We start from the raw sequence: 121,896 nt of genomic DNA on the forward strand, positions 1-121,896 counted from the left end.
AAAATGTTGCTGTTTTTAATTAAGCTGCAAAAGCAGTGTCCTTACTAGGCTCACAAAACTTCAAGGCAAATCTGTAAGTGCGTCCCTTATCCCCATCCCACAGGACACCCTCTTCCAACCAGATTGCTGTCCCTAGCCTCTTCTTTTTAGAATTCTAGAGGCCCTACTGACAATAGAAACAAGGCAGATGAATCGCCCTTTAGCCATGACTGCTCCATGGCGTATGCCCAGCTTCCCTGGAGGTATGTGTTGCTGTTCGAAGTCCTCCACGGTGGCGTCCTCCCTTTCTACTCACGGGTTCAGGGTGCTGAGGAGATCTTTCCAGCACCTCCCTGTCACACTTTGGGAGGCTGTGTGTGTGTGTGTGTCTGGCCCACCCAGACACTAGGCCTACTCCGTGACCTCCCCAAACCAGGAAGGCACAGGTGAACCCTAGGGCGGGTCTCATAGTGGGAATGTGCTGGGCTTATTTTACAGCTAAAGCATCATGAAAGGGTCTGATGACTCAGGTAGCAATTTCTTGAGCCAACATCATCCATGCGGGAAGGATTTGAGGCTGAGGGTGGTCGGGATCAGCTGTGGGGCAGAATGGGGTAGAAATGCACCTCAAGGCCGGCCTATACGGGGCTCGGGAGGTCTGGGGGCCACATGGAGCAGAGAAGCTTGATATCCAAGAGCTCCAGGAACGTGTGAGTAAATCGCACGCTTGTGAACGCGGAGCCCCAGAAAGTAGAGGAGCGCCATCTGGTGGCTTGCCGTGGGGCTGTCCACAGAGAAGAATGACCCCAGTAACTTATGTCACTTTGAGCTCCCGCTCCGTGCCCAGCGACAACGTTACACAACTCCCAAAACCACAGGGGGTGCCATTCTCACAGAACCCAAAGTGAAACTGTTCCTTGGAATTAAGCAGAGTGTGGAGGTCCTGACTGTCTCAGCCTTTGATGCACCCACACCCAGCGGAGGAGAGGACCACGCTGAATTGGATCGTGAATGACGTGAGGGAGGGGAGAAAGGGCCTCCTGAACATAGGGCATGTGCCCCGGATAAAGATTATAGAGGGCTTTGACACATTGGGTCTAGCTAATGTATAAATGCAAGGGGAGAGGTGGGAGATGGGGATGAAAAAGGAGGGCAGGAATAGCTGTGAAGGGTCCCCAGCGCCATGCTAGGAAGTCTCGGGTCACCCTGAGCCAGGTGTGTTCAATGTAAGTAGTTTGCAGATGAGCGTTGTCAGGTCAGCACAGTGTTTTTAAGAAATTTTCAATTGAAATGCCTTCAAAAGGAGCCTGACTCACACCAAACCCCACGATTCCCTGTAGTCTGTAATTACCCCCAGCTTCACCCATCAGCATCACTTCCCCAGCCCCCGAAGCATGTGGGCTTATGACCTTGCAAGGTCATGGGGTGCTGGTTCCGAATAACACACCTAGGAACTGGCAGAAAAGAAAAGCATGCCTCCCAGTGGCAGGCAGCATGTGACATCAGCCTCCATTCCTTCCCACTGAATGATTAGGGGAGTGAGATTCCCACCCCTCCCCTTAATCATCATCTCTACAATGACATGAGGTGTCCTTGCTCCCCAAAACAGGCTCCTTCCATGGTCACAGACACAGAGTACTGTAGGGTCAGCTTTCCTATTCTTGCTTCAAATCATTGCCATCTGGGCAGCTCCTGTTCAAGGATTTCCTCTTACCTCCTAGCCCAGGACACCATTCTCTATGAGTCTGTCCTCTCTCAGAGAAACACTGGACGTTTCTAACCTCGAAATGCCTTAAAGCGACACCAAGTAACTCAAATCACTCAAATCACCAGCCTGCAAGCAGCCATAGGCGGTTCCAGGTACACCAGGGCGCAGGTAGTGGCTGCTGAGCCAAAGACCAAACCTCAGCAGGTGGAACGAGCGCCATCTGGTGGCCATTTCTGAAGTGGCAGCAGAGAACTGGAACACATTCTATATTTTGCTCTGACTCTATTCCGTGACCTTGAGCGAAACAGAAAAAAACTGAAGAGTGGTGTAGTACCTAAGGGCCACACCAGACTCGAAACAAATTCAAAATTCTCCCTCTTTCTGACCATAACTTATCCCCGCCCCCTTCCCCAAACAGGTCGCACACTCCCCTCTAACGTTATTCCTCTGTCTGAATTCCCTTCCCTCCCTCCCTGTTCAGCCTTGGAGACAAGGCTCAAAGGCAATCCCTTCTGTGTTCCGATGTAATTAATGCCTTCCTCCTGTGCTCACCCAACCTCGACCAAACCAGTCCTGCATTCACAGCTTTGTGGGGTCATCCCTTAGCTCAGTTACTGTCTCCTACACCAGGTGAGTGCTGCTTGAGGGATTATTGCCTTCCTTCATCTGGTATTTGAGTGACCCCAGCGAGTACACGAGAGCCACCAGGAGCAATGAGATGCCAAGTTTTCTTTGGTGCGCTCTTCTTGATTCAACCACTGGGAGACATAGAGGGCAGAGAAATACTGAAATTTGGTCTTGTTCCAGAGTCCTACAAACCCACCAGCAGTGTGAGGGTGGGGGTGGAGGATCATTTGTGAGTTCTTGACCACGATCTGTTTACAGTTCTGCAAAGCTTCCTTCTACTTTGACTCAACTTCAGAGTTAAGTTTGGGCTCTCTGGAAGTTCCTTAATTTCCAGAGAGCTTCCCTACCCACAGATCCTTGTACTCTGCTCTAACAATTCTTGCTCAGCCCCCTACAGCTTGTTTACGAAAGAATTGCCCTTTAAACCTGACAGGAGTTTAGGATAAGTAAAAGGAGAGACAATGTTCCTAGACAAAATATTAAAAAGGCCCTCAAAAGAGGATGTCAGAGAAGTCTCCCTGGACTCAGCTGGGTCTCCTATGGGTCTGCTCTCCTTTCCAAACTGCCTTTCCACCCACACTTACATACTTAGAACACAAGCCTGATTTGAGTGGGTAAAGTCTCAAACACACACATGGGTCCATTATGTTGCCTTTACTGCTGGCCACCACTAGGAGACAGACAGGAGGGCAGATCTGAAGAAGGCATGTTGGAAAGCCGATGTGGGGCCTGTGATCACTCCTCATGCTGCTTTAAGAAGACAGGATGCTGCGGGGCTCAGACACTATTTTAACTAAAGATTCTTATTTAAAGATTATAAAGTTTGCTTGAAATAATTGTGTTTGCTGATCCTTGCAGTTCTCGCGTTGGCCAAAGTTCTTTTTCTTTCTTTTCTTGTTGCATTATACATATTTTTTTAAGTCACCTTATATCTACTCTGGTTCAGGATGGGGTATATGTACATATATGTGTGTACTCAGAGGCTGGCAAATAAGAGGTCTGTGGAATCCATGAATGAGTGATTAATAAGGGAATGAAATCTCTAGGTTGAACGAGAGAGAGGAGTAGCCAGTAAGGAGAGGAGTTCAGGTCACCGAGGCAAACAAACAGAAGCAGCACAGTTGGAACATGAGGCAGGTGTTGATGTTCAAAGGCTGCTTCAGCCAGGGCTAATGGCAAAATAGACAGGCGTTGGTAAAGCACCAGTGGAAAAGGGGATACCGAGTCAGCCAAGAACACAGAAATTTAAGGGGGAAGCAACTGCTGTTTTTAAAAAAAATGAAAACATGCCAGGCTGGTCCAAAGTCCAGTGTCAAGCATCTCTTCAACTCACATATATTTTAAAAAATGTAAATGTGCAAGCAATACCAGGTATAATGATAGTGTTTTCTGAATAAACATTTTCATTAAAATATTATTTTGTATAAAAATTTTGGTTTAAAAACATTTTAATATTTAATAGTAAAAACCACTATTTAATTTTTAAAAGAAAATGCTTCTGCTATCAAATTGGTCAGCAAAATGAAACAAAAAGAACTATATACTAAAATAAGCAAAGTTATATAAGTAAAACCAGCCAACAGGAAAAAAAACTGATTTTTTTTTAGAGCTGCTCACTGATGTGTGTAGCAATAATTAGTGTCTGGGATTTGCTTTAAACTATTTCCACGGAGACTAAAAGAAGAAAAACTAAAAGGAGGGTATGGACAGACAAAACAAATGTGAGAAAAGGTTCATATGCATTGAATCTGAGTGATGGGTATATGGGGATTCTTGCCCTAGTCTCTGTACTTTTGAAAATGTTTGAACATTTTCATTTAAAAATATGAAGAGTTTCAGTTTCAGCTACAACATATAAACAGCTTAGAAACTGCCACTCCCATCCTCACAACAAGAAAAAAGTAAAACGAACTGAAAATCAACAACTTTTCTTAGATCCATCAGAAAACTGAGGTGACAGGGCAAATCTTCATGATGAAAACTGGAGAGAGGTAAATAGAGACCGTCAAAGCCAAGATCAGCTTAGCTGGAGCAGAAGCTGCTGGAGCCATAAACTGGTAGGAACATTTAACAGTTATTTTGATGAATGGCTGGAAGCTAAGTGTAAACCAGCTTGAAAGTGAGAAGACCCTGTGGGTTGAGTCTTAGGGTCCCCACACTTCCCTGAGTTTTTACTACCAGGAACTCCACCCAGTTCTCACAGTAAAGGTCCAAGAAAAATCTCACATTTCAGGTTGGAAGAGGGGAAATATAACTATTTTGAAATATGCCCGAAGCATTCTCCATTGTAAAAGCCTGCCCACTGAGGGAAATTACCTTACCAGAGCCAATCTGACCTGGGGGTGATGGGGTGAGGGGAATGTCAGGCAACTCCAGAGCTTTCTAGCCTTCCTGTCTTAAATAAGGTGAAGGGGGAAAAAAAAGGCAAGGAACCACTTCTGAAAGTCACAGCCCAGGGACTTAGGTCCAATAAAAAAATTTAAATTTAATCAAAAGATTATAGAATGCTTTTACTCCCCAATACCTTACTACCACTTCATTGGGGCTCCAGTATAACAGTGGATTACAACCGAGATGGCTGCAATAAACAGAATATATTTTAGAAAGAGTTCTTGAAGGTAGAAGCAACTTAAATGTCTGTCAACAGATGAGTGGACAGAGACAAATGTGGTATATACATACAATGGGATATGATCTATCCATCCTTTAAAAAGAAATTCCTATCATATACTACAACATGGATAAACTTTAAAGGAATTATATTAAGTGAAATAAGCCCATCACAAAAAGACAAATACTGTATGATTTGACTTATATGCAGTATTTAAAGTAGTCAGACTCATAGAAACACAAAGTAGAATAGTGGTTACCAGGGTTTGGGGGGAATGAGCGGCAGAAGGACTTGTTGTTCAGTGGTGTAGAGTTTCAGTCATTCAGAATGGGGAGGTTCTGGGAGTCAGTTGCACAACAATATATATGTAGTTGACAATACTTTGTAGCTCACACCAAGTGGTCCCAGGTGGAGCATAGGCAGAGGCCGACCTTGGCCTGCAACAGAGCCCTTCCCAAGAGGCCCCTAAATGAGCACATCTGGTGGCCACCTTCAGACCGCACCAGAGCACCACCCAACCACATCCACAAACAACACACCCAAGGAGCAGACTGGGCAGGTATCAGAGCCATGCTAAAGCAAATCCTGCTTCGTAAGGTCAGCCCCTGCACAACAGCTCCTCCACTGGTCACGGCCAGTCATCACAACCAATCAGCCCAAGGGTCAGTCCCTCCATTGACATGCCAACAGTAATCAAGGCTCAACTACAACAGGAGGGCACACACAACCAAGACAGGGGACACAACTGGAGCACCCAACTCAGGTGACCAGGAAGCCTATGACACAGGGCCCCACAGGACACTTACTACATAAGCCACTTTACCAAGACTGAGAAACATAGATGCTCTACCTAATAAATAGAAACAAACACAGAGAGGCAGCCAAACTGGGAAACAAAGAAACATGTCTCACAAGAAAGAACAAAGCTCCAGAAAAAGAACTAAATAAAACAGAGACAAGCAATCTAACAAATGCAGCAGGTGCAAAGTTCAAAATATTGCTTATAAGGATACTCAATGATCTCAGTGATAGGAAACATAAAAATGGAGATAGAAAACAAAAAAAAGTCAAAAATTAAGAATACAATAACTAAAATAAGAATACATTAGAGAGAATCAACAGTTGATTAGATGAAGCAGAGGGTCGAATCAGCAATTTGGAAGATAAGGTAGCAGAAAACACCCAAACAGAACAGCAACAAGAAAAAAGAATCCCCCCCCAAAAAAAACAAGGATAGTTTAAGGGGCTTCTGAGACAACATCAAGTGTCCCAACAGTCCTATGATAAGGGTACCAGAAGAGGAGAGAGAGCAAGGAATCGAAACTCTTTTCGAAGAAATAATGATAGAAAACTTCCCTTACCTGGTGAAGGAAATAGACATACAAGTCCACGAAGTGCACAGAGTCCCAAACAAGATGAACCCAAAGAGGCCCACACCAAGACACATCATAATTAAAATGCCAAAGATTAAAAACAAAGAGAGAATCTTAAAAGCATTAAGAGAGAAGCAGTTAGTTACCTACAAGGAAACTCCCATAAGACTGTCAGTTGATTTCTCAAAAGAAACTTTGCAGGCTAGAAGGAATTGGCACAAAATATTTACAGGGATAAAAAGCAAGGACCTGTAATGAAGATTACTCTACCCAGCAAAGTTATCATTGAGAATTGAAGGAGAAATAAAGAGCTTTCCAGACAAGAAAAGCTAAAGGAGTTCATCACCACCAAACCAGTATTACAAGAAATGTTAAAAAGATTTGTTTAAGAAGAAAAAAATAAAAAATATGAATAATAAAATGGCAATAACTACATACGTGTCAACAATTACTTTCAATATAAATGGATTAAATGCCCCAATCAAAAGACGCAGGATGGGGAGGCTGAACAGATAAGAAAATGAGACCCTTACATTTGCTGCCTACAAGAGACTCACTTCAAATTGGAAGATACACACAGACTGAAAGTAAAGGGATAGAAAAAGATAGTTCATGAAAACAGAAACGAGAAAAAAAAAAAAGCTGGGGTAGCAATATTTATATCAGACAAAATAGACTTTAAAACAAAGGCTATATAACAAGAGAAAAGGAAGGACCCAGTAATTCCACTTCTAAATATTTATCTGAAGAAATCCACTAATTCAAGAAGACATATGCATCCCTAGGTTCATTGCAGCATTATTTACAATAACCAAGATGTGGCAGCAACCTAAGTGTCCATCACTAGACGAATGGATAAAGAAGAAGTGGCACATCTATACAATGGGATATTATTCACCCATTAAAAAAATGAAAGTTTACCATTTGCAACAACATGGATGGACCTAGAGAATATTATGCCAAGTGAAATAAACAGACAGAGAGAGAAATACCACATGATTTCACTTATATGTGGAATCTAAAAAAAAAAACCATAAATAGACAAACAAAACAGAAGCAAACTCATAGATACAGAAAACATTTTGATGGTTGCCAGAAGTGAAGGGGTTGGGGGAATGACTGAAAAGGGGGAAGGGTACACCTGACACTAATATAATATTGTATGCCAACAATAACTGAAAAATAAAAAATAGTATAAAAAAGAAAAAGGGGAAAGGATTAAGAAGTATGAATTGGTAGTTACAAAACAGTCATGGGGATATATAACATAGGGAATATAGTCAATAATAGTATAACTACTTATGGTGTCATATGGGTACTACATTTATTGGAGTGATGACTTCGTAAGTTATATAAATGTCTAATCACTATGCTGTACACCTAAAGCTAATATAATATTGTATGTCAACAGTATTGAAAAGTAAAAAATATTTTCAAAAAGACATAAGTAATTTAAAATAATTTTGAAATGCTAGATGATAGATTAAATAGTAAAAACAACCAAAACAAATATTAAAACCAATTGAATCCAAGGCTGACATCTCCATGAGAGGCCACATTGATCAAACAGCCTTTGGTTTCACAAGGTTTGGGAGACTCATCTGGACAAGGTTGCAGTGGTATGCATGTTAGTGTCCCCCAAAATCACAGGTTGAAACACTAACCCCCAAGGTAATGATGGTATTAGGAGATGGAGCTTTAGAAAGCAATTAGGTCATGGCGGTGGAGCCCTCATAAATGGGATTAGTGCCCTAATAAAAGAGATCCCCACAGAGCTCCCTAGCACCTTATACCCCACAAGGGCCCAGCCAGAATATAGCTGTCTAAGAACCAGGAAGCAGGCCGTCAATAGACACTGAATCCACTAGCTTTATGAACTTGGACTTCCCAGCCTCCCGGAATGGTGGGAGATAAATTTCCATTGTTTATAAGGTACCCAGTCAATGATATTTTCTAAGCAACCCAAAAGTACCAAGACAAAGTTCAAGTATCATGTAACCACCCCAAGACAGTCCCAACAGACTGAAGGCTTCCCACCGAGGGAAAACCAGAAAAACTAACAGAAGTACAGCATTTTTCCTAGGAAAAAGTGTGGACACAGGAGGCCTACCCTCGAGTAAGACACCCACAATGTTTTAAAGATGCATGCGATTTCACATCAAAATCTCATGTGTCTCCCCCACTTACAAAAAAGTCCCGCATACCAGTACGGGCTAGAGCAGACTAGCAGCTGCTTCCTGTGTAAGGGGCACGGAGCTCACAGCTCTCACAGCGCCTTCACCACCCCTATTACCTTATTCCTGGGCGGCTATTCTCATTTGCTTTATCTTCCTGGCCTCTAAGGCACATGCAACTCCCCACTTAAGTTTTCAGTTAGCAATAATCACACCTCGGATAACCCTTATTGGCTACCACACTGTCACTGCGCAAAGCTCCAACCCCCCACTTAAGGTTTCTGAGGAAGATGGGGGAGTCAGCTCCTAAACACTCCTCTTTGGTTTGATAGAAAAAAAGAGGGGATAACCTTGTGGCTTCTTTTCATCTTTTAAATATCTTCTACAATTCTTGGCTAAATTTAAAATGAGAATCATTAAAGAAAAGGCGTGGTGAAAAGGGAGAGGCAGGGGACAAAAATCCCTGGAGGGAAAACAAATCTAGATTTAGCAACTACCAGAAGACGGCTTCCTCCAGGCCCTTGATCTTAAACTTCCTAAGCAGAAGGACATCAGCAAAGATTTAGGAGGTACTTGAGGCCCTGCCTTTGCGGTGGCCCTGGCCGTTACACTTTGGTTTCAGTTTTAAGCACATGGCTTTGAAGGGGACTTTCCCCACCAGAGCAGGAAGAGGCCACATCTGGAACAGCCCCAAAGAAAGGAATAAACTGAGCTGAAAACACTCAGCTGCCAAACAATAAAGATGAGATGCTGGAGTGTCCACACAGCTGGCAGCAGCTGGAACTAACCAGGTGCCCATCAAGATGGAGACTCTGGACCTTATATAAACCAAACCCTAAGGTTTGTGAAAGCACAAAGTCTGTCGTCAGGGCTGGGAAAAGGAAATGAAAGCTAACTCATAGCTATTGGGAAAACGAAAAGTTTATGCCAAGTCAATGTGAAGAAAGAAGTGCCCCAAAATGGCCTTTCTGGTGGAGGATAAAGGAAGGGGTCATTGAGATAAAATCAGCCAGGCACATCTCCCAGAGATGCAAATTCCATTTGCCTCCCAGCCCCCAGCTAAGAAGAGTGGGGAAAGGGGTGCTTTTTAAAAAAATAGATAATACATTAAAAATTCAAACAGTAAAAAGTACATGGTGAACTTTCTTATCATCCTTCGGATACCCAGTTCCTCTCCCTAAAAAACTTATACATTTCTTTTTTACCTTCCAAATTTATACATATATAGTTTATATATGCAAGCAATATTTTTTCCTCCTTTTTTTTCTAAAAAAAGGCAGCATATTATAACATAACTCAGACACTTGCTTTTTCACATCTTGGTATGTCTTGGAGAATATTCCAGATTAACACAATTTTCACTTACTTATCGTGTGGGTAGGTTCTGCGACTTTAAGTGAAATGACATGTAACGAAACCAATTTTACCGCAGGCTCATTGATGTAAACAGGCACACATAAACAAGAGTTAGGTTACTACAGCGCCTGGCATCTGTTACAAAGAAATGACATGGAAGGAAACAGCGCTGTTTGTAGTTGCGTAGTCCACGTTCCTTCGTGTGGCTGCACCAGCTTTTCGATTAACGTTGACCATTAAGGCTATTTCTAATCTTTGTTATTACCAACAGCCCTGCAGTGTAAAACCCTACACGTAAGTCATTTCTTACATGTGCAAATAAAGGTACATTCCTGGAAGAGAAAGTGCTGAAAAATTTTGCTAATTATTGGCAAATTGTCCTCCACAAAATTCATGCCAACTTTACTCTCCCATTTGCAATACAGGGCAGTGCTCCAGGCATGAATTCAGATGATTTCAACCCCACCTAGCTGAGAAACCAACTACACACTACAGACAGCTTAGGTGAGTCAGCCCCAGGAAGAAAGTGTTGCTCCTTCCGAAGCTTTTCCTTTATACTTTTATTATTTGCAGTCATCAAATTTGGGATGATCACTTATTTAGTCAGTCAGTCTCACCGCTCTGGCCTGTGAACACTTCAAGAGCTAAGATTGGGCTTTATTCACCTTTGTGCCTCCAGGGTATGGCCCAGACTAGGTTATCAATAAATGTGTATTAGATGAGTGAACAAATTAATAAATTGGGCTCCTAGGTTCCATCTAGGAAAAAGAATTGGAAACTGTAGAATAAGGATTAATGCTGTAATAATCTTAAGAGATTTCTCGACTCTGCAACTTTCCCTTATGTGAGACTTTTGTATTCTTGCCTGTATTTCCCTAGAGAGATTAGCAATTAAATATAAAAAACAAAAAAGGCATGTATCTTGCAGACATCAAGAGTATCTTGACTCAGCAAGCAGGCATCTTCACCCCTTGGGCCCACAGTGACCACATAGCCAGGACGCAGATTCCGTCTAGATCCCAAGTCATGGCTCAGTAGTCCTATATTTTGATGCAACATGAAAGTATTTCCTGAGAGCTGCAGAGTGCCAGGCTCTGGGCCAGGGCTATCTGAGCTCCACTCTGGCAGTATTTCGAAGCTTTGCCCCACAACCCATAGTGAACATTTGTTGCTTCCCCTGCCCCCCAAAACGCATCCTTATTCAGCACGAGACCCTGCTGCTGGCCCCTGACTTCAGAGGTGGGTTCAGGGGCCAGCAAACAACCATAATTGGCCTTATCAGAGTGACTCCCAGGGCTGTTACAGTTTCTCCTAGACAAGAGGTATGCCCTTTCTGGCTGGACCAGAGCCGGAAAGGAATGGGCTGGAGCTACTGCAGCCATTTTTTTTTGCTACTGCACAGGATGAACTTGCTGAGAATGGAGCTTAGAGATAGAATATGAGACTAAATCATCAGGAAGTGAAATCAAGGTCCTGACATTTAAGTCCAGCCATGGCTAAAGTGAGATCTACCCCCTGGAATTTTCAGTTACGTGAGCAAATAAATTCCCTTTTTGCTTAAACCTGTGCATGCCGGGCTTTCAGTTATATGCAAGAAAGAGCCCTGATGTGTGGCCCCTCTGACTATAGAAAATGAATCACATGAGAAATTTATTTCGCAAAGCTGCCAGAGACCTGAGTTATAAGTCTGGGTACAGGTAAAAGGCCCCTGAAGATTAGGAGAAAAGATTTCCTAGACTACCTGGGTAAAACAAAGACACTAAGGAAAGTCAGTAAGAGGCATTCTACACTTCACTAAGATACAAGAGATGTGTAAGACACGGAAGATAATGAGAAGTGAGTCAGTCAAAAGCCAGGTTCAGTATCTGGGGGTTGTCAGCTCAGTCCAGGAGTTGGGATGGGGTGCCAGTCAACTATTACCATGAAAGATAATAAATAATTATTGTTGTTTTGTGTTACTACACAATAAATAACTGAAATGATCATTCCCATATCTGCTTTTCTCCTCTTTTCTCCTGCCTCGGCTAATGTCATTATTATCTCCTGTGATAAATATATACTGTATTTAGTTTTTGTCCCTGGTTCCTGTCACACAGCTAGCTCCTAAAACCCTTGGAATCTCCGGAGTGATAAAAGTGTCATTTGCATACTAATGAGATGATTGATGGATGGGGGCCCCTAGATGGCTTCAGGATGGGTGCTGGTCACCTGAAAGATCAAGGCATTATTAGGGGGTTGGAACTTTCAGTTCACCCCTCAATCTCTGGGAAAAAGGGTCAGAGGTTGAGTTAATCACCAACGCCAATGACTTAATCAGCCATGCCTATGTAATGAAACCTCCATAAAAACCCTTAAACAATGGAGTTCAAAGAGCTTCTGGGTTGGTAAACACATTGAGGTGCTAGGAGGGTGGCGCATCTAGAAAGGGCATGGAAGCTCCATGCCACCCCCACTCCCAATACCTTGCCCCATGCATTTACTCATTCAGTCACAAATATTTACTAATTACCTTCTCATGCCAGGTTTTGTGCTAGGCATTAGAGACACAAAGACTAATGAGGCCTTGCCCCTGTCCTAGGAAAATCACAGTCTAGTCATAATTTAGAAACCAAAACGCAATCATAGAGCAATGGGATTCATGCAGAGATAGAGAAATGTGCAAAGCCTCATAGAGGCCAGAGTAGGGGTCCCTGACCCAGCTGGGAGTAGTGGGGAATGGGGTGAGGTGTCAGTGAACTTTTCTTCATGGAAGTGATGTCTGAGTTTTAAAAGTTTAAAGGCTGAAGGAGAACTGGCCATGTGAAGAGGAGAAGAGAAGGTATAGCAGAGTGGGCAGCTTCGAGAGTGGCTCAGAGGTGAGGGCAATGTGGTCTGAATCCACTGACTGGCTGAATGCAGGCTCATGTCACTTCTCACCTGGACAAGGATCATTAACTTCCCTTGCCGTCCATTCTCGTCCAATACCACCAGAAAATCTCTCTAAAGCCCAAATTTGATTTCCTGTCTCCCCTACTTGCACCCTCCGCTAGTTTCTCTTCCTGTTCATAAATGTCTTAGGGTGCTTTGACAGTATTTCCTGTCTCTGTACCTTCTGCTTTTCTGTCTGCCTGGAATTTCCTGCCTGCCTTGGTTGATGTGGTGAACTCCTATTCATACTTCAGAGTGACTCAGTTGTGACTCATATGTGACTTATTGTACAAAGAGCCCCTCCCACTTGCACACACCTCTGTGGTGCCTGTATTCCTGGGCCCTGAACTTCACCTATTTACAATTCTCCCTCCTGCTCCAGCTATGAGGATGCCACCTCCTCCACCCACTAGCACCAAGACCGGCCTGCAGTGGACCTTCAGCAAATGAGGAAACAAGGGCTCCTAGCTAGGTAAAGATGCAGCTAATGACCCACTAAGTAGAAGTGGCTATAATATTCCTGAGACCCTTCAGACCTAGAAGGAGCTATATGTGAGGGGTTTGCTGACTAGAAGACTGATGCCTCTGCCCCCAGCTCTGCCTCAGATCCTGCCTCCAGGACAGCCTCATACTTCTCAACCAAGGCTCTGACCTGGCTTCTCGACCCATCCTGCCTCCCCTTTGTTCATAGATCTATCCATCTAGACTCCCGTTTATAACCATGAGATGGATGCAGTGGCTTAGAGGCACTGCGTAACTATGTGGTTATTATGATTATGAAGTTCTTATACTTTATGCAGAATATTAGCTTATGTACATTATTATTAAGATTAGTAAAACTCTTTTGGATTAAAAAAAATCCCAATTGAATTTTATTTAATTACAAAAGCAAGGCTCTCTCAGTGCTCATTTAAACAATAAGTTAAGGAAAAGTACCCATCTGTTCCCACCTCCTACTTCCCCAATTCAAATCACTTGGTGTGATTACTGTTAACAGTTGGGTGTGTGTCATTTAAGGCTCTTTTTCATGCCTATACAAATGTGTTCATAATTTTGACACCCCCCCCAAAAAAAATATCTATGTGTTTGTTTAAACAGCTTGATGGACTTCTTTGTCAGTACACATTCTATTTGATTCTTTTTAATAGCCAAATAGTTAAGAGTTCATTATATCACAGGTCAGCAGACTATGGCCTGCAGCCCAAAGATAGATAGCCCAGCACCTAAATAAAGTTTTCCTGAAACACAGCCAACACATATTATTATCTATGGCTGCATGTGCATTACAACACCTGGGTACAACAACCTGGGTTGAATAGTTGTATCAGAGACTCTGTGGCCCACAAATCCTAAAATGTTACTATCTGGCCCTTTACAGAAAAAGTGTGGCAACCTCTGCAATATAACTGTACCATGCTTTATATAACCAGCCCCTATTAATAACACTTAATTTGTTTTCATTTATTCAGCATTACGAACAATCCCACAATTAGCACTTTTTTTTTCATTTACTCCAGTCGATGGCCACCTGGCCACCGTGGAGAGGAACAAACTTTGTCTCTGCCCTCAACGTTCTTCTGGCTGGTCTATTAATCAATAGACATGAGACAGATTAGCAAGAGAAAATAACCAAATTTAGTACATGAGAGAATCAGAGACCCCACATGCAGGAGAAGTTCAGAGATAGAAAGGGAACATGAGTACATAAGACATCCTGAGCTAGGGATGAGGTAAGATGCCTTGGGGGCTTTAAAGGGTCATTGGAGAATGATAAGAACAAATGCTTAGTGAATAGAAGTTTGTCCTGCCCTATAGATAAATCAAAAGAGGTTTAGGCAAGGCCCCTAATTCAAATTCATCTAGGTAGTTAAGGGAGGGCCAGAAGTTTCTCTTGAGCCAAGGGCTAAAGTTGCCTTTGGCTCAAAACAATCTGCATACCAACAGAGGCACATCTTGGGGTGATTTGTTCTGAACCCTCATACCACCATGGGTGATGGGTGTCAGTGAGTGAGAACATGACTGAATGTCAACTCAGTATGTCTACACAGAAAGATTTCCTTTCAAAAGGATCTTCCAGTTAACAGTCTAAGTGGCTCAGCAGGGGACTCTGGGATTATGAGCAATTGCCAAAGTCATTGCAGCAAAGGGCTGTATGAAAAGATCTTGTTTTCATGATAAAGAACCAAAATACCAACTAAAGAGCATCAGAGCACACTCCAGGGCCCAAATGAGGTGAAAATTCAGAGATGTAAAACAACAAAAAATAGATATTAGCAATCGACAATCCACGGCCTACTCTCAATGATGGTAGGATATAAAAGAGCCCAAAAAAGGAGGGGAAAAAAAATTAACAATTTCTAATTGTATGCCAGGCATACGATTACATATGTGAGCCAGATAATGTATACACAGGCATGGTATTCTAAATGTCAATTAACCATTACAGCATGGGCGTCAGCCAATCAGAACAGATGAAGAACTTAAATAACTAATATCACTGAACCCCTGTGAGCCACTGAATATCATGGTGCCCATATTTAAATAAACAATTTAATCCCCACAGTAAATATGCCGCCTGACAGCCAAGAAAAGCAACTTTGAGGAAAAACATCAACCTATACAGCATTCTTCTTCCTTCAAGGAAGCCTCAGGAAATTCTCTCCTCCACTCTAATCACTGAAGATAACTGAAGAAGCAAATATCAGAACTCATGCACAGTCTCAGGCTGTACTGGGGAATATGAATATATGTGTATAGAGTTAAAGTTATACATTCTTATAGCTATTTCTCCAAAGAAGACATACAAATGGCCAATATGTGCATGAAAAGATGCTCAACCTCATTAGTAATTAGTGAAGTACAATTCAAAGCCACAATGAGGTACAGCTTCACACCTACTAGCATGACTAAAAAGACAAACAATAACAAGTGTTGGCAAAAATATGTAGACATTGGAACACTCATACATTGGTGGTAGGAATGTAAAATAGTGCAGCCACTATGGAAAACAGTTTGGTAATTCCCCAAAAAGATAAACATAGAGTTAACATATGAGCCAACAACTCTTTCCCTAGGTATACAGGTTTCTGCCACTGTAGAAAGTAGAGTGTTCCTATGAAATACTTTGTAAACTGAACAGACCTAAAGTGAAGAGGCAATTACTATTAATCTATCTGAAAAAAAAAAAAAAGAGCATTCCCAGACCCCAAAAACAACCTGCCGAATCATGCCAAATAACGCATAAAACCTAAAATAATACTCACATACAGGGAAAGCAGTGCACTCTCACTGCTCAGCACGTGCTGCCTCTACAAAGGCTCACTACAAAACAAATGCGGGATGTTATTTTTGCTTTTTGCCTTTTTTGTAAAAGAGAAAATCCTCTTTGGATTTCTTATGGTTAGCAAAAAACAGGTACTGATGTAGGTCTTTCGTAAAAGGGAAGTGACATAATGCAAGCTTTCAAACAGCAGGAGATACTGTATAATCAAGAGAAAATGAAAACGTGTCCACACAAAAACTTGTACACAAATGTCTATAGCAGTATTATGCACAACAGGCAAAAAGTGGAAATAATACAAGTAGTCATCAATTGATGAATGGTTAAACAAAATGTGACATATCCAAACAATAGAATATTACTCAGCCATAAAAAGGAATGAAGTACTGATACATTCTACAATAAGAGTAAGCCTTGAAAACATTATGCAAAGTGAAAAAGCAGACCCCAAAGACCACATGCACATTGTATGATTCCATTTATATGAAATGCCCAGAATAGGCAAATTCATAGAATGAAAGTAGATTAGTGGTGGCCAGGGACTATGAGAATGGGAAATGGGGAATGCCTCTTAATGGATACAGGGTGATGAAATGTTCTAGAATTAGATAGTGGAAATGGTTGCACAACTCTGAATATACTAAAAACCACTAGATTCACCCTTTAGAAGGGTGAATTTCATGGCATATGAATAAAATTCTTTTAACAGTTACACATCGTTATACAAATGAGCCATACTTATTGGTAATTTAAAGTTTTATCCCAAAGATCTTCTTGTACTAGAGATAACATTTGCTTCATTTTGGCATCCCACCTGAACCCGATTCCAGCTATTCCTACTAGTTCTTTTTGAAACCAAGTCCTCTGCTCAGCCCTGCTGCTAATGGGCCTGCTTCAAACTGTGGTTCTCCCCTAGGCCCTGCAGGCCCCAAATCACACTTCAGAGCCAGACCACTGGCTTTCTTCCTGCATACAGTGCCCTCTCTGATCAGCCAGGCTACCACCCTGGTAGGAACAGGAGTTAGTACCTCTTCCAGGACAGAACATTGCCTGCCTCATGGGGAGCGGTAGGAAGGGAGGAAGGAAAAGAGTCAGAGAAGGAAAGTTCTAGGTTGCTAGAAGCCAAATCTTGCTCTTGACTCATTTATTTCTTAGTTTGCCTGATACTCTATTTTATAATATTCTTTCTCTTTCCTTCTCTCCTTGCATTAACTTATCCATTCATTCTTTCTTTCATACATTATTCTCATGTACCAGACATAGGACCAGGCTCTAAGGAAGCCACATGTTTTCTCTTCCTTTTGGTGAAGCTCCTCCTCCTTCCCGGTTATTGCAAGCTGACACCCTGGCTAACTTTCCTCAGTGGCCATATGGCCTTGATGGTAGATGTCCTCTGTTCTGGAGCCTGTCAGGAACACCTCTGCAGCTTTCCGATAACCTTGTATCTTCCTATTACAAAGCCCATGTCCACTGGAGTCCAGTTCCCAGACTAAGAGATGCCTCTTGCCTAAGTCTATTTATAATGTAAGAAGGCCAGTGGGTCCTGTACACTCTCCGAGTAACCCGCTCCTCATACTTCCGTAGGTCTTTAGGGGGAGGACAATTAACAGCCCTCAGTCTTTGTCCAGGTGGAGGGTCATCTGTAGTGAGGAAGAGAGATGACTTCACAGGGACACAGGATGGGATGATAGGAACCACTGGGTAACAAACAGAGTGAAGCCACAGGAATAGATCAAGAGGGAAGTCCGTAGCCCAGCCCTTCTCTCGCCTCTGAGCCGCGGGAGGGCGGGTTGGGGGCGTGGCATCAGCAGGAGGAGGAGGAGCCGTAGCCTGAAGGTTGCGGTGGCTGGGGAGCCGATGGCATACAGTCAGGGAGGCAGCATGAAGAAAGTCTGCTACTACTACAGTGGTGATATTGGAAATTATTATTATGGACAGGGCCATCCTTTGAAACCTCATAGAATCCGCATGACCCATAACTTGCTGCTAAATTACAGCTTATATAGAAAAATGGAAATATACAGGCCCCATAAGGCCACTGTTGAAGAAATGACAAAATATCACAGTGATGAGTACGTCAAATTTCTGTCAGATAACATGTCTGAGTATAGTAAGCAAATGCAGAGATTTAACGTTGGAGAAGATTGTCCAGTATTTGATGGAGTCTGAGTTTTGTCAGCTCTCAACTGGTGGCTTGATTGCTGGGGCTGTCAAGTTAAATAGACAACAAACTGATAACTGGGCTGGAGGATTACATCATGCTAAGAAATCAGAAGCATCAGGATTCTGTTCTGTTAATGATATTGTGCTTGCCATCCTTGAATTACTAAAGTATTATCAGAGAGTCTTATATATTGATATTGATACCCATCATGGTGATGATGTTGAAGAAGCTTTTTATACAACAGATCGTATAATGACTGTATCTTTCCATACATACGGTGAATACTTCCCTGGAACAGGAGACTTGAGGGGTATTGGTGCAAGAAAAGACAAATACTATGCTGTCCATTTTCCAGCAAGAGATGGTATAGATGATGAGTCATATGGGCAGATGTGTAAGCCTATTATCTCAAAAGGGATGAAAACATATGAACCTAGTGCTGTCATGTTAGTGTGGTGCAGACTCTCTATCTGGTGATAGACTAGGTTGCTTCAATCTGATGATCGAAGGTCATGCTAAATATATAGAAGTTGTAAAAACTTTCATTTTACCATTTCTGATGCTTGGGGGAGGTGGATACAAAATCCATAATGTTGCTCAGTGTTAGACATAGGAGACTGAGTTGCCCTTGATTGTGAGATTCCCAATGAATTGCCATATAATGATTACTTTGAGTATTTTAGACCAAACTTCAAATTGCATATTAGTCCTTCAAACATGACAAACCAGAACACTCCAAAATATATGGAAAAAATAAAACAGCGTGTATTTGAAAATTTATTCATGTTACCTTATGCAGCTGGTGTTCTAATGCAAGCTATTCCAGAAGGCGCTATTCATGAAGATAGTGGAGATGAAGATGGAGAAGATCTAGACAAGAGAATTTCTATTCGGGCATCAGATAAACGGGTAGCTTGTGATGAAGAATTCTCAGATTCAGAGGATGAAGGAGAAGGAGATTGTAGAAATGTGGCTGATCATAAGAAAAGAACAAAGAAAGCTAAAATCGAGGAAGACAAGAAGGAAACAGGACAAAAAAGCGAATGTTAAGGAGGAAAATAAATCCAAGAATAATAGTGGAGAAAAAACAGATACCATAGGAGCCAAATCAGAACAGCTCAGCAGCCCTTGAATTTGAAAGTCTCACCAATTTCAGAACACACACACAAAAAAGAGAAAATGTTGGAAAGAAAAAAAATTTTTTGAAGACTTCTGGCTTCATTTTATACTACTTTGGCATGGACTGTATTTATTTTCAAAATGGCTTTTTTGTTTTTGTTTTTCTTGGCAAGTTCTATTGTGAGTGTTCTAATTATGAAGCAAAATGTCTTTTCGCCGCCATGCTTTATATGATAGTATTTAAAATTGATGTGAGTTAGTATGTCAAAAAACTGATCTATTAAAGAAATAATTGGCCTTTCTGAGCTGATTTTTCTATCTTTTGTAATTATCTTTATTTAAAAATTGTATTGGATTAAAAAATAAATAAATAAAGGAGAAGTCCTAACCCATGAAAGGTCAAGGTGAGTGAGTCCTACCTGCCAGATACATGAAGCACAGTTTGAGGCAATGTAACAGGGGTGAGTGGGTATCCAACAACCTTTAAAATATGGTTTATTATTTTTAATTACAATGTATGCCTTCCTCTTTGGGGGGCCACACCTTGCCTACTTTAATTATACTGTGATAGCAACAATAGTAACAATAAGTAACACTTATGTAGGCTGACTCTGGGCCAGACTACACTGCTTTACATAAGTGAATAAGCTTTATTGGATGGGAGGAGCCACTATTTATACTTCCCGACCAGTGGTCCTTGAGGTCTCCCCATTAGAGTTCTGAAGAGGTAGCCTCAGCATTGGGATGGTGGGCAGCAGCGGTACAGAGAGCACAGGGCACTATGTTTTAAAGAATCAAAAACTCAGAACCCTGGTAGATGATAGCCTGGGATGGTGCCCAGCAACAGAGAAACAAGGCGAAGCTCAAAATCAGGAACCGGGTTGCAGACTGGGATTAGAAAAGAAATCGGAGTGGGAAGTGGGTTCCCAAGGGGACAATCTTCAACATCCTGTAGAGGGGCTGGCGCTACAACACCTAATTCCTCAAAACATGGTCGATTTAATCGCAGTCTCCATCAAGAGCTCTTGGGGCTGCTCATGAAGTAAGACTGGGGCTCGGACCTGGACATGGAGGGCAGGGCTGGTGCCACTATAGGTTTCCACACCTGATTCCCCCATAGGTTACTGATAGGGCAGTGCCTAGGAGAACAAGGGCAGGCACCAATGATCTGGGTGGTGCTGAGTCAAAGATCTAACCCACAAGGAGGGCAAAGAAGAGAGCAGGACAAAACAGCAGAAGCCAAAACAAAAAGCCAAGCTCGGGGATGGGGACCATGGGCAGGGCAAGTGATGATTTCTGAAATGAGATGTAGGCTCAGTGGGTGTCCCTAGGCCATAGACTCCTGGGGCCAGCATATAAAGCAAAAGTTGGAGAAGCAGCAACACAATTCAGAGATTGGCACAGTGCTCCTAGAATGAAAATGGGCCAATGGGCTGCGGAAGAAGATTCTAAAGGAGACAACAGGATGGCCTTGTAAACCAAAATTAATTTTGGACTGTAATATAGAATAAAAAGCATTTGAGCAAAAGGGCTATATATAGCCCAGGAGACTCAGATTCAGGAAGCAATCTAAATTGTGTTCCTGCAGAGACAAAGGGGAAACCACCTTTTATATCCAAAGTTCCCATTCACATTCCGAATTAGGTGTGTTTTATGTAAATGAGGTATCCAAATAGTTCAGTTCTGATTGGTCGGTATAGATGCAAACAAGGATACCATTTGCGCAGTTCAGATTGGGTGGGGAAGATCGCAGTTCATTGGTAGAAGACGAAACCTCGGTTTCCCTGCAGTTTTTGACTCAGACGTGCAAACAAGTGGGCAGAGTGAGAGAAATCAAGACTCAGTCTAAGTTTCTTCCCGGAACCGGAACAGAGTACCTGAGGGGCCCCCACTAGGCTCTCATTAGTCATAAAATTTGGGCCCTCAGTTGACCACAGGAAGTCCATCTAGCAGATAAATTCGTTCTCGGGGTTCATATTAAATGAATCTTATCTCAGGGTCTACAGCATCCAGGGAAAAGCTAAGGGCAAGCCTAGCAGACTCTTTCCAAAAGTCAGTCTTAAGGCACTGGGCAGAAACTAAGTATTAGGAGGCGTGACAAGGACTAGATGTCTCTAGGATGAGATGCACATGATAAAGCAAGTGATTCAGAATAGAGACAGACAGCCCTAGAGAAACTCCCGGAACCACTTGGAGCACGGTCAAGCGTGGCTGAACCGCTCTGGTTCAGACAGAAACTGGGTCCTCCTTCCTCATTCGACTGCACTCCCCTGCTGAGGATGCTCCCACACTCCCTGCCTCAGGAAAGACTGGTCAAGAACTCGTTAGCGAAAGCAGCAGTGGGCCTACCAATGAGTCAGAGTTTCTTTTTTAATTAATTTTTATTTTTCAATTATAGTCGATATTCTATATTATTTTATATTAGTTTCAGGTGTAAGAGTTAGTGCTTTTTCAGCACTTACTGTGGGCAAAAGCAGTTCTAAGCATGACTCTGAGGGGGACCAGTTTTGCCACCGCAAAATATGTCTTTTGGGATATTGATTTTAATTTAGTTACTAAGAAATAAAAGACTCAGAAAGAATCTTTGACCCTCCCTCTTACCTGCGTAAAAGAATTCAGATAGAAAAGCCTGCTTAAAGGAAGGGAGCATGACCTTAGCCTCATAATATAAACTGACTATGGCAGATAAAGAGAAAACTAGCAGAGCCTATTTGTTATACTTCTCTCTGTGTCCCTTTGTTTCTGGGTGGGCCAGCAAGAATTTGTTTACCACATATTTGCTCATTCTCATCTACTTGTGAAATTGCCAGCTTTTCCTTTGAAATCTCAGAACTTTGCCCCTCTTCTCCTTTGTCCAAAATGGCACATAAACCTTAACTGCCTAATGTGGCTTCAGGTCTCATATTCTATGGCACCTCCAAGCATATAGCCGTAATAAATTTTGGACATTTTCTCCTGTTAATCTATCTCATGTTAATTTATTAGCCCAGTCAGAACTTAAAAAGACAGGAGAAAAATTGGTTTTTGTGCCCCCACAACTCTGTAATTACAGTTCATCTCCTCAGACTTTCTATTCTTTCTTCCTTAAAGGAAGTTCTTCTTTCATAATTATTTATCAGCCGCTTTTGTAACAGAGTGAAATATTCAGTCTCTCTGACTCCTTGTTCAAGTCTGCATTGTTTCCCTGACTTTCAGGCTAATAGCTCCTGCTTTGTCTTGCATATAGACATGCTGCTAATCATTAGGAGAATTCTGCTGGTGGTTTGTTTTACAAAAACAGCCCCTCCCATTCCCCCTTCTCCCTAAAAGAAGCCTGAACTCTGAACTTTCTCAAGATGGATTTGAGGAACTACTGAATAGAGTTCCTATATCATTTGGCGCCTTCTCGATCAATAAAACTTTTTTCTTTTTTTTTTTTTTTTAACCAAACTGACATTTTCTTTTGGCGTTTTGAAGTATCGGGCACACAAACTTTGGACCGGTAACACCTCTACACAAAAGCATTTGTTTTTGGTCAAATTATAAGTTATCTGTTAATAAGGTAATTTAGTCGCTGTGAGCATATTATGAAGAAAAAGGTAAGCTGTCTTTGTTTTTCCTATTCTTGGGATGAAGAAAAACATAGATACTTGTTGAGCAAGCACTCCAGGAGTGGGCCACTTGTATATGTGTTGTTCTTTGTTAAACTTATTTGTAGTTGTAAGTCACTGAGATTTTGAAGTTGTTTTTTATTGCAGCATAAGAGGATCAGAACAGGCTTCACAGAGAGGCTTGGGGAGGTGAAGCCGATTGCAGCAGCAGAGAACAGAGAAAGGGACATTCTAGAGAAGGGCTGTGGTGCAGAGTAACAGAGCTGCACAAGCCACTGACCCGCTCTGTGGTCTGATGTGGCCAGAGTGCAGGAAACAAAGGTGTGTGGGAAGAGATGAAGCTACAGAAGAAGATTGGGGCCAGACAGTGACAAACCATTAAAATACACTAGAGTTGCAGAAAATGAGCCAACAAAGGTTTTTTGAGCAAAACCCTTATGGGTTATACATTTTAGAAAACCAACTAGCTGCAGGGTAGAGAGAGAACAGAATGGGAAGAAGGCCAGAGGCTAGGAGGCCAGTCAGAAGGCAACTGAGTAAAGTGATGAAGGCCTAAATCAGAGGCCGGCAAACTTTTTCTGTAAAGGGACAGATGGTAAATATTTTAGGCTTTGTTTACTATAAAGTCTCTGTCACAACTCCTCAACTCAGCCACTGCAGCACAAAACCAGCCATGTATAACAAATACGCACGACTGTATTCCAATAAAACTTTATTTACAAAAAAAGGCAATGGAAGCCAGACTTGGCCCATGGGCTGAAGTTTACCTAACCCTGAATAAAAGTAATAATATGAATGCTACCACTTATTGAGACCTACCACATATCAAGCATTTTACAAACAGTATTACTGATTCTTACAACCTTTTAGGTGAGGTATTATGGGTTGCATTTTACAAATAAGGAAACTGAGGCTGAGATGTTGGGCAATTTGCTCAGGATCATATGGCTAGTGTATGGCAATGGCGAAGACTCAGGTCTGATTCTAGAGCTCATGCTCTTTTGTTATTCCAATGCTACCTCCTGAAGGCAGACAAGAAGGAAAGAAGAGGGAGATATACAGAGCTGTCAGTCTGTGCCTGAGATAATTCACTCACTAGTCAGTCCATCTGTCCATCCATCCATCCATCCATCCATCCATCCATCCATCCAACAAATACTTTGTTTATGCTATGTGTGAAGTACTGGGGATTCACAGATGAATGAAATGTGATTCCTGTACTTGAGCAGCTCAAAGTCTAGTGTTTAAACTTACCATTGGATGTGGAGGATGAAGAAAAGGATGTACGGTTTATTAATAAGATCAAGGAAGTAAAACACTGAAGTTGTTCTCACCTCTGCCTCCTTTTCTCTAAGCATCCAGAGAGGGTCCTCTGATCCTTTGGATCACAGACGCCTGATATTTTTACCCTCTAGCATTGAGTCCCTGTGTCTAATTTTGTATTCATTTCTTTAGAGTTGCCCCTCAGAGATATGTAAGCCTTAGGCCCCCAAACCTAGATCCATCTTGAGTGAATGTTTTTCAGAGCCAGGTCTGTTAAACTCTATTCTGGGGAATTACCAGGGGCTAAGTTTGGGCTCTCAGGGAACTAAGAATGTGGGGGCTGCTCTCCAAGTCACGATGTGGCCAATCCAAAGTCTTCTCCCATTATGTCCACTCTTTTCTACTTACCATGAGCTACCCCTGTTCCCTTTTCCTTTAAAATTAACCCTGGGCCCTATGATTTCTGCAGACTCAAGCTCTTTGGAATTCAACACATCTAAGAATTCAATGCTCCAAGAAGCCTCTCAGTGGGCCATTAGGGCAGGAAAGGACACACCAACCCTAATGAGGCTAGAGATAGGACTAAAGCAATACAGTAACTGAGCAGTGAAGGCAGGCCGCTCATGGTTGGCAGGACTTCTCAGTGTGCAGAAGTCTGTGGAGCTCATTACCAGGCCTAGCTTTTTATTCATTTGTCCAGCCCAAATCAAACTCCACAGAATTGACTGTTAAAGACAACCAGCCCAAAATGAAGTCACTTATATAAGCTTCACATCACCAAACTGGAACTTACAGTTTCAGCTCTCCCAGGAATGGAATCTTTTTAAATTTTTTTTATTTTAAGAAATGGAATCTTAAACCCATCAATCAAGAATCACCTAATCAGCTCTAGTTAGGTCACCTGCCTGATAGACCCCCTGTCATCCCTTAAAGGAAAGTGACCTTGTAATAACCAATCTGCTTTTTTGTCTAGTGTAACGTTTTTGTTCCCTCTTCTTTTTGCCTATAAGTCTTTCATTTCACACAGCTCCTCAGGGCTCCTTCCTATCTGCTAAATTGGTTGCTGCCTGATTCATGAATCATTGAATAAAGCCAGCAAGATCTTTAAAATAGTCTACAGCCATGCTACCCTGAACAAGCCCAATCCCATTTGATCTTGGAAGCTAAGCAGGGTCGGGCCTGGTTAGTACTTGGATAGGAGACCACCTAGGAAAAACAGGTGCTATAGGCATAAAAAATAAAAAAATAAGGGATCGTAAGCTAACAAGGTCCTTGCAATCTGTGAGGTCAACCAAGGGTTGCCTCTCCTAAAATAAAATAAAATAAAATAAAAATCTTTAAAATGTATTCAGTTAAATTTTAACAACTGTTTTACACTCGCCCAAGTCATAAGTGACTCAAAACTAGAAAATTATCTAGTGTGAGAATGGGAGACCTAACTGGAAAAATAATTGGCTCTGGTCATTTGCTCAAAATCCTGTGCTCTGCCCGGCAAATTCACAAATTATATCAAATTATAGGCTGGGAATTGGATGAGTCCTAAGAACAATACTATGACTCTTTAAGGCAAGTACTGTGCCTGTTGTACCCAATATCATACCTCCAGCAGCTAGTACAGCTCCTGACCTATGGGAGGTACTTAATAAAGACGTTGATTAAAGAGATAAGCTGTTCTTAGGAGATATACCCATTTCTCCTAAAATGAATTGGCAGTTTTTTGGACTAGTTCTAAATTAACAGTGCTAGCCAAAAATATCAGACCATCTTTATCCTTGGATAGTGTGAGAGATACACTATACTTTCTCCGTGCAAGCCACACAAAAGCCTTCTGTTCTGAGTTTACCTCCGATTACCCACTTTATTGTTACACATTCCAGGGCTCTTTTCCGGAGTATGTTTTAACTCCTTGCTGGGTTTGGGAGAGACAGGCAACACACTTAGAATTGATGCAGGCTGGCAGGGGCCTGCTCATCCATTTTGCGTTGATTCTACTTATTTCCCTTTTTGGGGGGCCTCATTTTCCGACTTCCTTTAGAGCAACAGACCCTCCATAAATCCCGTTCTTTCCAGAATCTTTCTATGTGGATTTGTGGCGTAAGATTTTTAGGCATAGTTGAAGCAGGAAATGCTTTCACAAAGAATTCAGCAGCTTATGGAAATAAAACATGATGTGATAGGAAAAATTGTAGATTTGGGGATCAGAACACCTGGGTTCCAGTTTCAGACACATCATTCATTTCACAGCTAAGCACCCAAAGCTCCCTGTGATAGCCAAGTGCAAGACCGTACTAAAAGTACGTAAATGGAGAGACACTCCACCCCAAGGGCAGCACGGTAAGGGAAGAGATAGTTTAATTGCAGTGAGGGAGAACAGTAAAATGAATGGGGAGCACTAAGTGGGGTGGTTTTCCAACATTATTTCACCATCAGGATCCCCATGGGTGTTCTTTCAAACGCAGATCCTTTGACTCTACCCCTCAGAAATTGATCCAGTAAATCTGAATGTTCAAGGACTCTGAAGGCTTACCAAGTGCTCTCCCCTCCCCCAAACTCCAACGAGGTAATTCTACTAGAAGTGGCCCCAGCACACTAGAAGGTGCGGGGGGGGGAGGGGCGGGTGTCAGGAAATGGTTCACAAAGGCAGGAGTCTACAGCTGATTTTTAAAGCAGGAAGGGGTAGAAACTTACTAGGCATAGAGGCACAAAATAGCATGACCCTACCTTCCACTATGAGAAAATAAAGGATATGAGGCAAGACTGTCACAGCTTCCTGCTCTATCTCTATTGAAGACTATCAGCAGAGAATGAGGTGTCTTGCCTCCTGGTGAAAATGAACCACGTCTGGGCTCCTCCTCACTCCTCCATCCTTCCCCCTGCCCCACATGTACACAGACAGGGACACGCACGCACTCACACACAATGTTCCCCTAAGCCTCTAACACACTGGAATCTCTCCCATTCCAAAAACAATCAGAAATGTTCTCTTCACTCTGGACTCTCCTTCACTTACCACCTTTTACTTCCCATTTATGTCAATGCCAAGGCTCTCTTAACATAAAACAAAGGAAGAACTAAACAAAAGGGCTATGAAAATAGTACACGTTCATTATAGAAAATTTCAAAACTAAGGGGGAAGAGGTCCTTTACATCCACACTATAAGCTCTCAAAACTAAGGGGGAAAAGGTCCTTTACATCCACACTATAAACTTTTAACATTTATCACAATAACAATTAATTTTTTCATTAGAATGTAAACACCTCATTCTTGTGTCCTCTGTGGATATGTATAAATCGAACAAATAACATAAACTGTCCATATTGAACCCTAAAGAGTCTGATATCCACCCAGTCTTTACATACTTGTGTTATTAATAAACAAAAATGGTATCAGGCTATATTTACATCATTTAGAAAAGGATCAGTGTGTTTGAACCCTGAAAATGTACCACAAATATATTTCTAGCTGCTTTAGGTTTGGATAAACCATAATTTGCTAAGTTTGTCTTCAATTTTAAATATTAAAAAGAACACTGTGATAAATATCCATGTATCTAAATCTTTGCATATATCAATCATGATTTCAATAAACTAAATGAGTTGAAATAGCATTGCAGTGTCAAAGAATGGGCAAGACTACGGCTCTTGAAATCTTGTCCTAGAATGGTTGTAACAATTCATGTGAATAAATATTGAGAAAATAAAAAGATTTTTAAAAAGTGGGTGGAGTGGGCAGGAGAAGCTTCTGAAGCCTGTTATTTGAAGAATCAGGTGCAGGCATTCCAGAGAAGCAAATGCAAAGGCTGTGAAGCAGGAAAGGAGACCACACTGCAGCCAGGGCAATCCATCTAAGATCACATGGTGGGTGGCAGGAGACTAGCTGGAAAAGTAGAAGCAAGGACTTTAGAGTTTGGTAAGAATTCGAGTTATAGTCTGTAAGAGATGAGTGTTAACAGTGGGCCTCTTTGAAGGGTTTTAAGCAGTGGAATAATGTGATCCAATTTGTGATTCTGAATAACTCTTGAAAGGAAACACATCAAGATATAAGGATATTTATCTCTGGGTAAGGTTATGAGTGATTTTTATTTTTTTATGTTTTTCTATATTGTCCAAAATTTCTCCAATGAGCATGTATCACTTTTATGGTTTTAAAATTTTAATTAAAAAGGAAAAAAAGCTAACTGGAGGTTACAAAGGACAACGGAAGGGGGAGTATGATTGATGAAGAGCCAAGATCACTCTGAGTCTTGAGGAAAGATGGTAGCAGCCTGGAATGGTTTGGTGGCCTCGGAAATGGAAAGGGGTGAACCTGACGAATGTTCAGTGGGTAAAATTCATTGGTGACTGGCCATGGGAGAAAAGTGGGAGGGAAGTCTAGGACGAGAGTTGGGTTTCATCTTGGGTTACTAAGTTGATGGTGACTGCTCTCAACCCAACAGGGGCTTCAAGGAAGAACACAAACATGGGAGGGAAGATAAACATGGAAAATGAGTAGCCCACAGCATCAAAAGCCAAGCAATCAGATAAATCAGGTTATGAAGCTGAAGAAGAGTGAAAATTCTTTCAAGCTTGACTATAAAGAGAAAGAGACAATAGGGCAGTCACTAGATGGAATGCAGGGCTGAAGGAATGTTTTTTCGGCCAAGAGAAACATGAACCAGCAGACGCTGAGCGATTGGAGTACAGATGTTAAGGAGATGGCTGAAGGAGCATGATCCCAGATAGGATGAAGTGGGATCATAAGCAGAGAAGTAGGATCAGACTGGAAGAGGGACATCACAGTTCTTTTGGGAGTGAGGGCAGAGGCATCAGGATACAACACATATAGCAGTTACTTTGGAGTATCATAATAGGAAAGGGAAGTTCTTGCTTTTCGAATTTTACTCTCTGTGCATTATACGGTAATGAGTAAGCAGTTATAGCCAAGTGGTGAAGGTTTATAATCTGAGCATGGTAGAGGGCGCTGAGCAAAGATATCGATTGCTCAATAGTACTGATACAACTGCAGTTAGACTTACCAAAATTTGTAGCAGCTGCCCCCTCCCCGTCTCCCCACCCCATCCCAGGCAATCTATGTTTCCATCATTTTTTTCCCCACTATGTTCTGCACCTCAAAAAGATGTAGGTGGGGAGAAATTGAGTCAGGCAATTGATTCAGGATTGAGAGTTTGCAAAGCTGGTACACCTAGAGTTGGTTACGAATGAGAAGTTTGAGTTAATCATAGGGCACCAATTGGTCAGGAAGAAAATGGGCTTAAAAGGGGGGAAAAAAGGCCCAGTGGAATGATCAAGGGATTGAGGTACTAAAAAAGTAAAAGACTAGATTCAGTGGTAGAGTAAAACTGGAAAAATAATAAATTACCATAAATCTCTAAGTCATATATTAGAGCCCTGGTATGGTCAGGATAGAGGAATGGGTGCTTTAAGGGCAGGTGCACATGGTTAGATTTGAAATCAAGGCATTGCAAGGCCATGCTTGAAAATATCTAGTGGCAGAATTTGAAATGAAAACTGTCAAGCAAGCTCAAGGCAAGTTGGGGATGTTCCTTGCATAGTGACTGTGAGGTTGGTGGAGAGCACAGAGGGAAGAGGTAACCAGATAGCACATGAGTCTTTCTGACCTTTTCTAGGCCTCCAGGGAGGTGTCAGAATTGTGGTTAACACCAGGGCCTCTGGAACACATGGGGGCTCAAATCCTGGCTCTACCAATGACTAAGTATGTGGCCAAGTCAATTATCTTCTGTGTCTTACTTACCTTTTGAGTAATAAAGATATAATAGCACCCACAACTAAAGTGCTTATAACAGGCCTGCCTCATGTAGCAGAGCACTACTTAAATGTCAGCATCATTATCATTTCCCATTTGAACAATGAGGGGGCTGTAAGTTTCTAATGCAGAGATTTTCAAACTTTTTGGTCTCAGAATACCTTTATGCTCTTAAAAATTATTGAAGACTCCAAAGAACTTTTTTAAATGTGTATTTTATCTATTGATTTTTATATTAGAAATTTAAACTGAAAAATCCTTTTCAAATAAGCTTATTTCTTAGTAACAAATATTAAGAAACATTTTCAAAACAAAAGAATTAAGAAGTGTGACACATTTTTGCAAATACCTTTAATTTTGACTTAATTGAAGATAGCTGGATTCTCTTATCTGCTTCAACATTCAATCTATTGGAGAAATATGCTGTTTGAAGTACACAAGAAAACCCTAGTACCTTACTGACTCTTAAAGAATCTTGAGGACCCTGGACGACCAAACTTTCAGAAGGGTGAGGCAAGGATACAGAAGAAAGAATTCAAGGAGGTACAGGCAGAGGATAGGACAGAAGGAAACATTTATGGAGAATAGAATTTGATGGACAACTTGGAATGAGTATTTAATCATTTTGGAAATGAAATCGCCCATGTAGTAGTATGGCAAGCAGGGTGTTATAAATTGAAGAAATTTTTTTTTCTAGTCAAGAAATCACAAATCACCATAATATTCCTGCTTACTTTTATTCAAACAGGAAAAAAATATTTAGCCACTTTCTTCATTTTCTTACTTTTGCCTGATTGGTAACAATGAAATAACTGTCAGAGATCTGCTTGTCCCTTGAGATTTAGACAGTTATCTGCGGGCTCTCCTTAACAGGATTAGTTAACAACTTCACAAATTGAAACAAACTAAACCTCCATACTTTTATTCCTTCCTGGAGTTCTATATTTTTGTCGGCTCTCCTACCTCCAGCATTGTATCTGACTGTAGTAGTAATAATGCCTATGACTTAATGTATTTGCAAGGATCATCTACTCATCACAAGACTGTGGAGTGTTGTCATCACTTTTACAGCCCAAGAAATCAATGTTTGGTACCCAGGACCACATACACGAATACTGTAAAATGCTTAGAAAGACGCTGGGCACAGGTAATACATGCAGTAATCATTAGCTAGGCTTGTTTGAAGTCTAGTTCTCTATTCCACCAAACCCCAATTATGTCCTGGAAGGACTTCTTCAACAGCTGTGCTGGAATGAATTTAGACCAAAAAACTCCATATACGCAAGAGAAACATTTCTAGTGACAAAATTCTTATTTAAATCCCAGTTTGTTTAAACCTTAGTCTGGCTGCTATCACTAGTTAAAACCAAACACAGCCCTCAGGTAGATATGAGTGACCCTAATACCTATTTAAGACAAGCTTTTTAATATCTTTGAAATCAGGAAGTATCTTAAACCAGATTTAAAGAAATATGTAACAAATTATTTTTTACTGTGTCCTGAGCTACATATTTTATATACATTTCAGTGTTTAATCCTCCAAGTATCTACTTGTTAATATCATTATTAACATATTATCATCTGTAATCATGCTCATTTTGAAGGGGACGTCAAAGCACAGGGAAGCTAAGTCATTTGCCCCAGGTCACACAACTGGTAATGGTGGACATTCAGAGTAACCCTAAAGCGAGCAGTACCTAAGAATCTAATTTCAGTAGGCTTAGCGTAGGGACACCGTTCTATTTTATGGGGGAAAAAAATCAAAACAATTTCAAATATAAAACAGTAAATTAAAACAACCAAAACCAAAGACAAGGAAATTGAGGCTCGGCAAGGTTAAATAACTTGTCCAAGATTACACAGAGGTTATCAGAACCAGAATCCCATGGCAGATGTCTTGACTCCAAAGCACAATCTATTTCTACCAAACCACGTTACCAATCGACACGTGGTAACGGGCAATAAAAATATTTGAATTAATGCCTGAAAGCAAAGTTGATAGGGAAGAGGGTAAAAATGCAAAAGGTAAAAACGTTCAAGTAGTTCACCAGCCGGGAGAAAAGGGAACACGAACACGCGCACACACACACGTTTTCAAAGCAGAGCGGTCGAAATGAGTCAAGGTGCTGGAACAAACTTTGCGCGGGTCCCGCGGGGCAACCGGGCTGGCCGGCGCGGAGTCTTCACGGGAGTTGGTTCCCGAGGAGGCGGCCTTGAAGCCCAGAGGCCAGGCTCGGCCGCCCCCCGCGCCCACGCCCTCTCGCGACCGCGAGTCACCCGGCCCGGCAACACCCCAAGACGACCAGAGGTCAGCCGCCTTTCCCCTCAGGGCTGCTGGCTCAAAAGGAAACGCAAGCACGTGTCCCCGGGCGGTCCGCGGCCTCGCCTCGCCTCGCCTCGCCTCGGCATCAGGGGCCTGGCAGCCATGCGCCCGAGGGCGGGAGCCCCTCTGAAGTCGCAGCTCCCCGCCGGGAAGCACCTGCCGCCCGCGCTCAGCCCGGCCCAGCGGCGAGGGCGCCTACAGCCGGGTTTCCGGCAGGCGCCACGCCGGGCTGGGGGCGGCGGGGCAGGCGGGCGCGCTCGGGCCGCGCGGACAGGCCGTACCGGCGAGCAGCGGGCGCCGGCGGCCGGGCGTTTCCTCTTCCTCCCTACGCGCGGCACGGCGGCCGGACCGACGCCGGGCTCGAGCGCCCGACCGCAGCCTGCTGGCGAGCGCGGGCCGGCACCGCGCCCCGAGCCGCCGTCGCCGCCGCCGCCGCCGCCGCCGCGCCGCCCCCGCCGCGCCCTCCGGCCGCGGGGCCTCCGGGCGGCTGGGCCCGGCGCGGACAGCGAGAGGCGGGGCCGGCGTGCGGGCGGCGGAAGGAGGCGGAGGAGGAGGAAGAGGAGGAGGCGGCCGCGGCCGGGAGCCGGGGGAGAGGGGCGGGGGGTGGGCCAGGGGAGGGGAGGAGCGGGATCTGCCGAGCGCGGCGCCGCAGCCGGGAGCCGGCGGGCCTGAGAGTGACCGAGTCACGGCGGGCGCCGGCGGAGCCGCGGCGTCGGACCCGCCTCCTGGAGGAGCTCAGCCCCGGCCAGGCCCGGCCCCATTCCCGCCCCGCGCCGCCTCCCCTCCGCCGCCGCCGCCGCGGGAGCGCTCCCCTGCCCACCCCGCCCCCGCGGCCGAGCCCGGGAGTCGAGTGGGAGTCGGCCGGCCGGCGCGGGCAGCGCCGGGACCCCGCGGGGGACACTGCAACCGGAGCCCGGGAGGGGCCTCGCCGCCACCGTCTGAACTAGGATGTCCCGACATGAAGGTGAGGGCAGCCCCCGCCCCCACCCCCACCGCCCGGGCCTTGGCCTACCCCGCCCGGGCCAGGCGCCGCGGAGGACGGCCGGGAGGTGGCGGAGATTTCGGCCGGGCCTGAGCTGGGCCCGAAGTGTCGGGCCCGGGAGCGAGCGAGAGACGGCGGAGAGTCGCCTCGCCGCCGCTGCAGCCGCCACGGCCGCGGCCCTGAGCTGGGCCTGGTGCCGGAGGCGGGGCGGCCGGGCCGGCCGGAGGGTTTGCACTGTCATGGGGCGGGGGAGGGGGAGGGGAGGCGGTGGGGCCCGTTACCGGCGGGAGCCGGGCCCTCGGGACTGATACCGGACGCCGCGGCCCGCTCGGCCAGCCCGGGAGCCGCGGGCCCCGGCGCGGCCTACCGCGCCCGCCGCCCCGGAAGAGCCCGGCGAGGCTGGCGAGCGGGGCCACAGGCGACGGCAGGAGACCGAGGAGCCGGCCTGGGACCCGGCGGTGCGTCCAGTCGCCAGGAGACGACGGCGAGTGCCCTTGCCTAGGGGCGACCGCGGGGCGGGCGGGAAGGCTCTGCGGTCGGGGAACGGGAAGCCCCCGCCGCCCGGCCTCGCGGCTAGGCCTCGGCGCGTCCCTGGGCTCGGGTAACCAAGTTCCCGGGGCGGATCCGGCCCGGACGCGGCGAGTAAACTCCCTGCTCCGTCACCTGGTTGGAGCAGACTCGCTCCTGGCCAGCCGCGGGCCCCTCGCCTGGCATGCACCACCTACCTAAACCCAGGCTCTGGTAAATGACTGGTGAGCTCTTTTAATGGCCCGGGTCTTTTTGAATTAGGTTTTGTGACTTACAAACATGATTCAGGTACAGTTGCAAATAGGCAGACAGCTCTAGCCTATTCCCAGGGCACAAAGAGAAAAATGTTTAGGGCTCATGTATAGGCGTTGAGCTGTTAAAAAATAAGTTAACTTCAGTTTACTGCCATATGGTTTAGAAAAGGGGGAGGGGGTTGTTTTCTTTGTTTCACTGTTACAGGTCTTTAAATAAAAAGTATGAAGAGACTTGGCGAAAACTATCCTGATTAGGTTAATGCAAGATTGTTGAAGTGGCCTGAAAGTGTTGTGTACTCTTGATTTTAAAATCTTGTGTAGGTGATGTAGGAGTAGAGAAAGTTTAGTGAGTCAGATTAGTGTGTGCTTCACACTGTTGGAAGAGTATTCTTAGGGAAATACAGGCCCTAGAATTTTCAGGTTGAAAAACTCACATTGATTAAAATTATATTTGGAGCAAGTATCAGAATTTACATTACTAATTGCGGTGTTGGGATTGATTCAAAGGCTATTTTGTGTTCAAGGATTCTGTATCTTAAAGGTCAAAACGGATAGGAAATATATATTTTCTTCACTTACTGTGTACAAGTGTGGACATTTTGAAAGAGTAAGGTACTTAGCCTCATAGAAACATTTTGAAACAATGCCTATTTTTCCCATTTTTCCCTACTTAACGGAAATATATTCCCTATCTCTGTAATTTAAAAGAAATTGTTAATAAAGTTATAATCAAATTTTAATTTAGGTTATTAAATTTTATCTTAGACTCTAGTTGTGTGTGCTTTGACCACCTTCTAGACAAAATTAACGTAAACAATGGCTGCAGGCCCTCTTACTCACAAGAGGGTTAAAATTACAGAATTATAGCAGTGGAAGAGGGATGTTTGAGGCCCATATTCCTTGTCTCAAGAAAACATCCAATAGTTTCAGACTGAGTATTCTAATTGAATGATATCCTTGAAAGATTCCTTTACCTTCAGTAATCTTTTAGAATAATTAAAATCCTACAGTGCTGGTATTCTTGAATGTAACAAATTCTGTAATTTAAGCCCATTTTCTCTGACTTGGTCCTGTGGAAAGGCATGTGGTTTTGAAACTGACATTACCTTTTAGTTAATTGAATATCACTGAATCTTAGTATGTTAATAGCACACCTTTTCTGGTAACTTATATAACTCCAGATGTTTCTGAAAAAAAGAACATTCCTGTAATACATCAGTTGAAGACTTACAGTACAATATTTGACAAGTGATTGTCTTAAGGGTTTAGTCTATGGGCCTAAGGCAGTAATGGTAGTCTCATTAAGAATCACGTTTAATTATATACATGTTTTGTGAAATAGTTCATTATTTTCATCAGCAGGAATTTAACCTATCAACAAATGAAGAGTTTGACATCTTCACTATTCTAGTTCTTTTCTCACCTTTTCTTTGGGCCAACTAATCCCATTTCTTTTAGCATTTCTTTGGTGGTATGATTTTTGAGCTCTTTTAATTATCTGTCCACCTTCAAATTCTCTGTAGTTCTTGTTTCCTTTTAGTAGTGTGACCCAGAAATAGATGTAGTGATCTGATAAAAGATCTGAACTATGCTGCCTGTAATATTGTACTTGCTTTGTGTTTCCTTTTCAGTGCCTTCTGTATGCTTATTATTTGTTACTTTGTCTTTGTCCCACCCTAATGAGTTGCAGTATACTTTGTATATGTAATGATGTAACTTTGGACAACACAGCTCCAAGATGGACATCTGTCAAACTTAGAGTCTCTACCTTGTAAATAGTGGACTACCTCTGAGAAAGGAGATGCAGCAGGATCATAGAGAAATGCTTTAGTTCAGGGGTCAGCGTACTTTTATTGTAAAGGGCCAGGTCGTAAGAATTGTAGGCTTGGTGAGCTATGAGGTCAGCGCTGTCATTGTAGTGTAAAAGCAGCTGTACACAACATGTAAATGAATGAGCATGGCCCTGTTCCATTTAAAATTTTATAGTCACTGACATTTGAATTTCATATAATTTTCACGTGTCATGAAATAGGATTCTTAGCTTTACCATTTAAAATGTAAAAATCATTCTTAGCTTATGGACTGTACAAACAGAAGGTGGCTGAATTTGGCCCAGTTTGGTCCAGGGCTATAATTCGCCTACTTTTGCTCTAGACTAGAGCTTTAGGGACTTAATGGAACTGGAATTGTTGGGAGTACAGAAAGGGCCCACTCTGTGTGGTAGTCCATGATTTTTTCCTCTGAGATAATGGGGAGTGACTCCATGGACTAAACCAGTTGTGCACCTCAGTTTCCAGCAGTACCATGTATATTGAGATAAAAGTAATTGTTCCCAAGGAGTGGGAAACAGGCTCCCCATCCTATCTGAGTGGGGATGGCAGTACTCTACATTAAGTCTCCTGCTTGCCCATTATGACTTTCCCAGTAAGAATTCCAGGGTGTCTTCTAATTCACTTTGTAATGTCATGTCAACAAACATTTTACATTAGTGCCTAATCACTTTATGTTCACCATACTAACACCATCTAGCTCTATGTTATACATAGTGAAACCAATTATTTTCTATTTTATTTGTAGTAGTATTTTTTTTAATGCTTCACTACATACCTTCTTTTAAGTACTTTTAAAATATGTTGTTCAGAGCTTAATATCCATTTAATAGCTTTGCAAATTTTAATTAAAAACAAAACAAAACATCAAATTACTCAGTGCTTGTTAGCTGAAAATTAAGTTGTGAATGTTCTTGCATGAGTTGGAACCTAATTGGTTACCTGGAGTTAGGAATCCATTTATTACCTTAAATCATTCGACCTTTTTTCATTTGCTACTTTGTATTAGGCACTCTGCTAGGTACCAAGGAATGTGAGGGTGAATAAATGAGACACAGCTCCTCACCTTAAGTACAGCTTCTGTAGCACAATGTGAAACATGCCATAAAGAAAGAATAAACAAGTTGATGACAAAATAGTTACCAACTTTTTGTTACTGATTTTGCCCAATTTCAGAGGATTCTGTTGTGATGTCTTGATGCCTTCTTAATTTTTTTTGTGGGCTACCTTGATTCTAGATAAAATTATTTGCAATTTCAAATACGATCCTTATTTGTACCTGATTTATATTTCCCATAGCTGATAGAAGGTTTTCATAAGTAAATAGACAGGTGATCACATTGTTCTCTTATTCTCAGAAGCATCTGATACTGTTTATTTTCAAAATGTAAAGTATAAGAGTAGGCAGGCCATTAATCTAGTTTTTGAAAATTGTACCATTTTTTGAAATTACACCACTCTTTTGTTTCTCTTTTCTAAAAATGCTATCTAACACTAAAAACACACAGTCCCACAGTGAATTGCAGTAATTTTCTTTTCAGGATTTTGGGATTGCAAAGACAGGATTTGTAATTAGCACGTGATTTTAATATGACTTTTGCCTTCCTGTAGCAAAGTAAATTAAATTCCACTGACAAGATCTTTACCATCATGTCAGACAATTTATTTTACTTTAAATGTGATCAATTAAAAGATTATGACAGTCTTACATAGACTTTTCAGTTTCATTGAGTCATGAATTACATTTACCTTGATTTTCAGTAAAAGATAAGAATGTAAATATTTTAATTTCTGGTGTCTTTTATTTCATATAAAATTGATTTTTGAGGCCTATTTTCCCCTATTTTGACATTCATGTTTAAATTAAAATGTAATAAAACACAACTTTACTCATTTAAATTGGAGATTTAATTTGAAACAAATTTCTTTTAATCTAGAACCGTAAAATATATTAGTGGCAGCCTTGTTTAAAGATTGAAAACTTTTTCATATTAGAAACTTGTGAAACTTCTGACGTTAAATGACCAAACAAATCCCTTCATATTAGACTTGAAACATCTTAAAAATGAAATCCATGCACTTATGAGCCATAACTTAATTTTCAAAACATCAGCTTTATAACATATATACATTTGCTGAGGTTTGATAATATTTTTTTTAAAAGTCAGAGGTTCTCAAAGTTGTTTTTCGTGAAGGTTAAGGCATCATTGGCTTATCTAGAAATAGTATATTTTTTTAATTACATTATAGAAATTGCTTTCGGTCTACCTTCATGAATATGGACTCAAAGGAAACATTTCCTATACTTTATATTCAATAAAAGTTAAAAGAATGTTCATAATTAAAATCTTTGTTTATAAAAGACTAATTTCAGTATTGTGCTAGGAGCCATGATGTTTTTCATTTCCTTAAAATGATATGGTATAGTTTTTCCACTCAAGTTATTTATTAAAATTGAGGAAATAACCCCTAAGAGATATATAGATCAGAGCATTTTTTAAAATGTGACAATTTTTAAATATTAGCCATGTTCTGATCATGTCGAAGATAAAGGGATAAAGCAGTTTCCTATGGGAACATGTTACCTAGATTCCATAGTAAAGAAAGAAGTGGTGGAGAAAAAAGGATGTTCTTGAGCTGGTAATGGAAAGGACAAGAGGCCAGGAGGGTGATGGCAGAGCAAAGATAAGCAAGGTGGACGTGAAGCTGAGAGGCGATCTGTAGCCACAGGGAGTCAGAAACAAACCAACTCACCTGCCTCATGAAACATCCTAACAGCTGGATATCACGAGGTAAAAACTCAGTGTCCTGTGAAACTAGAAAAAGATGAATTGCATTGTGAGGCACCTTGCAGAGTGCCATCCTTATGACCGCTCTCATTGCTCTACTACGATGTTTGTGAATCATGTTTTTAGTTGTCTTTTTGAATAGTAACGAAGCAGACTCTAGGTCCATCCAGTTTAGGTACATGGTCAATTTATCTCTTTCAAGGCCACAGTCCCAACCAGCAGTCCAGCAGACTTTGGCCAATGGCAACAAGGGTTAGAGAGAAAGCATGGATGGATCCCTGCAAATCCAGCACTGCTGCTAGGAAAAGCCAACTGAAATCACAAGAGTGGGTCAGGTCAGTCCAGTCACCTTTCAGCTAGGAGGGATGACAGTGGGTGAAACCTCTTGACATCATAACTAATTAGGTTTGCCAGTGTCATGAACTTCAGCTTTTTCTAAAGTAAGAGAATTTTCATTAGAAGAGTCACTTTAGAGTGCTAACTCAGTGAGTTGACTATCAGAACAGTCACAATGTATTTAACTATAATTATTTTTTAGTTTTGACTTCTTTTATTGTTCCTTTAAAACTGTCACACTCTCTTCCCACCCAGAAAAGTTAAGTGTCCCTCCAGTGGCACTCCTGCTTTATTCTCCAGGCATTTTTTAAATGCTGTAATTGTTTACTTGTCTGCCTCCCCTGCAAGCTACCTGAAGGGTAGGTATAGCATTACACTTACCTTTGTAACCTACCAGCTCCCTAGCATAGTGTCTGACCTTTGGGAGGTTCACTGAAAATTTGTGAGTGATTGTTAGAGATGTTAATGCTTTCCTAAAAAAAAATACTGGAGACTGGAAAATAGAAAAGACTCTCCTCTGTTTTTTATCTGGGGAAGTTGGTTAAGAGAGAGGGAGGTTGTGGGAAAGAAGACTTGGAACTTTCATAAAAGTAAGATGGGATGAATAAACTACATACAATGAAAATAATTTAGAGGAGCTGGCTCTTAGGAGAATGGCCTGGAATTAGATTCAGGGTACTGTTTTCTTCTGCTTCTAGCTCTGGTTTCAAATTAACTGGCCATGGGTGGGTTCTGTGTATTAACTGCACTATGTACATGAGTTTCCTGGTTCATTCAATCATTCAGTGAATATTTATGGACTACCTACTCAAGTACCACTCCAGGTCATCTCCAGAGTTTGCTACAAGTTGTTGACCTGGCAGAATGATAACATTCAGTGGGTTAGGAACACATATTTGGGAATTAAATGCTTTTCTATTGCATAGGTTGTGGCTCCTTTCCATTATGCTGGAATTATTCCTTGAAGTTTATATTTTATGACAGAGTAATTAAATCATGTATTTTAATCTTGTGGCAATATTTGCAACCCTTTTTTAAAAGCTAATTTTATTTAAATTTCACAATTACTTCTAATTCTGCCCAGCAGTACATTTCTTTCTTTAGGAATATTGTCCTTAGACTGTGGAAGTCTCAACACACATCTATCTGCATATGTTAAAAATACGTTTAAATAGATTATTTCTCATAGTTTTGTAAGTATCTTTTTGATGCTTGGAAAGAAAAGAGCTCAAGGAATTAAACATTTAATTTTTCTATTCAGTATAGTTTTTTGCAAAATCCTGATGGTTATCTAGCAACTGTTAGAGTAACTTAGATCCTACTTCCTTTTATTCTTTTTCAGCTACTATCAGTAGTCTCCTTTAGTGTCCTCTCTGGTTGTAGAAGTTAGTGCAAGCCAGTGAGAAGCTTTCTAAATTAGGAGTTAAAGACATTGAAGTAAAACAGGCAGAGATTATAGAAATTGTATCCCTTCTTTTCTGTAAGAATGAAATACATGCAGGGAGCTAGAGGTGGTTAGGTCTTGGGAACCAGGTAGTTTTTATAATCAGAGATCTTACGCTTAGCGTTAAGAATACAGCTAAAGATTATGATACAGTTAATTGCAATTTGAAATGAGTGTGAACTGTGCAGTGTGTTTGTATAGCTGTAGATATGGATATACATAGTGGTTTCAGAGATGGAACTAATCTTCCCTTCCCTAGGAAAAATGGTAATAGAATGGCAAGTGACTATGGATGAGCACTTGGCCTAAACTGTTCCTACATTAGGCCAGGATCTAGGATCTTCACTCCATGTTAGACATCCTACATATCTTCGTGGTCATTCATTGCTCTATATCATTTTCTACAAGCTTTTTAGAAATCACCCAAAGGAGGAAGAGATAGCAAATTTACTTGCAGAATTGAGGTAGACCATCACTGTCCAACAGAAATTTAGTGCAAACCACATGTAGTTTTAATTCTCTGGTAGCCACAATAACAAAGCTAAGGAGATATAGTTAATTTTAATAATGTAATACTTTAACCCAGTATATCCAAAATATAACACTTCAACATATAATCAACAAAATTTATTGAGATATTTTTACATTCTTTTTTCTTTACAAAGTTGTAAAAATTTAATGTTTATTTTACACTTAGCACATTTTAATTCAGATACTAAATTTTCACCAAAAATACATGATCTTAGATGAAAATCATCTTTAGACTTGTGCATTGGGGATCTGTGAATTCATCGTTGGATATATGCTGTCTCTTTTGTGTACATTTTGTTGCAGTTTTGCCATCTGCTTAGTGATCCATTCATTCACATTCTGGATTTCTACTGCTTGATTTTCTCTCTTAAGAACCTAGATTTTACTTTGCTTTTTCACCTTAAATTATTTTTTAACCTTTAGCTACAAATAACCATCACAATAGAAACCTACTTTATAAACAGCTACAGATGTATATAAATTCTAAACACTTTGTGGGTTGTTCAGATTGGACGAGTAAGTAATGCCTTTGGGATGATTTTATGGGAGTGTGGGAAGTTATTTTAAAGTCTCCTGTATTTGCAAATGTAGAGCTTGTAAAAATTGTTTTAAGTTCTACTATGGTGAATTCGGAGGATAGTTGTGGGTTCTATCTGCGGTGATAGACTTCATTATTTTGGCAGTTTTTTGTAGGCGTATTTCATTATAATGAGATTGGATCTCTAGTATCCGTCTAGAAAAGGCTCTTGGCATCTAACAATAGAAAACCAGGTGGTTATGATCCTTAAAGTAATTTTAAGGAAACCGATTATGAAGCTAATACTTAGCCCACTAGCCCACTATCAAGGTTAGCCATCCACTGGTAATTTCTCTTTTACTTGTTTGGCTTATTGTTTTAGCCAGTTGAAGCTAGGTTTGCAAGTGAAAAATAGTGTTTGGAAGATAGTAATGTTAAAAATTAAAGACTTAGTGTTTTTCTGCCCTTATTTTACTGAAGCAGCAGTTCCACTGCAATTTCATAGTTCTCTTTTTCAGCCCCGCTGCAAGCCCGATCACTGGAACATCAGGAATTTGTCTCTCGTGCTCCCCCCCACCCTCCCCCTCCTTTTTATTAGTATAAAAATACTACTACTATAGTGTTTGGGTGCTCTCATCCAGTGGTTCTCAAAATCTGGTTCAGAACCTATAGTATCAGCATCACCTGGGAACTTGCTGGAAAGACAGATTCTTGGACCCTACCTTGGACCTACTGAATTGGAACTTCTGGGAGTAAAGCCCAGTAATCTGTGTTTTAACAAGCTCCTACCAGGTCCCAGTTGTGACCAAAGGCACTTTATGTGTGAAATGGTTACTGCTGGTGACAGGGGCACACAATGATTGTGGGACCATCTTTCAGTTGTGATACTAATTAAATGGAAATGGAGCTACTGACCTTGGCCTCATTCTTCTTGAATACCATATTATTTATCACCTGAGGAAGTTGAAGAGGAGTATAACTCCCAGCTCTAGACTAGCACTATTTGTTTACTCAACACATATTTATTCAAAGTGTACTTGGAGCCAGGCACTATTCTGACTGCAGGAATACCATAGTAAAATCTCCCTGACACTCACATTCCATTAGAAGGGATATATGGCCTGTGGGCCAAACCCTAATTTTGTAAATAAAGTTTTATTGCACCACAGCCACATCTCATTTACATATTGTGTAAGCTGCTTTTGTGCTACAGTGGCAGAGTTGAGTAGTTATGACAGAAAGCTGAAAATAGTTACTATTGGCACTTCACAGAAAGAGTTTGTGGATCACTGGGATGGACCATAAAAGAATAAATATGTAACAGAGTGTTAGGTGAAAAGTGTTATGAAAAACCTTACAGCAGGTTAAAGGAATAGGGTAGAGGCCTACTTTAGAAACAGTAGTCAGGGAGGGCCTTTCTAAAGGTGAGACATTAAAAGGGAAGGGTATTTAAAGGAGGAAGGATAGAAGGATATGGCTCAGGGTACAGCAGGTACAGAGGCCCTGAAATTTGGAATGTTCTGGGAACAACAGTGAAGTCATTATGGCTGAAGGAAAGTGATTGAGGGGAGAAAGGTAGGAAATGGAGTTGGCATAGCTGGGGCTGGATCCTGCATCCTGTCGTACTGTAGGCTTCAGTGAAGACTGTTTAAGTGTGAGTGCTTTGAGAAATATATTTTAGAAGACTTTCTTCTATAAAGGGGTCTTTTTGGCTAAACAAATGGCAGAGGCTGGAAACTGAATACCCACTTTGTAGCATATTCCAACATCTCTAAGAAACATATTTTTACAAACTTTCCCCTACAATAATCATTCTTTTAAGCTTTGTCTTCCTCAGCCCTCATGTTCATATCTATGTATTCTATTTAGCTGATGTTTCTTAGAGGGCGTGCACTTGGGGGAGAGCAAATATCTCCCTGGTTTGAATGTACAGCGCCGGAGCCCAGAAAATGGGTCATCTACATTAGCAGCTTTCAAATTTAAAAAAAATATAACACATAGTAAAAAATGTATTTGGTAATATGATCCGGTAGCTATATATACACATATGTAATGAAATAAGTTTTACAAAACAGTACTCATCTTTATTATGAGAGGTGTATTCTATTTCCTGTTGTTTCGTTAAAAATAAATACTAGTTGCGACCTTCTAGATTGATTTCACATTCTACTCATGGATTGTGACTTGCTATTGAAAAACACTGGCTTAGGCTTTGAGTCCTTTAGTACAAAGTATTGTGATAGGTACTGTGCAGAAAATAGAAAACTCTAATAATTTTTCCTCCTGGAGGGAAATATGGGGAGGTCTAAGCATATAAAATAAACTAGCTGTAGCATGATTGGGGTAATAAGTGTCAAATCAATTACTATAAGTTCCATAGTGTTGGCAAGTGGATTAGAATGGTCTTTGGGTGTCAGAGAAGGCATTTGTAAAAGGGTGGCCCTTAAACTCAAGGCTTGAAGAAATACTGTATTTTTAAAACAAGAATTGGGAATAGAGGTGTCTACCAAGTGAGAGAATGGTAGGAAATAAAGTTAAGAGCTAAGAAAACATGAGGTGTGTTTGGAGAGAGGTGGATGGCACAACATGGAGAAGATCAGAGTTTCTGGAACAGAAGACTCCTATATATAAGTGGTGGGAGTGAGAGAGTGGGGGCTATAAGAAGGATCGACTTACCTAAAATTCCAAGAGGAAAGTTTGACAGGGGCATTTGTTCTGATTTCCAATTGAGTGCTAGAAGTCTTATTTTCTCTTCTATAAAAAAGGATACTAATGCCTGTTTAGCCTCTCTCTCAAGGTATATAGAGATGAAATGCCAGCACATGTAAGTATGTTTTCTAAGTTAGATAAAGCACTGCATAAATGTAAGGTGATGGTATTTTTTAACATTGGAGATAAGATTAGAAAAGAGAATTGGAGCAAGGTAGGTAGAGAAGGATTTTGATTACCACACTAAAGTTAGTCTTTTCCTTTTTTCCATACAGATTATGGGATGGATAGAAGAGAGGTTAGAACATCACAAGTTTTAAGCAGAGAAAGGTCATGATGAAAAGTGTATTTTTTAGGAAGATTAGTGTGGTAGTGTGCATGGGATAGATTAGTGCCTGTGTCAGGGAGACCAGTTAGAGGCTTTTTAGTGAAATAAACTTGAAGGTAAAAGGATCTGAATTAGTCAAGGCAAGGGGAACAAAAAGGAAGAAGATGACTTGAAATAAGATCTCATTGCAAGAGAGCAAGGGCTAAAGAACAATTTCAGGACAAACCACTAAGGTGCTAGAAGAACAGCAGGTTCTTCTAGTAAACAGAGAAAATAGGATGGGAGAGAGAAAAAAAGTAATTTTCAGCTTTTGACATTTTTGGATTTAAGGCAGTGGTAGGCCATTAGGTAGAAATCAGGAGTTGAGAAATACTACACTGGGACTCAGGAGAAAGAAATGTTGGCTAGACATAAGAATTTTATAGCCCCCTACATTGATGTCTGGGATTAGCTAGATTTCTAAGGAAGAAAGCATTTAGAAAAGGGAGGATCATAAGATTGCTAAGAGGAGAAACATGATTGTGATGTGTGACTTGGAAGCCACAAAGACCCTTTCCTGAACACCTATCTTTATAATAACACTTGTCATGCAGGTATTGACTTACTCTTTTAGATGTAGGCCTCTTTGAATAGGGATAGAAGGTGGAATAGATGAAGGGATGGGAAGGGAAGAAACTAATATTAACCAAGCATATGGTATAATAATAGTAATATTTATTGAGTGCTTACTGTTGTCCAGGCATGATGTTCAGCATTTCACATGCACCGACTCATTTAATTCTCATAACAGTCTCATTAGATATATATGTATCCTAGTTATAGATGAGGAAATCAATGTACTGAGAAGTTAAATACCTTGCCCAAGGTCACACAGTCTGTAATAGAACTGGAATTCAAACTCAGACCTGAGTTCTCAACATTAAGCTATACTCTTTACCAGATACTTTGTAGACTGGTTCCTACAGCAGGGACATCAACTAGAAGGTTTAGTAAAATTTTAAAACAACCTAGCCAGTTATGGTATCCTGTTTTACAAATTAGGGAATTGAGTCTCAAAGAGATTAGGTTATTTGTCCTGGGTCACAAAGATAGTAAGTGGTAAAGCCAGGATTTGAATGAAGTTCTGTCAGAAACTTAAGCCCATATTCATTTATATTTCATGCAGAGGTCAGCAGACTTTCTGTATAGAGCTAGATGGAAAATATAGCTTTGTGGGCCATATGGTTGCAGCTACTCCATTCTGCTGTTGTGGCATGAAAGCAGCCATAGATTAAACATAAACAGGTGAGCATGGCTATGATCCAGTAAATCTTTATTTATGGACACTGACATATGAATTACATATAATTTTCAGGCATCACCAAATATTACTCTTTAATATTTTCTAAAAATTTAAAAATGTAAAAAGTATTCTTAGCTATCAGGTTGTACAAGAAAAGGTGGTAGGCAATGGTTTGCTGACGCTTGCTTTAATCCATTCATTTAATAAATAAGTACTGAATACCTTTGGTATGTGGAGACATTGTGTTGGAGACAGGGACAAAAAACAGAGTTCCAACCCTCTAATATCAGACAGGTGATTATAATATGGTGTAGTAAGAACTATAATAAATTTATACTTACAGGTATAGTCACAGAATAGATATGGGAGGCTTCTCAGTTTCATGGATGAATTCATGAAGGTATCATGAGCTGGCAGTTGATGGATTGCCATGTAGAGAGATGGTATGGGGGAGGGCATCCATGAAGAGACATGAACAGAAAGGGTGTCCTTTGAGGGGAGACCGTGAGAAATTTGGCATTACTGGAGTGGAAAGGGAGGGGCTCATACCAGGAGAGAAACCTTGTTAAGATGGTACAGTAATGAATTTTTAGGAAATTTTAAGCCAGGAATCTGATTTTTGTGCTCTAGGAAGATATGCTCTGAAGGATAGATTTTCAGGGAAGAGAGATACAAGTAGTTGACCACAAGATAAGATAAATACTGTAATGGATGTAAATAGGAGATGTATTTGGTGATTGATTAGGCATAGGGATTTTGGCAGAATGAAATGTCTAGGAAAACTCAGGTTTTTTGATTGATTGCTTGGGCAATGCCATTCATCGAGATGTTTGTCTAGGGCAGCAAAGCATGCTTTGAGGGTAAAGGTGGGAAGCAAAGAAAAGAGGTGACTTCCATTTTTAACATGTTGGGTTTGAGGGACATCCAGGTTAGAAATGTCCAGGGGCAGTTGAACATGTAGGTCTGGACTAACTGCTCAGTGATGGTAAAAACTTATAGATTGAGAAGAAGGGGAGACTCATCATTAAGCCCTTGGGAACACTTAACATATAAGGAGCAGAAGACTGAACTGGAATAGCCTGGAGAGTAGGAGAACCAGGAGAGAATATTGGCATTGAAACTTAAGGTGATTTGCCGGAAGGAGGATATGGTCAGTTTTGCTGCAGAAAGGTCAAGAAGATAAGAAATAAAGTGTTCAGTGGCTGGAGTGATTGGAATGAGGAAGGTTGTGGGACTTAATGAGCACTTTCAAAAAATGTAGGCTAGAGCCCAGACTGCAGTATGTTAAATCCTGAATGAAGATGAGAAGTTGGGAACACTACCTAAAAATTTAGCTGTGAAGAAAAGGAGAGATGTCCACAGATAAGGTATCTCTAGCACTTAGAGGCTGGGAAAATTCATTGAGCAAATACTGTGCCAGGCATTGTTGAAACTGGGGATGAATAATGAAAGATAAGAGGAAGCTCTTATTGTATGTAGAGTTTACATTTTAATTGCGGCGGGGGAGGGAGCACAGAAATTTTGGCTAGTGATAAAATTCTAAAAAAAAAAAAGTGAGGGAATAAGCACTGACTATGAATGTGATGGAAGACAAATGGGTGATCTATGTGGCTGTTTTTAAAAGGATGGTCAGGAAGGCCTTTCTGAGGAGGTGACACTTCTCAAGTAGAAACTTCATCAAGTATAAAAGGCCTGGGGTGAGACTGAAATACGGCGAGGAATGATGACTGGAGCTGACTAGGCAAGGAGAAATAGAGAAGATAAGGTAGGGAAAGACAACGTCCAGATTAAATGGAGCATTATAGGACATGGTGAAGCATTTAAATTTAATTCTTTGAATGTAGAGCTAACAGGACTTGATGGTATAGTAGTATAGGTAAAAACAAATGGGTGAGAAGAGGGCCACTTACTGAGATGGGGAAAGCAGGAGGAGGAGCGGAGCATTTTTGGAGGTGAAGGTCAAGAGTTCTGTTTCAGACCTTTGAGGTTAGAGTTTAGAGATGTCTGTTAGAGGTTCAAGTGGAGATGTATAGGCCATTTGGATGGATAAACCAGAATTAAGTTGGCTTAATATTACTAGAGATCTAGATTTGATGTAATTATGTTGCCCTTCTCTAGTTGATTGTGGCTTGAGTTCCCCAAACCTTTTATTAGGTTTATCTGTTTGGGGGGCGCCTATGAACCTTGTCTTTTTAACCAAAGTAGCAGGAGAGAGCATAGAGAGTGTTGTGCCAGTACTGCAGTGATACAGGGTCCAGACCAGGAGAGCTCACTGTGGGAATTTATCCAGTTTGGAAGCTGGATAATGAATTAGTTTATTGATAATGAATTAGTTTATTTTAGTTCTTTTCTCTCCAGAAAAATCAAGAGGAAGATAGGCTAGTAGACCTTTTGGTCTAGAAGGAAATCAACCTTTTCCCTTTTTTTTCCAAATAAAATTGTGGTCTGAAGAGCTGAGTCATACTATACTACTCGAGATCATAGTTAAGACTAGAATTCAGATCTCATGACTCTTACTCTAGGCTATTTTCTATTGTATATGCCACTGGGATGAAGTGACCCAAAATTGTGGCTCAGGGAGAGTTTATTAGTTTATAGATATTCTGAGGCTAGACTTATGCAGTGGCTAAAATTTTTCTATTTACTAAAGTTTTTTCTTAGACGCCGAATAGTAAATTTCTAAATGGGGCTTTTGAGCCAGACTGCCAGGGTTCAAACCCTCAGCATGGTCACTTAATAACTGTTACCTCTGGTAAGTTATCTCCCTGTGTATCATCTCATGAAATGGGCATAATGTTTTGTAACCTCGGGGTGGTTGTATTCGATGGTTATTATTTATAAAATATTTAGAATAGTGCCTGACATATAGTAAACACTTACTGTTTGAGCCATCTTTATCATTCTTTTCTTGGATATAGAAAACAGTTGTTCACCATTTCTAAATTCTTTGCATTTAATTTGAGTGCTAATAATGTACAAAGTATATTTCCTTATGTAAGATATGGTCCTTGACCTCGAGGTAAATACACGAGATGCTAATATACTTATATACTTAAAATTATAGGACACTGAAAGCTATTAATAGTCTCTTCCTTTTCTGACATTCCATGAATCTAAGTGTTCAGATGAAGGCAGGGGCACTGAAGAGAAGGGATTTGTGGAGAAGGGACTTGCCTGGATAGAGTAGAAACAAATAGACTTCTCAGACCAATGGAGTGGGCAGAAATGAGTGTGTAATAAAGGCGGCCAAGACAGGAAAACACAAGGGAGAATTTGAGAACAGTGAAAAGTTTTTCTAAGGAAAAGGCCCATGAAAGATAGTCATGATTAGGATCCATCAAGAATATGCCAAAAGCAAGCATACCAAACTTACTTTTTTGATTAGGCTTCTAAATTGATATATCAAAGTGTTACCATAAATAGTATCTTTCCTTCCTTAGGAGGTATCAAAGACTGTAAATGTCCTCGTGGACAGGATAAATATATTAGGTGATTATGTAAGAGGAACTTATCACTGATTGGGTAGCTCAGAGAGTGTTGATTCATAAATTAATGGTAACCTAGAGTAAAGAGAGGACTAAGGAGATAATTCTGTAGCTCTTTTTTCTGTTCTAAGATTTTTTTTAATTGACTGAGATTAACACATAGTTATTAATATTCTCATTCTGTTACCAAGTTTCAACACATGAACATTTTGCCATTTTTATATCAATTTTTTGCCCCCTTCCTGTTTGGGGTTTGAATATTTTATAGCAAATCCCAGACCTGCATATCATTTTACCCACAGATATTTCAGTATTTATCTCTAGCCGACAGGAGTGCACTGTGTGTGGGAAGCCACAATATTATCATACCTCACAAAATTAACATTAATTCTTTAATATTATGTAATATCCAGTTCATGTTCAGTTTCCTAATTGTCTCAAAAATGTCATCTTAATGTTAGTTAAAATCGAGATCTAAAAAAGGTCCGCATATTACATTTTGTTGGTATGTCCTTTATGATTTCTATTAATTTATAACAGCCCTCCTTTTTTTAAGAATGCAATTTATTTGTTGAAGAAACTGGATTATTTCTCTGATGGTATTTCCCAAATTCTGGCTTGCATTTTTTGTTTTTGTTTTTATTGGCTTGCACTTTTATGATGTCATTTTAACATATCCTTTCATTCCCCATATTTCTAAGTGGTACTCAGTTCTAGAGGCTTGATTCAGATGTTTGTTTTGGTGAGACTATTTTGTAATACCTCTTAACTATATATCATATTGAAAGGCCCATACTGTCTGATTGTCTCAATGGGTTCAAATGCCAGCCTGTCCCTCCACTGGCAGTCACTGGATCTGTTGTTTCACAGTGGTTGCAAGATGTTAATTTTCTAACTGTTAATCATTTTTCCTGAGTTTATTTATTGAAATTTTTCTATAAAGAAACTCTTAATTACATGTTTTAAAGAAATCACTATAATGCTCTAATATAAAGGAAACAAAAATGAAATGTTTAATAAAACAATATGTCTTTAGATGTATATGATCAGGCATAATTATATTAGAGGAAATAATGAAGAACTTAGATACTGGTACCTGTATACAGAATCACTGTGAATGTGTTCAGTTGCAAATCCATGACAGACATGTTGTGTTGACAGTTCAGATTCCTTAAACAGTGTTGCCATCAACGCTCTGTTTTTTTGGACCAGCTCATGATGTCAAGTTCTAAACAGTTTACCCAAACAATTCTATTACTGGTGATTTCAGCCTGTGTTAAAATCATGCAGAAATACTTAATATCTATATATAAAATTGAGTTAGCTTCTAAGTTCAAATAATTATAAACAGGTTTTTCTGTTGAGACATTTGGAAGTCATGTGAAAGTTGGCGCAGTTTATAACATTGTCAATCACCACAGATTTCTAGAATCCCTGTCATTCATCTCTCAGATGCCAGGGTGACACCTAGCTATTGTGACAACCAAATATTCAAAATGTCCTCTTAGAAGTAATAAATTGCTGGGTCATAGGATAAGTGTATGACTTCATTTTCATTTAAAATTTCATGTTGCTCTCACTTTTTTGCTTCATAAAATTGCTTGTTTCTTCTGATTATTCCTGGTCTTAACCTTTTTTATATTGTAGTACTTTTTTTCTCAGTCACATTTGCCTTGTACATGGTGTCTTGGCTCCTCCAAAAGATTTTCATTTTTTTTGTAGACTTATCTTTGCCTTTTCTTTATGTCTTCTGGATTTCATCATGCCTAAAAAAGGCCACTTTTTTGGCCTTTTGCCATGTTCATAGCTTTTTGTTTGCTTGCTTGCTTTTAAAATAGAAAAGATGAAGAAATTGAAGGAATGACTTGAAATTTTACATGTGGAAAGTGGGGAAGGTGAAAGCATCTGTTTTAGAGAGAAGGGGAGAACATAGATCACAGAGTAAGACTGAGAGACCAGGAGAGGAGGGACCTTTGTAAAGCAAACAGGGACTGTGATGGACCATATAGAATTATTGATGACTGGTTTGTTCAGTTATTGGGGAAGCACTTTAACAGTGGCTTGCAAACTTATTTGATCTTGACTTATAGCAAGAAATAACATTTTTATAGCACCCAGAAAATACACACATAATTGCTCATGAAACAGTATCTTAACTATTTGCAGTGTACTCTGGTAATTTTTAATTCTGCTTAGTTTCCAGAAATTCTGATTAAGATACACTTTCTCAACCCTATCAGACCCAGTGCCTCATTTATTTTTGTAACAAATATTTCAGGTTACCCTGAAATAAAGTTAATACAGCTACTTCAGATATTACAGTGAAATAGTTGAGTGCCTATACCTTACAGTAAATAAGTTTGAATTTAAAAGAGATCAGAAAACATACCCTATAAAAAGTGTAGGTAAATGAAAGATGTGAGATTTGTGTAGACACCAGAATAAAACCTGTTAAAATAATATATATATATTATATGAAATAATATATATATATATATTAAATAAAAGGGAAAACATAACAGAGGGAAATGATTTTCCTTGATGTAGGGATAACATAAGACAAATTAGTCTATCAACATGGAGAAATAAAAGTAGTATCACATACTCATCAGTGAATTTGACTTTGTTTATAAATGTACTATCAAAATAATTCCCTATAAAATGACCTGGCATGAGAAAGGAAGTGATGAAGTCTCACAGAAAACCTGGTGGAATCCACTATCAACAACCTACATTGGGTCTCTAAGTACTTAACCCCTCTGGAGAGCATATCCTCTGATAGTCAGTGGGGGAGTAGAGGATGGATTAGAAAAAGAAACAGTGACAGCCACATGGTAGACTGGGGGACATTATTAGAGCAAAAAAAGAAGAATAGCAACCCCAGTATAAGTGAGTTTAACATTTAATTTTCACAGCATAGATTTTTAATCATTTTGACCAAAAAAAAAAATGTACATAGGATGACCTTGATGTAAAATATTTTTTAGTGTTATTTAGAAAGAAACCTCTGTTTCATAAGCTCCTACTAACTTAATAATGTTTGGAAATAAATCTATTCAGAAGAGTCTCTCTTATTTGAAGGTTACAGCTATAAAAGCAGTCTGTATAGATACGCTGTACTGGAAATTCAGCTACTACAAACAGCTTTATCATCAGGATTTTCTGAAATGCTAAACAGTCTTATAATCTTTTCTTAACAAGGGATACAGGCATACCTGGAGAGTGTTTACTAAAGCTGCAAAAAAGTAGTTTATGTTAATGGGAAAATGGAGTTTGGTAATATGCTTAAATTTAAAAAAAATTTTTTTTAGATCCTATTTGAATGTCTAGTGGGAGATGTGGAATATCTTGTTGGGATGCTGGACAGTTTTTTTGTTGTTTAAATAGGCTCATGGATAGTTTATTGCATTTCCAGATGCCTAGCATCTTTGGCATCTTTCCCCATTAAATGCCAGTAGAGCTCCAATCATTGTGAAGACCAAAGAATACTCATTCCCTGGGAATGGTACTTCCCAGTGAGAGCTACTAATTTCACTGGGTCATAACCTATAGATTGAAAAACACTTACAGAAGGTTTTGAGGTCCTCAAAACTAGTAGAAAAATCATTTGTAACATTATTGCATATATAAGATTATTACTTCCCTAATGTTGATGGATCCTGCTTCATTTAATTTTGTTCTTTACATTCCGATTTAGAGAATCCAAGATTAGTGGTTCTGCTAACTCATTTGACCTCCAGTTGAGATGGTACAGTGTTCCATGAAATATGCAGAAATCCTTTCAAAGGCACATTTCCGTCTGTCTAATCTCTAAACACAACCCATGTTTTATTAGAGCACGCACTACACTATTTGAAAGCCATTCGTTGAACCATCTGCCTCCTTGTTTATTTTTTTAAATAAACTTTTTATTTTGTAGTAATTTTAGATTTACAGAAAAGTTGCAAAGATTATATAGAAACTTCCCACATAGCCTTCACCCAGTTTCTCCTAACTTTAGCATATTTATTACCTTAGCACGTTTGTCAAAACTAAGAAACCAGCATTTGATATGTTATTACTCACTAAACTGCAGACTTATTCCGATTTTGCCAGTTTTCCCACTAGTACCCCTTTTCTCTTGTAGGATACCACATTGCATTTAGTGCCTCTTGGTTTTGACTTAAGTAGCTGCACAGAGAACAAGTGTACTACTTATTTGTGAAGCTGTTTGAAGCTGTCACAGCCCCTCTGCATTGCCCCACTCTCAGCTCTTCTGCTAAAAAGCCCATTGGACTTTCTAGATTCTTTTCCATTCTTTCAATATATTGTATCTTCCCCCCACCCCCATTTTATAGCAAGACACCCAGAACTGAACGCAGTTCTTCACATGTGGTCTGACAAGAGTGAAATGTTGTAGAACTATTATAGCTGTGTATCTCACACATCTGTTAACGTATCCTAAGCTTTTTTTGTTTATTTGCTGGCTTTTTTAGCAACTGCATCCCATCTTGGGATGATAGTGAAGCTGAAGTTCTGCTTAGTTAATTCATCCAGAATTTTTTTATCATATGAATTGACGTTTAATCCAAAGGCAAGACTTTATGTGAATCCCTTTAAAAATTCTTGTTTTGGCACACCCATTCGCCTCTTTGAATTTCTGTTCTGTCTTCCAATATTTTAACCATTTCTTTTATGTAAAGCTTGTAAGTATGTTTTCTGTCATTTTCTAAATCACTAATAAAAACATTGTATAGAATAGGGTCAAATACAGGACCTTACAATCGGGAAGATAAGTGGGCAAGTGAAAAGATGTAGCAAGTAAGTAACTGTGAAGAAGCTAACAAATGTTGTTAGTTTGGGTGAAGGCCAAGATTCAGTCCTCCTTATATGTTAATTGAGGGTGGTACCTAAGCTAGAATTTATAGAATGAGAGAAGTTGAAATTTTTAAAGGAGGACTCGTAGGTGAGGAGGGTCCATCTTAACCAAGAATGAAGCCAGCTGTGATTCACAGGATTGTTGGTTTACCTTTCATTTTACTTGTCATGCTTGAATCTTCTACTTTAATATTTTTATGAGCCTTTCTTGAATTAGGAATGATTTTGAAAATCTTGGAGGACTTTAGACTTACTTCTTTTATTACCAAGGATGTATTTGAATGACATACTTCCTCTTCAGTAAATGCTTGTTCATATATCATTTCCTATTTTTTTCCTGTTTATCTTTTTCTTAATGTTTAAGAACCTATTGTTATATTTGTTGGAAATATGTCTCCTTATTGGTTTTCATTTGAGTTTGCTTTTTGCCAATATTAAAAGTTTTATATTTATTATCATATTTACAGTGTCTCCCCCTTACCCCATTTATGGTTTCAGATTCCTTGTATGGCTTAGAAAGTCCTCATTCATTAAGAGGTAATAAAAATGTTACCAAAGTAATACTAAGTATTACAAATACTTGGTAGTTTCTTTTTAGAAGTTTATAGCAAAAGAAACCTAAACAGTATTTGCTATTTTTAAGATATATGGCCAGTCAGGTAATCCTTTCCTTCAAGAATGGAATGTTTATGTATGTGTGAGAAATATGTCATGCATTCAGAAGAGTGTACAAAATGTATTTAGGAAAAAGGTAATAAAGATCCCTGTATCCATCACTGATATTAAAAAATAGACCATCTTACAGACATGTCCATACCACTATCTGGACCTTTGTCTTGATCATCCTCTTTCCTTCCTCTGTAGTTTAACCCCCAATATATCTGTTCCCATCTAAGCAACATACTGTTAATGAACACGCAGCAGCAAGCTCACACCTCGCTGTGTTAGGAGAGGGCCGGTGCGCCATTGGCTGAAAGCTCCTAGGACAGGAGCAGCTGAACAAAGTCTACCTCAGGCTCCTGAGAGTTTCCAAGAGGCCCATTGGGTGAGGTCACAAGTGAACCTTGAAAATTCAAGGCCACCACAGCAACAGGATTTGGTTGGGCTATCGTGTGGACCAGAGTGGATTTCCAGCAGAGACGTGGTCAGAGGACAGCTGCTCACTGTGGTCGATCCCGAGGAGCAAGTCAGAGCGGAATACTAGGTGGTAAAATGAGGGATCTCAGCTGAATGTTTCCTGGAGGAGGGGAGAACAGGAACTTCATCAGCACATGGTCATGACCAGCCAAATCCAGATGAGCAGCTGAGCCTGGGCCCAATTCCTTGGGCATCATTCTGTCCTCAGGTCAAAAAGAAAAAGTATAATACTACTATATAGTTTGTGTGTGTGTTTGTGTGTGCACGTGTGTGTGTATGTGATTCTTGCTATTTTTGATAGTTTATATTTTGTGTTCTATAAAGTTGCTATGAACACTGACTTAGTAAATACTGAACCATTGCTTCTAGGGGAAATTTTGGGTTTGCTTCTTGCAAGTCTCTGATCATATTTTCATCAGCAGATCAAAACATAACCTTGTTTTATGTGTGTTTCAACTGAAACACCTTATTTGACACATGTTGTTGATTAATGAACATAGAACTCAGCCAACAATGGCACTATAACTTATGCTTAAACAAAGCTTATCTAACACATTTTATCTGTAAGACACATCACAGCCTTGTGCTTAGGAACACTAGACAGTATTTTAAGCGCTACATTTAGTGGCCATTTTAAACAGTGAAATCACCTAGAAGCAGTACAGAAAGGTGAAAAACATGGCACTAAGTAGACCATGAAAAGAACACTTGTTTACAGGATGAGAGCTGAAACAAGAAGATGGACTGGTAACTTATTTGACCTCAGGTGGGAGTGTGCGCATCGGGCAACTTAGATATGCACAAACGACTAAAAGCACTGCAAATGCTGCTTGTGTGTGTGTGTGTGTGTGTGTGTGTGTTTATACATATATAAACAAAGTGGGAGATTAATCTAGGATGTTAGATGTCAGTATAGTAACTTGGGATAGTTACTAGAAGGGGCATAAGGGAGACTATTCTGGTAATATTCCATTACTTGATCTGGGTGTTGGTTACATAGGATGTGTTCACTTTGTGAAAACCAAGTGCTGTGTGTTTATGATTTGTGTACTTTTCTGAATGGTTTTACACTTCAGTAAACAGTGTAAAATAAACAGTGCAGTGGCCTCAGGATCTAGGTGATGACCACTTAGTGTATGTGGCTCCTGAATGTCACTGCTCCAAAGTGACTAGTTTCTTTCATCTACTCCATAGCTGTCATTCTTGGGATTCCCACTTCATCATCTCCCTGGTGATTTTCATTGCTTCTCTCTTGTATTGGATCTCCTGTTTCCTGGATTCTGTCTCTCCATTTCTCTCCTCTTCTCTTCTGGTAACATATACTTAAGTAGTTTCTGGAGAAAGGGTGCCTGGAAAATAATTTTTTAGAAGAACTTAGCACATGTGAAACTATTGTTAAATTACCTTCATACTTTAATGATAACTTTCCAAAGTGTAGAATTTTAATTTGGAAATTCTTTCCCTCAGAACTTTGATGACATTAGCACCAATATCCAGTGTTCAGTTGAAAACATCAAACTCTTAATCTTTGTATGTGACCTTTACTCCTCCCTTGCCCTACCCTCTCTTCTGGAAGCTAGTAAAAAAATCTCCTTTATACCCATTCTTCTGAAATGGGATTGATATATATCCACTGTGTTGGGTACTCCCTGGGCTCTTTCGGTCTGGCAATTCATATTTTCTTTTCTAGGAACTGTTCTTGAATTATTCTGTTGATAATTTTCTCCCCTCCTCCATTTTCAATATACTGGAACTTCTAGATTGATGTTCCAATTTTCTTTAATGTTCTGTTCTCTCCCTCTCCCCTCCTCCTCTTTTTGGAGGTAATTTGGTCACTTAGCACCAACTTCTTATACTAGGATTCAGCTGTCTTCGATCTCCTCAGTTACCACTCATTTATCTGCTTCCCAGGTTCTAAAATTTTGTTGCTATTGTTTACTCTTATTCCTGTCCTTATGAAAGTGTCTATTTTTCAATTCCAATATGTCAACAAAAGTTCACTGCCACCAATCTGATGTAAACAAAGTCCCTAATCTGGGGTGCAGAAAGCAGTCTCTTTTTTCAAGAGAACAGTTCGTAAACCAGGGAAATAGCCTCTAGTGGAAACCAAAAGTATGTTCCACTGAGACCAAAGGAAGGCCAAATTTTATAGAGAGATATTCCATCCTGGTTACTGATTGGTCCATTTTTATGCAAATGAGGAATCTAAATTTGCATGGTCTCATTGATCCAAATAGCACTCTCCTGATTGGACAGTTTCCTGAATTCTGATTGGTTGTAATGGAGCTGCTCTGATTGGTTATTATAATGCAAATGAGGCTATAGCCGCATAGTTTAGTCAAAAAACAAGATACCAGGAACTCCTTTATAAGGGTTGACTAAGAGAGCTGGAACACAGTGCTGGAGGCTGAAGGCTCATTTGGCAGCTTTTCCCTGAAATGCAGTGTGTATGAGAGGCCTCTGTCAGCTATGGCTGCTAGACTCTGGTTATGAATTTGTGCTCAGTTAACCATGAGGAGTCCTTCTTGGCAGATATGGTCCTTTTCGAGGTTCACAAATACCAAATTTTAAGAGTTTGAGAAAAGAATAAAATTAGGTATTACCTTTCTATCTGTTCTAGACCTTATCTTCACAAAATTATGGCTCAGTCTCAATTGCCATTGTTAGTGCATTGCTGTCCAGTGCAATAGCCGCTAGCTATGTAAGCACTTGAAATGTGGCTAATCGTGAACTGAATTTTAAATTTTATTTAATAAGTTACATTTAAATAGTCACATGTGGCTGGTGGCTACCATATTGGACAGTGCATTTCCAGTGCTGGTGAAGTAGGAGTAGAGTATAAAATCTAGTTAATATAGCTACCATAGGAAAACTTTTGTCCTCGTTCCTTCTCCTTGGTCTATTTGTTTATTCATTTATGTCAGTATGGACACTTCGATTCTTACATTCAATAGGTTTTAATCCGTTACTTTTTATTATTTATTTTGATCAAATTGTCCCAGATATGGCCAGTGGAAAACCCTCCAAGGTTTCTTTTGTGTCCCATTGTTTTGTCTGGATCATTTATTCTAGAACTGGCTCATGTACTTGCCCTGCCCCAACCCCTGGAATCATCCATAAGTCAGGGAGCTCAGGTTCCTCATAGTGGAGGATGCCATTTGAAAACAAAGATCTGGTGCTTGGTGGGCTCATTGCTGCTGGAGCATCACTGCTTCTAGGCCCTCTCAGCTGATGGCATTTTAACAGCTAGTGGCTATTTCATTGGACAGTACAAGTATAGATATTTTCATAATTGCAACAAGGGGAAAAGTTGGAGTTACTAGGATTTAGGAGTTCAGAGTTGTGTTTCCCCACTCCCAGTTGGTACTTGGCCTTTTAAGTGAGATGTAGCTGGCAAGTGAGAATGCCAGAAGAGGCTGGTGCTGGAGCCCTCTGCTGCTGGAGTGGTACTTTCTCTCTCCCTTTAAGGGCCTCCCATTGATAGAATGTAAACCAGAACCAGCTTGACAATGGAGTGTGAATTGTGTTTGCCAAGCCTAGACTAGACCATGGTTTCTCAACCTTGGCACCATTGACATTTTGGGCCAGATGGCTGTCCTGTGCTTTGTAGGATGTTTAATAATAATCCTGGCCTCTACCCACTTAATGCCAGTATCTCCCTGCTTTCAGTGTTTCCATACATTGCCAGACCCCCAATGGGTAAAATGGCCCTTGATTGAGAACTGCTTTCTAGACCAGCATTGCAAAGAATACACTAGAAGGGTAGACTTGGAGCTGAGAAACAATAGTAATAACCAGCACCCTACTTTACTTCAGATGTCCTTGAAATGTGAGGAAAGGAAAGAGAAATGAATGTTTATGTGCCAGTGACATCAATTATTACATGCTTTTCTTTTTTCTCCCTTGAAGATAGCAAAGACCAATTAACCAGTCTCTTTACAGTCAGGCAAGATTTTAATCTTTGCTGATAAATTTGTTTACATGCTCTTAAAGTTTGCTCTTGAATTTTCTAGGCTGGAGTTATTGCCAAATTCTTTAAGTGGGTGATCTGTTCTTTTGAGTGTTGGATTTCAAAGTCATTATTGATGTATTGTCAACCCAGATGCATTTTCTGGATGGTGCCTTAACTTACTAGGGACATAATGCTTACAGCCATGGCTGGAAATGTTCATAAATGGAGGGAAGAAGAAATATGAATAATATTTATATTAAAGCCAGTATTTTGTTTTTTTAGTTTTGGATACTTATATTCAAATACCAGTTAATTTGATTTCCTAGAGATTTAGTTCAGACTGTATAAGCACTGCCAGTTTTCCTCATTTTATCTTTATGCTTAGTTTTTTTCTTCTTTTTGTCCTATACAATTACTCTGGTAGAAAGACATGTTCTCTCTCAAAGGAAATCTCCCAAAGATCAGCCTAACCATTTACAGTACCTTTCAACTTGCATGTGTTACTATCCCCTCAAACTTAACATCTAAAATTAGGCTAGTATGCTTCCTAAACCAGACATAACTTTTCTGGTGATAGTGCATTCTCTGTATGTTATTAATTATTCTTAGTTCTCTCCAGAGTTTTATGTCTGCTGTGGGTATCCTTAGTTTAAAATTAGCAAAAGAGCTGGAGCAGACATAAAATAATGTAACCATTGAAGGTAGGATTTTTAAAGATCTGTTAGATTTTATTGATTAGCCTAGAAAGAGGGAAAGCAACTTAATTCTTTCTTAAACTGTATAGTGGCTGAGAGTGGATTAAAGAATAACTGCTCTATGTGTAGGGAACATGGAACAAAGAGACCTGCGGTTGTATTTCAGTGTTTTGAAGAGAGGTACCTCAGGGACTGCTTGGTATACAGTTGTGTCAGGGTGAGGCTAATTATGGGGTTCTGTTGTACCCTCCCAACCACTACTCTGTGTTACATGTGTTTCCATATTTCTCTGTCCCTCACTCTTCATGCTGTATTTTAATTAAAATGCAAATGAGGCTTATTTACTACCTTCATTCCTTGTTAAACTTTAAGCATTAACTAGGTACTACAGGTTCTCAATGTGTTGATGAAGTAATGTTAAGCTAATTCGAAATTATCTCCTACTTACTATTACTGATCTGGGACAAATCTTTTACACGGTAATGGAGCTGTCATGTGCCTTATTTGACTGGGAATTTGTTACAAATAACAAAGGCAGACATTTCTAACTCAGATACCTTAAACAAATATCATTAAACAGATTTTTTTCTGTTCCCTATCTGTTCATCTTGTGGTGCATTAAGGATTTCCACATTCTTTCCCCTTTCCCTCACACAGTTGCAGAAGTCAGTTTAAAAGTGTTTGAACCATAGGCCCGGCAGTTCCAGGTGGGGAAAATACCAAGTGTATTTCACCCTTTAGTTTTTCGAAATGACATTTTTCTCTCTTACATCTGTAGTATGGTCTTCACATTGCCTATGAGTTGTCTAGCACGTCCAGATCATACACTGTGCATGGGAGAAGTCATTCTGTGAACACTTAGCTTGAAACTCAGTAACTACTTTATAGTTTATCAGATATAGCATATAGATATAGAATCCAATGCTGGGGCTCCCAAAAGTAGTTTTAGTCCATAATTTCACTCTTTTACCCATTTATAACTCAGAAACCACTCATTCTGTCTCTCAAAGTCATCTTCCATGCTACAAGTTATTTTACAGGTTGAGATGGGATGAGGAGTTTGTCCATCTTGGGTGTTTTTTATTTTTATTATTATTTTTTCCCCCTTTTTAATCCCCCGCCCCCGCACTTCCACCCCTGACCTATGGATGTTGCTATCTCCCTTTAAGAACTGGATCTCTAAAGGCGGGGCGTCTCCTCCACCACGCGCTCACGGCACACACCCGGGTCCTGGTGCACCCGGAGTATGTATGGTCCGTGGCTCCAGATGGGGCGTGAACCCAGGACCTTCTGCGTGTAAAGCAGACGTGTTAACCACTACACTATGGAACTATCCCCTTTTTTTTTTTTAATGAAACATTTAAACATAGAAAGAAATAAGGCTTTATTACAGGTGAGTTCCACTTTATACCCTTTCTTGTTTGATTCTCTTCTGGTTCCTTCCCTTTCTCCCTACCTCCCAGAGGTCATCACTTCTTGTAGTTGGTGTATAACCTTCTCATCCACATTTCAATATACTTCCCACATATATATATGTTTGTAAACAATTCAAGAGAATTGAGTTGTGTATTTTTAAATTTATATGTTTCTATATAGTATATATCTTTTTATAATTTGTTTTTTTATGGAGACTTAGACATATTAATGTGTGTAAGTCTAGTAGATTATCAGAGCGTAATGTTCTAGTATTTCATTGTGTGATTATGTCACGTGTCATAGGTTGTTGAGTCCCATGTTTGGAGATGTATGTATGCCAAACTTCCTCAAGTTTGAAAAGACCAAAAATTAAAAAAAAAAAAATTATATATGTGAGTCATATTGATTGTTGATCTGCTGTGATTTGAAGGAGTGAGGCCATGTATATTTCATGCTTATTAAATTTTTAAGTAAAGGAGATGTAATGTATTTAAACATTTGCCAGTATAGGGCATGGATGTTTAAGAAGCTGAGAAAACTACACTAGAGTAAAATAGTGACTTTAGGTAGAGCCATGTTTGATTATCAACTCCTGGAAATAAATATCTATAAGTAATTTCAGCCTCAGAATTTCATTGTAGAAAAGTTATGTGATCAGTAAAATTAGGGTCCCTTAGAAAATAAAGAGTTGAAGAAAAAACAAAGATGAAGGAATAACAAAAATGTATATCTCTGTGCCATGGTAAATAAAAAGTTCTAAGGACATACATTTCTGGGGGAAAAAAATTACCCTTATCAAAAAACATGCTTCAGTAGGTAATCCGTCATCTTAATGACTGGTTTGCTACTTAATGGCTGTGTACCTTGGAGCAAGTTACCTAGTGCCTATGTGTCTCAGTTTATTCATTTGTAACAGAACAACAGTTAAGTGACCAAGCGCTTAGCAGTTGCCTTGGGTATCTAGGTTAGTTAAACACTAATTGGTTATTGAGGGAACATTGCTGGGTAGAGATGAACTGAGGGAGATTGTCTTATGTTATACCTTTTTAAGTGTTTTAATTTTTCAGTCCAGCTGCTACAAATTTGACATTTAATGCATTTTTTTTTTAAACTAGTACTCTCCTTTGCAAGCCTCTGCAAAATGCTCATATATTCACTAGATAGTTTCATAAAAATTACCACCTTCTCTCAGGATATTTGTCTTTGGAGAGCTGGAGCTCTCTGCCTTGCTCAATGGACCTGCCTGGAGGGTCTTCAAAACAGAACAGTAGTTTCTGTGCAGTGTACATTGTTTACAGCAACTAAACTCAGTTGCACATATATATGAAATATTGGTGAGGTTTTTATGTTTTTACATATTAAATTGTTAACACAAAACTGGCAGACAAAAACCTGTTTCCCACCAACAGCCTCATCGTTTGGCACAACTGGCAACCAAGCTCTCTTGAGCTGATGTTGCTGAATTGTAGCTGATATGTAGAAGTATTTGGTGCAGCGTTTTTCTTACTTAATTTTCTTTTCTTCTATAGGAAACAAGTACCTGTTGTTAGTCCTCCCCCACCTCCCACTTTCATCATTCAGTCATTCTTACATTAAGAAGTCTGTTATAGACACACATTAATCCCTTTTTTCATTCACTTTACTCATTCAGCAGATACTTATTGAATTCCTACTTTGTCCCAGGCACACCTTACACACCTTCTCTTTCTTCATTTTATCTGTGAGTCAGAAATCAGCTCTGATTATGTCTGATATAGAGAAGCTTCTTTATTTCCAGATAAAAGGTTCTGAAAGGCTGTTCTTAAGCTCATTCACAAGCTAGTCTGTTTTTACTAAGATAGGTTTCTGTTTGCAGGCCAGAGGTGCATTTCTCTGAAATAAGAGCACAGACCAGTTCTTTAAAACGAAGCAAACCAATCATTTGTTCCAAAATGCATAAAGAACTCCTTAAATATAGTGTTCAACCCCTGCTTTTCTATCCACTTTTTGGGACAATTTTGAACTGACTTTGAATTGTCCATAGCCAAGAAAAATGTTATCACACTTTCAAACTGCCTCATGACTTTATTGTGAAGATTAATGAAGTAGTGTGTGTAAATTGCCTGGAACACAATAAATAATGGTGGAAGTTGCTATAAATACAGCTAGAGTATTAGCTGTATGTAGCAAGAATTTTCATTCATTGCTTTTGTTCACAACTTTATCTTGGCACATGGTAGATATAGGTACTTAATAAGTAATGAAAGGATAGACGGATGCTCCTTATTTTTACATATCACAGTACTGGAAGAATTCCACCTGAAAACAATAAAGTTAGTAAAAAAGCTGAGGCCCAGTACAGAAATAGTTGTTTTAAATTGCCAGGTAAATGTATCAAAGTTTCAAGCAAGTCTAAGTGTGAAGAGTACACATACTACAAAACATACTTACCAAGCATCTCCATGTTTTCACCTACTCTGATGTTCATTCATGTCAGCCACCCAGTTCTCTTTCTTCTGAATCTTGTCCTCCCCTAACTGTATACCTCCTTCTCATTTCTCTTTCTCTGCCCCTGGGATTTCTTTATAGGTCTTTTCTTGAATAGTATATTTGTATGGGTCTCTCTACGCAATCATCTCTCCTCTCCACTCTCTCCTTTAACCACATGGCATAAATTTTTTAAAATAAGCTATGTATAAAGTTACATGTCTACTTAATATGTGTGTATACATGTATGTACACATATATCTTCTGTTCCTAATTCTAAAAACAAGGCTCTTTAAAAAAAAAAATTCCTTGAGTTACTTTACCTTTAGAAGGCATGACTTTGTAATTCTAGTCTTTAATAGAAGGGGGAAAAGCTTTCTACTCTTAATCTAGGCTCCCAGCTTGTGAAACATTGTAAAATTTGTCTTAGATTCCTTCCTTCAGCAATTTTGCTTCTAGAAATATCTTTGGACCACCATCTTTAATTTTGGCTACTTCTGCTTTTCACTGAGTTACAGTAGTTTATTTCTTTAATTGCTTTTGTATTCATCTAGGAACCTCTTCAAAGGGTTGCCTGATTTTTTTAACCATCTAAATACAAAGAGTCCCCTTTTGAGAATTGTGCCTTATTAGCGTAAAGTTATTTTAGTGACATAGTTCTCTGTGCAGTTCTCAGCTAAAATTATTATATAGCACATAGTACACAAACGTGCTTTTTTTTTTAAAGTCACACTTATTCAAGAAGTAAAAAGAGAGCTTTCTCCCCAAATTACATGGCATCTAGAAGTAAAAATAATTTGTCACTGGCAAATGTATAATGTCAGGCCTTCAAATTCCAGGTGGTGTCGATTTCCTGTTTACCCTTTTTCTCTTTCTTTACAGATAGCTTGCCGTTTATTGACTTTCCCGACTCTCTATTTAGTTATAGCATTTAAAATGAAACAAAGAGGTTTCTTTACTTAAAGCTTTTGAAAGAGAAAAACCTTCAGGGTTTTTTGTTTGTTTCATTTTTAAAAATTAAGAAAAAAAACTTTTAACATTTCAGTGGCTTTTAAACATCTGTAACCACTAGGGGGCAGTCTTTTATTTGATTTTTAGATCATAGCTTTTATGTATTTTACAGAACTACTAAATACAAAGGTAAATGTTGAGAATATGAACATGTTCAGATATACCTTTTACAGGCAGGAGTTGTCAGATATACACAGTTCTTTGCATTTAAGTTTCATTTGTGCTAGTGCCAAAATTGAGTTTAAAATATGTTTTCTCACTTTTTTGGTTATATTGTTAGGTAAACTTGATCAGATAGGGGATTATAAATATCCCACCATAACTTTATGATGTAGCTTGTGCTAATTACCATTTTACAAACTAGTGATTGTCTGAATTTATTTATGACACAGTATGGCTAAAGCTAGATTATTCAAAGACAGGTTGTATGTTATTTAGTTAGCTCAGTTTTTGCAGTTATTGTTGTCTCATCAAAAGTAACTCTTTTTTCTTATCAGGGAATTGATCATTTTTCATATGCCACATATATGTTCTGTTTAAGATTTTCCTGAGCCTCCTGATACCAGAAAGAACCACTATTGTTAACCAAGGGACTATGCAGTAGAAAGCTCCCTTATTTTCTGTAATAGGAACTAGATTACGTAGGGAGGAAATTTTATTAGTCTGTGTTCTAAAATGAGTTCTGACAGATAGAAGGGAATCTGTTTTGAGTAAGAAATCTGGGTCCTTTTCAAAGCTAAATAAGATTTAATAATTCTGAGTGGAGATGAGGAAAGTGGGTTGCTGTTGAGAAACTGGCAAGGTCTATGCATGGTTCTGTGCTTTGATTTAGAGACTTAGAGCTAATTTCAAGTCTGAGGTAGTATGGAGTCCTCTATAAAATTAGATGTTGAGTTAGGCTTATGAAGCTTATGATGACAAATTACAAATGTTAAAGGGCAGAGCTATTACAATGAGAAGGGATAGAAGGCTGTATGGAAAACTGTATGGTTATAAAACATTTTTACTTCCCTGACTTATTCATAGTAAGCTAATCAAATACAAAAAATCTCTATAGTAGTGGTCCCCTACCTTTTAGGCACCAGGGACGGGTGCTCCTATGATGTTCTGAGGTGTTGAACGATTTCTTACTGAACTCTGGCCAGGTTGTAGGTACAGCCTCACGCTATCCCTTACCCTCACCACTTAGGGGAGCCCTGCTCATTTAGATTTAGATAGCTTTGAATTAAATAAGGATAGAACAGGCAAGGCACAAATATCAGCATCTTCCTACTAAAAAAGAAAGGAATGTTTGGCAATATCACCATCCAAAGTAACCTTAATCTTTGTTCATTTATACTTATCAGTAGGCATCTCCACCATAGAAAGAAAAGTCAGGCCTAGTAACGTCAGATAGGACACACCAAGGGTTAGTGTTCAAAGCTGGGTTCACCTTTCAGGCACCTTTTTATTTATTTATTTATTTATTTGTTTGTTATTTTTTTTTCTTTTTTTCAAGCACCTTTTTAAAGTGCAGTTCAACCTACATTTATTTGGCACAGTTACTGTACCCAGTTACATTGAATTTTTATTTGTGAATCTAAATAGATATTTATACCTTTTTAATATTTTCAGTGTTATGCTTAGAGCACTGTTATGCTTAGAAGTTATTTTGTATAAGCAGATTTTGAGTTATTCCTTTTTTTTTTTTTGCTCACATATCTATTCAGTGAAGCTTTCTTTGTCCATACTGTTTATCCTTTTCTGCTTTTTTTTTCTCCATAGCACTTATCTTCTAACTTGCTTTTAAAAACTTTGTTTTTATGCCTGTCTTCACTCACTAAGATGTTAGCTTTATGGGGGTGCACAGTTTTTTCTATTTTATTCTTTCCTGTATCCATATTACCTAGAACAGTGGTCCCCAACCTTTTTGGCACCAGGGACCAGTGCTCCTATGAAAATCGAATGCCTGATGATCTGAGGCGGAACTGATCTGGTACTGAGGCAGTGATGTAGCGCTGGGGAGTGGCTGCAAATACCAATGAAGTTTCACTGATAGCCCGCCGCTCACCTCCTGCTCTGTGGCCTCGTTCCTAATAGGCCACGGACCGGTACCAGTCCACGGCCTGGGAGTTGGGGGACTCCTGACCTCAAACACAGTAGGCACTCAATAATAGTTTTTTGAATTTGCTGAAAAACTGCAGGCTTGATGCCATCACTTGGCTCTCAGTGTGACTTGGTGGGATCTCAGTACAACTTTGGAAATCTCAACAATCTTGAAGGATATTTTGAGGACTGATTTACAAGGTTATTTATACTATAATTGGTATCAAATTACATACCAGAAAATGTGATGACACGGTTTTACTACATCTGAATGAAATAATAGTACCTTAAAATTTAAGACTTTCATCTTTTTTTCTCATTTGATTCTCAAAGCATACTCAATAGGTGAAGAAATTGAGCAAAGGACAATAAGTGATAATAGCTTACTGTTAAGGATATGTAATAATAGGAATCCATGTGTTTTGTTTTTTAATGTATTCTTTCAGCAAGCATTTATTGAGAATCTGCAGTCTGCCAAAACTGTGCTAGTTTGCCACCTTGAACTAACAGCCCAAGGGTCATTATAAACAACCCCAGGTTTGGTTGTTTTGTTTTGTTTGATTGGAGGGAGAGGAGTTTAAAAAATTTAATGGCTATGTGAGAACATTTATCAAATAAATACAAGGGAAAAGAAGAATATGGTTCTACAGATCCCCTCTGACAGATCTAAAAAAACTTTACCTTTCAAGATCCCTGAAGGCTTCATACCTTCCCGAGGGAACCAATGACCAAAATTTTATTGTTCTCTATTTTTCTTTTCTAGTTTTACTGCTTATTTGATTTCCTAAACTAGATGTTTTTGAAGTTTGTGCTTATGTAGCCTTTGAGACTTTTACATGAGATTCTCTGACATCCTCACCTGTGGCTGACTTGAGTTTTAATTCATTCTATAATGCACTAGAACAACTCAAAAGGCCTGTAAACAGCCCCCCTTTTTTTTAGTTGCAAAAATTGCTGTGAACATTCTTCTGCATTCCTCTGGTGCACATGGACAGGAGATTCCCCAGAGAATATATTTAAGAGTGAAATTGCAGAGTCAAGAATTGCTTATGTTTAACTTGTCTATAATGTGAATAAAATTTTCAAAGTGGTTGTACTAATGTGTGCTCCCACCAGCCGAATAGAAGTGTTTCTGTTGCTCTTTATCTTCCCTACCACTTGATATCATCAGACTTCTTAGGTTTTTGCCAAAATTGGTATAGTAAGGATAGCTTATCATAGTTTTATTTGCACTTCTTTGATGACTTATGAGATTGAGCATCTATTTATGTATTTATCAATCATTTGTGTTCTTTGTAGTGCCCATTGAAGTCTTTGCCCATTTTTTATTGGATGTTGATCATTTTCTCACATATTGATGTGTGAGAGTTCTTAATGCATTTGGAATACCAAACTTTTTTCTGTCGTGTATGTTACACATATCAGCAGTTACTGAGCCTTGTCTTTTCCATCACTCTAGGGTATTAAAAGGTGAAGAAAAGTATTTTATTATTGTTAAAAATTATTGGGGTGACATTGATCAACAAAATCCAGTAAGTTTCAAGTTACAATTCTACAATATGTCTCATATATATTGTATTATATGTTCACTGCCTATAGTTAGATTTCTTTCTGTCACCACATATTTGACTCCTTTTACCCCATCTACTACCCCCTTTTCCCCATCTACCCTCTGGTAATCACTAGTCTATTTATTGTCCATGTCCATGAGTCTGTTTGTCTTGTTTGTTGCTTTTAAGATTATATCCCACATATAAGTGATATGTGGTTTTCAACTTTTTGTCTGACTTATTTCACTTAGAATGATTATCTCAAGAACCATCTATGGTGTTGCAAATGGCAGTATTTCATCTCTTATGGCTGAGTAACATTCCATTGTATATATGTATCACATCTTTATCCAGTCATCTGTCGTAGGACACTTTGGTTGTTTCCATGTCCTGGCCACCGTGAATAATGCTGCTATGAACATTAGTATGCATATATCTTTTGGGATAAATGTTTTCAAGTTTTTGGGGGTAAATACCCAGTAGAGAGATTGCTAGATCAGGTGGTAGTTCAATTCTTAGTTTTTCGAGAAATCTCTATGCTGTTTTCCATTGTAGTCGTACCAATTTGCCATCCCTCCAGAAGTGTGTGAGGAAAAGTCTTAATTTAACTTGGTTGAATTTATCTCTTAATGGTTTAGACCGTGTGCATGTGTGTGTCTGTGTTAAATTGTTTCCTCTTCTGTGCTCATAAAAATATTTCTCTATATGGTCTTTTAGAGATTTTTGTTGTTTTCCTTGGGCATTTGTCTTTAAACCATCTGGAATTGATTTTTGTGTGTGGGATTCTATAGAAGAGATCCAACTTTATTTTTCATATATATAGTTAATCACCTGTCCTGTATCATTTATTGTCTATTCTCTCCTTTCCCCCACTGGTCTCTAGTGACCTTGCTATCATATAACAGATTTTCAACATGTCTGCTTGTTTTTGGGCTCTCTCCTGTTCCATAGGTCAGTGTTTCTATCTCAATGCCAGTACCATTCAATTTTAATTACTGTAGCTTTATAATAACTCTTGATATGTTAAGCAGATCCCTCCATCCTGTTTTTCTTCAGGAATACGTTGGCCTTTCTTGGCCCTTTGCAACTTGCATAAAAATTTGAGTCAGCTTATTATCTGCCACAAAAAAATTATTTTGTGATTTTAATTAGAATTGTATTGAATCCCCAGATCAATTTGGGAAGAATCGACATTATATTGAACTTTCTAGTTTGTGAACCTGGTAGTTTTATTTTTAAAGTCCTTTAATGTCTTTGAATACATTTTTACTAATTTTCTTCAGGACTTTTTTTAACTCCTCCCCTCCAATCAAAAATTTAGATTTATTCATAGGCACTTTTTTAGAATACTGTTGCAAAGGGCATAATTTTTTTTATTATAAAATATGCATAACATAAAATCTGTCATTTTAACCCTTTTTGCATATACAGTTTAGTAGCATAAAATACATTCACATTGTTGTGCAACCATCACCACTATCAATTTCCAGAACTTTTTATCATTCCAAACTGAAACTCTACCCATTAAACAATACTCTTTCCACTCAGTCCCTGGTGATCACTATTCTTCTTTTTATATGAATTTGACTAATCTAAGCACATAAGTGGAATCATAAATGGTGTATTTTTCTTTTTTGGAGTGAAGAAATATAATCAATATTTTATTAAATTGGTTTTTATACTTAGCAACCTTGCTTAAAACTTATTCTAACAATTTAGGTGTATTGGATTTTCTACATAAATAAGCAAATCACATGTGACTAAAAGGCTTTTCCTACAATAAACCTGCCCATTGAGTTTTAAATCTTAATTGTCATTTTTTTAACATTTATATGTTGTTTGGTTTATTTTGAAATCTGTTGGTTGCCTCTTTTTTTTCAGGCTTCTCTTTTATTTCTTTTAACCTATTCTGATATAAACTCTTTGGCAGTCCGATTCTACTCTCTTTCTGCTGCTGCTTTCTAGTGGTGCTTTGTTTTTTGTGTGTACACCTGTCCCTCGATTTACGAGTTGTTGGGGTTTTTTTTTTTTTTTACACAGTTTTTTTTTTTTTTTAGGTAAACACCCCTCTGCCCATTTATACGGACCTTGTTATACACAGTTTTCGTTTACAAGGTCTCATTTTACGTGATTTTCTTTTTCATTTCCATTATTGGCAGTTACTCTTTATAAAAAACAATAGCTTAACTCAGCAGTGTACAAAGAACCAATACTTATTAACACTATTACTAATGACCTTCCCATTCATTAGATAGCAAATAAAAAAGCATGGGTAACTACTGATATTTTGGGGGATTGGTTTTACGAATGTTTTGCAAGTAGAAGCTGAAAATTATATGAAGGAAAATTGTCTTCCTTTTAAAATACTTTTAGATAATGCACCTGGATCATCCACATAATTTAAAACATCCAAATATAAAAATTGTATATTTGCCACCAAATACAACTTCCTTGATCCAACCTTTAGATCGAAGCATTATTTCCACCTTTAAGATTAATTATATTAAATGGAGTTTTAATGATATTTTTAATTTGAAGATAATGAATCACAGTTACAGAAGGCTGGAATAAATACACAATTTTAAGTTGTGTGAAGAATATTGCTTTAGTTTTGAGTGATATAAAGCCGTCAACTTTAAATGCTTGTTGGAAAGCAATATGACCAGAATTAGTTGTACCAAGGAATATGGTTCCAACAACTGAAGAAGGAGTAACTGGCATTATTAATTTATTAAATACATTTCAAGAAAGAGGCTCTGACAATTTGAATGCATATGATATTAACTAATTACTGGTTGATTGCGAATTAACTGATAATGAATTAATTTGCTTAACATCTGAAGTCCTTCCTGCCAATGAATATGGCAGTGACCTTGAACCAGTTTCATTCACTGCAGAAAATATTTATGAAGCTCTTCAGTTTGCTACAACACTGAAAACCACAATTCTAGATATTGATCCAAACATCCAACAAGTCTTAAAATTTCAGAGACTTTTTTTTAAATGTTGCAATGAATATCGAAGAATTTATGAAAACTTAGCAAAAGTTGAGGTTGGAAAAAGAACATCCAAAAACAAACATAAATAATGAAACTGAAGTAGTACTTCCAAATATTTCTCTTTTTTTACTGTCAATAATTACTTTATTTTTTAATTTTTTAAATGAAGAAATGATTTAAATCCCCTCCACCCTCCCCTCTGGTAACCACTGTCCAAATAGTTCATGCAATAAATATAGTGACTTTGTGCCAATTAAAAGGAGAAGGTTGATTGCTTTAGATTACAGTACAGACACCAACAGCAAATAAAATTATTTTGGTTTTTCTGAATTTTCATTAGTATTTTTTTGTGAAATATTTTATGGCTTATATCATCCTGTTTCTTTAGTACTTTTCTTCATACTGGTGTACTCTTCACTCAGTTTTCTTCCATGTAAGAAATGTGGAATAGATAATCTGTGTAAATTGAGGGATAGGTGTATTTTGTGTATGAACCGTCATTCCTTAGAAGTTTATTTCTGCCAGATGTTTAGTGGCAGTTCTAATTTAGGACCACTTTAAACTCAATTCTTTACCCGAGAACCATTTGGAATCATTTGGTAGTCTGAATTTGGGCTCTCCACTTATAAGACGGCTGGGCTGGTTTGTGGTTATGATTTTTCAGGGTTGTTTTATTGTTTTGTACTGAGAGGGAGCGGGAATTTCACTAGGGCAAATTTGTAATCCCCTAGGGAGGATTTTTAGCCCACCCATACACTGAGAATGTACAATAAATCCTTACTTAATGTCATCAGTAGTGTTTTGGAAGCTACGACATTAAGATCCTATGGCATATTTCTGGTCACAAAAACATCCCCAAACTTTTAAATAAAGACACAAAACATTTCTCATATTAAATATTGCAATAAATGTGAGCTATACATACATTTAAGAAAGATGAATAAAAACAAGATAATTCTTTTCCAACCCACTTATTCCAATTCTGGGTCATGGGTGGCCAGAGCCTATCTCAGCAGCTCAGGGCTGAAGGTGGGACCTGCCCTGGACAGGACACCTTACCCCGCAGGGCCACTCACACCCACACTCACTCAGATTGGAACTATGCAGATACAACCAGTTTACTTCACGTGCACATCTTTAGGATGTGGGAGGAGAGTCCCCAAAGAAAACACAAACATGGGAAGAACTCCACACAGACCGTGGCCCCCACCTGAGACACTCTCCCTCCCCCCTCCCCCACATCAGCATTATAATAAAACGGCATTATTAGATGACCTGCTGTGTTAGGGTCTCAACTTTAAGAATTGCCTGTTAGACACAATACCTTTAGCAGACCTTGGTCTTTGCTTCCGGTGCTTTGTCCTGCGATGCTGTGAAAAATCTAAACTCAGATTTTTTACCCGCGTTGGCAAATAATACCCACCCATTTAGGGATTCCAGTTACCAGTTCCTCTTATACTTGGTTTTTACCCTCTTGCTAGCTCATCAAGGCATATTTTTTTAATTGAAGTAACATTGGTTTATAACATTATATAAGTTTTAGGTGTGTAACATTATAATTCAGTATCTGTATACATTATAGCTTGCTCACCACCAAAAGTTGTTACGTCTGTCACCGTACATTTGACTCCTTTTACCCATTTCACCTTCCCCCATCCCTTTCCCTCTGGTAACTACCCATCTGTTGTATCAATGAGTTGTGTTTTTTTTTTCAACATTTTATCAAACATTTTAAGTCATTTTCATTAGGAGTATAAATCAGAATAACATTCATATTGTTAGAAATTCCCATATTATTTTATTGTGTCATTTCTAGTCATTTTGGAAAAGAAATACGGGGTTAAATGAGCACCTGAAAGAATTTATAAAAGTGAAATAGAGAGTGTAGTCTTTTACAGCTGCTAATTAATGATATCTCTTTTTTTTATAGGTGTCAGCTGTGATGCATGTTTAAAAGGAAATTTTCGAGGTCGCAGATATAAGTGTTTAATTTGCTACGATTACGATCTTTGTGCATCTTGTTATGAAAGTGGTGCAACAACAACAAGGCATACAACTGACCACCCAATGCAGTGCATATTAACAAGGGTAGATTTTGGTATGTATTTAACAAAATTTTAGTGGATTATCATTTAGAATTTTGTATGTATGTGTGTGAAGAAGTAAAGGCAAGATGTTCTAACCCAATGCATACATGAAGCTCCATATTTATTAAAAATAACATGACTCTTTACAAATTCTAAGTAATTCTTTCTCCAAATCATAGTTTACTTGTTTATGAAAGCCATTCAGAAATATATACAATTGACGAGACGTGAAATAGAGGAGTGCCTGAATAAAGAGAGAATAAAGTTTGACTGTTCTTGCTAACATTACACAGATATTCTTGCTCTAGTTTTCAGAAAGCAGATTATTTCTACAGTTGATTAGAAGACATGGTCAATCCATAAGAAAAGCTATAAATGTTTCATTGCTGTAATTTCTTGCATAGTCATCACTTGTATTATCTGTCTTTTTTATTACATCCATCCTAGTAGATGTGAAGTGGTATCATGTGGTTTCGATTTGCATTTCTCTAATAGTTAATGATGTTGACTATCTTTTCTTGTGCTTATGGGTCATTTGTGTATCTACTTTGGAGAAATATCTGTTCAAATCCTTGCCAATTTTTAAGTTAGGTAATATGTCTTTTTTATTATTGGGTTTTAATAGTTCATTGTATATTTTGTATACAACTTCCTTATCAGATGAATGATTTGCAGAAATTTTCTCTCATTGCATGGGTTGTCTCTTCACTTTCTTGATGGTGTGTTTTGAAGCACAAAAGTTTTAATTTTGATGATGTTCATTTTATCTTTTATTTTCTTATATTCTGCTTTTGGTGTCATATCCAGGAAACCATCACCTAATCCAAGATCATAAAGATTTAAAACTGTTTTCTTCTAAGAGTTTTATAGTTTTAGCTTTTACATTTAGATCTTTGATCTATTTTGAGTTCATTTTTGTATATGGAATGAGGTAGATGTTCAACTTTATTCTTTTTCATATGGATATCTAGCTGTCCCAGCATCATTTGTTGAAAAGAATTCTTAATGAATTGTCTCTTGACATTCTTGTTGAGAATCATTTGGCAAGTGGGGAGAGGGAAATGGGTGATGTTGGTCAAAGGGTACAGTTTTGTTATTCAAGACAAATAAGTTCTGTGTACAGCATGGTGACTGTAGTTAACAATATTGTCTTCTATACCAGAATGTCTTTTATGCCAGCATACACACGTAGACACAGTGATAACTGTGTAGAGGTGATAGATATGTTAATTAGCTTGATTGTGATCTTTTTTCAGTGTATACATATGTCAAAACATCCAGTTGTATACCATTAATATATACAATTTTTATATGTCAAAGATATCTCAGTAATGCTATTTAAAAATCAGGTGACCGTAAAAGCATTTATTTCTGGACTCTCAGGCTATTCCATTGATATAGATGTCTGTCTTTATGTCAGTACCACACTGTCTGAAAACTACCTTTGTAGTAAGTTTTGAAATTAAGACCTGTGAGTCTTCCAACTTTGTTCTTTTTCAAGATTGTTTTGGGCACTCTAGATCCCTTGGGTTTCCATGTGCATTCTAGGATCAGTTTGTCAAAATTCTGCAAAGACTCCAACTGGAATTTTGATAGAGATTATTTTGAATCTGTAGATCAGTTTGGAGAGAAATGCTATTAAGCATATCAGTTATGAACATAGGATATCTATCTATTTATTAGGTCACCTTTAATTTCTTTCAACAAAGTTTTGTAATTATCGGAGAATAAGTTTGATACTTCTCTCATTAAATGTATTCCTAAGTATTTCATTCTTTTTCCTATTGTAAATGGAATTTTATTTCATTTTTGTATTCACTGCAAGTATATAGAAAAACAATTTATTCTAATTGTTTTTTAGTGGATTCCTATATACAAGGTCATATAGTTTTACTTATTTTTTCATCTGGATGGCTTTAATTTTCTTGTCTAATCTCTTTGGTTAGATCCTCCAGTTAAAATACTGAGTAGAAATGGTAAGAGTAGACATTCTTATCTTGTTCCTGGTCTTAGAGAGAAAGTATCTAGTCTTTTACTAGTATGATGTTAGTTGTGCCTTTTTTGTAAGCTACCCTTTATCGGGTGAGGAAGTTCTATTTTTTTAAATATATTTACCCCAACTCACTTGGCAAGTATTACGCACATAATAAATGGTAAATATATATGTAGTGGGTAAATATTTTTAAGATAGTCTAAATCTCTCTTAAGAAATATGTGAACAAATCAATCATGTAATGAACTCTTCCATTTTCTCTTCTCACAAAAATGAGCGTATCTTCTTAAATTGGGCATTCATTTCATGTTAAATAATGCGATAGTTCTTTGTAATGAAGTGACATAATCTACTAAATATACTTTCAGTTACCTTTTTGTGTGTGTATACTAATGGAAGAAAGTAAACTTACTCCTCAAGATGTACTAGTGAGGCAAATAGATCATTCCCACAGACTCTCACTAATTGTCCAGTTCTTTAGTAACCAAGTTGGGCAAAGTATGTTGTGGTAGTACCACATTCAAGTTAGCATTTACAAGAACTGAATAAAGAAAGTCCTTCCTGCTGTAAAATGATATATGTTCTACAGGTAAAACTGCATCTGGGAGTTGGTGTATTGATCATGGTCATCTGCTCTTTCCCTCTGGGCATTTGTGTTCTTGTATATTGTACTTCCTGCTGATTCTTTATGTTGACATTGGCATTGCCACAGTATATATAAAGAAAAAGTAAATTACAATAAAATCAGAACCAGATGTGAAATGAGAGATGTTTTAACATTAAATGAAGGGATTAAAACGCTGTTTGCTTTGTTTTTCTCTTAAGGCTGTAGTAGCTATATGGAGAAGGAATTTGGAGGGGCATCATGGAGTCCTTGGGAGAATAAGGATGTTGCAAATGTAAACAGAGAGGTACCTAAGCACTCCTTGACAGAGTGAGGTTGTTGGTGGAGATTTCAGGCACGCCTTTTTTTAATTATTATTTTGTATGATATGATTACATTTGTATATATTTTAAAAACTAATAATAGTTATTTCTCAGTGCAATTCCACTTTCTTTTTCAGATTTGTACTATGGTGGAGAAGCTTTCTCTGTAGAGCAGCCACAGTCTTTTACTTGTCCCTATTGTGGAAAAATGGGCTATACGGAGACATCTCTTCAAGAACATGTTACTTCTGAACACGCAGAAACATCAACAGAAGTGGTAAGTGAAGCAGCTTTGTGTCTAAAATGATGGGGTAAAGTACATTATTTTTAATATAAATAAAACTAGGTCACTATCATGTACCTTCCAAGTATACTGATACTGTTCGCATAATAATTCTTAAAATTAGGCTTTAACAGCAAGTTTTACACATCCTAGGAGGCTGCATAGATAGATGTGCAAGATAATTCCCCTCATTTGTGCACACTCGCCATTCTTGCCCTATTGCTAAAAGCAAAGTATGGAATCTTGACCAAATTTTATTTTCAATAATAAATCTTATGGAGAAAAATGACAGCATAAAAGGACTTATAAATCTTTTACTACTGATTCAGAATAATTAGTTTTAGCTGATAATTTAATATTTAAACAGTTGTCAATTAAAAAGAGTCATAGAGCACAGAATAGAAATTATCATTCTGACATTTTGTGTATAAACAATTAGATGTATTTGATCTAAATTTTCAACACATGTTTCCTTATTAGGAGCAGTAATAGTGCATGAACCACAGTTTGTTTTTTTAATTCCCCACCCTCCTTCCATCCCTGGTTGGGGTCTCCCCTGAAGAACTGGATCTCTGAAGATGGGGCGTCTCCTCCCACACACTCGCCGCACACACCCAGGGCCTGGCGCATCCAGGACCTGGACCGTGGCTCCACTGGGCCTCGAACCCAAGACCTGTGTGTAAAGCAGACGTGCTAACCACTACTCTATGGAACCACCCCCTCATGAACACAGTTTTTACAGATCTTATAAATCTAATCTTGTACACTTTTTAAAATATTATAATTACCTATTTATCCTTATAATCATCAGGTAGTTAGCAAAGGTAAGCATTGAAAAGCCAAATATACATTAGAAGAAAAAAAATAGGTTTTGATTGTTACTGCTTGCATTATTTATGAAAGAATGCAATTGGATGCTGTGTGTTTTTCTGTGAATTAACAGTAGTATTTTATTTAATAATAGTGGAGAAATATATAGAATTTGAAACATACAATTGCTATAGGCAACTATATTGCCACTACCCAACTGCATTTTGCTAAAGAGATTATAGATGACCAGGATTCGGTACTTTTATCATTTGTGCTTTTCATTATTTTTTCCTCAAACACTTTGTATTTTATAAATCATTTTTTCTCTCTTTAATATCACTATCTTTGCATATTGTTTTAGTAATAGTTATTTTGAGCACATTTACTTTTTTAAAATCAGATAGTACTTTTGATTATAAGGGCTATACAGCCATTAGTATCTCAGCATATTTTTGAGTTGATAACAGGGAAGGAAATGATAGACACTTGGGATATTTCCGATTTGTTCTGGGATAATCTATGTTTATATGTCATGATATATTTTTTAAAAATTTTCAGTGATAGTTGACATTAAATACATTAGTTTCAGGAGTACAGCATAGTGGTTAGCCATTTATATAACTTAGAAAGTGTGTGTCATATTTTTAAAGAATCCATTTCTTTGATATGAAAACCAAGAGGGAGAATCGCTTAGATTATCATGACAATGAGATAATGGTAGCTTTCCTAGCAAGGTATCTGTACTACTCTTGAGAGTGTGTTGTCATCTCTGGGTAGGGTTTTCATTGCTCTGTACTCTTCTCTGTATTGAATTAAAATCTTGCTGGGAAAGGTGAACAGGTAAGTTTTCAGAATGAGAAGAACACTTAATGTGAAAGGAGGTGCTGGGTAAGATAGCAGCAGGTGTTCGAGGCATTCATTCTAAATTCTTTTTCTCTTTGGCCACTGGTGTGGTTTCTGTTTTGAAAGACCGGTTTGTCTAGTTCAGTGTCTAGACAGCTAATTTCAGGTCAGTGCATAGAAATATTTTGCAGAGCCTGTAGGGAGAGTGGTAGAAATTAAAGATGGGAGCTTTCTGGCAATTGTTGGCAAATTATAAGGTAGCTCAGAATTTCTTTAAGCACTTCTCAACCTTCTCTTCTACTACCCTTTTCCCACTGTGCCACTCAAGCTAAAAAAAAAAAATGGTTAAGAAAATTATTTGAAGATGCCAAACTCAATCTCACTTGACAAATTGGTTATGCCCTTGAGAAGAGGAGCATACAATGCTACCGTCATCACCAGACTCTAATTTAAAAAACTTTATAAACAATATAAACCCACTAACTTAGGTAGAGTTCATCTCTGGGTCTTCACTAAAATTGTTGCTAGCTTTTGGACACTGCCTCTGTGCCTCTGTCTCCCTGCAGCATTCAGGTGCTTATTGACGCATTAAGCAATAAGAGGTTCCCATTCCCTTTCCTAAAATCTACAAATAAAATATCTAGCTTACCCCCAGAGAAGATAGAAAAAGCAGAGCTTACATTGGAGTATTTCTTCTATGTAAGCATTGATGCTCATATTTAGAGTGAATTATGGACAGGATAAAGCTCTTGACATCTTTGGAGTTCTTTTTTATTGTGGCTGAATCATGTTATTTCAAGTTTTGGAAATTTTAGGACATCAGCATACACATATAATTTAAATTTCTGTCCAAGAAACATATTTAAAACCAAAACTTAATTATTTAGGACTTTTAAATCATGTATAGAAATGTAGGGAAAATTAAAACTTTTGTATATAACGAAAACTCCCTAACATTCTATACGCTGTCTTTAGAAGCAGGTGATGGTTCTGACGTAAGCATTAAAATGGGGAGAATGGAACTGAGGAGAAAAATAAGTTCAATGTGAAATAATTCATACTTAATTTCAGTGTTCCACTGCAACAACAGAAAATTAGATGATAATCAAGTTGAACAGTATGCTCACTCAGATGTTGTAAGGACCTATATCTGTTTTGGCAAAATGAATGACTAAGGTGCAAGTAGCAACTCAGATGGTTCCAGTGGACCCAAAAGGAGTTTACCATATAGGATAGGTTTTCCACTGGTGCTTTTTGTATGTCCTCAAAGCAAAACTCCAGTATTCAGTCTTATATTTATTATACCTGCAGATTTTATAAGGTAAACTACCTTTATTTGGACACGAGATCTAAAAACTTGAAGTTGTCAATTAACTTTACCAGTTAATTGACTTAGTAGAATGTCTTTTTTAGTATAAGGATTCAAAGATAATGCTTGTAAACAAGTTTCGTTGTGTCTTGGCTTCAAATTTTTATGGCTCTTTTGGGGGCATCACTCTTAAACTCTGTTAAAAGTACCACATTGTATTGAAGGTGATGAGAAAAATCTGCCTTACAGGAAAAGCCTTAGGCATTTCTTGAGCTAAGTTTAAGAGCCCCTTAAAAAGGGAGACATGAATTATATCCCCAATTTGAATAAATAATGAAAAATACACCTTGATTTTTCAAAAGAGAGAGACTTATGTGAACTTTAATGGTGGCAAGTTTATCTTATCTCACTTTTTGATATCATTATGATCATTTCTTGATAATTTTTATAACCCTGAATATTAAGTTAGCACTGACTTGGTACTCGGTAAATAATGAATTAGTTAATCTGTAAGAACAAAATTATACTATATAACAAATTTAACCAGTCAGAACTTTAACTTTTACCAGCTTACCTGTATTTCGTGGCATAGGTCCTTTACTGGAAGTCGGTATAAAGAATAGCGTAAAAGAAATTGCGCTTATTGCACTTCCAGGCTTTACTTACACGTTTCTATTTAAATTTATATAGGCTACATATATAACTTCAAAAAGGCTATTTTTGTAAATATCTTTTGGATATTTAGTTTGGAACTCAGAGCACAATAAGCACATAAATTGACAGAACACATTATGTGGTGAACTTTCACTTCAAAGCCAGTTTAGGGAAACCTACCTAACATTTTATTAGAAAATGTAGTATTAAATAACACAGGAAAATTATTTGACTTTAAATTGTGCTGTCTTTCTTGGGCTTATGGTTGGTTAAAAAAGCAAATTCACACAAGGATGAAGAAATAAAGCAGAGTTTTTCTGAAGACAGTAGAGCTGTGGCAGTGAGCAGGGTCTCACTTCATTTCAGTTTCACTTCAGAACCTATAACTCCCCAGATACATCACTTTTCATTTTTTAAACCATGTTTAATTTCATAACTATACTCACAACTGTGACAGAGGAAAGGAATGAGAAAAGGGGAAGGAATTTTCAAGTAATGACAGGACAAAAAGCAAAGATGACTTGGAGCCTGCAGAGAGGCTTATATGTGAGAAAAAAATGTGGGCGTCTGAGCAGAAATTAACTGAGTCGTTAGCTGTAAAAAAGGAAGAGGGAAACATAGCATACTTTATCATACTTCTTTGCTCTCGGAAGGATGTCAGAAGGAAGGCTGGTCTACATCATTCCTGGGTTAATAGGAGCGGCTTGGAAAGCGAAACATTTGCTGGCCTTTTGCAAGACAAATATTCATAACTTCTGAGTGTATCTCTCTGAGTATTAACCAAGAACATTACATTTAATATGTAAAGTGTGAAGAAATACTGCTTTCTGAAGTCATGAAATTCTGGGAGTCAGGCACAATGGCCGTCAGCTTGATAACAAATTCAAAACATGGCTTCTACCCACACACTTTATGGCCTAAAGACCAACTAGCTCACGTGAACACAATTGGACAATAATCCAGGAAGGAATCAGAGAGGGCTTTTGTGACTTGGTAGGCCTTGAAAAATGGGTGTGATTTCAAAAAGTTGACAGAATGGGAAGGGAATGGCATTATTCAGAGGGACAATACGAACCAAGATATGATATTGAGAAAGAACGTAATAGATGGAGGGGCTGGTAAGGCATTGATTGTTGTGAGAAATAAAATTGAATCTGCCAAGTAAGGGCAAATAATAGAGAACCTTTAAAACCAGAATGTTTGCCCACTTGGTTTGGTGGACAATAAAGAGAAATTTTGACACCTGTACAGAGGAATGACATTACTTTCTCTACCATCATGCCACAGAAGCTATTGTTTGGGAAGGGAAGGATGGTGACATTTGAGTGACTGTAGATCTTTTGAAGCAGGATGAACCTAATTGTAATGATTATGTGGATGAGCATGGATCACAAAAGGGTAGAAATTTCAAAAAAGCTGTGCTGCCTACTATAAGATTGTGCTTGCCGGAGAAATGATGCATCAAACATTTGGTGTCACCAGAAAGTAACAATAGAAGATGATGTAGAGAAATCACAACTTTTGAAGAGATACTCTCAAAAGGAGAATGTTTCTCATGGATCTAAAACTAACTCGGTAAAAGACATAAATGAGTTTATCAAGTTTGTGATCCAGAAATCTAGTAAAGAAATGCCAGTTGCCAAGGCAGTTATTTCACTTAAGATATTTGCTGTTAACAAGAAACATGGTGTCCCAGAGTTCTCAAGGGAAGTTTCACAGGTCTGAAAAGATGATGCATTAAATTCGCTTGGCCTCATTTTAAAGAACTAGCCTAGCTCCCTGGTATCTACTGAATGATTTTGGTGAAAAACCAATCTGTATAATGCTGCAGACTAGATTCAGTTAAAGCCAGGTTATATGGTGGATCAGGTAGGCAATTTTTTAAAATGCATTTTTCTGTGGCAGTAAACAAAATGGACAAGAGACTTGTTATGAAGCCTTTCAAGAAAAAAAGGGGGGAAAGAACTCATTACATCATGAATTTAACTGTTTTTCTATCGTTTTTAAAGCTCTGCACAGTACCCAGAGAGAATGCCGTTGGGTGTGGGTGTATGAGTTTAAGAAAGGCTGGGGGAAATCCAAATTTGCTTTAGACTGGTTGATAATTGTATGGGGAAGAATGTGTGGTGCTCTTGTTTAAAAACAAGAATCGAGCATTGCTGACTTCAGATTATTTTTTTATAGAGGTAGCATGCTACAGGGGAAAAGTTTTGTAAATTCCTAGTGACTTGGCGTTTACATATGGAATGATGTTCTAGACATCGGTGACCGCCTATGTTAGGAATCGGCACTGACTGGTTGCTTGCTGGCAGTCATGTGCTGGGACCACGTGGGAAAAATGGGAACTCCATTATGTGCTTACCATGGTATCTCATGACAGTACGTTGGTAAAGGCTTCCCTTCCAAAAGGGCTGCAGATAAAAAGCACGACAGATGGTGACCCTCTGCAATATAAAGCAGAAGGGAAAGACCAGAGCTGTAGCAAAGACAGCATAACAAAGCTGGGATGAGGGGAGGGAGTGTTGGGGCGGGGTGCGGATAAGTAACAATAATTTTTGTGAATAAGGATTGGGGGCATGTGGTAAGTAATAATGACATTTGGTTAAATAATAACGGTAAATATTTGTTATTTTTCAGTACATTCTATATTTAAGCTGTATTTGCCAAATTTATTCACTTATAAGATAACAGGGACCCATATCAAAAATACAGGATCTTGAAACTCCTAGAATCAGTTTCCAGGTAGGGGCTGGGGAACTATGTTTTTAAAAAGTGCTCCAGATGATTTACATCCTGAATCAAATTTAAGAAACACTGACTTAAGCCACTTCGGTAAGCTTTAATGTTGACAAGTTGCCATAATTTTAAGTTAATGTTTACTTGGAATTTTCTTGTTCGAGTAATAGATATTACTATATCGTGTGACAGTAGAAGTGTGATAAATATTAATGTTGACAAACTGTCATGATTTTAGTCATTAGTTTATCCTTTGTATTGAATTTTCCTGTCCTGTAAAAGGTATTAGGTACTATCATGTGGACATAAAGACACACATAAAACTAAGCAGTATTTGTGTCCCTGAATACCAGGGTAGCTTTCTGTCTGTCCTTATTCCCACCCCTACATCTCTGTTTATCCTGCCCCACTTCGCTCTTGTTTTTCTTTCTTCTTCTTGTTCCCTCCATTACCTCTCAGAAAATACAACTTTAAGTTACCAAAGTTCTTATTCTAAAATATGAATTAGCTTACTAAGTAATAATGTGAAATTTAAAAGGTGACCAGGCACCTGGTCCAGTCCCATCAGCAGTGGAGCTTAGTTTTCCTTTCTAAGTTCTTATCCGAGTTAACTTTATGTGGCCCAAGTGTGGCACCATCTTCCATTTGGTTTTAATTTAGTGTCTTGATTTTCCTGAGCCAGCTGCTAAACCAGGTGATCCTCCCACCCCAGTAATTCTTTATCTTGGTAATTAATTCTTTATCCCAGTAATTATAGAAGTTTAAATATTTGTTTTTGTATTATTTCTTGCTGAATGAAGCAGTTCTGAATACCTTCATCCTGCTATCTTAGCACATTTACTACAATGAAATCTAAAAGACTTTGAGTTATAGAACTGAAATTAATATACAGTGTTAAAAGATCTTGATTGGGTTTCTGGTTTACACCCCCATCTTAAAGCTGCTTTTCTTTGTAGGAGATTATCAGTCTTATTAGAATACTCTTAGTATGTTTGTTACCTATACTTTCTTATTTGTCTTCCTTCCAAGAATACATATTCTTGAGACTTTTCTCATCTAAGAACATTTACATGCGTCCTCAAAAGTACTGAAACTTCTGCAGCTATCTTTGTGCAATTCAAGTTGTTCATAGATTTTACCCAAAGGCCACTCTCAAAGGAAGATACCTTTTGCTTTTTGGTGTTATTTTCTCTGGGTGAAAATCTTATAATATTATAATAATAGTCCAGCACCTGTTCATTATTGCAAAATGCATTCTCAAAAATATCTAAGCTGATTTGTTTGTTTTATTTTTAAACAGCTGGAGTTGTTTCTGCTTCTCTAAATCTTGTTGGTCTTTTTGCTTTAAGCAAATCTAGTCACAATTCCCAAGCAAGACATACAAAGTAAAATAAGTGTATCAAATATTACCACTCAGTGTCACAGCACAAGAATGGTACATACAGTAAACCTAAATTCCCAGTAAAGAGAGAATTGATAATCTGTAAACTTGTGAGCAGATACAATTGCTTTTCTCTCTGACAGAGAAAAAAAAAGTATCCGACCACTCTTCTGTCTGTCATTTTCTAAGGAGGGCACACGCATGTCTATTTACCTCTTTTTTTCCTTTGCCTCACATCCCTTTGTGACCTCCCTACTTTTTTTGCACTGTCATGCTTCAACATTATTTCTCAAAAGCATTTTACGTTTTCTTGAGGGTATTTCTCAGAGTCTAAAGCAAATAACCAGGACAGCTGGCTGTTTGGGCATAAGAACTGGAATCACAATAGAACTCAAAATATCAGGGGACTTCTGCTTTCTAGTCATTCGAAGATGGGGTTTGTGTTTACTTAGACTGTAGAGATCAGAGTAGTTTGTTTTTTCCCTCCATATTCCAGTGTCGTCCTTTCAAGTCTCACCTTTCCCCTGCCTTCCTATCTCCAGTGCCACTCTCTCCTCCCACACTGCTGTTAAAAGCAATAAAGTCGACCAATTGCCTGAATTTTTCTCCAAGTGAAAGAATTTAAGCACATGACACATGTACTGGCAAGATGAATCACATATCCTATCGACAGCTCTTTCATCCCTAGAGAGGCACAAGCCTAAGACTTTAACTGTATATTTCCTTAGAGCTTTCTTTGGCTGTGCTCCTTTGCATTAGATGTGTCTTCTTGGCTCTGTTCTTTAAGATTGAAGTTTTTCATGCTTCAGGGCTTGGCCTCCACTCTTGGTCCATCATCAGCCCATTTGGACTTCTGAAGAGTAAGGGCCTTTCCTCTGAAAGTTCCTCATTCTTTCTATCCTTCCCCTCCCCTGCCTTCTTTCACCACTTTTGTTGAAAATACTGTTTCAGAAACCACATTTCCAACCTATCAAGCCTCTTCTGCCTGCCTATACACCATTTTATTCCTACTTTCTCTTTACCTTGCCCTAAGGCCCTCAGGGACGTTGATCTTCTAATCCTTGACCTTGCCCTGCTCATTAGTTTTTGTCCCACCTCCTGTCCATCCCTCTGGGAAATAAGGCTCTAAAAATGGGCTCCCACCTCCCCCCTTTTCCCTCTGGAAGTCCCATTAATGAAGTTATAGAGCACATTTGCATATAATCATTATCTGTCTTACCATATCACACTTAAAGTTTGTGCTATTTCATTTTTATAAGACTTTTGCTGTCTTATTTGGAGATTGGCCCTCAAATATAGCTTATTTTGGGTAAGCTTATGTCTCAATCTTTAGCATTCAAGACTGGACTTAGTCAGACACGATGTGCACTAAACAGCACATTTTAAAATTTCTTATGGAAACTATTTTTCTAGACCATATAAATGAATCAGCCAGGCTGTTAGAAGGCTCAAGTTTGAAATGTCTATCTACAACTTTTGTGTCTGACCCTGAGAGAGAGTGTCTGTTTTTGTTGCGTAAGAACATTGAAGGTGCTGTAGTTCTTGTTCAGGCCTCCACTACTTTTTACTAGTTTAAGATCTACTGTGTTTTTGCATGGTTAAAACTTGGTAGTAGTAAAATTTATAGTAAAATATTCATCCAGAAAGATGTCTGATCAGTGTTCATCTATTAAATCTTCTTTCTTTATTTTCATTTCAGATTTGTCCAATATGTGCAGCATTACCTGGAGGTGATCCTAATCATGTCACGGATGACTTTGCAGCTCACCTTACACTTGAACACAGAGCCCCTAGAGATTTAATATCCTTTTAAGAGGCAACAAAGGAAAGAGTTGTTTGTAACATTTGTCATTTTGATTATTTTTAAGGACAGTATCCCCAAAGAGAAAAACTAACTTCCAATTTATTTTAGTTTTACTGTTTTTCTAAAAGTGATGCAATGTTGAGGTGCAATTTCTTATTTCTCTTTTTAGATATTTGACCAATCTTCAGGAGAGTGTTTTCATAAAAAGAGGAAAATACTAGTCCAAATTAAAATTAATTAACTATAAGGATTTATTTGCTTCCCCTCCGTGTTCTCTGTTGCCTTCCCCTGTTACAGGCAGGATGTTAGTAGGCAGGTGTATATTTGGGGCTCTTTTCCCTTTTGGAGTACCCTTCTCCAGAGAAAGACATTTCCTTCCCAGTCTCTGAGTAGGATAGCATAAAATCAGGTCAAGCTCTGCATTCCTTGATTGCTTTCATTTCTGATTCCCCTTCCCAATCCTATCTCACCTCAGGTCTTGGCCGTGTTCCCTGTAATCTCCCAAGAGTTTACTGGCCCACCAGAGTGAGTAATTTTGTAGATTATGTGCTTCTGATTTCAGGTTACCGATTGTTTTTCTGAAACTATCACCTATTAACTTAGGATTCTGTTCTCATGTAAAGGTTTCAGTGCTTGTTGCAATTTAAAGCAATTCAAGAGCTAATCTCAATTTCTCTCTCTGCCCGACTGTATTCTTACTCTTTTGATTGCCTCCTGGCAATCATAATTCAACCTTAGACCTATTAAGGGAGAAACTGGTCTGGTCACTCATTTTTTTTATCCTACAGCTCTTATCTCTTGCTCACAGTTCCTGATTTTCTAACTGGAAATATGATCCTTTAGAGTTAGGGAAAGATAAGTGAAAACTAATGGAAAGTAAAGATATAGACCCAACCTGAGAAATTAGAATGTAAGCCTGACCTGAGCTAACCTCGGAGCTAGTACTCAATGAACAGAAGAAACTACTCTTTATCCTAAGTGCAGGAACACTAAAATCAAAATGAAGAAAGCAGTGATTTTCTTTTTTAAGTGAATAAGAAAACCCAAATGGGCCAAAAAATACATAAGCCTTTGAGTCATTTTGCATTTTGTATAAAAGAATTCTATAACAATACCCATGCTTGATCCATGCTTCACTCCACCTTTATGGAAAAGCTAGGCAAATAACTTAAAACCAAACTTAACTTTTTCAGTAAGTTTAAGGGCCTCTAGTGAAATTGGTTTCTATTCAGTAGAATGTTCCACATTATCTACATCTATTATGATTTTTTATAAGTCATTGGTTACCAAGAAAAAATTAAATTGTGCAAAATATAAGAGTAGGAGATGGCTTATGTTATATTTTATATGTTATATTTTAGATTCCAAAGGAACATTACCATGAAGTTCTAGAAAAAAGTATGTTGGCATAGCAGTTATTCTGGAAGCATACTAATTTTCAGGTACTTAAGATGCTACTGTGTGGTAACTTTGTTTGACATGAGGGAATGGTTTCTCTGAATGCCTCCAAAGTATCAGAACCCTTTTTTTTAGCAACAGCATTAAAAAAGAATTTAAAGACAGTTTAAAACTGGTAAAAGGACTCTTACACCTGAACTTATTCATACTGTTTCTTTCTCATTACAGATGATAATTGAGATATGGTTAGCTTACATATTAGCATATTCTCCTCAGATATAAAAACTGATGCTTATTGATTGTGGTCACTTTGTTATGAAAATATATGAAATTCAGTACCTAAATCAGAGTAAGAGAATGTGTCACCTCAGATGTTTGACTGGGTGATGCCCTTCACTTCATCTGGCAATGTTATTCTGGTCATTGCACCTGGAGCCTAGGAAGAAATTTCTTCCCACCTGGAGAAACTTTTTTTCCCTTTGAAAATAGACACACATAATATATACATACTCACATGTTGCTTTATATTTGTGTCTTTTTTTAGAGTTAATAGCCCTTATAGATACAGTAGTGATGTTTGCATTCTAAATGTGCTATTTTAAATTGCTTACCAATTTAGGAAATCTGTATGTCTAACTAGCAAAGGCTTGAGTGATTTTTTTTTCCCTTTCTCTAAAAACTCGGGTCTTTCCTTAACTTTGGAGTTATGATGAATCGAGTGGTGTTCGACATGTACGTAGAATGTTTCACCCTGGCCGGGGATTGGGAGGTCCTCGTGCTCGTAGATCAAACATGCACTTTACTAGCAGTTCTACTGGTGGACTTTCTTCTTCTCAGAGTTCATATTCTCCAAGCAATAGGGAAGCCATGGATCCTATAGCTGGTAAGTTAGTTTCATATTAATACTGGAAATGGCTGGGGAGGGAGCTCCCTTTAAAATTTTTTGATGAGATTTTGTTCTTAGTCTCATCACACTCCTATTCTCCTTCCTAGAATTCCCAAAAGTTTTTAACTATTAAGTGTTTTTAAAATAGACAATATATTCATATTATTCTGGCATTTCTCTAAGTACGTAGAAGCATAAGATTATAAGAAATGGTTCTATGTTCTGTTTGTGGCCTGCATTGGAACCCAAGAAAATCATAAAAGATATCAGCTGAAAGACCTCCAGAATTCCATGGTTCAGCCTCCACAAATACACAGATAAGAAAACTGATTGACAAGACTAAAGAATTAAGCTCTTCACATACAAGAAAGTGAAGTAGGAATTTCTCCCTTCTTGCCTTGATTTAAGAGCTATACTGTTGTGGAACATAGTGAAAAGTACCTGGGAAGCCAGCCTTAGAACACAAGTGCTAGGAGTCAAAAGGTCAGAAATCACTATAGGTAACAAAAGGAAACTAGACTTTGGGTGGTGAGCACACAATAGAGTATATAGATACTGAATTATAATGTTGTACACCTGAAATTTATATAATGTTATAAACCAGTGTTATCCCAATAAATTAAATTGTTTTTAAAGAAACCACTGTAGCCTGAGACTCTGAAAGACATACCAAGCACAGACAGGCAGTAAGACTCTGGAAAGCCTGTCCAGGTTCCAAATGTGCGCACATGGGGGAATGTATACTTGGAAGCCACGATGTACCTTGCAGAACATCCTGAAACACTGAAAAGTACAAATATGTGGTAGAGACTAGGAACAGTTTTACTCATGAAATGTTCTTAAAAAATGTGAGATATACAATGTAAAATCATTTTATATGTGCTTTGGGCATTTGGATGTGCAATAAGCCCAGTAAACTGAATTTGGGGGACTTAACAAAATAATTTCTTCATTCAATGGGAATATACTATTTACCTGCTGTCACTAAAGGTTAAAGTAATTTCTGGGAAGAAAATTCAAAATTGAGAAATTCTCTCCATTCAGTTTTGTCTATCAGTGAAAATTTGTTTATTTTAGTAGTGTACAGTATGAAAGAATGTTGCTTTATCCCTGAAATAAGACAATTGTGAACAAGAAAACATAACTTTACCCTCTTAATGAGTTTTAATGATGAAGAGCATTCGCTAGCCTTGGAATTTCTGTCTACAAGGCAGCTGTCAGTTCCGTGTAAGCTAGGTAGATGGACCCTCCACACGGGAGAAGGCAGTGTCTACACCTTCCTTAGGTGAGGACACAGGGACACTGGTCCACATTGCTCTTCATGAGAACTGCCTTATTGAAATAGAGTCTGGATGGTAACAGACCACCAAATAAGCTGTACAGCCAAGAGCCAGTCAGCCTTGCTGCAGTTGGTACTCAGGCACTCTCAAATGACAGTGCCAGAGAGAGAAGGCAGAGGCAAGTTTGCAAGGCTCACAGTTAGAAATGATCCAGGTCTCTTGGATTTAATTCTAATAATTCATTCAATCATTGATTAAATGTTTAAGCATCTACTATCTCAGGCACTGTTCTAAGAGCTGAGAATATAATAAACAGGATACTTGATCCCTGCTTTCGTGGCGCTCTTGTTGAGAGGGTTTATATTCTGATTGGATGAGTAGATAAACCACTTTAATCTACTAAACTACTTGGAGAACTAAATTAGCTCATTAAACAAATAAACAATCTGTTACGTTTCCCTTAAAACAAAAGTAATTGTATGTGGCTTCATATTCATATGTGCATTCCCCACATACAACTCCTGCCTCCAGGAGGAATTCTAAAGAGCATTATTTTTAATGTTCCTGGGCTAAAAGAGTGATCTGTACCATTTTGTTTTCTGCATTATTTAAGTAGACATTAATCGTCTTCATTTCCATTGGCAGAGCTTTTATCTCAGTTATCAGGAGTGAGACGTTCTGCAGGAGGACAGCTTAATTCTTCTGGCCCTTCCGCTTCTCAGTTACAACAACTGCAGATGCAGCTGCAGCTGGAACGGCAGCACGCCCAGGCAGCACGGCAGCAACTGGAGACCGCACGCAATGCAAGCCGGCGTACTAACACAAGCAGTGTCACCACTACAATCACACAATCCACGGCAACAACCAACACAGCTAACACAGAAAGCAGTCAGCAGACTATCCAGAATTCCCAATTTCTTTTAACAAGGTAGCTTATTTATTAACATAATTTTGAGGAACAGTGTTTTATTGGCACTGCACAGTCTGAAATGATCGTTCCTTTTTTGTGCTTATAAATGTTCTTAAACACTCTGCCTTTGATCAAACCATCAAACCCACAGATCTCTAATCAAAACTGCGTATTCAGTATTTCCCCAAGAATATGAAAAATCATTCTTATTTTAGATAAAGTAGGAATGCAGTGGTCTTGTTCGAATAGTATGTCCTCATCTCATAGGAATTTCTATTCCCAGATTGCCTATAAAACTTTAATACCGTGTCATTTACATATGTGAGACATATTAGGTACATTTATTATCACAATTAACATTGCTTTTTTTTATGGCTAGTTTCAGTCTGCTGTGAAATATTAAAAGGTACAAGAGAAGATTTCATAAGTGGCAGTTTTCTCCTGAGAATTTCTAAAGAAGTATTTAAATTCTTATGGTTGGCACATACAAAAGTGACTACTAAAAATATGGTTTACCATGGTGTAAAAAAATATTCAGTACACACAGTAAATGGCCAACAACAGGAGTGTAACTTGCCAGATCGAGATACTTACCTCAAAAAGGAGACTTACCAATGGGTATATCCACTGAGAGTTCACTGACCTATGGGTGGATTGACTATCTTGCTAGTGCCCTTAGAAAAGACACCTTCCTACACTTGGCCCTGTTGTTTTGTCTTGTCTTGTTTTTTTAGTCCCCTAATCAGTGGGCTTGATCTGGGATTTTTCTCTGTGTAGTAATTCTACACTGGATACCCCGGCTCACGGGGCATGGTGTGGGTCGCTTCTGAGTGCTTTCCTTGGATTCTGGTTGTAGCTTCCAGAAGGCCCCCTTCTGTCATCTGAAACCGTACATTGCATAATACTTTGTAATTTGCAGACCATTTTCCACATCTTTCATTGTGTCATTTGTTCCTGATTCATGATTTTACCTAAGGCAGTATTTCTCAAAAACTATTCCCTGGAACTTTTTATATTCTAAGGGAATATATGTAGTTACTTATGTTTAATTTTTTTTTCCTGATGAATAATTTGGGCAAAACTAAGTAACAAAAACAGTTTACATACTATGGGCTTCCCAGAACTTCAAATATATTAACGTGCATTGTGAATCTTCAAAACAAGGAGAGGGCTGCAGTGTCTCCAAGGGGAAATCCTGGTCTCCGGTCATACAGCTATTAGGTGATGTGTGTGGGGCTCAAGCCTTGTCTTTGGTCACTTTGGCCAGGGGCAATTTCTGCTCTGTTGCCTTAGAACTGATGGTGAGGACACAGTTTCTTTGGATTCCAAAATGGTTGACCTTTTAGAAAGTGATTAAGTGCTTATGTCAGATTCCAGTTTGGGTAATGGAGCCAGTTAGTTTTGCTAACCTCCATTTGAAGATTCTTATAAGCTTTGCAGGTTTTTAGATCCCAAATGAAGTTTGGCCCACGAGAAAAACTAGCTCTCGTACCAGATTTTATCTGCCCCTTGGGAGTAAAACATTTTGTCAGTTATTTCCTAAAAATAAAAATAGTAATATTGGAATTGCATGTTCTCCAAAGGGTTGGAACCTCAGCCTATACGTTTCTAGTTTGCTTAGTGAATAGATAGTCTTCCATACAGCCTTTATTTTTCTATAGTAGCTTTGACTTTAGACCTTTTTTTTTCTTTACCAAAGGCCTTTTCCAAAGCTAAGAATGTGGAATATATTTCACTTCACATTTTTATACTTTTTGATTGAGAGTATGTAGCCTATTGTTTAGTCTCCTATTTCATTAATACTTTTTAATGATATTCTTAATTTTGTTTTAACTGTAAATGTCATCAGTCCGTTCCTTTTCATTTAGATTTAATAACTTCATGTAATTACCTCTGTATCCTTTTGCTTTCTTTAAATTCTGAAATTCAGATCTTTAAATTCGTTTTCTGAGTTGTAGATCTAATCATTCAGTGGTTTTGAACTTGATAGCCGTGAGATTTTGAACAAGTCACTTAACCTCTGCTTCAGTTTTCTCATTCTGTAAAATGTTGATAATAATAGGACTTAATTCATAGGAGTTAAAAGAAATAATACATATCAAAAGCACTTAAAACAGAGCCTGACCCATAGTAAGTGCCCAGTAGGTATCCTCCACTGTTGATTTGGGAATCCCCTGCGCCTTTCGGCATAGATAAGGCAGCAGAGAGCAGATGCCAGCTGTAGAGGAGCGTGAAGTTGATCTGTCTGTGGGCTTCAGGTACATCTAGGTTTACTGGAGAAGCTCCTGTTACGCATGCCTGCTGGTCCTTTCACTGTCAACATCTCCCTGTTTTGTTACTTTTCCCAACCCCAGTGCTCCAGCTAGTTTCTGTTTTTGTCTTTGTCACCATAAATGTAAAGAAATAAAATCAGTACAGAAATTAAGCAGAATCAAATTTTGCTTAAGTCATTTAACAGGTTAGTACAAGAATTCAACTCTTAACATCTATCCAGTGTCTGTGCAGATGGACCAGGCTTCCCAGCATAGCCTAGAAGGTCTGAGTGCACATTCAGATGAGCATTCCAGGCCGTTAGACCTCAGCCCAGCTTACCCGATTTTTGGTAGGAGAAATGTAGTGGAGGGAGGGAGTTTTCTTGTCCGCTAGGGCTTCTCTTCGTATCTTCATTTCAAGAAGAATTACATGGAAATAATAGAGAAAAGTCAAGGGAACTTTTAGGAGTTTCTTCAGTCGAGTATCCTTGTCACTGCAGATTTTGTTTTTATGACTGAGGTTACTACTTTTCCTGTTTTAACTACCCACAGGTGAAATTCTGGTTAGGGAAATTACTACTTCTCCAAACATCTAATCGGCTAGAAAATTTGTTTTCCTCAGACAATTTTTCACCGCAGTTTTCTCTGAAGGAAGTGTGAGAAGTCTAAATGGATTTTTCTCATTGAATCTAATTAAAGTATAGATTTGCACCTCAGGGTAACGGTATTGCTACAAATGTGGGGAATTAATCTCAACGTAATTAAGGTGATAGAGTGAGGTGTTCCAATAACATGTCTCAGATTCTGAGTTTGCCACCTGTGAAGCTTACACAGTGTAGGACATTGCAGAAATTGACCATGCCTTTGTTCCTCGACTTTTTACCAATGAGATCTTTTCTTTTTAACTTACACAGGTTAAATGATCCTAAAATGTCTGAAACAGAGCGTCAGTCCATGGAAAGTGAGCGCGCAGACCGCAGCCTGTTTGTCCAAGAGCTCCTTCTGTCCACTTTAGTGCGTGAAGAGAGCTCCTCCTCAGACGAGGATGAACGGGGGGAGATGGCAGATTTTGGTGCTATGGGCTGTGTAGATATTATGCCTTTAGATGTTGCTTTAGAGAACCTAAATTTAAAAGAGAGTAATAAAGGAAATGAGCCTCCACCACCTCCTCTTTGATGACATCCCAATTCGCAGACAATGTCCTCTGTGCTGTATTTGCCAATGAAAGTGGACAACAACTATCTTGGGTTTGTTTGGTGATTGTAATTTCAGGTCTGTCACTCTTGTTACATTGTGTACATTCAAAAGGAAGAGAGAAAATATATATGATAATCATTTCCACTTAACTAATTTTTACTTCTAGCAGGTAAATGTAGGTAGCAGTGCAGGGGTGATCTCTGCTTCCTGTACCTTGACATGCAAAAGGCTCTCCTAATACTCCACATTCAAACTGAAGAGGAAAATTGAAATCTCTAATGAAGCTGCTGTGTGTATTTATGAATATTAATGAATAAAAACTGCTTGGATGGTTTACCTTAACTACTGCATGAGGTTTTTTGCAGCGTGCATGAGTTTTAGTGACCTTGTTATTTAAAAAATTAAATACAAGGAGTAAAACTTAAACAAAAATAAAAGCCCAAAGCTTTCCCAAACATTATTCAAAGGTTACATGGCAAAAGAGTTACATGATGAAGTAGCTTTTGAATAATGTCTGCCTGAATCACCTTTCTTTGTGTGCCTCCTACGCATAAAGCCAACTCTGCAGTGGAATCTGGGGGTCGTAGCCGGGTGTCATGCTCCGCCCTGTGTGATTGTCCTGTCGCCCTGTTAATTATCTTACCTGTGTGGAGCTCAGCCTGTCTCTTTAACTCATCTATCGAAGACACACCAGTAAAGCTACTGTCGGAATCTGCTGCAGGGCGCTCATGTGCCCTAAAAAAACAAATTCTGTTCATATTTGTTGAAAGTTTTTACTTTTTGTGGTTGTTTAAAAGTTTTTCAATTGTTAAATATGTTTTATTCAGGTGTAGATGAATTTCATTTATTCACTGTTCAATGAAGTTAACCTGAATTATGTTGTCTTTGTTTTTGAAAATCTCACATTCTCAATCATATTTTGCGTTATTTATGTATTGCTTCATAGTTTGCTAAGACAGATCAGTATCAGGGGAGCTTTGAGGATTTGCCTTCCCACATTTTGTCAATATATTACAACCAAATTCTTAATGCTAACTTTAGCACCTTTTATTTATTGGGTTTTTTTCTGGCATAAAAAGTAAAGCCTTTTAATTGAATCATGCCACCTATATGCCTATATTATTAATCCTATGTGTAAAAAAAATGTACAGCTTTTTCGGGATTGTTTTGGGATTTGGAGGGGCCGGGATATTTTTTTATTTTGTTTCAGTTTTGTGCATAGACTTTCACAATAGCTCCAAGGCAGGGACAGCGGGTTTGGGGGTTCAGGGGCAGTTTTTGGAATGTAAATTTAGGACTTTTAAAAAAGGTGCGCACAGCTTCTGATAAATTTATAACTAGACTTACCCTAATCATGTCTTCTTCCAGTTCTCACTTCTCTGAGCCCTTTTGTCAGTCTCTTCTCCCATAGTCCTTTTCCTTTCTCTCTATTTCTCCGTTTCTTCAACACCACAAGCATACAGATTTGAACACCCTCCGGTGTTCTTCCGAGAACTGTGAAGTCCATGTTCATCCAAATGTAACCAAAAAAGAAGTCACCCCACATGTCTAAAAAACTGTTGCTTCTTCATCTCTGAAACTTCAGACTCCAACAGTCTCCAAATACAATAGTTTTGTTTTCTTTAGTTTCTGTGATGGAAAATGTTTTAAAGGAGAATTTTATCCCAGGCTTCTGGTTATACTAGAAGTCAAGTCCAGTAGTGATTTTCATTTCTTTCAATTGGTTGTTGAAACGTTTCAAAAACCAGTTTTCAAGCTGTGGTCTTTTCAAACACATCTTCTGCACATAAGTCACACATTTCAATAAAGCATTTTCAAGACTGTTGACCACTTGAATTTCTTTGGTGTTGGTGAATTAGCCTAACCATTATTTAGAGATTTTATATCTCATCCAGTATTTTTTCTTTCTTATTATACTAAACTTAGATTTTGTGTGAATGCATTACTTTGGATATGAGAAATAGAAATCGCCAATTGTATGCTTTCCCTTTTCCGTGCAAATTCTGGGAAAATGTAAGGTCCTTCCCCTTCTAACATGGTTTAAGGGAACAACTGAAGTTGTGCATTCAGGGCAGTTTAATTTAGGTGATGAATTTAAACTTCAGAAGACTTAAAGGTTCATAAGATTCCATCTCATGTAGAATACTGTATATTAATTATTTTTTACCAGATATTTTACAAATACCTCACCTCATCCTGTATGTAATCAATAATGTATTAGGGTAGAAAGACACAGACTATCAATATAAAAAATATATTTAAGTCCTTCAAATTCTTGTGTCTTTTTTCTTTAGTTTCTGAATTAACATCATATTTTTGGAATTATTGAGTAAAAATAATTGCAAAGACTTTGATGTAAAGGAGACAAAATATACCATTGTTTATTTGGGCTATACCTTCAAATTTCTAAAGACCAGATCCTGAGTTTTGAAGTTTTTGTTTTATTTAATTTTATATGTCTAGGGTATAAGTTTGTAAGTATTCTACAGTTCTTGTCTTCCTCTTTGGAAGTAATTTTAAATCTTTCTGCTCAAGGTGTTCTGGAAGAAGTTTAATGCCATAACTTGGAGAACCCGAAAAAAATTTATAGTGAAGAGGAAGACCTATAGAGAATGTTTTCGTGTATGTAATTTATGGAATAGAATATGCAGTGTGTTTAAGAATCCCAGAATAATTCCTGCTAAATTATAATTGTGTATAGGATATCCATGGGCATCACACTCCTGGATATTAAGTTACAGAGACTAGTAGAATTTGAAATTTAACTGAAATAGTAGATCTACCTCATGATTACCTCAGATTGTTTTCATTCACTTAGTTTCCTAAAATGTTTTAACTTTTTGAACAAATCGAAATTCCTATGTTTTTATGGCTGTAGTCATAAGATATAATTTCTACTGATGGCTACAGTGAAATAATTTGGATTCGTATTTAGAGTACGTTGTTTATTTTTTTAACCTACAGATTTGGAGCCTAGGTCTGTAGTGGATTCTTAATAATTAGATGCAGGTAATTAAGGAGAAAGCCCCTTTCCCCATGGCCCCCAAGGAAATGTAGCTTAGGATAGCAGATTACATTATTAGACTAGCAAAAGTAACATAAAAATCCATTCCATTATCTCCCTCGCTCCCCCGCTATTTTTTCCCCTCAATATTTGAATTTTGAGACTACTGATCACTAAGACTATTGTTTCTGACTAGTATACTCAACTCTTGGTATTTTTTCTGGTCTGTAGGCCACAATTAAACAGGTAAGGGTCTCAGAAGGTCCCTCACAGCAAATATTCCACTTACCTGTGTATTTTACTCTTGGGATCCACACAAACTTCAGTAGTTCATAGCCCTGTTTAAGGGCAAAAATAAAGGAGGTGATCAAGAGGGAAGGAGGGAGGTGATTGGAGAAAAAGGGTCTTCTGAATGGGATCCCTACCACTGAAAAATACTCGGTAAAAAGTAACCTCACTGTAAACTGGAGCCTGATGTGGTTAGCATTGCCCTGTGAAACGGATGTATAAAACCAATCCAGTGTGATGGACGAGTGGATGCTCCCATTACAAGCTCTTTAACAAATATCAGTTTTGTGGGGGAAAAGCCCTATCACAATGTTTATATAAGGGATCTATTGTATTTCTAAATTATTGGCATCTGCAGTTTTAGAGGCACATGCAAAATTGATTCCATGTGCAGCATTAAGTAAAACACTAGGTATGAAATTTTCCCAGAGTTATATGTTAAAGTTGATGATATGCTGGCACAAAGGACATGCTCTTCTGTGCTCTCGCCAAAACTCCACTAGGCACTTCAAAACAGTTGTCTCCCTCAGACATGGAAACAGAAACCTTGTCTCCAGGTTGGAGTGGGGAGGCTGGGGTTGGAATGCAAGATGGAGCAGCAGTTTGCAGACTTTCTGGTCATTCATGACCATGGGAAATTCTGTGGCTTTAAGCATGGCCTTAGTAGAATGATTTCATCACAGTATTCCAAAGCCAAATTTGAGTGCTTTTGTTTTTCAGAATAGTTTGAAAAATTAATTTTTCATACCCATCAACTTCATGCTTCAGCAGTGCTTTGTCTTTGTTACTGACTAGTATACTCTTAACTCTTGGTTCTTCTGATGTTTCGGCCCATCCCTGTCAAATAATTGTACTATAAATATATGAGCTTGGAAAGTTCCTTATTTAAGGAACCCTGCTGCAAGCCTCGCATGCAGATGTTGCCTCTTGGTTGGCAGATTCAAATTTGAAAGATTATTACTCTCTCAGAAGCTGGTCCAGAACCTAAATCCACATGGCATTTTAGTCGGTTGCTATCAGGTGAGTAGTGCCTTGGTTAGGTTCCTCAGATTACCAAGTAAGGCACTCCTCTCAATTCCTCAGGCTTTATAGTCAGTTGAACTTTACAGCAACTAGTAAAAAGTGTCTGATTAAAAAGAAACCCTGAAGTGTGATTTTGTGTCCCTGATAACTTCCTTTGATGCACAAATTGTACACAGACGATGGTGAATGCACCGTGATTTGAAAATCTCTAGGTGCACAAACCCCTCTGGCCCGCTTTCCTCAGGCCTAGACAGACAGTTTTTCTCTTCTAGTCTAAGAGAACTTTACTAACCGCCAGGAACCTAGTGTTTTACATTGTTTCCTTTGTAGATGGTGCATGTGGCCTGCGGTTTCCTGGCTGCTCTGTCTATGCAAACCACCATCACATCACCCCTGATATCTCTCTCGCATACCATACTTTGAGTTCTCAGTAGCTTTGGTCTAAGCCTAAGCGTCATTTACAGCTTGCAGTTTTTACAGACATTACACACCTCCTACTTGCCCCACTGACAATTCCCTAAGAGAATTCTTTAGAAACAACTTCCTAAAATAGCCTTTCTCACCCAATTGGGAGTGTTTTCAAAGGTTACCACACCTATTTCATTGATAAGGTGACTGATCTGATCTGGTGAATGAGCTGCTCCTTTAAATCTTGCTACCAGATTTGAGTGAAAGTTTTTAGAATTCTGCCTTACACATAAAACATCAGTCCAATTTAATAGCAAAACTGGCACAAAAACAGTTGGTACACCCTATTCTGTAAACTGGATGAAGTCCCAGCTCTCCTTTTAGATGTCCTGACCACACTCTGTATAAAAGGTTTACTTGAGGTAGAAGCATCAATATTCCTAAGGTAAGATTTTGTAATGCCACTAAATCAGCATGTGGACCAGACCAACTGGGACGTGAGCACAAGTCACTGTCTCTAGGGGGTGAAAATTTCATGGATTCTTATACCCTAGTTGCATAAACTATTCTGGCCGATCTTGAATGCTTTTAATTTTATCTATGAGAGCTTCTCATGACAACAAGAAAATAGTTTTCACCATTTTTTTAATATGTAGTATGCTAACTACAGTTTGTTGAATTACAAAAGAGCTGGTCATAGCTGCCACTGGAGCGTGCCCAGTTGGTTAGCAGCCACCTTGTTAGCTGACCACTCTTACAATTAACGCTTACTTTGGAAAATACCACACTGACTACAGTAATACTTTAAAATAAATTACTAACTTTGTAACAGGCTCTCAGATTAATTTACACTGATCCCTTATATGGATTATCTTTTATAACATCATCACTTGGCCCCCCAGCTTACTGTGTTTTCTGATTTGAATATATTCTTGGATACATATGTAAAACTGCTACATTATTTTCCATTTCATTCGTGTGGATAACAGCTTGATTTCAATGGCTGTGTTGTATCATCTTAAGATATAACAATCAACAGACTCAGACATCTGTGGTACTAGTACCTGAGCTGGTCTACAGGGGATTGTTATAGTTTTAAATGCCCATGAATATCTTGTTTCCTTCTGTGTTCTGTCTGTGCATGTTTCATTAATGCTTCCAGTGACACCTGAAGTCTTAGCTCTATTTGCCTGCAGAACTTTCAGGTAACCCACCCAGGTTATCCTAAGACCCATTGCTGATAGCATTTGAGTTGCTATCCTGAGAGAGGAAGGTGTGGCATCTGTCCTCAGTCCAGAAAAAGACTTTAGAATAATTTTTCTACGTATAGCTTCACAGGCCAAGTGAGACTAGAAAGAAGGAATTGAAAAAGATCCTCCGGAACTTTGTCTGCATGGCCATGAGACCCACCCATCCAGGACCAGAGAAGGGAGAAGGCTTAATTCTCATCAAATTATTTTTCCTCTTCACAGTCCTTGTTGTCTTCTTGGTTGTGGGTTTTTCCTTTTCGAACACCCAACTGCCTTCAGTGAATGGTAGGGTTCAAAACGAAACCCACACAACTGTGGCATCTAGCCTGAACCAGAATCTTTCACTTTGGCGTAGGCCCCCAGGGACTGAGATGATGAAGTGGGGTCTCTGAGGAAGAAGGTGGAGTGGAACAGTTTTAGCATATGTCAATGAGTCTTAGTTATTTGTAGAGTTTTTTTCCAAGTATTCACCACTCTATGGTTACAAGTCCACCTGATTAAACCAAAACCCACCACGTAGACTCTCAGGTACTTGTCCAGTGGCCCCGGTGCCAGACATTCTTTTTACACTGTCCTATTTCAAATTGCCTTCAGCATAGCCGAGGATTGGCTAAGGTTTCTTAAAGGATGCAACAAATACTGCTTTGCACATACTGTCATAAGGTAGACATTGTTATGGGGCATTTCAAGCACAATTTAGAGCAGTAATTAACAAAGTATTTGCCAAGCGCTCAGCTTTTAGATGTTTATAAATTCTGTAACCAGCCATGATAGATGGTCATCAAGAGAAAGAATGGAATAAGATCGGTAGAAAGAAGTGGCTGGAAATATCACAATGAATAAGAACAGATATAATTTTCAGTATTAGGAATTCAGGTTCAGCTCATCATCTTGATGTTCCCTCTCCCACCTCAAAAGTGCCCCAGTCATATTTGGACTAGCAGGCAAGTCCTGGGCGACAAATGGTCAATCAATTCTGGACAGGTGGTTTTTGACCAAAGGTTAGAACTTAAAATTCATGGCAAGGACTAAGAGATGCACATTTTTCTTATCCAGGGTGGTGGGTGAGGCTCCAAATCAAGTTGAGTTAAAGGTAAAGTTAACCTGGAAAATAGACCTCTGGAATTAAAGTTTAGAGTTGGAAAAATCTAATTGCCCTCTGAAGGCAGTTCCCACAGAAACACACCTGAAAGGGAGTGTTTCCAGCCCAGAACACGAAGAAGATAAAGTGCAATGGTTACAAGCACAGATAAGAGTTTCGATCTTGGATCTGTCACTTTCTAGCTCTGTGATCTTGGTCAAGTTAATTAACCTTAATTAAATAGTGTGCCTATTTTCTCACTATTAAATGAAGCTAATAGTAGTAATGTGCTGATATGGTGGCTGGTGCAAAGTAACTGTTCAATAAATGGTAGGTGGCAGGTCAGAAGGCAGAGAACACAACACAAGATTCACTTGGGAGCAAACTCCAGAAGACAGAGCACATGCATCTATACAAAGGCATGATTCAATTGGCCTGCTCACCTTCAAACACTTGTGAGATTCAGGCCAAAATCTCCCTGGGGACCCGTAACATAGTATAAATCACAAAAACCCCAAAATCTCTATCCGAAGAGTTTGAGATCAGGGGGAGGGAGGTATCACCCTAGGTTAGGTGACCCAGAGGTATCAAAGAATAAACACCGATAGAGACCTCGTTGAGGTTCCTACCACCTTTTCAAGTGCTCAGTTTGTTGTGCCTACTAAGTGCCAGGCACTCAGGGTTCGTGGTCAACGAAGGTCAATAACTAGCACAGCTTTCTTTCCATTCAGTTGCTTCGGCCAAAACCTGTTGGAACCATTTTCTACTCTTCTTTTTCCTCGCACTTCATGTTCATTTAATCAGCAAATCCTGTTGTGCTATTTCCATAAGTTATCCAGGACCTGACCCCTTCTCACCATCTCCATTACTGCCCTTGGCCAAGCCACCATCATCCTCACCCTGCATCCCTGTCTCTTCCCAATCTCTGCTCAACACAGCTGTTGGACCATCTCGTCAGAGCCCAGGAAGACCCCACCACTAAGTGCCTCAGGTTCCTGCAATGGCTCCCATCCCTCTCAGAGTGAAGACCAGGGTTCTCACCATGGCCCCAGGGCCCTGCAGGATGTGGTCATTGTTACTCTTCTGTGTTATTTCCTGCTGCTCTCTTTATGCCCTCCACCCCAGCCTCCCTTGCCACCTTGCTGTTCCTCGGACAGGCCAGAGCTTTGGGACTTTTGCCTTTGCAGTTCCCTTTCTTGGAACGTCCATGTTCCCTTACCTCCTTCTCTTTCTCAAGGAGAACTTCCCTGACCATCCAATTATAATAGCGACCCTATGCCCACCAAGGAGTCCCAGAATTCCCTAGCCCCCTCCCCACTTTGTTGTTTCCCTATAAATCATATCACTATCCGACTCATCCCGCCCCCCACACACACACATACACACATGCACATGGTTGCCAGCTTTCTATTATTCAACACTATATCCCTATGTCTACAACAATATTTGGCACATAGTAGCTGCTCCATAAATATTTATGAAAGAGTGAATATTGTGGGCCAGTCTGTTAAGAGTGATTTTTATAATTTTAAAAGTACATACCATTATAAAATGCTTAGCCACTGTGGAAAAGATTTTGACAGTTCTTTAAAAACTTAAATATAGTTATCATATGACCCAGCAATTCCATTCCTAGGTATGTACCCCAGAGAATTAAAAGCATATGTTCATACACAAATTCACACATGAATATTGATAGCAGCATTACTCATAAGAGCCCCAAAGTGGAAACAACCCAAATGTCCTTCAAGTGATGAATGAGTAAAGAAAACATGGTATATCCATAGAATGGAATGTTATTTGGCCCTAAAGAGGAATGAAGTACTAATACATGCTACAACTTGGATGGGCCCTAAAAACATGTTAAGTGAAAAAAGCGAGACACAAAGGGGCACATGTTACATGATTTCTTTTAAAGGAAATGACCAGAATCAACAAATGTATAGAGACAGAAGGTGGATTAGTGGTCACCAGAGGCTGCAAGGGAAGGGGGAGTGGAGAATAACTGCTAATGGTACAAGGTTTCTTTCTGGATTGATGAAATATTCTAGAATTAGGTAGTGGTGATGGTTGCACAATTCTGTGAATATACTAAAAACTACTGAATCACACACTTTAAAAAGGTGAGTTTTATGTGAACTTTATCTCAAATAAAAAAACATACCCTACGGCCATGCTACCCTGAACACACCCGATCCTGTCTGATCTTGGAAGCTAAGCAGAGTTGGGCCCGGTTAGTACTTGGATGGGAGACCACTAGGAAGACCAGGTGCTGTAGGCGTAAAAAAAAAAAAAAATTAAAAAGTTGGCTTTGGCCAAATTAGCTTTGAGCAATATCACCTATCCATGGACTAGTATTCTGTGTCTTAGGGGTGGTTCCACAGTGTAGCAGTTAGCACGTCTGCTTTACACGCAGAAGGTCCTGGGTTCGCACCCCAGGTGGAGCCATGGATCATACCCCGGGTGTGCCAGGCCCTGGGTGCACGCCTTGAGCGTGTGGGAGGAGTCGCCCCACCTTCAGAGATCCAGTTCTTAAGGGGAGATGGCAACATCCATAGGTCAGTGGTAGAAGATGGAGGAAGGGGAAATCAAAGAGGGGAGGGGGGACCAAAAACATATCTGTGTTAGATATTCTCAATATTCTCACCTTGCATATGATAAAACTAAGTGTAGAGGAGCAGCTCCGCCCTGGTGCCCAGCAGTCCCGCACGACTCCGCATGGGCAAGGCTTGACCGCAGTAGAGGCCAGCAGCTTTGCGAGTTGCTTGGCTAAAGTTGAGGCTGGCAGAGTGACCCACTGCCCATGTTACCTGTTATGTAGACCTCTAGTTCAGTGTCCGTGTCATCTTGTGGAACTAGGGATGCAAGGAGCTGACACCATGCTGATTCTGCCTTTGCTGTCTATATGTATAACACCCTATCTGAATCCACGTGGGCTCAATGTTGCCTGACAGCCCTATCTATGAAAGTGTGGCCAGCCAGCCAAGCAGTTGAAGTGGTGATCCTCACAGCCCTGTTGGTGACCAGGGCTGCTTTAGAGACGCTTAACACTAAGATACAGAGATGGAATTAATTTTCCCAGGTTCTACCACTGCCCGAGCCAAAATCCTGACCCAGGTGTCTGATCACACAAAGTAAAATCCATCTGGCATGATATCTGATATGACAGTAAATTAAAATTAGGACATTTCTAGAAATGCAATTCGTTCTACTAATGTTCTTTTCTGACCTCTTCAGAATTTCGTCCTTCTCTTTACTACCACTAATCCAGAGGAGTCAAGAGTTCAGAAAAGTTTCCCTGGGGCATTTAGATTGTCATTTTTGGGAAATTTTTTGGGTAGGACTCGTAAAGCCACTTAATAACTTTTAGAAACACTGGCCTAAGAAAACACATAAATTTCTTTCTCAGATTAGAATTAAACTGGTGGCCTTTATACTATATTGAACATTGCCTCCAAAATTGCCACTCCATTTTCCAAAGGTTGGAGGTCGTCGCCCATTAAGAATGTTTGAGACATGGCACCTCACCTAGGCCTTTTTCTGTTACCACCCTGATCTTCCAGCTGCCTCTTCTGTCTTTGAGATGAACGAACTTGGCTAATTCCTGGGAACCAGAGTCAGCAGATCCCAAAAAGTTTCTCTGTGTGTTTGTGGTCTTAAGGATCACTTCAGCAGTGACGGGGAAGGTGCAGGCAATGCCAGGGCTCCCCTTCTTGGTCTGTGAGGCTGGTGATCAGCCATCATGAATGGGCTCCATGTTGACAACAAGGCACGAGGCCTTGCTCTAGTGATACGGGGCCAAGGCTGGGATCCGGGACTGAATCCCAGCTGAGGCCAGGCCAGCTATGGGAAATTTGAGCCATTCCTTAACTCAGAGCCTGACCCTCCTGCTGTGTGACAGCTTCCTCACAGGCTGGCTGTGCTGGTGGTCAGAAGTCACGTCCAGAAGGTCCTTGGCGGCCTCACACCTAGAATGCTCCAACGACTGGTCCAGGGAGGAGAATTTTGGGGAAAATCCACACTTCATGACCCCAGTCATGGGGAAGTAGGTCCTTCCAGCTTTAAGAGCAGTAGAGCTTTGTTTGGTGAGGAACTTCTGAGTCTCAAAACCAGAGAGCTGAGCCAGGCCGCCCATCACTTCAGCAACTTCTACACCTCCTGCTCAGCTGTGAGCTGAGTAAGCCAGCAAGAACCAAGCTAGTATAGCAGAGCATTTTGCAACGAGCCTGGAAAAGGGGGTGGCCTCATGCTGAAAACCAATTTTCAACTTTTGCAGTTGACTTTGCAGCTCACTCGTTTCAACTAAGGTGTGAGGGTGACTGTTGCCGCCTTGTTTTAGAGAGAAAAGAACTGAGCATTACTGCACCGTTGCTAATGTTTATCTGGGTCCTTAGTTTGATCCAGGAATTTAGTTGTATTATTTCATGTCATCGTTTCATTTAATTTGTTACCATTTCCCCATTTTAGAAAGGACGAAACTGAGGCCCAGGAAGGTTAAGTAACCTGCCCCGTGTGGCGCTGCCCCAGGCCAGCGGGGGTGTGTTTCCCAGCAGGGCGAGGTTGGAGAGTCTTCACAGCAGGGACAGCATCTGCGGAGCTCGAAGGTATTCGAGGAATAATAAAAGAATGAAGTTCAGATGTGGCCACACGGGGGCAGTGAATCAACACAAAAAGAAAGACAACCCCGTGTCCAGTCCTAAGCCTTGGAGGCCTCCAAGAGATCTGTTTTAACATTTATTTTACAGGTTTCCCCAACAGTAGAGGGGATGGGGTGAATTATGGTGTCTGGGCCAGACTGCCTGGGATCCAAGCAACTGCTATTTCCCAGCTGAGTGATCTGAGGGAAGTGATCTACCCCTGGGGACCTTGTTTCCTCCCACGCAAAGGCTCACTCAGCAATGGGCTAGATGGGGCTTGGAAGCAGTAGTTGAGTGACAGCACTCAACTGCTTAAAGCCAAGAAGTGGCAGCTGTCACAGGGTGCAGCAGGGTTTAAGTGGCAGCCAACCTGGTCAGAGCAGAAGAATTATGGAGATGGGTAATAGAACTTATAACCACAGGCAAAACAGTTGATTAGCCAACAAGGACACTACTCAAATTGAACCATCAAAAGAAATCAAGGATAATGACAATGAAGCTGAGGGCAGTTGCTCCAATAAAAAGTCACAGTCTTTGCCTGGTTTCTATACTAAGCCAATTTTCAAAACCCAGAATCCAGTGATTGAAGAAGAGGCTAGAATTCCAGAATGGACCCTGCACCACATGGCAATTGAACGTAGTAATGATTTCTTCTGGTCTTCTACCAAACGGGCCTATTTACTTGAGTAACTGGGCAATGGGAAAAGGAAAATTCCTAAACATTTTTAGGACAGTTGGCGACAGACTCCTAGCTGTCTTTGGTTACCTGAGACCCAAATTGTAGTCATGGCCCTTTGTTAGAAAGGGAGCATGTAGGGAATAGATAATAAATGGCAATTAAATGGAGCGCTGCCCAAAATCCAGTTCAGAGTAGGTCTATTGAAGTCGGTACTACATATTGTATTATGTACTTATTGTACATATTGTATTATGTCTAAGTATTGCTACCCCAGCTTTTCCATTTGCATGAAATATCCCTTTACTTTCAGTCTCTATGTGTCTTTTGATCTTAAGTGGGCCTCATGTAGGCAGCATATATATAGGTCTTGTTTTCTTGTTCAGCCAGCCACACTATGTCTTTTGATTGGAGCATTTAATCCATTTACATTTAAAGTGATTATTAATAGGTATGCAGTTATCGTCAATGTATTAATTGTTTTCTGATTGTTCTTGTAGTTTCTGTTCCTTTCTCATTCTCTTGCTCTCTTTCGTGTTGCTGACTTTCTGTCGTGGTCTGTTTAGATTCTTTTCTCTTTATTTCTTGTATATCTCTTATAGATTTTTGGTTTATGGTTACCAAGTGCTTCATCTATACTGAGCTGTTTATAACAGTCTATGTTCAGTCGATGGTTGCTTAAGTTTGAACATATTCTAAAATCACTACTATTTTTACTCACCCCTGCCATATTTATGTTTTTGTCATTATTTTTTATTTCTTTTGTGTGTGTGTGTGTGTGTTTGTGTGTTGTAATTACACATGATCTTCCAAGTTTTGCCTTTTAAACTTTGTACCTGATCCACTGTTTTTATTTTATATTTGCCTTTGTCCATGAGACTTTTAATTCTTCGCAATATTTTATTACTCGTATTTTAGATCTTGCTTTTCTTTTTCTTAAAGAAGTCCCCATAACATTTTTTGTAATACAGTTTTGGTGGTGTCGAACTTCTTTAGTTTGTTTGTTTGTTTGTTTGTTTGTTTGTTTTTGTCTGGGAATCTCTTTATCTCTTTTTCAATCTAAATGATAGCCTTGCTGGGTAGAGTAATTTTGGTTGTAGATCCTAGCTTTTTATCACTTGGAATATCTTGTGCCAAGCCCTTCTGGCCTACAAAATTTCTGTTGAAAAAATCAGCTGAGAGTCATATGTGAGCTCCCTTGTAGGTAACGAACTGCTTTTAAGATTCTCTCTTTGTCTTTAACCTTTGGCGTTTTAATTACTGTGTGTCTTGGTGTGGGCCTCTTTGGGTTCATCTTGTTTGGGACCCTCTGTACTTCCTGGACTTGGATGTCTAGTTCCTTTGCCAAGTTAAGAAAGTTTTCTGTCATTATTTATTCAAGTAGGTTTTCAGTTTCTTGCTCTCTGTCTTCTTTTCATATCCCTATGATGTGAATATTGTTTACACACTTGATACTGCATGGATCAGTACTTTATTCCCTTTAGGGCCAAATAATATTCTATTCTGTGGATATATCATATTTTTTGCAGCCTTTATCTTTTTTTCTTTTTCAGTCTACCTTAAATTTTGTCAATTTTGTTAATCTTTTAAAGAATCGGTTTTTTATTTCAGTGATCTCTCTATTATTCTTCTATTCTCTGTTTCATTTATCTTCAGTCTAGTCTAAGTTATTATTTCCTTTCTTATGCTAGGTTTGGGTTTACTTTGTTCTTTTCTTCTAGTTTCTCGAGGTTTAAAGTTAGGTTATTAATTTGAGATCTTTCTTATTTTTAATGTATTCATTTACTGCAATAAATTTCCTTCTTAGTACTACTTTCTCTGTAAGTTTTGGGGTGTCATGTTTACATTTTCATTCATCTTTAAGTATTTTTAAAAGTTCCTTTGTGATTTTTTTTCCTTAACCCATTTATTGTTTGACTGTTATTTAATTTCCATATATTTGTGAACTTCCTAGTTTTCCTTCTGTTATTGATTCCTAGTTTTATTCCATTGTAATTAGAAAGCATATTTTGTGTGATTTTAATTTTTAAAAATTTATTAAGACTTCTTTTGTGGCCTAACATATGGTTTACCAGGATAATAATCCATGTGCACTTGAGTAAAATGTGAATGCGTGTGTGTGTGTGTGTGTGTGTGTGTGTGTGTGTGTGTGTGTATACATATATATATATATATGTATATATAATAAAATTTACCGTCTTAACCATTTTTAAGGGTACAGTTCAGTGGCATTAGTATATTTACAACATTGTACAAGCATTACTATTATCCATTCCCAGAACTTTTTTTATCAATCCAAACAAAACTCTGTACCCATTAAATAATAACTCCTATTCTCCCCTCCTCCTAGCACCTGGTACCCTTTATTATACTTTCTATCTCTGTGAATTTGTCCATTTTAGGTACCTCATCTATATGGAATCATATAAGGTTTGTCCTTTTGTGTCTAGCTTGTTTCACTTAGCATAATATGTTCAAGGTTCACCCATCTTTCTAAAGTTCGTTCCTTTTTAAGGCTAAATAACATTCTATTGTATGGATATATCACATTTTGTTTATCTATTGATGGACATTTGTATTGTTTCCACCTTTTGGCTATTGTCAATAATGCCGCTATGAACATATGGCAAGTATCTGTTGAGTCCCTACTTTTATTTCTTTTGGAGATATATATATATATTTTTTTTAATTTTTAATTATTATTATTTTTTTTTGTGAGGCAACCCTTGGTTGACCTCACAGATTGCAACGACCTTGTCAGCTTACAATCCCTTATTTTTTTTATTTTTTGTGCCTACAGCACCTGGTCTTCCTAGGTGATCTCCTATCCAAGTACTAATCAGGCCTGACCCTGATTAACTTTCGAGATCAGATGGGATCGGGCTTGTTCAGGGTAGCATGGCCATAGACTTGGGTATATATTTAGAAGTGGAATTACTGAATCATATGGTAATTCTACGTTTAACATATGAGGAAGTACCATAGTGTTTTCCACAGCAGCTGCACCATTTTCCATTTGTAGCAGAAATGCACCATGGTTCCAATTTCTCCACATTTCCACCAATACTTGCTATTTTTCTTTTAGAAAAATAATAGTCATCCTAGTGGATATAAAGTGTTATCTCATTGTTGGTTTGATTTTCATTTCCTTAATGACTAACAATATTGAGCATGTTTTCATGTGCTTATTGGCTATTTGTATATCTTCTTCGAAGAGATGGTTAGTTAAGTCCTCTGCTCATTTTTAAATTGGGTTGATTTTTTTTTGTTATTGAGTTGTAGGATTTATTTATATCTTTTCAATATTAATCCCCTATCATACATATGATTTGCAAGTATTTTCTCCCATTATGTGGAGTGTCTCTTCACTCTCTTGATAGTGTCCTTTGATGAACAAACATTTTTAATGTTGTCCCTATAATCAATTTTGACTTAATTTTTAAAGATAAGGCATGAAGTTTATGTCATTTTTTTTCATATGGATACAGAATTGTTCCAATATCATTTGTTGAAAGGATTACCCTTTCTTCATTGCATCAATATAAAAAGTCAAATCTCCATATTTATTTGGATCAATTTCTGGACTCTATCCTATTTCATTAATCTATGTCGATTGACTTAATCTCCAGCCTCTTCTCCTTTCTTAGAGGTCAAGGGATGGCGGACAAACCCCTAATCAAGACTTGGTCTTCCTGCTGGCCAGCATCCGCCTGGTACAGGGGCCCACCAGGGGTTGCTCTAGTGAGTTGCTTCACTAGAACGAAAGATACTCCTATCTCTCCTATCACTCAGGAAGTCCTCAGGGATTTAGGAGCTCTGCGTCAGGAACCAGGAACAAAGACCAAATATATATTTCTTATTGTATCACAGGTTACAAACCACTCTGACTTACTTCTTGAGAACTCCCTCTTGCTCTCTCACTTACTTCTTCTAGGGAAAGCCAGTTGCTGTATTGTGAGCTACTATGGAGAGGTCCAGATGGCAAAGAACTGCAGCAAGCGTCCGGCCAACAGCCAGCGAGGAGCTAAGACCCTCAGTCCAACAGCCCGGAAACAGCTACTCGACAATGCCTGGAAGAAGACCGTCAGCCCCTGTCAAACATTGAGTGAATCCTCAAGTTTATCTCTCTCTCAGGAGAAAAAGGGCAGGTTTGGGAGAGGATGATGCCAGAGGTTGGTGGGCCCTTGAGAGGGAAATACAAGCTTCACTGGCAGGAAGCGGTGGCCTTGGCCCCAGCAAAGCAGAGAGGTTGTGGAAGGTTGGCACTTGGCCCTAGACCCTGCCCCATGGTGAGAGGTCAGCACAGCTGGTTGGGCTGAAGGCCTGGCATAATGCTGTTGGAAGACCAGGCAGTTACAGTCAGGGTTCGGGGACAGGATAGTCTTAGGAGCTCACAGTGGCCCCAGGAGGGGTTCAGTGGCACAGGGAAGTATAATGTGAGGGTGGCCGGAGTGTGGGTGTCCTATCCACAGGCCCTGATGGTCCGCAGGGTGGAGTTCACAGACAGAGTTAGAGGTGGCCAAATGCACACAGGATCTGCCAGGGGCCTGAAGGTTGGGCAGTGTTCTGGGCCAATAGCTTGGAGTAGTAACTGGATCTAACACAAATTCTGATGTCTGGACTCCAGGGAGAGGGGGCCACAAGTGAGTAAGGAGAGATAGGAACAGGGGACAAGAAGAGACCATCGGACCCTATGACTCTCCTTCCTTTCATGGGCAGCTGAGCTGAATTCAACATTTTTTTTCTTTAACAAATACTTATTTAGGACTTACTATTTATTAGTAAGCACTTTATACACATCAACTGGTCTAATCTTCACAACAACTCTCTGAGCGTAGGAATGATTCATTCCTTTTCACATACAAGAACTCTAGAGCACTGAGAAGTTAAGCATTTTGCCCAAGGTTACCCAGGATAGGGAGTCAAAGCCTGTCAGTCTGGCTCCAGAGTCCTTGCTCGTAATCATCAGGAAAGAAAATAACTGCCTTTTCCCCTCCAAGTTGGAACTATCTATTGTTTTTCCTGATTTTAAAAGTTACTAAAGAGATCAAAATATTTGAACAATGTAAAAAGGTATAAACAGAAAAGTAAAATTATCCTATATTTAGATATAGAGATGTAGACGTAGAGTCCACATCTAGTTTTTAACACTATATATTACTACCAGTTCTTTGGAGATTAAGATAGCAAATCAAAATGACAACAGCCAGGCCAGTGTGTCACAAGACTGGGAAACTGGGGAAGGAGGCTTTGGAGTGGGAAGAAGAGTTGGGAGTGGAGCACGGCAGCTCGTGGTGTCTTTAGAATGGAAGGTAGTAAAGGGCATGTGGTGAGGGTCTGAGGAGACCCTCAGACTCAGGCGTGGGAAGCTTGGGCACTTATGAATATTCCAGGCTGCTGGGCCTTCGGGAGTGGCACAGCTGGGCCTGGAGCTGGCATGATGCAGAGGACATCCAGCCTGGGAGGGTCCTCCCCCTCTCCTTTTTGTTCTCAGCCCACTGCCCAGCTCTGGGGCAGGCAGGGAAGATTAAGCCCCTTTAGGTCCCCCATCCAGCTTCCCTAATGAGCCCCATAGGAGCTCCAGCTGTCAATCACCCAGCTCCCAGCACAACCTTCATATTAGGAAAAAGCTGATGAACAAAGATGCCAGGCATGGCAGCAGTCAGTCTGGCCAAGAGGGTGGTGACTATGGAATGGCGATGTTGCAGGGGCCAGCACCGCACCGCTCCCCCCCCTCCCCAACCCAGAGGATGAGGATCTGGGGCTCCAAGGAGAGATAATGCCTCTGAACAATTACACTGTTTTCCTTCACTGACAATTCCAAGAAGTCCTAGACTGTTTTCCTCTCCAGGGCCTCCACTGAGCGTGAGGTTTCTTTGGCCTAAGGACAAATCAGGTAGTGCTCTCACAGGATGAGCAGAGATCTTGGAGGAGGCATGAAAGCATAGGCAGAGAGGCTGGAGGAGAAGCAGAACGGAGGAGGGTCTCAAGGACTTCTTGGGGCCTGTGCTGCCTTTGGCCCCTCTTGCATAACCCGCTGCCGCAAGGCCATGTGTTGAGCCCTGACATCTAGGTCCGGAGTGCCGTGTTTGAGTGCTCTTAGATTCAGGAAGAGTCATCAGAGAGAGTACATGAGACGTGAGTACTCAGAAGTGGGGAATATTAATGGCCCTCTTAGAAGCTACCAACCACAGTCCACCTCTGGCCCCAAAGATTCATGTCCCTGTCACATGCAGAATACATTCACTCCTTCCCAAGGCCCCCCAGAGTCCTCTCCCCATGACAGCATTAGCTCAAAATCCAGAATTTCATCATCTAATTCCCATCGAGGTGTGAATGAAGCTCCTCGGTTGTAGTGTCAGCTCTCGGATATGGTTCCTGTGGATTTGTGCCACTAAAAAGATGAAATATTTGCCCCTGCCCCATCCCACATGAAAGGTGGGACACAGGATAACTGCTATTGACATTCCTGATCAAAAACAGAAAGTGAGAGGCAAAGGAAATCACTGGTCCACAGAAATTCTGAAACCCAGCTGGCTAGATGTTGCAAGTTCCTTGATAGGTTTCAAGGCCTGGGAACGGTTCCCCGTGACTTTTGGCTGCACCCTCTGGGCTCCTACTTCTGCCTCTGAGCCCCTACTTCTGCCTCTGAGCCCATGCTTCCTTTATCATGAAAGGTAGTGCATGTTTGTTCCTGAATAGTTTTCCCAGCCTGCTTCCTCTCAGTAAAGTTTTGGAGGTCCAACAGCTGTTTTTAAATTCTGTACATCTCTGTCACTTTTAGGCCAAGCTGGCAGTGTTTCTGCTTATACAGTTTTCTCAAAAATTTTGTGGGTCTGCTTCAAATCTCACTGGAGTTCACTCCATTTAACAAAAGTCATTGCCACAGATCTCTTTAATATTAGTGCTTCTCTATACTTTGGGTTCCTGCAAGGGGACAGTGCTCTTAAACTTCTGAAGGCCCTGTTGTTTGATTAGAAAGGATCTGGAGGGACTCTCAATATTTCGAAAGGGCCTGTTATATGACTGAATAATACTCTGATCCTTTGATCTGTCTGAGGTCTTTACAGTCATACCCTTGTCTTTATTGCCAGACCCATGTTTTTCAGAGAGTGCTCAGAAGTCATTTCTTAACTTTAGCATAGTCTGCCATCAAGAGAGACTAACTTTCAAAACCATCGAATCCTAGCTCTTTTATATTTAATAGTCCTTCCTTTGATTTATCTCTCTCCTCTCTCGTTTTACCATAAGGAGAAAGAATAAACCAGGAGGCACCTTCAAACTCTGCTTAGCCATCTCAGCTAGACCACTGGGTTCATTCGGCACACGTTCTACCTCCATGTGATTGCAGATGACAATTCACTGAGCTTTCTGCCATTATTTACTCCCCTTTCCTCTAGTTTCTAATAATATTCCTCGTTTCCTTTTGAGCCTTCACTGGCAGCCTCCTCAAAGTCTAGATTTCTATTAACAACTTGTTCGAGGCGATTTAGGCTTTTTCTAATACGCTTAAAAATTTTTCCTGTCTTTGTTCAGCACTTGGTTCCAAAGCCATTCCTACACCATCAGGTATTAGTTGGAGCAGCCCCCCATTTCCAGTTACCAAGATCTGTATTAGTTATCTATTAATACACTAAAAATTGCCCCAAAACTTAGTGGCTTAGAAAGCAACATTTATTACCTTATAGTTTCTGTGAGTGGCTTAGCTGAGTTCCCTGGCTCAGGGCCTATCACAGGTTGCGGTCAAGGTGTCTGCCAGGGTTATGGTCTCATTTGAACACTTGACTAAGGAAAGATCCACTTACAAGCTTACTCACATAGCTGTTGACAGGATTCTGATCCTCACGGGTTGTTGGACTGGCAGCCACCCCTAGTTCCTTGTCATGTGAGCGTCTCCATCGAACAACTCACAGTACAGCAGCTTGCTTTATTAGACCAAGCAAGGAAATGAGTTAGAAAGAGAAAATTTGAGCAAAACAGAAATTACTTTCTTTTGTAACCTAATCTGGGAAGTGACATCCCATCATATTTGCCATATTCTTTGTTAGAATCAAGTGGCTGTGTCTAACCCATGGGAGGTTATTACGTAAGGATCTGAATACCAAGAGGTGGGTATCATTGGGAACCATTTCAGAAGCTGCCTACTGCACAAGCATTCTCGAAATTCTCTTCTGCAGATTTGTAAACATACTCGCCAACTCCTCAGAGATGTTGGTGGACCTCAGAGGTCTTCTCTTCTCATACCACACCTTCTTCCTGACTGAACTTAATATCATTTCTACTGGTGACTCCGGGGTTCACTCCATTAGAAGTACTGAGAGGTAACAATCTGGCTAGATGTCAAGGCAAGACTTATGAAAAGATGCAAAAAATAATATTGCGAATGACCATGTACTTATCACCCAGTTTAAGAAATAAAATAATATTGAGTTGAAGTCTCAAGGTCCCCCTCCCCGTTTATATTATTACTCTTCTCTTCACAGGCAACTGCTGTTCTGACTTTGGTGTTGATTGTTATTATGCATTTCTTCATATTCTTACTACAGCAATCCCCCTTATCCACGTTTTCACTTTCCACTGTTTTAGTTACCGATGGTCAATCATGGTCTGAAAATATTAAATGGAAAATTCCAGAAATAAACATTTTATAAGTTTTAAATTGCACGCCATCGGAGTAACGTGATGAAATATTGCACCATCCTGCTCCACCCTGCCTAGGACATGAATCATCCCCCTGTTCAGCGTATCCATGCTATCTGTGCTACTGCCTGTTAGTCACTTAGTAGCTGTCTTTGTTATCAGACCTACTGTCGTGGAATCTATCACAGTGCTTGAGTTCAAGTAACCCTTTAGTAGCCTAATGCTATGCCACAATGCCTATGTCATTCGCATCACTTCATCTAATCACTTAAGCATTGTATCATCTCACATCATCACATAAGGGTAAGTACAGTACAAGAAGATATTTTAAGATAAAGAGACCATATCCACATAACTTTTATTATAGTATATTGTTATAATGGTTCTATTTCATGAGTTGTTGTTAATCTCTTACTGTTCTTAACTTATAAATTAAACTTTATCATAGGTATGTATGTATATGAAAAAAATTATTATAGGGTTTGATACTATCTACTATTTCAGGCATCCACTGGGGGTCTTGGAATGTATCCCCCAAGGAAAGGGGGAAATTACTGCTTATATGTATGCCTTGCTAAGTCATATTTACTATTGTTTTACCTTTAAATTTTTTATGCAAACGATGATATTATATGTACTTTTCTTCAATTTACTCTTTTGCTTATAATATGTTTGTGAGATTTATCCAATTAACACATGTCACTGTGGTTTATTTCTTTTCATTGCTGCATAATATTCTGGTTGCGTTCACGGTCACGGCTCCTTTAAGAGGAACGTCTGCATCTGCCGTAGCCTCTGTCCCACACCGCCGGTCAGGATGAGGCAGCCTCTCGTCTTCACCCACTCCTACCTCCTACCGTTGCAGGGCGATTTCTTATTTCTCTCCCTAGTTATAGGGCTTCTGTACATCTAGACTCCAGGAGATTCTTCTTGCTGTTTGCTCCATGTTTCTGTCACAACTTTGATTTGGTCACAAGAGGGAATGAATAAAGCCTCTATCATCTATGCTATTTTGCCTAGGCTCCAATAATAGCTCATTTCTCTTTTAGAGCTGAAGAATATTCCCTTGTAAGGGTGTACCACGGTTTATCCATTTGCCTATTCAAGGATATCTTGGTTGCTTCCAAACTTTGGCAATTATGAATAAAGCTACTATAAACATCCTCGTGCACATTTTTGTGTGGATACAAGTTTTCAATTTATTTGGGTAAATATCAAGGAATTAGATTGCTGGAGAGATATCTTTTTTTTTTTAATAGTTTTATTGAAATGTAATTCATATGTCATATAATTCATTCATTTAAAGTACGCAATTCAATGTTTTTAGTATATTCACATGACTGTGCAACCATCAACACAATCAATTTTAGAACCCCATACCCATTAGCTGTCACTCCCCATTCTCCTCCTCTTCTCACCTCACCCCTAAGCAATTACCAATCTGCTTTCTGTCTCTCTAGATTTGCCTGTTCTGAAGGTTTCTTATCAATAGAATCATACAACATGTGGTCTTTGTGTCTGATTTCTTTTAATCAGTCTGTTTTCAAGGTTTATCCATGTTGTGGCATATACCAGTACTTTATCTCTTTTTCTTTATTTTTTTTCTGAATAATATTGCATTGTATGGATACTACAATTCATTTGTTTATACTACATTTCATTTGTTTATTCAGTTGATGGGCATTTAAGTTGTTTCACTTTTTAGCTATTATGAATAATGCTACTATGAACATTCACATGCAAATTTTTGTGTAGACGTATGCTTTATTTTCTCTTGGATATATAGCTAGGAGTGGAATTGCTGGGTCATATGATAACTGTATGTTGAAATTTTTGATGAACAGGTACACTGCTTTCCAAAATAGTTGCACTATTTTATATTCTCCCAGCAATGTGTGAGGGTTTCAAATACTCCACATCCTTGCTGACACTGTTATCTATTTGATTATAGCCATCCTCGTGGTTGTGAAGTAGTATCTCAGTATGGTTTTCATTTTCATTTTCCTAATAACTAATGATGCTGAGCATCTTTTCATGTGCTTGTTTAAAATGATCTCTCTAAAGTGCTAAGAAAAAATGTCAGTGTAGAATTGTATACCCTGTAAAGTTACCTTTCAAGAAGGAGAAAATTGACAATTTCAGATAAACAAAAATGGGGAGAGTCATATATCATAGACCTACCCAAAAGGAACTTCTAAAGGATGCTGTCAGGGGTCAGAATCCCTCAGAACAGAGCCTGTGATGGGTTCCTGTGCATACGATTTACTGAGGCAGTGATTTCAGGAGAAGCCTGCAAAAAATTGAAAGAAGCAGGATAGCACAGGAGAGCAAAGAGAGCTTCTCAGCTGAGTCTAGCATTAGACTAATCCAACGTGGAGCTCAAACGCCACTTCAGAGGTATCCCACTTTGATGCAGAAGGGCTGGAATTATGTTTCATGCCTCCTATCATTTGCTGTGCCCCTCAAGGGGGGCATAATTTTCCAGACCACTCCAGGTGAAGTTGCTCCTCTTGGCTAAGGGAAATTCTCCAGAGCAGGGTGCAGCTGTGGGCCAAAGCCTACACTCACAGTAGCTGGGGGGTGAGCACACCAGGGAAGGAGATCTGAGTACTGAGTACTGAGTACTGGGTACTGAGCGTGTTTACTACTGTACTTTGGGAAGAAAAAAAATTACCTGAGATGCAAAAAGAAACAAAGAGCAGATTTGTAAATATATAGGAAATTTGAACAAGCATGTCTATTATAATTAATAATAACAATGTCTAACATGTAGTGTTAAAAATCACAAAACTAAAATATTGGACAAATACACAAGATCCTAGGATTATTTCAGGAGTGTTAAAATGTTGACTTTAGGCTTTCTTAAGTATGTCTGATGAACTTTGAAGAGTAGCTACTAAAAGAATTTTAAAAATGTATCTAACTTCTCTACTAGCAGAAGGAAGATAATAGAATAATAAAACAAACAAAATTTAAAAGTCATTGTTTTAAAAAGACAAAAAAGGAAGAAAATCAAATGGTGTCTTATTGCACTTTTAATTTGTATGCCTTGATTTGTAGTAAAAAACTTTCCATATATTTGTGAACCATTCGTGGATTCCAGTTTTTATATATATATTGCCCGATTTCTTTTTGGATTCAGGTTCTCCTCCCTCTTATTGGTCTATAGGAGTTCTTGATATGTTCTCCTACAAATCTCAATTGGGTATATGTGCTGCAAATATCTTCTTCCTTTCTGAAACTCAACCAAGCAATGATGATATTGGGTCAAACATTAGGGGAATTACTTTGGGAGGCTATGGAATTTTTTTTAACAAAAGTAATATATACATATAGCTTAAAAAGCCAAATGAAAGTTAAAAGTCTATAATAAAATCATTAGTCTGCTGGTCGCCCATCTCCTTCCACTTCACCACCACCACCGGCCCCAGCACCTTCTCTCACCTCTTCTCCCCTCCCTAATTCCCTAGAGGCAAAGACTTTAAATTGTTCTCATTCTTTGTTAACATTTACCTCTATATTTTTAAATAACATGCACATTCTGCTGCCTCTTACTAATCAGCCTTATTCATTATTCATTCATTATTCACTGACTTCCCATTGTGGCAGAAAAGGATGATAGCTCGCTCAACCCAACCTTCCCCTCATTCCTCTAGTCTTTAAATATAGCACAATTTTTGATGAAATCGATAATCGATTTTTCCATTAAAATGCCTATGAAACACTGTTCACAGCTAAGCCAGGTAGAGTATTATGATTACATTTCCTTTGTAACATAATTTTTTGTATTTGCCTCATTCTTACTTGTTTACTTCTCTCCAAATCTCCAGTCAGGTCTTCCCAAACATTCCAACAGCTCTATACAATGCCTCTTAGTGAAATTTCCCATAGAGTTTAATACGTCCCATCCATTGTTTCTCCCAAGATATCCATCCTGGAGTTCTCTGTCCTGTGTCCTCTTACTCTAGTCTGAACTGGTTGGTTTCTAAGTGTGATGCACCGTGGCTTTTTGAGAAAGGACGTGTTTTTTGTGTGCTTATTTGCCGACCGGTTCATTTTTTTTTTTTTCTTTACTTTGAAAGTCTAAAAACATCTTTACGTTTATGTACATTTAATTGATAGTTTGGCTAGGCAGAATTCTTTTGGGTTAAAAAGCACTATGTGGTTCCATAGTGTAGTGGTTAGCATGTCTGCTTTACACACAGAAGGTCCTGGGTTCGCACCCCAGGTGGAGCCACGGACCATACCCTGGGTGCGCTAGGTCCCTGCAAGTGCTCCAGTGGGGCCCTGGGTGTGCCTGCGAGCAAAGGCAACATCGTAGGTCAGGGGTGGCTGCGGAATTATTAAGGAGGGGGAAAAAAAGCATTGTCACTCAGAATTGTTTAAGTGTATCTCCAATGCCTTTTATTTTTTCAACATTGTCAATTTTTTAAAAATTAAATACTACTTATTTGAGCTTAATAAATGCAGTATCTTATCTCTCTGAGAATATTAATTACAATTTCTTTGACATTTTCTTCCGCTCAGCCACCTCGAGCTTAGATATCCCCTCTCTCACAATTAAAATGAAATTTTAAGTGGTCATATACTGTTGCTATTCAGCCTCAGGTCACCACAGTAGAAACCTTTGAAATGATCCTCAAACTTTAGTGTTCATTACAATCCCCTGAGAAGTTTCTACAAACTGTGCGCACTCTCTCTCAAACTGTGCATACTCTCTCCCAGATGCGCTGATACAGGGTCTGGGCCAGCGCTCAGGAACGCAAGCCCTCCAAGGCACGCCCGCCTGAGCAGCTCTCCTTGGAAAGAGTCCTGCCTCTGAGAATTATGTCAGGTTATAGTTTTGCCTCCACCTCAGACTTGCAATTCACTTCACCCTTCTGGGCCTTAGTTTCCTGGTCTTCAAAGCAGATATAAAATCTACCTGCCTTTCTTACCCTGTGTTATGTGGACTAATTGAGATGATGTCTGAGGAAACCATTGTAGACCACTCATCTCTCTCAATATATAAGGGAGGACTATGACGGTCAGTGCTGCACTCCCAAATGAGGTCTGTGTTCAGGACCTACAATGCGCCATGTGACACTGCTTGACCACCATGCCTTGGCCCATCAGAATTACCTGCTGACAGCTGGGTCCACCTCTGGAGATCCTCATCTAATAGGTCTGGAGTGGGGCCCGAGCATCTGTTTATTTTAAGACACTTCCTGAATGATTCTCATGTGCAGCCTAGGCTGAACCACAGGCTAGGTGATCTGGAAGGCCTCTGTCAATTCTAAAAATAATCCAAGGCCTGCTGGGGATTGCCATGCCGGAGGCACAGATGGTGGAACCGGATGGGCTGGGGCTACCACAGCAGTTCTTGGCTCCCTCGTCTCTGCTCAGGTCCAGCAGGACCCTCTCCCTGGTGGGCCAGGGCCTCAATTCTCCATAGCAAGAGCAGCTCAAGCTGTAAGGGGTCACAGCTGTGCACCTGGCAAGCACCCTGAGACGCTGATCCATGCAGCCTACGAGCCTTTGGGCAGGCAGCTGCGAGGTGGAGTAGGGGGTCAGTCATCTGGGGGGCTGGCTTAATGCGGAAGACTTTACAAACCTTGGGGAGTGAGGGCTTTCAGCGAGGAGGTGCTGCATTTTAAAAACCATATTTTAAAAAGTCTTTGAATTCATTAAAGTAACACACAATCAATATTTAAAAAAAAAACTTCAAAAATACAGAACAAGGTAAGAAAAAAAGAAACAACCAAAAATCACGCAAAATACTACCATCTAGTGATAATCTCTGTTAACATTTTGGAATACTTCCAAATATTTGTACATTTCATGACCCTGACAACGAGTCTTGAGTGTTTACTCCAGGGCGGGCGAAAGATGAGCCTCGCATAGATTACCTAGTGAGATCGCAACAGGACGTGAGGAGGTAAGTACTCCTACGACTCCATCCTTACAGGTGAAGAAATAGGCAAGGAAGATGCCCAAGTTCACTCCTTAAAGGTGCTAGATTTCTAACCTAAGTGTCTGGCTCCATGCTCTACCATTCACACCTACCACCCACTAAAGCAGCTGAGGAGCCCAATAAAGGGGAAAATACCATTTTTCACATAACACATTAACAACAATGTATTGTTATTGTTTCAAATGTTATTGTTCAATGTATTGTTTCAAACCGATAGTTTTAAAATATTATACACATACAGATAAGGAGTTGTAAAAATATTCAGATGACTTGATTCAGTAACCCCATTTGCAGGAACCTATCATAAGGAAATGGAGAGGTAGTGGACAGCTCATTTACGAGTTCGTTCATGACAGCATTATTTAGAGCTGTGGAAAATCATTTAAATGTATAACAGGCAGCCTTCAGAAAATTATACCAGCATTAAAAATCATAAAGTGTTTTGTGGCACATGAAAATATTTCCAGATTATGTAAATTGAAAAAATAGGATATGACCCCAATTTGGTAAAGTTTGCAAAATAAATTAAAAAACATTAAAGAAAAGTTCAATCTTCTTGTTACCCAATAATATATAAAGCGGGGATAGGGTCTCTCCCAATGTGGAGGGCATGTTTAGAAAGGGCTGAATTCAAATAACTTTTATGGAGTACTCACAATTCTCTAGTGGATGTGAGGACCTGACAGACTGTGCAGAGACAGGCAGCTAAACAAGTTCAAGGAGAGACCTGTGTGAGGGCCCAAAGGGATCTGCCCAAGTAAGATC

At 39.2% G+C, this 121,896-nt stretch overlaps 1 protein-coding gene and 4 pseudogenes across 3 annotated transcripts; 4 read left to right on the top strand and 1 right to left on the bottom strand.

The window, feature by feature from the left end:
- The first annotated feature begins 17,872 nt into the window (after window positions 1-17,872).
- Window positions 17,873-19,343, top strand: LOC120594408 (histone deacetylase 2-like; annotated as a pseudogene).
- Window positions 19,344-25,263: 5,920 nt separating this feature from the next.
- LOC120594756 (uncharacterized) lies at window positions 25,264-25,382 on the top strand (annotated as a pseudogene).
- Window positions 25,383-32,939: 7,557 nt separating this feature from the next.
- KCMF1 (potassium channel modulatory factor 1) lies at window positions 32,940-95,996 on the top strand. 3 transcript variants are annotated; one of them, XM_039852722.1, is made up of 7 exons: window positions 32,940-33,203; window positions 73,352-73,519; window positions 76,566-76,705; window positions 86,144-86,245; window positions 88,355-88,529; window positions 90,458-90,740; window positions 93,889-94,150. In XM_039852722.1, exons 1-7 carry the CDS (start codon window positions 33,188-33,190, stop codon window positions 94,148-94,150), a joined length of 1,146 nt encoding a protein of 381 aa, XP_039708656.1. In that variant the 5' UTR covers window positions 32,940-33,187. The 3 variants fall into 3 exon arrangements, with proteins under 3 accessions (XP_039708656.1, XP_039708657.1, XP_039708655.1); XM_039852723.1 differs by lacking the exon at window positions 32,940-33,203 and adding an exon at window positions 33,950-33,973; XM_039852721.1 differs by lacking the exon at window positions 32,940-33,203 and having other exon boundaries at window positions 73,330-73,519; window positions 93,889-95,996.
- A 7,392-nt stretch (window positions 95,997-103,388) lies between these two features.
- LOC120594758 (uncharacterized) lies at window positions 103,389-103,506 on the top strand (annotated as a pseudogene).
- Window positions 103,507-109,329: 5,823 nt separating this feature from the next.
- Window positions 109,330-109,448, bottom strand: LOC120594739 (uncharacterized; annotated as a pseudogene).
- Between the last annotated feature and the right edge of the window lie 12,448 nt (window positions 109,449-121,896).

The sequence above is a fragment of the Pteropus medius genome, unplaced genomic scaffold (assembly GCF_902729225.1).
Source record: "Pteropus medius unplaced genomic scaffold, Ma_sr-lr_union100, whole genome shotgun sequence".
NCBI lineage: Eukaryota > Metazoa > Chordata > Mammalia > Chiroptera > Pteropodidae > Pteropus > Pteropus medius.

Coding starts and splice junctions, on each gene's coding strand:
- KCMF1 (XM_039852721.1), top strand. CDS start 73,330: ATGATATCTCTTTTTTTTATAGGTGTCAGCTGTGATGCATGTTTAAAA. Junction 88,530..90,457: donor AGCCATGGATCCTATAGCTG/GTAAGTTAGTTT, acceptor TTCCATTGGCAG/AGCTTTTATCTCAGTTATCA. Junction 90,741..93,888: donor TCCCAATTTCTTTTAACAAG/GTAGCTTATTTA, acceptor TAACTTACACAG/GTTAAATGATCCTAAAATGT.